At 44.8% G+C, this 142,121-nt stretch overlaps 3 protein-coding genes across 3 annotated transcripts; 2 read left to right on the forward strand and 1 right to left on the reverse strand.

Annotated features, from left to right (window-relative positions):
• Window positions 1-32,660: 32,660 nt before the first annotated feature.
• Window positions 32,661-39,584, reverse strand: LOC133131205 (zinc-binding protein A33-like). Its single transcript, XM_061246446.1, has 6 exons — window positions 39,171-39,584; window positions 35,107-35,202; window positions 34,727-34,957; window positions 34,518-34,540; window positions 34,284-34,432; window positions 32,661-33,892 (listed from the first exon to the last, which is right to left on the reverse strand). Exons 1-6 carry the CDS (start codon window positions 39,576-39,578, stop codon window positions 33,336-33,338), a joined length of 1,464 nt encoding a protein of 487 aa, XP_061102430.1. The 5' UTR covers window positions 39,579-39,584; the 3' UTR covers window positions 32,661-33,335.
• Window positions 39,585-60,638: 21,054 nt separating this feature from the next.
• Window positions 60,639-93,045, forward strand: mmp2 (matrix metallopeptidase 2). The gene is made up of 13 exons (XM_061245187.1): window positions 60,639-60,935; window positions 65,733-65,959; window positions 71,601-71,749; window positions 72,825-72,953; window positions 73,364-73,537; window positions 78,383-78,556; window positions 81,749-81,922; window positions 82,408-82,563; window positions 83,255-83,381; window positions 87,168-87,304; window positions 88,483-88,642; window positions 90,133-90,242; window positions 92,230-93,045. Exons 1-13 carry the CDS (start codon window positions 60,789-60,791, stop codon window positions 92,331-92,333), a joined length of 1,968 nt encoding a protein of 655 aa, XP_061101171.1. The 5' UTR covers window positions 60,639-60,788; the 3' UTR covers window positions 92,334-93,045.
• A 1,138-nt stretch (window positions 93,046-94,183) lies between these two features.
• On the forward strand, window positions 94,184-111,795 carry lpcat2 (lysophosphatidylcholine acyltransferase 2). The gene is made up of 14 exons (XM_061246623.1): window positions 94,184-94,469; window positions 94,861-95,003; window positions 95,877-96,094; window positions 97,380-97,492; window positions 100,121-100,181; window positions 102,918-102,976; window positions 103,293-103,327; window positions 105,435-105,489; window positions 105,733-105,815; window positions 107,348-107,473; window positions 107,976-108,129; window positions 108,330-108,428; window positions 109,134-109,275; window positions 109,967-111,795. The coding sequence occupies exons 1-14, from the start codon at window positions 94,314-94,316 to the stop codon at window positions 110,128-110,130; spliced, it is 1,608 nt and encodes a 535-aa protein (XP_061102607.1). The 5' UTR covers window positions 94,184-94,313; the 3' UTR covers window positions 110,131-111,795.
• The last annotated feature ends 30,326 nt before the right edge of the window (window positions 111,796-142,121 follow it).

Consider the following 142,121-nt stretch of genomic DNA (forward strand, 5'->3'; position numbering starts at 1 on the left):
CAGAACAACAGGCTCTTTAAAAATCTCACAACATATAGAGCAACACAGATCGTCCTCAGGAAACAAAGCTTTAGTCTCCATGTTACAGTCTCTCAGTCTCTCGGTCTGATACTTTCGCTTTCACATTTGCTGAACCTTTACAGAACACATCCTGTCTTCAAAACATCCACTTAAGAACAGGAACCAGCCTGCTGATCAGGCTTGTAGTTCTCCTTCACTTTGCTTGTTAAATGATAAATACAATTGACAAAAATCTGTTTTAATCACTAAGAAGAGGTGGAGATTTCCCATGATTTTTCACAAGTATCAATGCAACAATTAATTAATAAAAAACCATCAGATATAGCTAGCGCTCACCAATGAGGCAGTTTAGTTCAGTGAGTGCCTTATGTATTTATTTTTATTTGCATTCCGAATTTGCAGGCTCCAGCCTGTCTTTCTCACCGCAAAAGCATTGCGGGACCTGACATACAAAACTCATCTCTCATGCAAATAACATAATTGGATCTGTAGGGGTCCTCGCAAGGGCTCCAAAATATGTAGGGGTCCTCGCACAGGGCTCCAAATTATGTAGGGTCCTCGCACGGGCCGCCAAATAACGTAGGGATTTTACTCTCTACGAAACCGGAGCCCCAGTTAATGTTATTTAGCAGTATAACTGCAAAAAAGTAATCAGTCTCATAAAATTACTGTTATCAGAAATATCCAACCACAAATTTAGTATTTCAATTAATAATTAAAATAACCAATATTAATGATTGAACACACCGATAACCTGAAGGTTGGAAGTTCTTTGAAAGATTGCTTTAACTCGGCTCTCATGTCTTTGTGATTCCAAAACGGACACCTGGGTTTAATAAAATATATTTATTAAACAACGTACAAACACAGAACAGATAAACTAACGGGAATTAGTAGGGGAAGTTATGGTGTGTGTGTGCGTGTGTGTGGGCGCGAGCAAGCGCGCGTGTCGCTTGAACAAAGGAAAGGTAAAAGTGGGAGTAGCTAGCTTGGGTAAGCTAGAGTTCTGGGTGTGGTGTAAAACTCCACAGCTAACCCAATGACGGAATTTAGCGGGGGCCGAAGGGGGTTTTGCGTGCCTGTCCTTCTGGCGTTGCTGGGAGAACATTAGTTGGGTTAATTATTATCCTCCGTACAAGAACAGAGCACAATTATGTTTAAGAATATACTGGGTCCGTTGCCATGGGTCGGATATGGATTGACCTGCCCCATATCCTGCTTATAGCTGGCCAGAAACGGATCAGTACAATTCTTAATATTCTCCGTTCTCAAACGGGGCCGTATTGTACGCTTAGTGGTTACTATAGTTTTACTTGTTTATCTGACTCCATTTAAAATATAATTTAGAAATTTGGGTTTGCAGCTTACGCAGACCTCGGGAGTGATTACATTCAACTTGTACCTGCGCCACCATTACTCAATAGATGCTCCCGGGCAGTGCTTGAAGTGGGCCGGTACCCCCCGGTACGCAGTACCGGAAGTTCTACATTTTACTCTGCGGAGTACCGGCACACTCACACTGTGCTCTGATCACTGATCTGAATCCTCGTTGCTTCAAACGGGAACCGGCAAGGGTTTGCTGATACCGGCCGATACACTTTCCAACACGTGAATAAGGAGTACTGGCACTTATTTTTTTCCACTTCAAGCACTGCTCCCGGGATTAGCATTACTGCTGAAATCTCAGTTCGGTGGAGAACTCAGAGGCTGCGGGTCCAGTCAACACAATACATGCAAACCTGCCATGATAGTTGCGAGCCCAGGTTGGCGTAGCATTAACTGGGCTCCTTAGAGCTAATTTGGCAGGAACCAGCGCCGTAACGCCCAAGGGTTCCCTTCGCACCAAATCACAAGAGCCGTGCGTCACCCGACCCTTTAAGGGACAGAAATTGCTGGCCGCACAGCTTAGAACTACCACAGGTGTACCGCCCCGCCGATCGGTCGGTCTTCGGCCACCATTTCCCCCTGAGTATTCAGTTGTAACTTAGGCTGAAAAGGTACAAGATGAATTAGAGTCATGGAGATCACGCAAGTTCCAAACAAAATAGTTTATTCGCAGACAGGTAGGTTATTAGCTTTAGAATATCACAATGAAGTATAAAATACACAAATTAAGAATAGAGATAGAGTAAATAATCATACCTAGCCTGCTTGGACTACACACAAACACAGAGTATAGAATATGCCGTGTGGAAGTCGAATACGATCTTCCGCTGCTACACATACATACATACGTACATACATACATACATACATAAGACATGTTGTGTGGAAGTCGAATACGATCTTCCTGATACTTACATACACGTACAATATGCTGTGTGGGAAGTCGAATACGATCTTCCCAGATTGGTCTGTCTCCCTTGCTTTTATGCCAAATCATACGTTTGAAACCAGGCGGCAGTGCCATAAATCAACCTGGAGGGGTGGTCAAATCTGGAATTTAGACCCCCACCGTTGGGGGTTGTTGAGTAGGGAAAATGAGATGATTACCAGGAGAGGACGTGTAGGTTTTCCCTTGGGATACTGAAACTATAGTTTATTAAATTCCATTTGGTATGAAATGTATCTCATCCGATTCCTTGATTTTATCAGATCACATCCATACCAAACAGATTACCCTTATGTTTCATTATGTTGCAGTTATCATGAAACTTCCCTCCTGATTATCCATTTTACATGCAATTCCTGTTATCATTACATAAGACTTAATGCAATAATACAAGGATCACATGGGCAATGTTTTCAAGGTGTTACCGGGTCTATTTACTATCTTAATAGCAGTTTTGAATATTTAATCCAAGAGAGCAGTCACCGGTGTAATGACAGCAGTGCCCAAATGAGGGCACTGTGGCATTGTCTGGAGTCTTCCCCCTTGGAAGTGACCAGGTATGGGGTCACAGGGAGGTCACCAATGTTCGGGAGGATTCTTTTCCCATGACCCAACTGGCCTTGGACCACTCATACATCTTAACTCCCCAACAGGTAGTCTAAACAACATTGAAACCCCAGCTCTTAGGCCCCTTACAAATGGCAGCCCTTCCTGACCTTAACCACTAGGCTACAGGCCGCCTCATCCTATCTATGAATGCTGTAGTTGGGAGTTTTCTTGATAACTGCATTATGATGTAAATATGTCTTTGTGCCTCTCATGGTAATATACCTTTTGGATAAACCTGATTTGGGTGAATGAAAGGAAAGGAGACATCCCAGACTGTTTGGTTTCTTCTCCTTATCTCCGAAATCCAGGCCTTAGTTCTTGACCCTAAAAGTGAGTCACCCATCTATAATTTACAGCCAGGCCCACCAGGCAGGGGGCTAAAACACATGGCTTCTACAGAGACAGCTTTTGCCCAGTTTCCCCTCGGCTCCTGAATGGTTATGCTCTCAAAGGTAGACTGTTACAAAAACTAGACCATTACACCAGTCACACTGAACCACTGAATCAGAATAACATCAAACATCACTATATTCTGACCTGGGATTATCATGAAACATCTTTATACCATCTCCAATATTCCTGTTCTGGAATGTGAGAAAAGGGGGCCCCCAGGGCCCAAGAAGGCGCCTCTAAGAATCCTTTTCTAGCTCTCCCCCACAGGCATGTGTGCCAATGGTGGGGGCTAATAATGTATGCTCCAGGAGGGGGAAGTCAGCAAGCTGACCAGCGCATGAGACCAAATGTTACTTATGACTGGCTTACAGTGGTAATGAGTTAGAGTAAGCTGTGAGAAGGGACTACTCACGTAGTTTTACTCTATATATGCGCAAAAGACAGCGAATCAATTCACGTACATATATATGTAGCCAACCAAACACATTACAATGGTAGGATGGTAAATATTGAAACACAGATTCACAAAAACAGTTAGACTAAACTAAACACTGGCTATGCCTGAGTGTTTGTTGTCTTACTGAGTCCATACGCATTGCTGGATCCAAAAGACGTTCTGCGGCGATGGTAATGTGAATGTACTGGAGAGGTGCGCAGGCTGGGGCGTCTTAGCTGCGCGTTGTCCTCTGGTCCACTCGGTTGCTGGAAGGATGTTCGCTTCAGTTGTTCTTTGGTGAGCTTTGCAGGGGTAAACTGATGTAGCGTTCCGCGTACACCAGTTTCCACTCGCTATAGGCCACAAAGTTACCGCGAGGTAACTGGGTGTGTCCGTAGGCCTGGTAGTGCGCTGTGCAGCATTCAGCCTTTGTCCGAGTCTCGGAGCAGATGAGCTGAAGCGAATGGCCAAAAAGGGTGCGTCGAAGAGAAGAAGCAGAAGAGACAGAAGAGAGATCCCAAAACGTGTCTTGCTCTTATACGGGACCGTTTATTGCTCCTGCCATTACGGGATTGGCTGAACCAAGTTAGACGTCATTCGTGGTGGACGTCGCAGAATTTTCCTGTGGGAATGTGGAAGTTGTAGTCCCTACACATCATCACATATATTTTTATTTTAATAGGGACGAGTGAGGACCAAGTTGGAGCCACATACAGAGGAGGAGAGGGGGAGAGGAGGGGAGGAGCGGAGGAGGAAAGGAGAGGGGGAGAGGAGGGGAAGAGAGGAGGTGAGGAGAGGGGAAGAGGAGGAGAGGAGAGGGGGAGAGGAGGGGAGGAGAGGAGACAAGGAGAGGAGAGAAGGAGAGGAGGGGAGGAGAGGAGGAGGGGGAGGAGGAGAGGAGAGGGGGAGAGGAGGGGAGGAGAGGAGAGAAGGAGGGGTGGGGAAGAGAGAGGAGGGGAGAGGAGAGGAGAGGGGGAGAGGAGAGGAGAGGGGGAGAGGAGGAGAGGAGAGGAGGAGGATAGAGGAGAGCAGGAGAGGAGAGAAGGAGGAGAGGGGAGAGAAAGGGAGGGGATAGGAGGGGAGAGGAGAGGAGGAGAGGAGAGGGGGAGAGGAGGAGAGGAGAGGAGGAAAGGAGAGGTGGGGAGGAGAGAGGAGGGGAGAGGAGAGGAGGAGAGGAGAGGGGGAGAGGAGGAAAGGAGAGGAGGAGGATAGAGGAGAGCAGGAGAGGAGAGAAGGAGGAGAGGGGAGAGGAAGGGAGGGGAGAGGAGAGGATGAGAGGGCAGGAGAAGGGGAGAGGAGGAGAGATGAGGGGAGGGGGAGAGGAGGGGAGGGGAGAGGAGAGGAGGAGAGGAGGAGAGAGGAGGGGAAGGGGAGAGGAGGAGAGGGGAGAGGAGAGGAGGAGAGGAGAGGAAGAGAGGTAAGGAGAGGAGGAGAGGAGGAGGGGAGAGGAGGAGAAGAGGAGAGGGGGCGAGAGGGGAGGAGAGAGGAGAGGAGGAGAAGAGGAGAGGGGGAGAGAGGAGAGGAGGAGGGGAGAGAGAGGGGAGTTGTTATTTGAATAACTGAGCCCACACAGCCTTTCATCCCTATGCAGACACAAGGTTATCACCCAGGAAACATATTTCCCCAAGCACCAGTTAAACAAGTGAGACCAGCACTGATATTCAATTTACCCAGTCAACCTGAACCTATAAATATTGCAGCCAGATCCACAGATTCCACTGCCCAATCCAATCCAATCCCATTCCAGCAGTTTGAGAGCGTAAGAGCTGGTTGGGTGGAGTTCTGTATTCTAAGAGGATTGTTATGTGTCTGCCATTTAAATTTTTCACCCACTGGATGGGTAGGTTTAATAATCAGGCTTGAGGCCTAGAGGAGCTCTGAAATTCAGGAGCGGTCATCTTGGCATTCATGAAAATCATTGTATTTGGTTTAATAATGAATTGAGGAAGGTAAGTACATAAAGTATGTATAGCCATACAGTATAACACATGATATGAATTATCTGGGTCAGCACAAACACATACAGTATAACACACATAGGAATGATCAGGGGCAGCACAAACACATACAGTATAACACACATAGGAATGATCAGGGGCAGCACAAACACATACAGCATAACACACGATAGGAATGATCAGGGGCAGCACAAACACATACAGTATAACACACGATAGGAATGATCAGGGGCAGCACAAACACATACAGTATAACACACATAGGAATGATCAGGGGCAGCACAAACACATACAGTATAACACACATAGGAATGATCAGGGGCAGCACAAACACATACAGTATAACACACGATAGGAATGATCAGGGGCAGCACAAACACATACAGTATAACACACGATAGGAATGATCAGGGGCAGCACAAACACATACAGTACAACACACATAGGAATGATCAGGGGCAGCACAAACACATACAGTATAACACACGATAGGAATGATCAGGGGCAGCACAAACACATACAGTATAACACACGATAGGAATGATCAGGGACAGCACAAACACATACAGTATAACACACATAGGAATGATTAGGGGCAGCACAAACACATACAGTATAACACACAATAGGAATGATCAGGGTCAGCACAAACACATACAGTATAACACACATAGGAATGATCAGGGGCAGCACAAACACATACAGTATAACACACATAGGAATGATCAGGGGCAGCACAAACACATAGAGAATGGGCAGTAATAGGTGGCCATATAGCAATATGAGATAATATTCACATTTATTGTCTTTACAAGTTAAATACAACACAGGCACTTCCATTTCCTATGTGTTTATTAACTGCTGCAAGAATTACAGTTTTTTACAATCGTTTTCACTTTTGTCTCAATACCATGTCCACTTTTTCAAAACGCTTAACACATTCACCATATCATTAAACTATGTGAACTAAACTGTCGATATTTTTGCATTGCTTTCATACTAAAGGCATTCAATCACCACTTCTTCCAAAATTCATGAATACCTCTCTCAGTCAGTGTTCACTACCAGCAAATGTTTGTACAAATACAACAAATTTTGCAGACATTTAGATACTCTGTTCAAAACAGTTAACTTTCAGTTCAAAACCCAATACAATTATGATCATTGTGGAAGGAAATATGCTGCATTTTGGCAGAAAAATGAAACCATATTCTTGAAATACGTAAGACAGATCATTCTGATTTGAGCAGAAAGTTTATTCAGTTTATTCTTTTTTTTTGTTTGCAGCCTTGTTACCATCTATACAAAAGTGATCATACTTGCATTGAAATGTGCATGTACATAGGGTAAATATAGATGTAGTTGTCACTGAAGAGATTTTTCCACTATTACTGCTGTATATGTACTGTTGAAACACCTGGCTGTCATTTCAGTGAACAACCTACCACATATACAAAAGTGGCCACCTTTGGATTGGCATTTGCATTCTTTAGCCTTGGTGGGGAAAATGGATGCAGCCAGAGGTAGAGGAAGAAGACATCGTGGAAGAGCAAGAACAGTTGTGTCTGATGAAATCAGAGCCACAGTCATTGATCATGTGGTAAATCATGGTCTGTCCCTGAGGGAATTAGGTTGAGGGTTCAACCAAACTTGCCTAGATCCACAGTCGCTTCAATAGTGAGGATTTTCAGGCAAACCAACAGGTACTATACAGTATTTACAGCATTCTGACTGAAGGAGTTCAATTGATGTGTATATTACAGCAGTACTGTGATTTGAGAAGTCTCCAGAAAAAGCAGATGTATCAGTGCACATTTGTCTTTGACTCACTACAGGACCCAGCGGTTACTTCACACAGTCACACAGGGGAAGGGGAAGAATGTTTACACCTCAACAGGAGGACGCAATAGTTGGGATGGTCAATGTCAACAACAGCATCAGGCTAAGAGAAATACGCAACAACATAATCGCAGACAAGAACATATTTCCAAACATTGACAGTGTAAGCACTACAACCATTTCAAGATCAGGATGAAACAGTTGTACACTGTCCCCTTTGACAGGAACTCCGAGGGTGTCAAGGAACTCAGGTACCAATATGAAGTTCATGAAGGTATATGTGAAGGTTTAGGACCACCACCCACATGAACAGATGTCACTTCTAGATGCAATGGCTGGTGGGTGTATGGACATAACAGTGGAACACATCCAAGGCTGGATAAGGCACGCAAAAAGATGTTTTCTTCGGTGTATAGCAAGAGATAACATTCGGAGTGATGTTGATGAAAATCTATAGCCAAATGCAGAGGACAGGATGGATGGGCCAGGCCAACAGTAGACTTCTGATACTGATAGGCAGACAATATATGTGCGAATTACTGTATATAGTGGAAATATTGCTATTTCGTATGTATTTGTTATTGATTGTAATGTATTTTGAGTAATTGATTGTGTAGGGGTCCTCGCACGGGACTCCAAATTATGTAGGGTCCTTGCACGGGCCGCCAAATAACGCAGGGATTTTACTCTCTACGAAACCGGGGCGCCAGTTAAACGTTGTGTTGCAGTATAACTGCGAAAAGTAATCAGTCTCATAAAATTACTGTTATCAGAAATATCCAACCACAAATATAGTATTTCAATTAATTAAAATAACCAATATTAATGATTGAACATACCGATAACCTGAAGGTTGGAAGTTCTTCGAAAGACTGCTTTAACTCGGCTCTCATGTCTATGCGATTCCAAAACGGACACCGGGGTTTAATAAAATATATTTATTAAACAAACATACAAACACATAACAGATAAACTAACGGGAAGTTAGTAAGGAAATTTAGTTTGGTATGTGTGTGTGCGTGTGTGTGGCGCGCGCAAGCGCGCGTGTCGCTAGAGTTCTGGGTGTGGTAATGAGTTAGAGTTAGCTGTGAGAAGGGACTACTTGCGTAGTTTTACTCTATATATGCGCAAAAGACGGCGAATCAATTCACGTACATATATATGTAGCTAACCAAACACATTACAATGGTTGGATGGTAAATATTGAAACACAGATTCACAAAAACAGTTAAGACTAAACTAAACACTGGCTATGCCTGAATGTTTGTTTTCTTACTGAGTCCATACGCATTGCTGGATCCAAAAGACATGCTGTCCTTGTAGAAGCGGCGATGGTGCTGTGAATGGTGTCCGGGAGAGATGCGCAGGCTGGGGTGTTCCCGTCTTAGCAGCGCGTTGTCGTCTGATCCGCTGGTCCTTTTCCAGGTGTAAAAGTTCGTTGCTGTTTCGTTGTTGGGCTTTATTGGGGTAAACTGATGTAGCGTTCCGCGTACAACAATTTCCACTCACTATAGGCCACGTAGTTACCGCGAGGTAACTGGGTGTGTCCGTAGGCCTGGTAGTGCGCTGTGCAGCATTCAGCCTCTGTCCGAGTCTCGGAGCAGATGAGCTGAAGCGACTGGCCAAAAAGGGTGCGTCGAAGAGAACAAGCAGAAGAACAGAAGAAGCAGAAGAGCCAGAAGAGAGATCCCAAGAATGTGTCTTGCTCTTATACGGGACCGTTTATTGCTCCCGCCATTACGGGATTGGCTGAACCAAGTTAGACGTCATTCGTGGTGGACGTCGCAGAATTCTCCTGTGGGAATGTGGAAGTTGTAGTCCCTACATCCCCCCTGTGGTCTCAGGATGCGGCTGAAGCCAGTGTTCCTCGAGAGCACAAAAGTCAGTTCACAGTCCACAGGTCAAGTACATTGGGTCGGTAACACAGTTCACAATTGACTGACAAACATCCAGGCATTTATCAACAATTAACTAAACTGGTCTAAAACACATGATACAAACAATGTGAAACACTAAGGTCGAACAGTGAATACATTGTCACAAAACATGAGAAACCTTGGTGAAAGGGTTAGTCGTTTTGTTAGTTCAGGTGTTTTGTTAGTTATTGGATGGTGTCCAGAAGGTGGAGCACCAACAGGAATGACCCAGCCATGAAAATGTTCAGATGATGTAGGGGTCTAGGATGGAGAGGCTGTAGCCTTTTTGGAAGTCTTGTTCAGACTGACCAATTGTTCTAGTCCCTACAGTCAGGTTGCTGACGAGGGTTGTCATCTGAAATATGTGGGGGCATTTTCAAATTAGGGCAGCTTTCTGTATCCAAGCTTAACCTTATGGCTGTGTCATCAGGAAGGAAATGGAGAGGTGGTCTCATTTCTAAATGATGTGGTAAGCTCACAAGTGGTCTTGTCTTGCTTGGGGAAGAGGTGGAGTGAGGCACACTGGGGTGTGGCAATATACTTGTAAAGATTACACTGTAGTTTCTACATGCAATACTTTACGATGGTTCAGTAGGTGTAGAAAGAAGCAATGAACGTTTACGAGTTATAACAGGTGTCGGATTTAACTCTACAGTACCTACTTACGATCTGCGTTTGCTGCTGCTACATGCAAATCTAAGTGGCTGCTATAAACTACCAGTTTATTTTGCCACCCCCCTTTGGTAGGAAAGGTGTGCAAAAGAAAGTGGTCAAAGCTTCAGCTGGGAGTCTGCCTGTGAAGAGACCACGGCTATAGATCAGTCTTATTCAACGTCTTTTGATGGAGGTTGAACAAGACCAGATAGCTCTTTGGAGTGGTTACTCAAGGCATACACACTACTGAGCAAAGGTTAGAGGCTTTAGTTGTCCTCAGAGGAACTGAAGAAGCTCTCTTCAGACAAGGTATCTTCCCTATCAGAGTCATGCTGGTGACTCTGAGGCTTGGGCCTACCGGGTCGGTCTTCTCTCCAATTCCGGCTGGAATCAGAGTGTGAGAAGCGACCATGGTGGCTCTTAACCGGGAACTTACTCACATGCCGTTGTTTTGAGCCATTAGATTTTAATGGGGCAACTTGGGAAGTGCCGGCAGGCTTGGTTGGAACAACGTGCTTAGCTGTTTCCAATACCTCGTTCCTGGGCACAATCCTTAAAGTGTCCCAGACCATTTGGGCTTCATTTCTTAATTCAAGGGCTGAGTGTTGGCCCCTTGAAAACAGTGAAACATGAGTTCGGACACAGGGGTGCAGGTTGTGCACAAAAAGGGATTTGAAGGCTTGATCTTCATCTAAGCCTGGTCCGTTTCTGTCCTGGAAAAAAGCATGTTTAAGACGTTGGTAAAAGTCTTTTGGTCGTTCTGTACGGCTATGTTTAACCTCCACAGATTTGATCATGGCTGTGGCCTGATCAAACCGTGGCAGGTACTCAGCTACCAACGCTTCACAAACCTTGGGATAGCTGGAACGAACCTGTGGTGGAAGTTGTTCCATAAATGTATGGATCTCTCTGGTAGAGGTTTTCCATACAAGTCGTACCTTTTCTCGATCGGTTGCCCTGGGCAGATCCGAGAGACAGTAGTCAACTTCTCTCAAGTAACTCTGAATGTTAAATTCAGAGTCCTTGGGGTCAAATGTGTGGACATACTTCGCCATGGCCTCTAGCTCCTCAAAGCGAAGACCATGTGAAGTTGCACTAGTCTGCCTGTTTGGAGAAGGAGAGCCTGAAATCACATTTGAATGTGAATGCGTTTCATGCGGAGCTCGACGTCCTCGGTTTGGTTTAGGGGGCGGAGCTACAAAACAGTCATTCTCACAATGGTTGGCAGAAGATGAATTGTCACTGTCAGTGTACTGTACAGAGCTGTCACCTATCCTCTCAGTTATAAAGGGAAAGCTAGCGGGATTAGCGTTGCTTTTTGTGTGCCCAATTAATAACGTTAGATCTCCTCTACCGTGTCCACGGGAGGGTTCCCTGACCTCCTCATGAGAGGGGTGGGCATGGAAGGTGCAGTCCTGTACTTGCCTGACTGTTTCTCCCTTGCGGAGATGGACCACCGTTGGGATGGAGTCCCCCCTTTCCCTCTCCAGGGAAGAGGTGGGCAAACCATTGCATGGGTGGTCAACAGCACTGCAATCTGAGGAGACTGACGAGTGTCCATCAGAGCAAGTTGTGGAACCGGGATCTGACAAACCCGAATCAATTTGTGACCCCCCTTCCCCTGCCTTGTGGTGTAAGGAGGAAGCAGGAGAAGCTGGAGTTGGGCAAGCCTGAGAAAGCAGGCTTACAGAAGAGAGTGGATGCAGTAGCTTGTGGCATCTACTCTTCAACTGAAATAATTCCTCTCTGTAGGAACAAAGATCTGATTCGGCTGAATGCAGATCACGCAAGTATTGTACTGCTTTCTTGCCAACAGTTTGAAGCTCAAGTAAAACACTGGTGTGTTGTCCTCTGAGGTATGCCATCTCTGAGTCTAAGTTTTTGTTGCTCTGAAGAGCAAGACTAATCTGTCTGGCAAAATTCAAGACCAGACAACTTAGAATTGGGTCTTTTGAATGGTTGGGGGAGTGACCTTTCTCGTTGATTAATGAGAACATTTCTTTCCTACAATCAGTGAGGTTCATCTGATTCAGGAAAGCTATGTAGCCAGGTGCTAAACCTTGGGCTAAAAAGGAAAGGTACTCATCAATAGATATGGGTTCCATATCTCAAGCCAAATAAAGCTAAAAGCTAAAATCAGTAACTTAAGAGGGTACTCTTGAAGTTAACAATTTGACAAGGGCCTTGAGCTCCTAACAGTTGGCAATGAATTGTTTCCCAATATCACAATCCAACATACAAGTTGTGATGAAGGATAAAGAATTTAAAACGCTCTTTGAATATTCTCTATAACTATAGTACAAGGTAGCTATAGCATCACACAGGGACTCGAGTTGCACTAGCGGTACTGCAATGCAACAACAGCAAAATGAACAAACATATGGCGGATATTCAGACCGTAAAATAGGAACTGTGATGCTGATCACATTAATCCTAAATACCAGAATGTGATTGGTTGAAATTACAATTAAATTTGGATTTAAATGTAAAATTCAATTAATTATTAAAATTACTTTGACCAAGTAATTATAATTAATAATACAGTGCGGCTAATAATACTATTATTGATAATACGTATTATACCGGAAGGTAAATGCCAATCAACAAACTACCGTGTAAGATTACGAATGTAATGCCACAATGTTACACGAGGGGGCAGTATATTGAGAAAGCGGCTCATGCAGGCTTTCAAAAATGGTACAAGGGTGACATCTAGCGGTATTTTCAAAAGATTGCACTGGTGGCAATTTAGCTGAGAAAGAATGCCGAGAATTCGTTCTGGAGGCACGTGACATGAGCCAAAGCTCGTCTTTCTCACGCAGAGCTCCAAATTAGGATGGGGAATTCGTTATGAAGTCACAAGACATGAAATTTGAGCCAAAGCTAGTCTTCCTCACACGGGGCGCCAAAATATGTAGGGGTCCTCGCACGGGACTCCAAATTATGTAGGGTCCTTGCACGGGCCGCCAAATAACGCAGGGATTTTACTCTCTACGAAACCGGGGCGCCAGTTAAACGTTGTGTTGCAGTATAACTGCGAAAAGTAATCAGTCTCATAAAATTACTGTTATCAGAAATATCCAACCACAAATATAGTATTTCAATTAATTAAAATAACCAATATTAATGATTGAACATACCGATAACCTGAAGGTTGGAAGTTCTTCGAAAGACTGCTTTAACTCGGCTCTCATGTCTATGCGATTCCAAAACGGACACCGGGGTTTAATAAAATATATTTATTAAACAAACATACAAACACATAACAGATAAACTAACGGGAAGTTAGTAAGGAAATTTAGTTTGGTATGTGTGTGTGCGTGTGTGTGGCGCGCGCAAGCGCGCGTGTCGCTAGAGTTCTGGGTGTGGTAATGAGTTAGAGTTAGCTGTGAGAAGGGACTACTTGCGTAGTTTTACTCTATATATGCGCAAAAGACGGCGAATCAATTCACGTACATATATATGTAGCTAACCAAACACATTACAATGGTTGGATGGTAAATATTGAAACACAGATTCACAAAAACAGTTAAGACTAAACTAAACACTGGCTATGCCTGAATGTTTGTTTTCTTACTGAGTCCATACGCATTGCTGGATCCAAAAGACATGCTGTCCTTGTAGAAGCGGCGATGGTGCTGTGAATGGTGTCCGGGAGAGATGCGCAGGCTGGGGTGTTCCCGTCTTAGCAGCGCGTTGTCGTCTGATCCGCTGGTCCTTTTCCAGGTGTAAAAGTTCGTTGCTGTTTCGTTGTTGGGCTTTATTGGGGTAAACTGATGTAGCGTTCCGCGTACAACAATTTCCACTCACTATAGGCCACGTAGTTACCGCGAGGTAACTGGGTGTGTCCGTAGGCCTGGTAGTGCGCTGTGCAGCATTCAGCCTCTGTCCGAGTCTCGGAGCAGATGAGCTGAAGCGACTGGCCAAAAAGGGTGCGTCGAAGAGAACAAGCAGAAGAACAGAAGAAGCAGAAGAGCCAGAAGAGAGATCCCAAGAATGTGTCTTGCTCTTATACGGGACCGTTTATTGCTCCCGCCATTACGGGATTGGCTGAACCAAGTTAGACGTCATTCGTGGTGGACGTCGCAGAATTCTCCTGTGGGAATGTGGAAGTTGTAGTCCCTACAATTGTATTGTATTTTGAGTAATTGATTCTATTGTATTTTTCTTTTCTGAATTACAGTATATTGCACAGTGAGAACAAACGTCAAAATACTGTAAACCCTCTGAAGAATACTGTTGCTTTTGTGATTTGTTTCTTTATCATATATTGTTTTACATTACACAGTAAAAGTTGTTATTCTGGGTTTCCAATATAGTAAAACATTCATTCATTTACAGTTTACTGTAAATTTCCCACACTCAGTCATGACATCTATTATGAGAGGCAAACCAACAGATCAAAAGTTTCTTTAGCTGCTTGGCTTGAAATATTTGTGGAGGAAAGGGAAACACATAATATATGTATTTTGCAATGCTCCAAGTTGTTTGTGTTTTGCAGTTCATTGAACATTGAGTGACAAAGTAGTCTTATGGGAGAAAGCATATGCTATAGTTATGGCAGCATGAGTCACTTTTGCGTGAAATATTACAGTTTTTTACAATCGTTTTCACACTTGTCTCAATACCATGTCTACTTTTTCAAAACTCTTCACACAGTGTGCTTTTGAAACACACACCTGAGCACATCAGTTAACCTTTGGTGCAAAAGGCACTTCAACCACCAAAACACTTAATATTTCACCCAAAAGTGACTCTTGCTGCCATAACTATATCGCATGCTTTCTCCCATTAGACTACTTTGTCACTCAATGTACAATGAACTACAAAACACAAACAACTTTGAGCATTGCTAAATACATATATATTATGTGTTTCCCTTTCCTCTATTTTTGCATCCACAAATATTTCAAGCCAAGTAGCTAAAGAAACTTTTGATCTGTTGGTTTGCCTCTCACAATAGATGTCATGACTAAGTGTGGTAAATTTACAGTAAACTGTAAATGAATGAATGTTTTACTATATTGGAATCCCAGAATCCCACATTTTTACTATGTAACATAAAAGAATATATGATAAAGAAACAAATCACAAAAGCAACAGTATTCTTCAAAGGGTTTACAGTATTTTGACATTTGTTCTCAGAGTGCAATATACTGTAATTCAGAAAAGAAAAATACAATACAATCAATTACTCAAAGTACATTACAATCAATAACAAATACATACCAAAAAGCAATATTTTCACTATATACAGTAATTTGCACATATATTGTCTGCCTATCAGTATCAGAAGTCTACTGTTGGCCTGGCCCATCCATCCTGTCCTCTGCATTTGGCTATAGATTTTCATCAACATCACTCCAAATGTTATCTCTTGCTATACACCGAGGAAAACATCTCTTTGCGTGCCTTTTCCAGCCCTGAATGTGTTCCACTGTTATGTCCATACACCCAGCAGCCATTGCATCTAGAAGTGACATCTGTTCATGTGGGTGGTGGTCCTAAACCTTCACATATACCTTTATAAACTTCATATTGGTACCTGAGTTCCTTGACACCCTCAGAGTTCCTGTCAAAGGGGACAGTGTACAACTGTTTCATCCTGATCTGATGTTTCTGTAGCACTCTTGAAATGGTTGTAGTGCTTACACTGTCAATGTTTGGAAATATGTTGTTGTCTGCGATTATGTTGTTGCGTATTTCTCTTAGCCTGATGCTGTTGTTGACATTGACCATCCCAACTATTGCGTCCTCCTGTTGAGGTGTAAACATTCTTCCCCTTCCCCTGTGTGACTGTGTGAAGTAACCGCTGGGTCCTGTAGTGAGTCAAAGACAAATGTGCACTGATACATCTGCTTTTTCTGGAGACTTCTCAAATCACAGTACTGCTGTAATATACACATCAATTGAACTCCTTCAGTCAGAATGCTGTAAATACTGTATAGTACCTGTTGGTTTGCCTGAAAATCCTCACTATTGAAGCGACTGTGGATCTAGGCAAGTTTGGTTGAACCCTCAACCTGATTCCCTCAGGGACAGACCATGATTTACCACATGATCAATGACTGTGGCTCTGATTTCACCAGACACAACTGTTCTTGCTCTTCCACGATGTCTTCTTCCTCTACCTCTGGCTGCATCCATTTTCCCCACTAAGGCTAAAGAATGCAAATGCCAATCCAAAGGTGGCCCCTTTTGTATATGTGGTAACGGGGCACAAACAACAAACACCTGGGTAGGTTGTTCACTGAAATGACAGCCAGGTGTTTCAACAGTACATATACAGCAGTAATAGTGGAAAAATCTCTTCAGTGACAACTACATCTATATTTACCCTATGTACATGCACATTTCAATGCAAGTATGATCACTTTTGTATAGATGGTAACAAGGCTGCAAACAAAAAAATGAATAAACTGAATAAACTTTCTGCTCAAATCAGAATGATCTGTCTTACGTATTTCAAGCATATAGTTTCATTTTTCTGCCAAAATGCAGCATATTTCCTTCCACAATGATCAGAATTGTATTGGGTTTTGAACTGAAAGTTAACTGTTTTGAATAGAGTATCTAAATGTCTGCAAAATTTGCTGTATTTGTACAAACATTTGCTGGTAGTGAACACTGACTGAGAGAGGTATTCATGAATTTTGGAAGAAGTGGTGATTGAATGCCTTTAGTATGAAAGCAATGCAAAAATATCCACAGTTTAGTTCACATAGTCTATTGATATGGTGAATGTGTTAAGTGTTTTGAAAAAGTGGACATGGTATTGAGACAAGAGTGAAAACGATTGTAAAAAACTGTAAGTGTTTTGGTGGTTGAAGTGCATTTTGCACCAAAGGTTAACTGATGTGCTCAAGTGCGTGTTTCAAAAGCACACTGTGTGAAGAATTTTGAAAAAGTGGACATGGTATTGAGACAAGTGTGAAAACGATTGTAAAAAACTGTAATAATGAATGTATTCTGTGAAAATCATCAATGACAAAGTGCACTGCTATTCTTCAAAGGCGCAAGACTGGCCCATGAAATGTTTCCCTACATTGCCATCTGCACTGTTTTTGGTCAATCAACTTCACAAATACATCTGAAGTTTTGTGACGAGTTTTTGTGCGACAATGTTTTGCGATGAGTGAATGAATAAAACACCCTTACTGTTTTCAGTAGCTGGGAAGTATCGACAGGTGTTTGTCACATCACTGATCAACATGACAGAGGTTTCGATATTGTCTCGATATTGTCAGTGCCGGTTCTGTATTCATGGTATGAATGGGTATGAATGCCTTGGCGGTTGATCCGATTTGTTTTGTGTTTGAATGGAGACCCCAGTGGGCCCCCTCAGCACCCGCCAGCCCTCAGACAGATATGCGAGTGTGTGTGTTTATGTGCGTGTGTGAGTGTGTGAGTGTGTGTGTGAGTGAGTGTTTGAGTGTGTGTGTGTGAGTGTGTGCGAGTGTGTGAGTGTGTGTGTCTGTGTGTCTGTGTGTGTGAGTGTGTGTGTGTGTGTGTGTGTGAGTGTGTGTGTGTGCGAGTGTATGACTGTGTGTGTGTGCGTGTGTGTGTGAGTGTGTGTGAGTGTGTGTCTGTGTGTGTCTGTGTGAGTGTGTGAGTGTGTGTGTGCGAGTGTGTGAGTGTGTTTGTGTGTGTGTGTCTGTGTCTGTGCGAGTGTGAGTGTGTGTGAGTGTGTGTGTGTGTGTGTGTGTGAGTGTGAGTGTGAGTGAGTGTGTGAGTGTGTGTGTGTGTGTGTGAGTGTGTGTGTGTGTGAGTGTGTGAGTGTGTGTGTGTGCGAGTGTGTGAGTGTGAGTGTGTGTGTGTGTGTCTGTGTCTGTGTGAGTGTGTGAGTGTGAGTGTGTGTGTGAGTGTGTGTGAGTCCGTCTTTGGGAATCAACACAGTCCTTATGTGACCTGGCAAAACACCACTCGATTACGCCACCTTGGGAATTACGCCCAAGGAAATAGTTTAAGAATCGAGGATTGGTGATCAATCCCCACATAGGTATGTTCAACTGAATGAACAAGCAGAGTAAAAACAGAGTTTATTTGTTAGAATCATAAAAACACAATTGAAAAACCCACAGGATCCCCAAACTTATAAAATTAGCTGGTAGGTCTTCCCCGCTGCTAGGGGGCGCTACTGCGTGCGGGTAAGGGTCCGTGGAGGGTGGAGGACTTACCGGAAGTGGAACCGAAAGGTCACTCACTCGTGAAGGTGCCAGCAGTCATACACACACACGCACTGTAAATCGGTGAGATACGGACACGGTGAATCAAATATTCTACTTCTACAAACCCACACTATAACCTGCAGTGAAAAGAACGGAACAACTTCCAACGGCGCCGTAGCGACCTCCACACCAAACCAGATCCCAAACCACGCACTGCAACGTAGACAGCAAGCCACCCGAAAGCCCCAACTCGATCGACAGTTGGTTTGTCATTAATATATCAGGTTGAGGAGGTGCGGAGAGCCAGGTGCGACTAAGGGGGTGACCCCTTGTAAGCGGACCCACAAACGAGCCCGCCACTAAGACCCCGGGGGGGGTAGAGGAGACAGCACTGTACACGGAGACAACTCCGCACAAATAAAAGGAAGAGCCCCAAATAACGGCTCAGAAAATAAAACTACCCTCCAAAACCAGGGCGAAAATCACAAACAAAAAATGAGTGCGTAAAGGCTAGCACTACTGCCCCGGACCGGGGAAAACCCAAAATAAAAGTACAACCCAGTATAAAAGACTGGGCTAACGAAAATAAAGACTCAGGAGTCGCAGCTCCGAAAAAACACACAAACCAAAATACAAAATACCGGGGACAACGTCCCTCACCCACGGACTCACACGAGCCGAAAACAAAACGAAACAAAGAACAAAAGAACCTACAGGAAGGCGGCTGCAGTGTACACACACTAACGCGCAGACCCCTTCCTTACCTTTTCTGAACACAGAACCAGCACAATACCTGACTCGAATGCTGAGTCTTACCATGTGCTAATACCGGCTAGGTGGCAGAGCGAACAGTGACACCGAAGCCCCGACCGATGGTCAAAGAGGGCTTTAAATACCTTCTGGAGGTAGCCACCCCATTGGCACTAATGAGCACCAGGTGAAAATAATAAACCCCTGGTGGCCACAGCCGGTGCTACCTCCCAACCCTGACAGGACCCCCCTTCTAAGGAGCGGCCCCAGACGATCCTTCAGCCCCCTACCTGCGGAATTCGCGGATGAGCTCTCGGTCCAAAATGTCCCTAGAGGGGACCCAAGAGCGCTCCTCGGGGCCATAGCCCTCCCAGTCGACGAGGTACTGCTTACCCCTGCCCATGCGGCGCTCAGCCAGGATGCGGCGCACCGTATAGGCCGGGCCCCCATCAATGAGCCATGGAGGTGGAGGAGGAGCCTCCGCCGGGGCCAGCACACTTGTCAGCACCGGTTTAAGGCGGGAGACATGGAAGGTGGGGTGAATTCTCATTGACCGGGGCAGTTGGAGGCGCACCGTCACCGGATTGATTTTTTTTATAATTCTGAAAGGGCCCACGTAGCGAGGAGCAAGCTTACGGGACTTGACCCGCAATGGCAGATCCCGAGTGGACAGCCACACTCTCTGCCCTACCCTGTAGGAGGGGGCTGACCGTACTTTATTCCAGGTGACCCGGCACCGCCGAACAAAAGCCTCTGCGGAGGGCACCTCAACCCCCCTCTCCAGTTCCGGGAACAGTGGCGGAGCGTAACCAAATTGAGCCTCAAAGGGCGAGAGCCCTGTGGAGGCGTTGCGCAGAGTGTTGTGCGCGTACTCTGCCCACATGAGTTTGCGACTCCATGAATTGGGGTTAGCAGCGGCTAGACACCGGAGTGTGTTCTCCAGCGTCTGGTTTGTGCGTTCCGTCTGCCCATTGGTCTCTGGGTGAAAGCCCGATGAGAGACTCACAGAGGCCCCTAACAGAGAGCAGAACGCACGCCAGAAACGAGACGCGAACTGGGGTCCGCGGTCAGACACCACGTCCTGAGGCAGACCATGTAATCTAAAAACGTGGTCGACCACCAACCGTGCGGTTTCCGCTGCCGACGGTAATTTTGGTAGCGCCACGAAATGAGCCGCCTTGGAAAACCGATCGACCACCACCAAAATAACCGTGTTGCTTTCAGATGACGGCAACCCCGTAATAAAATCTAGGGCCACGTGGCTCCAAGGACGCCTCGGGATGGGTAATGGCCGTAATAGCCCTGAGGGAGGCTGGTGCGAGCCCTTGCTGCGGGCACAGACCGAACAGGCGGCCACAAACTCCCGAACGTCTTTTTCCATCCCGGGCCACCAGAACCGCCTGGACAAAAAATCCCTGGTGCGGTGAACCCCGGGATGTCCTGCCAGCTGTGAGGCATGTCCCCACTGCAGCACCTGGGACCGGACCCCAGCGGGCACGAAGAGGCAATGAGGCGGACCCCCTCCTGGATCCGGCTCTAGGCGCAACGCCCTTCGTACTGCCGACTCAACCTTCCAGATCACTGGCGCCACTATCTGATCTCTAGGGAGAATGGGTTGAGGAGTGTGCTCCCTGTCGGTATTATCAAACACCCGGGAGAGGGCGTCGGGTTTCGTGTTTTTTGACCCTGGACGGTATGTCAGAATAAACGAAAAACGCACAAAAAACAGCGCCCAGCGGGCCTGACGCGAGTTGCGTGTCTTGGCAGTTTTTATGTATTCGAGATTTTTGTGGTCCGTCCACACCGTGAACGGATGCTCCGCCCCCTCCAGCCAGTGGCGCCACTCTTCCAGGGCTAGTTTGACCGCCAGAAGTTCCCTATCCCCCACGTCGTAATTTCTCTCGGCCTGGGACAGCGACCGAGAGAAAAACGCACAGGGATGCACTTTTTGGTCTAGAGGAGACCGTTGTGATAGAATGGCGCCCACCCCCAGCTCGGAGGCATCGACCTCCACAATAAATGGAAGCGAAGGGTTTGGAGTTATTAGGATAGGTTCGGTACAGAATCTTCTTTTTAACTCCACAAACGCCGCCTCCGCACGGGGAGTCCACACAAAGCGCGCCGGAGCAGTCTTCCTGGTAAGCGCAGTGATGGGTGCAACCACCGTGCTAAAATTTCTAATAAAACGGCGATAGAAATTGGCAAACCCTAAGAATCTCTGCACCTGCTTGATAGATTCAGGAGTAGGCCAATTCCTAACAGCCGCTACTTTCGCTGGGTCCATTTCGGTTTTTCCCGCCGACACAATAAACCCAAGAAACAAAACGGTGTTAGCGTGAAAAACGCATTTATCCGCCTTGACAAACAGGCGAGCTTCTAAAAGGCGTGTCAGAACCAGAGTCACGTGCTGAATGTGTTCAGCGATATTGTTGGAGAAAATTAAAATATCATCCAGATAGACAAACACAAATTTCTCCAGCATCTCCCTGAGCACATCATTAACCAGCGCCTGAAATACTGCAGGGGCGTTGGTGAGGCCAAACGGCATGACCAGGTATTCATAATGACCGGTGTGCGTGTTAAAAGCCGTTTTCCATTCGTCGCCCTCGCGTATGCGTACAAGATTGTACGCATTACGGAGGTCGAGCTTGGAAAAAACGGACGCCGACTGCAGACGCTCGAACGCTGAGTTCATCAGCGGCAGGGGGTACCTATTTTTGATGGTTATAGCATTTAACCCCCTATAATCAATGCAGGGTCTTAGACCCCCGTCTTTCTTTTTTACAAAAAAGAATCCTGCCCCCGCCGGTGATGTAGACGGTCTAATGAACCCGTTCGCCAATGCGTCGCGAATATATTCCTTCATAGACTCGCTCTCAGGCACCGACAATGAATAAAGCGCACCTCTGGGCGGGATTGTACTAGGGAATAGTTCAATAGCACAGTCATATGACCGGTGCGGAGGTAACGTAGTGGCCCGTTGTTTGCTAAATACCTCCGCTACCTTGCTATATTCCCTGGGCACATTAGGTGGGAGTGGAAACGCAATCGCCCCTATCATCCGGCCCTCCTCCCCACTGTCAGAAGCCCGAAAAAGACTCTCGGAGTCCCAGTCAGTGACGTCACTGCCCTCCCCCTCGTCAACGGGGGGATTCCAATCGCAGGCTGAATCCCATTCCAGACTCTCCACCTGCTCCTCCGTGTCCGGAGTCCTAATCTGAGGGCTGGGGAACCGCCTAGCCTCCTCTTCGTCCAACTCTGACTCTATGTCAATCTCTATGGGAGGAGCCGCGGGAGTGTGTGTCTGATCGGAGTGGTTAGTGCAGTGCGGACCCCACCGGGACACCGGATTGCTCCGGTCTCCCCAGTTTATTTGGGGTTGGTGTTTAGTTAACCACACATGACCCAATACAATCGGGTAAGCCGGGGATTCCACCAAAAAGAAATAAATACGCTCCCGGTGCCCCAGAAACGGGATCCGCATTACCACCCGCTCAGTCATCTGACGTACAACCCCCGACCCCAACGGGCGACCGTCAAGCGCTGTGATGGATTGGGGCTGTGGTAAGGGTTGGACCCGCAGTTTCTGGTGTTTAGCCCACTGACGGTCAATAAAGTTGTCAACCGCCCCGGAATCAATAAAGGCGTCTGCCCTAACCACACCCCCCTTCCACGTCAGTTCGACGGGGAGAAATGTGCGAAAACTGGTACCTCTAACCAGTCCCACTAGTGACTTTCGCTCCACTAGTGGGACTGCTCTTTTTGCCTTCAGGTCGGGGCAGTTCCTAATCTGATGCCCAGACCGTCTGCACAAGAAACACGGCCCCTCTCTCCAGGGACGCCTCTTAGGGCGCGCCAGGGTAGCACTGTCCCGCTGCATCGGCTCCTCCCCTGTGTGTGTACCTCGTCTCCCCTCGGTACTGACAACCCTGCCTGGGGGAGGCGAAATCGGCCCGTTTGACCCGCCCCTTCTGCCCGCTCTCTCCCTCTCCCGTTCCCGAACCCGGTTATCTATACGGATCGCTGCAGAAATCAGCGACCCTAAACTACCCGGTGGTTCCATGGTAGCCAGAGCGTCCCTGACAGGGTCTGATAAGGCGCTCGAGAACAGGGTCATGAGCGGATCGTCCGCCCACCCAGTCTCCCCTGCCAGAGCCTGAAACTCTACCGAAAACTCTGCAATACTCTGGGTACCCTGTTTTATCCAGGTTAACCGAGACGCCGCCTCTTTGCCGGTGACATCGTGGTCGAACACTCGTGCCATCTCTTGCATGAGGAGCTGAGAATTATTCATGAGGGGAGCCTGTCCCCGGATCAGCGGATCCGCCCAGGTCAGAGCCGTCCCGGCCAACAGGGATAAAATAAAAGCAACCCGAGAATCCTCAGTAGAGAAACGTGAGGGTTGGGACTTAAAAAAAATTATACACTGGGAGAGGAACCCCCTACATTTCCCCGCCTCTCCACCATACCGTAAAGGAAGCTGTAGCTTGGGCTCCCTGACCATAGGTGGAATGGGTTGGTAAGTGTGAGAGACTGGTTGGGGAGGATTGGACGGTTGAGGGGTATCAGGGGCTGGTGCTTGTGCCTGGGATGAACGGAACTCGCTCGCTAATTGACGGAAGGTTTCGGCGAGTCCTAATAGCACATCCTGCTGCTGACCTAACCTGGCCAATATTTCATCCTGGCGTTGAAACACCATAGTCTGCTGTTCGGCAGTAGCAGTTTGTTGCACACGCAACACCTGTAACCCCTGTTCCTGCCTAATCAGAGCAGCCTGCTGCGCGGCTACAACCGCCTCCAGCGGAGAATGCCCCGCCTCAATCACCGCACTAGTCGCTGGTCTCTCCATGATGGCTTCGGTGTTCTATCAGGTTGAGGAGGTGCGGAGAGCCAGGTGCGACTAAGGGGGTGACCCCTTGTAAGCGGACCCACAAACGAGCCCGCCACTAAGACCCCGGGGGGGGTAGAGGAGACAGCACTGTACACGGAGACAACTCCGCACAAATAAAAGGAAGAGCCCCAAATAACGGCTCAGAAAATAAAACTACCCTCCAAAACCAGGGCGAAAATCACAAACAAAAAATGAGTGCGTAAAGGCTAGCACTACTGCCCCGGACCGGGGAAAACCCAAAATAAAAGTACAACCCAGTATAAAAGACTGGGCTAACGAAAATAAAGACTCAGGAGTCGCAGCTCCGAAAAAACACACAAACCAAAATACAAAATACCGGGGACAACGTCCCTCACCCACGGACTCACACGAGCCGAAAACAAAACGAAACAAAGAACAAAAGAACCTACAGGAAGGCAGCTGCAGTGTACACACACTAACGCGCAGACCCCTTCCTTACCTTTTCTGAACACAGAACCAGCACAATACCTGACTCGAATGCTGAGTCTTACCATGTGCTAATACCGGCTAGGTGGCAGAGCGAACAGTGACACCGAAGCCCCGACCGATGGTCAAAGAGGGCTTTAAATACCTTCTGGAGGTAGCCACCCCATTGGCACTAATGAGCACCAGGTGAAAATAATAAACCCCTGGTGGCCACAGCCGGTGCTACCTCCCAACCCTGACATAATAAGGATATATTAAAAATACAAATAAATACAGAGCCCCAGGGAAAGGTGGGTACAACACAGTTAAAAACACCAATGCTCCACGTAGCCAGTTACCGGTGTATTAATACAACTGTCGTCCCACTATCCACGTTCCTTAGCTCTTTAATGGGCCTACGCGATAAACGCGAATTATTAATGTCGGCAAAACAGCAGCTAGCAATATTCTCAATTGGCTATGTGCGTGCAGAGCCTCAAGCTTCACCACCTTGTCTATGGCCACCTTGAAGCCAGACAGGAACCTGCACACAAGCAAGGAAGAACAAGAACCCCAACAGGTGAGGCATTTCCTTGGTTTAGATGGATGGGAACTCAAGGTTACGTGTACCAACCCATATTCCACAAATTATAGATTTAGAAATTCTTAGCAAATGGCATGGTGGCTACACTGTCATATTCCCTTTTAAATGGCAGAATTCTTTGCTGTGAATGGAATCTGAGAGGAGAGGACAGAGGAGAGGCACATATAATCAGCTCTGTGTTCACAACACATTCCCAACTCAAAGACAAGCCCATCTCCACGGATCCTCCTGGGTTCGCTGGGACGCTCCCAGACAGCACGTTGTGAGGAGAGAAAGTTGCGATAGGTCCTGATTTTGATGGACACCAGCAGCCTGTAGCCTCATCATAGGCGGTGATACTAAGGTACAGGCCTGGGACCTGGAAGGTTGGTGGTTCAAGCCCCGGTGAAACCCCGCTAAGATCCGCACAGCTGTTGGGCCCTTGAGCAATGCCACATTGCTCCATGGGGGATTGCCCTCACACTTAGTCTTATCTACTTTGGATAAAAGTGTCAGCTGATAACAAATTAAATAGTATGTCCCCTCCCCCTCCCCTCCACCCTTCAAAGCAGTTCCATGACACTCACTCACAGGAAAAACAGTTTTTAGTGAAGCCTTCACCTACTTCTCTGTCGCCCTCTGCAGGAAGAAGCTTTTTTTCTTCCTTTTCCTTCAATCACTTTTTCTTTTCTTTTTTCTTCCTCTTCTGCCTTTTGCCCTCTGAAATGTGAAACCCGGGCATCAACCATGCAGGCGGTTAACGGCACAAACAGCCCGTAAATCTTTCAGGACCGCGTCAATAAGGGGAGCAGGGCAGTTCCTGTCCTACAGCTGGTCGAGTCGTGCGGGGAGACTCTTGTGGGCCTGCCAGGACCGGCGCTGTGATCTCTGCGTGTGAAACAGAGAGCTTCAGGCCTGGAACTGGCAACACACCCATCTGAGGAGGCCGGCTGGATCCCTGACGCAGGAGCAACCTGAAATATTCATGGGGCAGGACAGGAACAGCCTTGACGCCACGCGCTCCTCCTTCAGGAGTAGACCTACGAGGACTGGAAAAGGCAGTCTACGTACTCTACGTACTGCCACACCACGTAATGGGTGTCACCAAAAAACCCCACAAAGTTCTGCTTTGATGCTCTGTTCAGCAGTGACACGTTTGTCATCATCTCGGAAACTCGGTCCACTCCGCAGGGTCCCGAGATTCTGACAAGGGAATGATAATATTTATTGCTGACCAACAGCACTTTTCCTACCATGAACACACCGTTATTTCCCCGAGGTAAACACACTGCATTTCCAACTAGCTGTGTGATGTGCATGGATGTGTCTGTCGAGAACCACCAGTCATTTTGCTAAAAAATGTCCTCTCTGAACACACACCTCTCGCCTCTTAAGTGAATGGGCTACAGCAGGACCAATAAGTCTAACATGTGTCATGTTTCATGTTTGTCATGTCATGTTTTATGTTTAGTTATTGTCTTGGTTATGTTATTGTCATGTCACGTATTATGTTAGTCTAGTATCACCACGTTTTTAGGTTTCATGTCATGTTATGTTTCATGTTTAGTTATTGTTACGATTTAATTGTTAGTCTTGCAATGTCATGTTATATAGTTTATTGTCATTGTTTTGCAAACTTGTTATGTCACAATTTATGTTCCATGTTGCACTGTTCATTGATTTAGCATACACTTTTTTGTGTCTTTCTGCAAACCTTGCATTCCTGCTTTCTCTCTCTCCCTTTCTGTCACTCACACCCTAATTGTTTCAATTTCCCTTGTCTATTTATTCAATCTACTAATGCTAGATCAGGATTGGGTAATACTAACATACTAATCATGTGTTCATGTTACCTTACGTTTCTTGTGCATGTCATTTACTAATTTACTAATGCTAGGGCAGGATAGGTTTATTACTAACGATTACTTACCTCGTTAACTTGTCAATCCTCCACACCTGATTTTCATTCTCTTGCTGCTCTCAAACTAATTGTCTACACCTGTCTACACCTGCATATAAGCTCAGTTTCATGTCATGTCTGTGTGAAATTGTTTGCCTCCTGTTTGTGAGTGCAGTCTCTTGAGCAGGTCTACCAAGCCAGTGTCTACCTGTTATGAGCCAAGTCTGTTTTTGACCATTGTTTATTGATTTCTGTTTTGTTGACCATCGCCTGCCTCTACCATGACTTTGCCTGCTGTTTTTGTGCTTTTGCCCTGCAGAGCAGACTTCGGTCTTGACTCTTGCACCGTCATTGACCTTGAGCCTGCCTACCGTCCGCCTGTGCTTCTGCCCCGCTGACAGCTTTCCTGGCTACCGGACTTCCCGCATGGTGTACCCACTACGAGACTGCCTTCTGCCTCGGTATGGCGCTTTGGTTTTCTGGCTGGATAATTACATGTATGAACATTGCTTGTGTTTTGACTACGCTCTCTGGATTTCCCCGAATAAAGCCCTGACGGGACTTTACTACACTACTGTTTCTGAGTCGTGCATTTTGGGTCCAAACCCCCCACGCACCCGTCTCAATCTGAGTCTAATAAATACCTAATAGTGCTCACTGAGTGTACGTAACGTCCCTTATTCTCCCATTTCATTGTGTCCCCTTGTGCTATCCATACCCCACACAAGCACTGTGGCTTCCTCTGATGCACACCCAGGCTGCACGGTGCAATGACTACTCCAAACGACCTCTGTTTAATGCGGTAATTACCGGAACGGAAGCATGGCAGCTGTGGTGGTGGTTCTGGAAGCATGGCGGCTGTGTTGGTGGTTCTGGAAGCATAGCGGCTGTGTTTGTGGTTCTGGAAGCATGGCAGCTGTGTTGGTGGTTCTGGAAGCATAACGGCTGTGTTGGTGGTTCTGGAAGCATGGTGGCTGTGTTGGTGGTTCTGGAAGCATGGCGGCTGTGTTGGTGGTTTTGGAAGCATGGCAGCTGTGTTGGTGGTTCTGGAAGCATAACGGCTGTGTTGGTGGTTCTGGAAGCATAACGGCTGTGTTGGTGGTTCTGGAAGCATGGCGGCTGTGTTGGTGGTTCTGGAAGCATGGCGGCTGTGTTGGTGGTTCTGGAAGCATGGCGGCTGTGTTGGCGGTTCTGGAAGCATGGCGGCTGTGTTGGCGGTTCTGGAAGCATGGCGGCTGTGGTGGCGGTTCTGGAAGCATGGCGGCTGTGTTGGCGGTTCCTGAGACTGTTTCTCTTCTCGAGGCAGATCAGCCACCCCTCCTCCCTCCACAAAAAGAAATGGCGGTAACAGCCGCTGCCACACACACGACTGCCTGCCTGCTGTCCAGTCTTCCGTAACACACCCCATTCTCCACCTTGCGATTTCTGGAACGTTCAGTACATCACTGTGGACCATTAGGAGTTAAGGATCCACAGACAACCTGCCCATTTCTGTATCTGATATTATGAAGTCAAATGGATATGAGGTGTAAGCAGTGTCTGCTGAACCTTTCTTTGGAGTATAAGCTATATCTTTATGTCCATGTAGGTCAAAATTAAAGGCAAATGCCAATGTTCAAGTTCAAGCTAAGTCTGAAATTGGAATGTGGGGCATGTTTTCATGTAGTTTGTGTTGATGCACATAACAAAGCTTTTGGCAATGACTTCTACCGCAATTGAGAATGCACTCCATCCGTTTCCATGCTCAAGGTTGCCAATTCAGTTGCGGGATGCCAAGACAAATCCTACATTTTACTGAAGAATGTCAAACTTTTGGCTACCATTCAGCTTGAGAGCGCCAGAAAACATTAAGGAGATAACATGTGTCAAGGGAACCTTATAAGTGCCTCTGTGACAATTGTAAGTTCCTTCAAGAATCTCCTGTCATGGGTGGTCTGTTCAGAAGAAGGCGATGGCAGCCTGAAATTACTGAGATTACTAACGACTATTTTCAATGCAAAACAAACTCCAGGTAATATTTGTCATGAAATAAATGTCAGGAACCAAGGACATCAGGCTTCGTAGCGATGGAGGCTGAAGTGGACATAGAGGGAAAGTGAGCGGAGGAGAAAGATATGAATGGCACCACAGAGGAAAGGCAGGGTTTTCATTTTGGTTCCTTGCCCTCAAAATACCATGCCATGAGCCAAGGGCACTCTGACGTGAGACAGGGGTCTTCTCCAAGATGAATGAATGTGCAGTAACAGGAGCAGGAGTGTGGCGGAGAGCGTGTTTGGGCAGGAGTGTGGAGGAGAGCGTGTTTGGGCAGGAGTGTGGAGGGGAGCGTGTTTGGGCAGGAGTGTGGAGGAGACCGTGTTTGGGCAGGAGTGTGGAGGACAGCGTGTTTGGGCAGGAGTGTGGAGGAGAGCGTGTTTGGGCAGGAGTGTGGAGGAGAGCGTGTTTGGGCAGGCGTGTGGAGGAGATCGTCTTTGGGCAGGAGTGTGGAGGAGAGTGTGTTTGGGCAGGAGTGTGGAGGAGAGTGTGTTTGGGCAGGAGTGTGGAGGAGAGCGTGTTTGGGCAGGAGTGTGGAGGAGACCGTGTTTGGGCAGGAGTGTGGAGGAGAGTGTGTTTGGGCAGGAGTGTGGAGGAGAGCGTGTTTCGGCAGGAGTGTGGGGGAGACCGTGTTTAGGGGGGCAGGGGTCTCGTTGGTCGCCTCAGGACAGATGTCGTCACAGGGCTCAGAGTCTGCTCTGCCGTGTTTTTTAATTCAGCTTTTAAGCTTTAAGCTCCTTTTCTGAGGTGACAGGCGAGCTCTGTGAGCCAAAGGATGTGAGGCAATAGACTTGACTTTATTCCAGCTGCTGCTCAGGTTGCATTCCGCAAAGTCAGGTGCAAAATGTAATGCATCAAATCTAAGTAAATCTATTTTCCTGCATCTATGAAATTATGAAATACATATGAGTGGAACTAGGCGGCACGGATGGTGCAGTGGGTAGCACTGCCACCTCACAGCAAGGAGGTCCTGGGATCGAATCCCGGTCGGCCAGGGCCTCTCTGTGTGGAGTTTGCATGTTCTCCCCGTTTTTCTTCAGGTACTCCGGTTTCCTCCCACAGTCCAAAGACATGCAGGTTAGGCTGATTGGAGAGTCTAAATTGCCCGTGGGTATGAGTGTGTGAGTGAATGGTGTGTGTGCCCTGCGATGGACTGGCGACTTGTCCAGGGTGTATTCCTGCCTTTCGCCCAATGTATGCTGGGATAGACTCCAGCCCCCCTGCGACCCTGCTTAGAATAAGCAGAGATAATGGATGGATGGATGGATGGATGGATGGATGGATATGAGCAGAACTGGGCATAGCACTCTAAATCCCATATTCATGAAGCACTTGGTTGGAGTGCTGGCATATGTTCCGGTTAGGATTCCAGCTCCAGATAAAGAAGGGTATCCTGATCATTCGGTATGCAGCGCTCCTCGTCTTAGAGAAGTGTGGCTTGCTACTTCTCCTTCAGAAGCCACTTTGATGAGTTCACCGTGGAGGACATTTCACCCCTCCTTTACAAACAGATGAACACCAGAATTTATTAAAATAGGGACGATTGAGGACCAAGTTGGAGCCACATACAGGGGAGGAGAGGAGAGGGGGAGAGGAGAGAGGAGAGGAGAGGAGGGGAGAGGAGAGGAGGAGAGGGAAGGAGAGGAGGGGGAGGAGGGAAGGAGAGGAGGGGGAGGAGGGAAGGAGAGGAGGGGGAGGAGGGGAGGAGAGGAGAGAGGAGGAGAGAGGAGGGGAGAGAAGGAGAGGAGAGGGGAGGGGAGAGGAGGGGAGAGGAGAGGAGGAGAGAGAAGAGGAGAGGGAAGGAGAGGAGGGGGAGGAGAGGAGAGAGGAGAGAGGAGGGGAGAGGAGGAGAGAGGAGGGGAGAGAAGGAGAGGGGGGAGGAGGGGAGAGGAAAGGAGAGGAGGAGAGAGAAGAGGAGAGGGGAGGAGAGGAGGGGGAGGAGAGGGGAGGAGAGGAGGGGGAGGAGAGGGGAGGAGAGGAGGGGGAGGAGAGGGGAGGGGAGGAGAGGAGGGGAGGAGAGGGGGAGGAGAGGAGAGGAGGGGAGAGAAGGAGAGGAGAGGAGAGGAGGAGGAGAGGAAAGGAGAGGAGAAGAGGAGAGCAGGAGTGGAGAGGCAGGGAGGTGAGAGGAGGAGAGGAGGGGAGAGGAAAGGAGAGGAGAGGAGGAGGGGAGAGGAGGAGAGAGGAGGGCAGGAGAGCAGAGGAGAGGACGGGAGGGGAGGGGGGAGGAGGGTGAAGTTTATGGTTGTCTGTCATTATTCTGTCTGTGCCGTGTTATAGCAGGTGATGGATGTAGCCCTGGGACTGTGGGATGTGACCCTGGGACTTGAGGCTGTGAATAAAGGTATTGTTATTATAAAGTTATTTTATTCCCCAGCAGTAGACTTTAAAATGGGGGGAGGAAAAAGGCGTCTAACTTTTCCACCAGCGGGGGGCATGGAACAGCGCTTCTGCTGTTTAGCACATTGCCCAGCAGGTGGGACTGATACAGATCCAGACAGAGGAACCCATTTCAGCACATCGCTGTCTCAGCATTAGTGCACACACCAGCAGTGAAACAGCACGTCAACTGGCAATAAAAGAAGTGGACTGAAACTTCCATACTCTGCATTGTGTTGTCTTCTATGATTAGTGTCAAACAACATTTATTCTCATGCCTGGATGGGAAACTATTCAGAGTGCAACATTACTGATCCCACCACGTAGGACAAAGTGAGTTCTGCAACAAAAAAAGGAACAATTTGTTTATTTACCAATTAGGTTTTCCTAGTTGAATGACGCAAAATTAAATCTTATCTCTCACGTGACTGCTTCTCTCTCTGCCAAACTGCTTCAAAGAGACAGAGAGCTCTTATCATTGATCGGTTTTACTGCAGTGACAGACTCCAAAGGTCCCTTGTGAAGATCACTGACAGTATGCACTCAGCTCCCAATCTTACAGCACACCAAAGGCAAATCTGATCTGCGCTCAAACGGTTGTTGATTTAAACCACCAAGCTCAGTGGCCAATGACCTGGACTTGGAGGAAGACATCAAGGCCAAGCGACCAATCAGGAATCAGAGGAACCCTGGGCGGCCAGCACACTTCTGAAATTGCCCAGTTGCATAGAAGTCCCTTTACTGACTTGTACAACATAGATTGTCTCACCACAGCCTTTTAGCAACTATGTGCTTGAAATATGAACCCTTAATTGTTCAAAGTATTTTTGTTGTTGTTTTTTGGGGGGTTTTTTTGCCTCGTGACTAATGGTGTGTTCGAAATTCTTCACAGAGGCCTTTCCGTAAATAAATACCGCTAATAATAGAGCTCTCTCTGACTTTACACAGACAGACACAGCCATGGAGGGTGGCTTGCTACTTCTCCTTCAGAAGCCACTTTGATGAGCAAGTTCACCATGGAGAACATTTCACCACTCATTTACAGACAGATGAACACCAGAATTTTGTCCAAGGGGATTATTATTTGCTATTCCCATTGGACTTCATCAGGAAACAATGGGCCTTATGAGTGTGCCACACTGGATTAAACAAACGCTACTTCAGAAAACTGTCCAAAATGAACAAGTAAACATGATGAATCCTGACCTGTTCTTAAATGATCATGTGTGCATGAGAATTGTGAATTAGCATAATTGACACCAAAAATTATTTTATGAGAGGTACTGTAGGTGGGTTAGGTTTTATGGGAGGTATTGAAATAATTTTATTATTCATTTATTTTTTGTACTGACAGGGTGAATTTATTCTTCACTGCATCTGCAAAGTACAATGTGAAAAGAGCCCAGGAGCCTGATGGAGTCACACTAACGAGAGCTCACCATGCTCACAATTAAAGTTGAACACGCTCTCATGAATACAGCTCAACAAGAATGACATCGATCAGGTATGAAAGCATTCGATTTACCCACAAGAGTGCATCTGTATATAAACACGATATGAAATAAAGCTGTCAAATAATTTATATGATAACAAACCCAAAAGACACTGCCTGCATGTGCATTATCAAAAATGCATTTACAGCTCATTAACTCAACAAAATAATTACTGATGAAAAGAACAATCAATTACAATTAGTAAAAGGATTTTGTCAATAGTAAGTGTAATATAATGTGGTCCTTTGTAAAGGAGCATTTGCAGTTCCAAAAGCAATTTATATTAACAAGACCTAATAGTCTCCTTTATAGCATAAACCACACCAGGTAAAAGCAAATGACCCCTGTATACCAGTCTGCTCCCTGACAGACACACCCCTTTGTCATTTTGAAAACACCCCCTTTGTGCCACCTTGTACCTTTTTCAGACACTGAGAGCGTATCCCCGCCCGATCAGTTCACATGTCCAGCAAGTCTACCACAGTTCAAATCAACAGTCATGCTGAGGCTGATCAGAAACATGCTACAAGCATTTTTAATTACATTTTTAAACACACCTTCACTGGGATGACGTCACTGTTACAGAGACTTTCACTGGGCAGATCTGCAGGGGTCCATCGTTCTTACCACCATCTCTCAAACCAGGAGAGAAGTATGGGAACACCCTCTCAGTAAATGTGTGTTTAAAAGTGTAAATGAGTGACATGTCACTGGAGTTGAAGAAGGACACCTCCCCCCCGTCATAGTCCAGCTGCACCCTGATGCTCTGGGGTTTCCTCTCCAGTGTGAGGTCAGCCACTCCTGCTGCTCTGTACTCATCACCATTCTTCAGCATTATGACCCAGTATCCTCTCCCTGGGCTGCATGTTATACTTCCCTTCCTGTTGATGGACTCTTTCACCACTCCTACATCCCACTCACGTTTATTCCCAACCTTCACCTCCCAGCTGTGTTTCCCTGAGGTGAACCCCTCAGATCCCAGCACAGACACACAGCTGTTAAACCTCTCTGGGTTGTCAGGACATTTCTGCGCTGTACCTGTGTGTCTCACAGTGGTCAGATCATCAGAGAGAGAGAGTTTGTGATGTGCAGTGTTGGGGTCCAGCATCACAGGAGCTGAAGAGAGAAATTTAAACAGCGGGAAGAAGAGTTACATTTTACAGACTGTATTTAGATTAGGTCACGTACACAGGAAATATGATATACTAGTCATATTATATATGCTGTGCATAATATACTGCAGTTATTGTGATTGATAATTTAAACATAAAACATATTTGCATTAGGAAAATGAGAAACTCATAGAAAACTTGATGCATACAATGACACAGCTAATAAAACATATTATTAATGAGGTTTTAAATTGTGTGTTAATCCTGTGTCTGCGTGTGTTCTGATATTAAACTGAGAGCAGTGCAGCCCTCAGGATCTTCTTGATCTTGGAGGAAACTGAGAATGGATGACTCTGTGCTGAATATCTTCAGCACCATTGATGTGTCCAAAAAACCTGATTTCAGCATCTGGCCCAGATACTCTCTGTACTGCACCATCCCCAGCATCTTCTCCCAGACTCTGAACGTCAGGTTGCCCAGGTGTTTGGCCACGTCTACCAGCGGCCCTGAGAGCAGCTCTGGGTCCTGCAGTGTGCACTGGGCTCTGTAACAACAGGCAGGAGTCAGTCAGCATCGGGAACTGAAGAGACTTAAACACACAAGATGAAATGAGTTGAGAGTCCACATACCTTTCCTTGATGTTCTTGTAGCTCTGAAAAACACATACCAGCATAATTATATGTGTATAAATGTATTTAGTCAAGTAATTTATGAAAAAGAATAAGTGAGAAAAAACCAGAGCCATGTTAATGAAAGTGATGCAGATGATAACAGTACACATGACGTTACTTTACTGAGGTTAATCGGTATAATCTCGGTCAGTAAATGAAGCTCCTACCTTTAAAAAGGAGGTGTCTTCGGTCTCCATGCCCGTCTCTATAGCTGTGATTTTGTCTGTAAGGGTGGAGATGTCTCCAGTGATGTGTTCTAGCTTGTCCTCCATTATCTGACTCTTCTGCTCCTCTTCCTCCTTCAGTGCAGCTAGTCTGGCCTCCTCTTCCTCACGCAGGAACTGGTGGAGCTTCTCAAACTCTGCCTTTATCTGCCTCTCTGTGTGCTGGGCTTGACTCTGCGATTCAAACACCATTATAACCCGAATAGTGTAGCTATGCTTTATTATGTATGGCAGTTGGTGTGTTTGTTATCACACACAACATTAATCAAAAATACAGTTTTTTTTTCATACAGCTAAAAATCATTTGGAAATGCTTTACGTACCCTGATGTGCTCTGCTGTCTTCTTACATCCTTGTTCAACCTCTGTAAACTTCTTCAGTTTTTCTTTAATAAGACTGAGTGCAGGCTTGAGTTCCATCTGGAGTGACATGAACCAGTTATCACTTATTATCACAAATGGCACAGTATTACCCTGCTACAATACAAGTGAAGGTCACTGTAACTTTTATAGGGCATCATAACATTATATGTTGCATTTTCCGTACAAATAATCCAGTCGAATATTTCAGCATAAAAGGATTACTAAACCACAACATAATCTACAGCCGACTGTAAGGAATGTTGAAGCATTCATAGAATTGGTTTGACTTGTTGCTACAGTTTCCTTGTATGTACACTCTCAGAACAGATCTATTAAATACAACACATTTTTTTACACCTTCATGTCTAGTTCACCTTGAGCAACTCCAGAAAAGAACAGAGTCCCCTCCGAGGAATCGCCACCTTAACGTGGTGGAGGGGTTTGTGTGTCCCGGTGATCCTGGGAGCTAGGTTGTCGGGGGCACTGTTAGCCCCCAGTAGGGTCTCCCAAGGCAAATTGGTCCCGGGGGAGGGGCCGGACTAAGAGCGATTCAAAGACTCCCATGACACGGCCACACAAAGACCCAGTTACCTCGCCCGGAAAAGGGAAACCGGGGCCCCCTGCTGGAGCCAGACCCGGGAGGGGAGCTCGTCGGCGAGCGTCTGGTGGCCGGGCCTTATCCCATGGGGCCCGGCCGGGCACAGCCCGAACTGGTCACGTGGGGTCGCCGCCCTGTGGGCTCACCACCTGCAGGGGTCGGCATCGGAGTCGGGTGCTTTGCCCAACGGGCAGTAGGCAAAGGCGGGGATCTGGGCGTGCTGATCCTCGGCGTTGCAGACTGGTTCTGGGGACGTGGAACGTCACCTCTCTGGTGGGGAAGGAACCTGAGCTAGTGCGGGAGGCGGAGCGGTACCAACTAGATATAGTTGGGCTCACCTCCACGCACAGTACTGGTTCCGGAACCAAACTCCTGGAGAGGGGCTGGACTCTGTTCTTTCTCAAGGTGAGAGGCGCCGGGCGGGTGTGGGGATACTCACAAGCCACCGGCTGAGCGCCACTGTGTTGGAGTTCCACCCGGGGAACGAGAGGGTCGCTTCTCTGCGACTACGTGTCGCTGGGGGGAAGGCTCTGACTGTCATTTGTGCGTATGCACCAAATGGCAGTTCAGAGTATCCGGCCTTCTTGGAGTCACTGGGTGGCATCCTGGAAAGGGTGCCACCCGGAGACTCCATAGTTCTGCTGGGCGACTTCAACGCTCACGTGGGCAATGACGGAGAAACCTGGAGGGGGGTGATTGGGAGGAACGGCCTGCCTGATCTGAACCCAAGCGGTGTTTTGTTATTGGACTTCTGTGCTGGCCATGGATTGTCGATAACAAACACCATGTTCGAGCATAGGGTAGCTCATAAGTGTACTTGGTACCAGAGCACCTTAGGCCAAAGATCGATGATCGACTTTGTGGTCGTATCATCAGACCTGCGGCCGTATGTCTTGGACACTCGGGTGAAGAGAGGAGCAGAGCTGTCAACTGATCACCACCTGGTGGTGAGTTGGATCAAGTGGCCGGGGAGGCTGCCTGACAGACCCGGTAAACCCAAACGTGTAGTGAGGGTGAACTGGGAACGTCTGGCGGAGGCCCCTGTTCGCGAGGTCTTCAACTCCCACCTCCGGAAGAACTTCTCACGCATCCCGGGGGAAGCTGGGGACATGGAGTCCGAGTGGGCCATGTTCAAAGCCTCCATTGCAGAGGCGGCAAGCAGGAGCTGTGGTCAGAAGGTCATCGGTGCCTGTCGGGGCGGCAACCCAAGAACCCGCTGGTGGACACCAGCGGTGAGGGAGGCCGTCAAGCTGAAGAAGGAGGCCTTTCGGGCTTGGCTGGCCCGGGGGTCCCCTGAAGCAGCAGACAGGTACCGGGTGGCCAGAAGGGCTGCAGCTTCGGCAGTCACTGAAGCAAAAACCCGGGTATGGGAGGAGTTCGGGGAGGCTATGGAGAAGGACTTTCGGTTGGCCTCGAGGAAGTTCTGGCAAACCATCCGACGACTCAGAAAGGGAAAGCAGGGCTTGTCTCAGGCTGTTTTCAGCAGGGGAGGAGAACTGCTGACCCGGACTGGGGATATTGTCGGACGGTGGAAAGAGCACTTCGAGGAGCTCCTGAACCCGAACAACACGTCCTCTGTGGAAGAGGCAGAGCCTGAAGACTCGGGGGAATCTGCACCTATATCCCTGGCGGAAGTTGCTGAGGTAGTCAAAAAGCTCCTCAGTGGCAAGTCGCCGGGTGTAGATGAGATTCGCCCTGAGATGCTGAAGGCTCTGGACATTGTTGGGCTGTCTTGGCTGACACGCCTCTTCAGTGTCGCGTGGAGATCGGGGACAGTACCTGTAGAGTGGCAGACCGGGGTGGTGGTCCCCATTTTCAAGAAGGGGGATCGGAGGGTGTGCTCCAATTACCGGGGTATCACACTCCTCAGCCTCCCTGGGAAAGCTTACTCTAGGGTACTGGAAAGGAGGCTCCGACCGACGGTCGAACCTCGGATTCAGGAGGAGCAATGTGGCTTCCGTCCTGGCCGTGGAACAGTGGACCAGCTCTTTACCTTGGCAGGGTTGCTGGCGGGGTCATGGGAGTTTGCCCATCCAGTCCACATGTGCTTCGTGGACTTGGAGAAGGCTTTCGACCGTGTCCCCCGGGGAACCCTGTGGGGTGTACTGCGGGAGTATGGGGTACCGGGGCCGTTGTTACGAGCCATCCGGTCCCTGTATAACCAAAGTGAGAGCTGTGTCCGCATTCTCGGCACAAAGTCAAGCACGTTTCCGGTGGGTGTTGGACTCCGCCAAGGTTGCCCCTTGTCACCGGTCCTGTTTGTGGTATTCATGGACAGGATCTCAAGGCGCAGCCGAGGTCAGGAGAGTGTCCGGTTTGGTGACCTCAGAATCGCATCTCTGCTTTTTGCGGATGATGTGGTTCTGCTGGCTTCATCGGACCGTGACCTTCAGCACGCACTGGAGCGGTTTGCAGCCGAGTGTGAAGCGGCCGGGATGAGAGTCAGCACCTCCAAGTCCGAGGCCATGGTTCTCTGCCGGAAAACGGTGGATTGCTCCCTCCGGGTTGGGAACGAGTCTTTGCCCCAAGTGAAGGAGTTCAAGTATCTCGGGGTCTTGTTCACGAGTGAGGGTAGAAGGGAGCGTGAGATCGACAGGCGGATCGGTGCAGCGTCAGCAGTAATGCGGGCGTTGCACCGGACCGTTGTGGTGAAGAAGGAGCTGAGCCGGAAGGCGAAGCTCTCGATTTACTGGTCGATCTACGTCCCAACCCTCACCTATGGTCACGAGCTTTGGGTAGTGACCGAAAGAACGAGATCGCGTATACAAGCGGCCGAAATGAGCTTCCTCCGTAGGGTGGCCGGGCTCAGCCTTAGAGATAGGGTGAGGAGCTCGGACATCCGGAGGGAGCTCGGAGTAGAGCCGCTGCTCCTTCGCGTCGAAAGGAGCCAATTGAGGTGGTTCGGGCATCTGATCAGGATGCCTCCCGGGCGCCTCCCTTTGGAGGTTTTCCGGGCTCGTCCAACTGGGCGGAGACCCCGAGGGAGACCCAGAGCCCGCTGGAGAGATTATATATCTCTCCTGGCCAGGGAACGCCTCGGGATCCCCCAGGAGGAGCTAGAATGCGTTGCTGGGGAGAGGGACGCCTGGAATACCCGGCTTTGCCTACTGCCCCCGCGACCCGACTCCGGATAAGCGGGTGACGATGGATGGATGGATGGATGTCTAGTTCAGGACAACACATCTAGTGTTACTTGTGTTACTCTGCATTAAAAAGTCTCCCTTAACTCATACATAGATTATACACCAATGAGCCACAACATTAAAACCACCTGCCTCAACCAGTTTATTTCATGATTAAAAATGTGTACAAACACTTACTACTTAATTATATGGTATGAATATTTTTACCTGTCTGTCAGAACTGAATGTTTTACACAGAGGTTTTAGTCATATTTGAATTGAAATGTTGTCATTTAAAACAATACCTTCAGCTCCAGAGTGGCCTCTTCCACTGGACAGACCGGGTGGTTTCTGTGTTTTTTTGAAGTCTGACAGACGAGACAGAGAGGCTCTTTGTCATGTTCACAGAATAAAAGAAGTTTCTCTCCATGAAGAGTACAGCGAGCGTCAGTCTTGTCTGTAGTTTCTCTCTCAGTCTTCTGCTTTAAGAAAGACTCCACAATGTTTTTTAAGGCCAGGTTTGCAGGTGGTTTATGCATAGAGGCCTTTCTCCTGCAGAGGGGACACTCTCGAGAGCTCTTCTGTTCCCAGCACTGCTCCAGACACGCTCCACAGAAGCTGTGGCTGCATTTCAGGACAACAGGATCTTTAAAAATCTCACAACATATAGAGCAACACAGATCGTCCTCAGGAAACAAAGCTTTAGCCTCCATGTTACAGTCTCTCGGTCTGATAATTTCACTTTCACTTTTGCTGAACCTTGGGGCGACATGGCTCAGGCAGTAAGAGCAGTCGTCTGGCAATCGGAGGATTGCCGGTTCGATCCCCCACCTGGGCTATGTCGAAGTGTCCCTGAGCAAGACACCTAACCCCAAAATGCTCCTGACGAGCTGGTTGGGGCCTTGCATGGCAGCCAATCGCCGTTGGTGTGTGAGTGTGTGTATGAATGGGTGAATGGAGAAGCATCGATTGTACAGCGCTTTGGATAAAGGCGCTATATAAATGCCTGCCATTTACCATTTTGGATAGAACACACCTTGTCCTCAAAACATCTGCTTAAAAACAGGAACCAGCCTGCTGATCAGGCTTGTAGTTCTCCTTCACTTCACTTGTTAAATGAGAACATGCAGCTCCTTCACTTCACTTGTTAAATGATGAATACAATTGACAAAAATCTGTTGTAATCACTACGATTTCCCATGATTTTTCACGAGTATAAATGCAACAATTAATTAATAAAAAACCATCAGATATAGCTATAGCTCACCAATAAGGCAGTTTAGTTTAGTATGTGCCTTATGTATTTATTTTTATTTGCATTCTGAATTTGCAGGCTCCAGCCTATCTTTCTCACCGAAATAGCATTGTGGGACCTGACACACAAAACTCATCTCTCATGCAAATAACATAATTGCATCATCAGATATTTTTTATTAAAATAGGGACGATTGAGGACCAAGTTGGAGCCATATACAGGGGAGGAGAGGAGAGGAGAGGAGAGGGGGAGAGGAGAGGAGAGGAGGAGAGGAGAGGGTGAGAGGAGGAGAGGAAGAGAGGAGGGGAGAGGAGGAGAGAAGGGGAGAGGAGAGGAGGAGAGAGGGGAGAAGATGAGAGGAGAGAGGGGAGAGGAGGAGAGAGGGGAGAGGAGGAGAGGAGAGGGGGAGAGAGGGTAGTTATAATTTGAATAACTGAGCCCACACAGCCTTTCATCCCTATGCAGACACAAGAGGTTATCACCCAGGAAACATATTTCCCCAAGCACCAGTTAAACAAGTGAGACCAGCGTTGATATTCAATTTACCCAGTCAACCTGAACCTATAAATATTGCAGCCAGATCCACAGATTCCACTCCCCAATCCAATCCCATTCCAGCAGTTTGAGAGTGTAAGAGCTGGTTGGGTGGAGTTCTGTATACTAAGAGGATTGTTATGTGTCTGCCATTTAAATTTTTCACCCACTGGATGGGTAGGTTTAATAATCAGGCTTGAGACCTAGAGGAGCTCTAAAATTCAGGAGCGGTCATCTGGCAGTCGGAGGGTTGCCGGTTTGATCCCTAGCCCCGAGCGTGCTGAAGTGACAGGGGTGACACCCAGGAGCCTTCATCAATCACAAATTGTAAAGTATTTGAATCCAAAACGATTACATATTTCAGTGAGGTTTGATCGATAATACACCAAAGCATTACCCAGCAAAACGGGAGACGATGGACTAAGTTAACATCTTTACTATTGCCCCTCCCTCTGCATGCTCACATCTTGTGAGAATGGAGCCAAGCCATTTCCGCCAGCAGGCTTTAAAATGCACAACCTGATCTGTGATGACTGTCTTTGTAAACGTAACGGACGGCGATGCTGAGTCTGTGCTTTTTTTATATGAGAGGTGCATGCACAGTCCCTGTTATTGAGAGGACAACTGAACACAAAAGACTCAAATAGTAAATATGGTAATATGGTTTGTTTTGTTTTTAAACCTTTCTTATTCCTGAACCACAAGTGTGTTATTTCAAGGCAGGTCAGCTGAGTCACCAGGGGATGACTAATTGAGTAAATTACAAACTAGTCACAATCACAAAAAGGATGCTTGCCGTCAGATTCTGTGGACTCAACCGTGGTTTCCCTTTATAAAAGTCTATTTTTATTTCTGTAGGGGGGTGCTTGCGTTACCCTAAATACTCGTATTGATGGATTTGCTGGTTTATATGTCGTGGTGGAGAACAGACTCAACTATGCATGGCCTGGGGCACACCACACACCTGTAGTCATCAATGTTATAATACACTTACAGCTATAACGTGTCCGGAAATGTCTATGACAGCATTGTTATGCTTTAATAAAGTGCATTCATGAAAATCATTGTATTTGGTTTAATAATGAATTGAGCAAGGTGTGTACATAAAGTATGTATAGCCATACAGTATAACACATAGGAATGATCAGGGTCAGCACAAACACATACAGTATAACACACATAGGAATGATCAGGGACAGTACAAACACATACAGTATAACACACCATATGAATGATCAGGGACAGCACAAACACATACAGTTTTAAAGAAGAGATAATGCCAAAAGCTAAAAAAAACAGGAAATTCACAGAAGCACCGAGAACATTATCCTGACCTATGCACCGTCAAGGCTTCCAACACGCAATACCTGCTATGGGTACTGAAACTATGGTGGTCTAGTTCAAACAACATGTACCACTGGGCAGGCTGCTGAGGATTCAATCACATATTCTCTTTGAATCAACAACCAAATAGATTATTGTCAGAGGAACGCAGGAGTCGATTAATTTATAGAAATCAATTACGTAAGTATTTTGTAGCTATATGTACTTAAATTTGTTACTTTAGTATTTTAATTAATAATGAGAATAATCAATATCAATGATTAAACATACTGATACATATTTGGGGTTGAGCTAGCAAAGGATGTAGGATGAGGTAGGTGTGTGTGTGCGTGTGTGTGTGTGCGTGTGTGCACGTGCACGGAAGCACACGTGTCCCGTGAGCAAAGGAAAGGTAAACGTAGCTAGCTTGGGTAGCTAGCTAGAGTTCTGGATGGGAGTGTTAGAATATTATTTCTCCTGAATATCCTTTCCATTGAGTTGAACAGGAAAATTTGTCAAGAGAAAAATTCTTGCAGAATATCTACTGCAGAGCTGGCAGCAGCGTGATGGATGAGGCTCATTTTATACCTTGATACAGACTGAAAAATCATGACTGGTCTATAACCGCAAGTCTACATATATGTCAAACAAATGCTCATTGTTAGACTGACATGTTGCCATGTGAATGTGTAACATTCTTAACAGAATATTGTGCCATAATTGAATCCTGCATTGATTTCAAGTATGGCAGAGGAATGGCATTGTGAAGAAAGTACAGAGCCTCACAGGTAAAGCTCTTCTATGGCTCAGCTACCTGTTATACACCAGCTAAACCTGCAATTTGCCTGGTCTCTCACCTTAACGCGGCAGAGCACTGGCGTAGACATCAGATTTGAAAGTCATATGGCTGGAGATTTTCGAAAGGCCCACAATCTGCCCTGAGACTCTTCCCTCCGTTTCTCAGTGTTGCTCCTTAAAAGGTCCAAGTTTATTTTGACAGGGATTTGCAGGGTGAATGAAAATCTACCAGCCATAATAGACCCTAGAGTCAGAATCCTTGCCTCCCTGCTATTCCCCTCCACGATACCATGAAAAAACAACAGCGATTCAATAACACCTTGGAGAGACAGGATTACCTGAGAAGACGTCAGCGTTGTGTGAAATCTCAAGTGCCCATCTCCAGCAAGGCTAAAGACAGTTCTCAAAAGATGTATCAAACCTCACCTTTGAAGCAACGGCAGACAATTAACCCCTCGAGTCCAAAATGATGGATTGCCAGGGCTGTGACACTTTTGGCAGTGGGGGAGGGGGAGGGGTGTTTGTTTTGTATGTTTGTTTGTTTTTCAGGATGGACTACTTTAATGAAGCGAAGCAGTGTGTATGTGTCGAGAACCTATTTCTGTCAGTCTGAGAATAAAGTGGGGTAAACCTCTTGAGAAAGTGTGCATTCCGCTGGAGGAGATGTTCGCTCTCTCTCTCTCATTTGTTCCTTGCTTCACTTCTGAAGAATGCGCTAACAATGCAGGGGGAACAGAGAAGCAGGAATTTTAATTACACCAGGCGCGGAGCAAAACAATGATGGGGTTTATCCAAATTTTCCCAGTGTGTTTGTGTGTCACTTCCTTGTTTTGCATAAAAATAATTAGGCGAGAGAAAGCCGGTACTGAGGCCTGTGAACAAGCCGGGTCGTCCCAGGATTGATGTCGGTAATAAAGCGTGGCACGTTCATGGACATTAGCAGTCACTGAACACGCCGTACGGAAATCCTGTAGACCAGGAGTGTCAAACTCCAGTCTATGAGGGCCGCAGTGTCTGCTGGTTTTTGGCGTGTTTCTGCACGAGAGATACCTCCCCCATTGGTCCACACACCTTGTTCTCAAGGCCTTAATTGGCTGCTTATTGAAAGGAAACCACAATCACCAGCAGACACTGTGGCCCTCCAGGGCTGGAGTTTGACACCCCTGCTGTAGACACTGAGGGGGGAAGATGATTAACACTTACTAGTACTTACAATCAGAGCGCAGTCTTGGCTGCAGGGTAGGATGGAGGTGGCTCAGTCCCTTCACAGTGCCACACAAACAGGGAAAGGCTTCCTTCGCAGTGGAGGCCCCATGTTTTTTTGGCGGGGCGTCTCCCTTGGCGGGGTGTTGCCCGTGCGATCGGTGGCACTGTGCTCTGTCGTCTACTGGAAGTGAGCCGCCAATCCAGGCCCTGCTGGAGTCACAGTTCAACTTTTGCTGAAAAACCAACAATCTACTTCACATACAATTTATCATGCCTTTAATCTGAGCAGGACGCAGCGGAGATCTTTTGGAGATATTGTTTCATGGGGGGCCTTTCAGCATGACAGCCTTTCCATGAGATCAATCATGTTTCATTAATTCAGCTCGATTGAAGCCTCATTTCAGGCCTCAAGGAGCTTAAGACTTATGAGAAATTAATGGCATAACAGATGTCTTCACAATTTGGCTCCTTTGGATAAAAAACAAAGATGATTCCGAAAAAACTTCAATATGTTAAAACACGGACAGTGGAAGGTCTATACTCCTGGGCAAAATGTTACTAGTTTTAATCATTTATGCCCGCAGGACGAGAAGAAATTCAAGTGTAAAAGTGAGATATTCAACACTGTTATGTTGTTACGATCGGAGGTTCTTTCATGTTAATAAGCCGGGGCGTTGGATATGTAAGCGGAGTGTAGAAAGTGTAGAAAGTGGAGATGAATCTGAGATAATCGGTGAGAGAGAGGAGGTACAGGTAGTGGAGGGTGGGAGGAGGGGGTGTATGCAGGAAGCTTTATTTATAATCATTTATCAGTCTTTTTAACTCCCCCCCCCCCCCCCCTCCCAAAGGAAAACAAGACGTGTCTATACTTCAACACTGGAAAAGGCTCAGGGACCTCTGGTTTGCACTGAATGGCCTCAGGCCAGACGCTCTCCTCTCTCTGTGAGACGAGTGAGGAGCTGTAAGCAGCACATTATTTCAAAATGCAATTCCATTATTTTGGCAGCCGTGCAACGAGCCGGCTTACAAGATGAATTTGAACGCATGCATGCGCAGGGCTTGGTCTCCCTGTCACAGCTTTTCAAAGCAGGAAACACTCTCTGAATTAAAAAAAATGATCTTTTAGCTTGTCTTTTAATCCACTGGGCTAAAGGGAGCTGAGAAGCGACATATACCTATTTTCTTCCGTTATTTTCTCATTTGAAGCTTCATGCAGGGAGCTCTGTGAGTGTGTTGACACAGATTACTCTTGCCAATATTGTAACTGGCATGGCATGGCAAATTCCACCTCACCAGGGGTGGATTATTTCAAGCACTGCATTGCCTGACAGCTGTGGAAAGCAGAAGGAAGTCTCATCTTAAGATGCAGAATTTGCTTTACAGTCCTGTCAGCATCCATCTTACTGCAAAGCGTGGGAATGGCTGTTCAGGGATAATTGTTTCTTTGGATAATAACATTTGCTTTCAAGTGCTGATATTTTTTAATACTGGTTGCAGCAAAATAAATATCAGGTAACAGGTATGCCCAAACCCAGATAACAATCTTTGGCACAGAATTTCGACAATGTCATGTCTGTTAGGCAAACCTGAAATTTTTACAAACATTAAACATGGTGTAGATATCACAATTACCTACAGTACGTACCAGAGTTACAGTTCAATATTTAATCTAATGAATATCTGTTATCACATATTACAAGCATTTTATTTTCTATCCATTGTAACAGAGTGGTGCAGCTGATCAGCCACGTCAGCTGGATGTGGCAAAGAAAGAAACTAGAAAAAATGAAAGAATGAAAGAATTCAGTAGAGTGCAGATCTCTGCCAAGGCATGTCTCCTCTCACATGAATGGGTACAACTAATGTCTTGGCAATCCATACCAATTTGTTTAGATGTGTTTGGCCGGATGGTGGCGCTAGAGGAAAGGTAAGGGGGATACCAAATGTAATGGTTTCTTACTCTTGGGAAGTTGAATGAGCACAACAAATTTCACGGCAATCGTGCCATTACTTTCCAAGATATGTCAATCACAAATTTAAAGTTTGGCCTGATGGTGGCAAGGGGTCAAGGGGTCACTAAAATCGATGGGTTTCTTCCTCTTGGGATTTCATCTCAATATGGTAGATTCACGGACCGACAAACTGATGGACAGACATTTTTACCTGGCAGAGGTTAGAATGTAAAAACAATAGCTAAATGTACAAAAGCTTGATGCAAGTTTAAATACTTTTGGTGTTATAAGGCCAATGGGCTCGGCGGTCACTTTGCAGGTGTCACTTGGTTAGTTAATTTTACTGTTCCGTGTATCAAAATACGATTCATTTGATTTCTCATACTAAACCAGGCAGTTCACTGTTAGTTCTTGTGGGGGTTCCGCAGTCTGAGAGTTTTGAGAAACCAATACAGACATCGTGGCCATGGTCACGAAGAGCTTTTTATTTGTATTTGCACACTGCCCTCAGCACTTTGACAACTGATATCCACAAAAGGGAACGTTTTATAAGCGACATGGAGGGTGCGGTGGGGGGGCCACTGGCAATGTGCTCATTTACTGATAAACGTATCTGCATGGTCACGCTAGGACTCGGAACGGCACTGTCCTCTCGGGTCCTCTTCACACTTGTTCCTGTGTTTGATCTGCACTTCGTTGTAGGTCGCTCTGGATAAGAGCATTGGCTAACTGCCTGTAATGTAATGTAATGTCATGTAAATGGGGGGGGGGGGGTAGGTCTGCCTGAGGACAGCCCTCGCGGTAAGGGAGCATGGGGTAAGGGAGGGAGCACGGGGGGAAGGGAGGGGCTCGGACGGGAGAGTGATCCATGGCGATTGGAGCTGAACTCTTGGCTGCCTGCCAGCACTAACTGTACTTATTACACTCATCCTGCGAAGAGAGCATCCATCTCCCACTCCCCTCTGACACACCATCCATTGCCACATTCATTCATCATTTCCACAATCGCCAAAATGAATAGAAACTTTTGGCCGTGATGGATGGCACCTCTAATCAAGACCATAGAAAAGATCCATGCTCGAGTCCAGACGCCTTTTTCTTTCTTGCATTTTTTTCTTTTTTTTTGTTCTAATAAGAAGGTCTGCTCTTGTTAAGCTCCTTGAGTGATATTCTTTGCCGCCATCATCTGCTTCCTGTAGGTCATTCACGGGTCGAGAGGGGAAAACAATACCCTGTTTTTTTCAGACAGGATGCTTTTTCTTCTTGTTTGTTTGTTTGCCGTGTCTAAAACAAAGACTGCATGGTGTTGAGAATATTATCTAAAGGAAATCCCCTCAGAGTAGCTATTCAAAGGCATGCAAATGACATCGCCATGCGAGTAAAGAGAAAACAGCGGGTTGTGTTCATTTTCAAAACGCTTAATTACTACATTTCCAAAATAATTTTCCTGTTTTCACTGGTACAATACATACAAAGGAAAAACAGAGAAGGGTGTCACAGCCTGGTGAAAGTAACTGGGCTTACTTCAGTAAGGTTTGAGGCACTCTCACTGAGGAAGGAATGAAGTTAAAACACCTTAATTGACCTGGTATATCCTATATATTAAGGATTAAAGGTACAATAGGTAAGATTTTTGTGTTAAAACATTGTTACAAGACCATTGTAAATACCTTCCTATAATTGAAAAAGGCTCACTGACATGTTGACTCACCCTCTGCCTGTGTTTACAGTCCTTAAATTCAGGTTTCAAAATATACAATGGATGGCCCGAACACTTCGTACCAAAACATTGTATAACTGTATAATGCTATACAAATCAAGCTCATTGGTTGAAGATCAGTTCTAATTGCCACAGCCAATGGCATTTCAACGTCAGCGCGTTTACAGAGAAGGGGAAGGGATAAACAGTGTTGTGCTTTGAAAGTGTTTGTTGCTTGTTGCAATTCCTCTCTTGACCTTTAGAAGTCCAAAATTACCTACATTTCAAATAATTTTCGAGTGTCATACAGGCTGCAAGGGAGGCTGGGCATTACCTTTTCCCTTCATTGGAGCTTGTTGTTTGTGACTTGGCCAGACACAACACAAACGCTGCCCACAGCACGTCCTCAAATGCTCACTGGCTACGTTGTCTCTGACGCGCACGTCAACCCGGCTGAAGTTAGAGGCGAGCAGGCCGCTCTGGGGGAACAGGGGCTGACACCTGACGGCCAGTGGGATGTACTGCACAGGTGTAGACAGGTAGACCTCCTTCTCCAGGGGCAGTATCTGATAATTCATTACTGGCTTTACTCTTGTCACATGAAACAATGAAGAGACTACTCTATTGATGACTTAACAGGAATGTATACGGGCAGAAAGGGTTTAATTTACTGGCTCTGTTTTCATGTTTGAGGTGACAGCAATGATGGATGGACACTACGCTCTGCATTTATCTTGAAAATTGGGTCATTATACCCTCAATAAAAGGATGGTGGTCTGCATTTATACTGATAGCAACTTTGACAAAAAAAACAGGAGCTTCATTTACATATGTCCCCATGCAAGTCAAATTTAACAGGGAAAACCAGGCGAGAACAGTGAAATCACATAGGTATTCTGTCGCACATAGCCAGTTTTGTTAAGCAGGTTGTCCCACTGAAGGTCATGACTAGGTAATGTGTCTTCAACAGGGATATGAGCAGGGCCAGAGCAAACAGCTCCCCCTATGGATGGGAGGTCTATCAACATGTGCCCTGCAAATCCACTGGGATTAAATTTGGATCATTAAACTATAAATGTTATATAATATATAACAGAAAATATGCAGAAAGCAGCTGAACAGAATTTTTTTTTAATTTTGTGTTTTATTCTGAGCACATGAAATATACTGAAATCAAGATGCAAGCAGTACAGAAATATGGGATATTCTGTTTTGCTCACTGGACATTTGAAGTTGCAAACAAATTACCAGTGTCTCTGAAAATTAGGAACACAGGACTTAAAGCCGCTTTAGCCAATCAGGAATGCAGTTACTTAAAACCACTTTAGCCAATCAGGAACGCAGTTACTTAAAACCGCTTTAGCCAATCAGGGACGCAGTGACTTAAAACCGCTTTAGCAAATCTGGCTAAAGAGCTTGACATGACACTCCCCCCCCCCCTTATCTCTATGCTCAGAAATATCACACATCCAAGGCTTTTCCCGTGTTTGTTGTTTATGAAAAACAGAGACGGGGTGTTGTGTGTGCACACGCTTCTTATAGCAGTGATATCACCTTGCGTCAGACTGATCTCAGCGTTGGAGAGATCCAGCTCACAGCCAATCCCGTGTAGTACATCTAATTCCCAGAGGAACATGCAAGGAGAAGGGGCCTCATCTCGGGAGTAGAAAGGAACTGAAAAGCACATTAATATCATAAACATTAATATTTCCCTGGCGACATCTGTATGCTCAGAGGATTACTGGGCTCCCGGGTGATTACTGACAGCAAAGAGGGGTTGCAAGTCCAAAAAAAAAATACATAAACAAGAAAAGGTTCCATCATCCCCTGTATCAGGAAACGCAAGCGTCCTCAGCACACAAACAGTACCATACAATCCCCCTGTTTTCCCCACACCACATCATAAATAACACAAGGACAAGGCAGGCATCATTCCACCATGGGCTTTATACAGCCAGGCACTCAAATATCCCACCTTAGAGGGTGCAAGTCCCAGCAGGGGGGAGGACGACATGCGACACAAAAAAACATTTTAAGCGTATTCCTCGCCTGAAGGCTTTGTGTCAAATATATTACAACAATCCAGCAGCTTCTTCAGCACGGCCGCACTCACGGGAGAGGCACGGGGAGAGGCACGGGAGAGGCACTCACGGGAGAGGCACGGGAGAGGCACTCACGGGAGAGGCACGGGGAGAGGCACGGGGAGAGGCACGGTGAGAGGCACGGGAAGAGGCACTCACGGGGAGAGGCACGGGGAGAGGCACTCACGGGAGAGGCACTCACGGGAGAGGCACGGTGAGAGGCACGGGAAGAGGCACTCACGGGAGAGGCACTCACGGGGAGAGGCACAGGGAGAGGCACTCACGGGAGAGGCACGGTGCCGCGTCTTCTCACGTCAAAGTGCAAGCTCTGTCTGCCTCTGTGGGCGACAGAGGGGGTCCCCGCCTTTTAAGGGGCTCCAGAAGAAATGACAAAATGGCAGACGCAATCCTCCGAAGGGCCGCTCCCGACCTCTGTCCGCTCCCGAGGTGTGACCTCTCCTGTCTGTCCGTAGTCCCACTTTGGGCACAGGGCTGCTGGGTTCTGGCTGTCGGCCAGCTTTCCATGAGCAGACACCCGCGAGCACAAGAAACACAGAAAGACACAGAAAGACACAGGAACATACAGGAAACACACAAAGCCATTTCCCACAGTTGCCTTACGATGGAAACGCACAAAACCATACGATATGAGTGTTGAAAGCTTCGTACAGCCAAAATACCAATGTGTTTGTTTGGGTACACCTCCTCACTGGCAGTAAATGGAAAGAGCACAAAGTTTCCCAATTTCAAATATTGTCTGTGACCTGTTCTTGTTTTACACCCTCAGTTACTTAACGCTGTTTTAGTTTTTGTATCCGCTCATGTTGGCTGTTGTATTGTTGTGTTCTATGGTCGTGTCTTGTTGCTGTTTTTATATTCTGCTTCATACTGCTTTGGCCCTGTCTTGGCTAGGTCTCACTTGTAAAAGAGGTTTTAATCTCATTGTGACTTCCAAGTTTAATAATTAATAGAAAATATTCTCTGCATAAAATACTTCATCAGCTGCTCAAGCAGTCTCCGGCTCTGCTGCGAGTTTGGGGAATGTTACGGAGAGGCTGTCGTTGTCTCTGTGCCCCGACCCTCCTGGTGACTGCACTTTACAAACCACTCTTTGTGATTAGAAGGGTTTCGTGCAGGTTAAAGGGCAAAAAGATCTGGTGGGTATTGTGCTTTAAGACGATGAGAGCTGGTTTAAAGAAATTATTTTAAATGCTTCAACCACAAATTACACATTCTCTGTAAATTAAACATTCATATTCATCAGTATTTCATATTATTTTGGATTGGTGTGAGTGTGTGGGTGCATGTGTACCAGCATTTGGCAGAAGCTCCAGAGCAATGTACAGTTGATTAGACTAAGCAATCCTCCCCTGGAACACTGCAAGGTTGAGGGCCTTGCTCAAGGGCCTAACGGCTGTGTGGATCTTATTGTGGCGACACCGGGGATCGAACCACTGACCTTACGGGTCCCAGTCATGTACCTTAACCACTACGCTACAGGCCGCCCCAGGTAGATGTAATAAAGTAAAAATGTTCCTAATAAAGTGCTCGGTATTACCGAAGTCAAGCCTGGCATTATTGCTTGGTGGGGAAATCAATGTCCCTCATACATCACAGAGATATAAATAAATGATCCACAGGATTATATCTTGATATGAACTTTTATTTACACACACAGAAAACACCTGCCACTCATGGGATTAATCTTACTAGGATTTAATATTCAACGATGGTTAGACAGGAACATTTTGAAAAATATTAAATATGAATATATTCGTCTCATGTAATATAAAACATGATTCATTGACTGGTGTGATTATAGCTTGATGTGTTACTGTACTTAGGAATGAGACAAAGTTAATTTCTTAGGAGGGCAAATGTGGCTGGAATATCTGAATAATAATTCTTCTGGGAAGCACATAAATTAAACGCAAGCCTTCTATTCCGTTCGCATATTAACGGTGGCGGATTGTCGTACTGCTGGTCCATGCGCTGTCACTTCCTGTGCGCTGGGTGCAATGGGCTCCATGCTGTCACTTCCTGTGCGCTGGGTACAATGGGCTCAGTGAACCGCGTGCGCTGGGTACAATGGGCTCAGTGAACCGCGTGCGCTGGGTACAATGGGCTCAGTGAACCGCGTGCGCTGGGTACAATGGGCTCAGTGAACCGCGTGCGCTGGGTACAATGGGCTCAGTGAACCGCGTGCGCTGGGTATAATGGGCTCAGTGAACTGCGTACGCTGGGTATAATGGGCTCAGTGAACCGCGTGCGCTGGGTATAATGGGCTCAGTGAACCGCGTGCGCTGGGTACAGTGGGCTCAGTGAACCGCGTGCGCTGGGTATAAGGGGGTCAGTGAACTGCGTACGCTGGGTATAATGGGCTCAGTGAACCGCGTGCGCTGGGTATAATGGGCTCAGTGAACCGCCTGATTTAAATACATCATGTGCTTGTTGCTCCCTCCCCCTGCAAGAACACCAGCAAAAAAAAAATCCCAGCAAAATATGCTTTGCAGTCCGCCTGTGGTTGCCACTTCCCATATTGTTTTCATTACAACCCTACAAAATGGCTGCCAATCCGGAAATACCTCCCGTTCTTAAACCTGGCTTAGTGTTACCTGAAAAGCGAGAGACAGATGTGAGTTATTTATAGTGGCAATTCCTCTGTCCTGGGGGGCTTTCCGACCTCCCGCTTCCTGACCCAGGCCCTTTTCAATAGCTTGAGAAAGCGTTTGAAGAAAAGGCTTAGCGTACGCTTAGGAGGCCTGAGGCCGGCAGGGGCCCCTGCGCTTAGGAGGCCCGGGGCCAATGGGGCCAGGATACCGGAGACAACAATAGATTAACTCTTCTTTGGAAGCACCCATTCGAGTTTCTATGAAAGGTACATAACATATTTTGTTTAAATGACTGGGCCATCTTGGGGATTAAACATTATTTTCCCAAGGAATCTGTTTTAATAAGGTGACTGAGGGGATTTGTTTGAACTACCTTGGACGTGATGAAATTTGAGTTAGGAAACACACATTGAGCCCAGCTTGCCGTTGATGTGACACGTGTGAAATGAAATGAAATGAGTGAGTGTGCTTAACTGAGTGCATCACAGTATCCCTGAACGCTCAGCACCCTGCCTCTGAAAAACGGCACATTCCTCTTTCAGCTGAAGCAGGACGAGCCTTTGTTCCAGGCTGAATGAGTGAGTGTCTGAGGCATCGGAGAAGCAGCCATTTCCAGGCTTTTGGGGCGCCTCTTCAGGTCCTTTAGCGCTCCAGATCGCAGCTCACTGTGGCGGGAATTTTCAGCCTATCTTCAAATGACAGAAACTTGCACCTCCCTCCAACTATGACCGACATAACAAATACGTATACTTATATCGCAAATAAACACGGATAACCAGATTAAATCTAATCTGATTGCATTATTGTGTCAAATGTATTGTAATATACTTTCACATGAAATAAAATAAATGAAAGGCCCCACTATGCTGTGCAGTATACTATATCCATCTCTTCTCCAATGATTACTTGCACACTTGTGGAGAGACGACTCCAGCCTACACGCGGCCTCCTCCGTGAGTAGCAGGACATGGTGCAAGACCAGCTTACGAAACTAATGTCGCCAATCAGTCATCACCCAGCTGGCAGACCGGGGCGCAGGAGGCCGGAGGGACACAGTACGTTCACGTCAGGACGGGTGGCCATCCCGACCATCGAGCACCAGGTTCTGTCAGTGCTCCAGCTTAATGTAGAGGGCCTCACCACCACCAAACTGGAAGTCACTCACCACCTCGCCGACTCCCACAAAGTAGCAGCCTTCCTCCTTCAGGAGACACACTGTGACAGTGATAACATCCTCAAACTGCCCGGATTCCAACTTGCTGGGTCCATCCACAGCAAACAGCATGGACTTGCAACCTTTGTCAGGAATGACCTTAGCTGGACAGCCACTGGCCAATCTCCAATAGGCTCGAGCATCGAGTGGCTGTCTACTAAAGTGCAGGACACATCGGTTGTCAATGTTTACAAGCCCCTACCAACAACGCTGACCATGGCATCACTCCCGCTGGCACCTGCACCCACCATCTACGCAGGGGACTTCAACTGCCAACACACAGATTGGGGTTACAGCCATACAACACCAAACGGAGAGGCATTAAGCCAATGGGCCTCCAGCGCCAATGCGTTGCTGCTGTTTGACCCAAAAGACCCCCAAGCTTCTTTTCCGCACGTTGGAATATCCACACCAACCCGGACCTGGCCTTCGCTGTGTGTCACACGGCCCAAAAGCCGGTGAGACGAGTTCTGGAAAGGTTCCCCTGCTCACACCATCGACCGTCCATCATAAAAGTTCCGTCTCTGGTGCAGCCAGTAGCAGGGAAAGCCGTCAGGAGATGGAACTTTCGAAAGGCAAACTGGCAGTCATTCACTGAGGAGACAGAAAGAAAATCAGTCTGCCTCCCAGACCTAGATACTGCCGATGTGGACACCGGGTACGCAGCCTACTGCAAAGTACTCCTTGGGGCAGCAAGGAAAACCATTCCCCGAGGCTATAACGCAAACTACATCCCGGGCTGGGATGAAGAGTGCAGCTGCCTCCTGCATGTCCACCAGCAGGCGAGCTCCAGGGAAGATGAGTCTGCAACGGCACTCCTTGTGGAGTCAATTGACTTCACCCATTCTAGTCACAAGGTGTGGCGGACAATCAACCAGCTGACAGGCAGAACAACATCGGCCCCCAAAGTGCCCAGTAACAGCAAATGCCATCGCGTCCCAGCTCCTTAAGAACGGCTGCTTCCCGGGTGCAGATAAAAACTTTGCCCGCACAACATCACACAAGGTATCCTCCTTGTGTAGGGCAACCAGTGTGGATGCTAACCTGTCACGAGACTTCACAACAGCTGAGCTCCAGGCGGCCACAAGCAAACTCAAAGAAGGGAAGGCACCAGGCCATGATTACATCCACCCTGAGTTTGTGACCCACCAGGTCCAAGCTCCTGAAGATCTGGCGCCGTGCTGCTGTCATAGCCCTTCCAAAGCCAAACAAACCTGCTGAAGACCCTAAGTCCTACAGACCCATCTCACTGCTCTGCGTCCCATTCAAGATCTTGGAGAGGATGATCCATAGCCGCATCGAGCCAGTAGTGGACCCACAACTCCCACGGGAACAGGCCTCAATATCACTCCAGATATTGAGGACAGCTTCCAGCAAAAAGAGAAGGCTGGAGTAGTGTTGCTGGATCTCACAGCTGCCTATGACACCGTCTGGCACCGTGGACTCCACCTAAAGCTACTAAAGACCATCCCCGATCGGCATATGGTGAAGTTCATCATGGAGATGCTGACGAACCGCAGCTTCACCTACAAGACCAGTGATGGACAATGCAGCAGGCTCAGGAGACTGAGGAATGGCGTTCCGCAGGGGTCTGTCCTCGCACCGATGTTGTTCAACATATACATCTACAATCCACCGGAGACATCCCGGAAATATGGCCACGCTGATGACCTGGCCATTATGATGCGACGACCAACATGGGAGGCGATGGCAGACGGCCTAAACCAGGACATGGGGATCCTGGCAGCCTACCTGCGCAAATGGCGCCTACAGCTTAGCATTGGCAAGACAGTGTCAGCAGCTTACCATCTCAACAACAGCGAAGGAAAAAGGGAACTGGATGTATTCGTCGACAACAAGCGCCTGGAGTTCCAGCAAGCCCCTTGGTACCTTGGTGTACGTCTGGATAGGACACTCTCCTTCAAACAACACCTTGAAGAAGTGACGGCCAAAGTGTCATCAAGGGTCTCACTAATCCAACGTCTCGCACCCCAGCTTGGCGGATGCACTAGCTGGGGTGCATCCGCCAAGGTGCTTCGAATCTCCACGCAAGCTAAGCCCACCCGCGTGTTCCACCTGCTAGTACTAGCGGGAATTGCCCCGGCCAGCCTCCGACGAGAGGCTGCTACCCTCGCCCTAGCAAGGAAAGCCCAGCGACATAACTAGCATATCCTGCACAACACCACAACAGTGCTGCCTCTAAATAGACTCAAGTCCCGCCATTCGTACAACAAGGCACAAGAGCTGCTCAGGTCCATCCCTGAGGACCTGTCTACAGGCATGGCTGGCGGCAGCCTGGAAGCAGGAGTGGGTCGGGCCACACGCATCCACTGTCACATCCAGGACCCGGGAGGCGGCATTAAAGGAGAGGAACTGCCACGCCGGCAATCGACCCTGCTGAACCGCCTGTGAACTGGGGTCGGCTGCTTCAAAACATCTATGAGGAAGTGGGGCCTGGCTGACGGAACAGCATGTGAGTGTGGGGAGCCGGAGCAGACCGCTGACCACATAGTCACTGGTGGACTGGGTATTGTGATAAGATTATTTCAGTATACGTATGTAGGCTACGAAATCTGCTAATCTACAAATCCCACAAAATTACAATAAACTTATTCAAAGACAGCAGATCATTGACAGCAACCTTTGGCACCAACAGTAGATTATCTAACATTTTCCAATAACTTAATCAGTCTAAATGTTTTGTATTTCAATATACAAAAATCAAATACACTCACCGAGCACTTTATTAGGAACATTTTTACTTTATTACACCTACTTATTCATGTGATTATCTGATCAGCAAATTGTGTGGCAGCAGCGCAATGCATACAATCATGTAGATACGGGTCTGGAGCTTCAGTTATTGTTCACATTAACCATCAGAATGGAGAAAAAATTTGATCTAAGTGACTTTGAGCATGGTTATGATTGTTGGTGGCAGACAGGGTGGTTTGAGTATAGAGTCTAGAGTTTGCAAAGAATGGTGCAAAAAAACAAACAAAAAAATCCAGTGAGCAGCAGTTCTGCAGACAGAAATGCCTTGTTAATGAGAGGCGTCAGTGGAGAAGGGCCAGACTGGTCAAAGCTGACAGGAAGGTGACAGTAACGCAAATAACCACACATTACAACTGTGGGATGCAGACCAGCATATCTGAACACACAACACATCATAATTCTAAGTGGATAGGCTACAGTAGTAGACTGTAAGTATAATAAATATAATAAATACCTAATAAAGTGCTTGGTGAGTCTTTATAAAAATGAAAGAATAGCTCAATATAAATGCAATAGGCATACGCGTAATTTGCTTAAAAAACGCAAATATTAAAATGAGAGAATGTGTAAACATGGAACTTGAAAGTCAACACACCAATGTAGATTGACGCCATTAGCTTCAAGTAGCAGTTACAGTATAAATCCATTCGATTTCCGCGACTTCCGATACAAAACATTTAGACTCTTTGTTGTACGTCGCTCTGGATAAGAGCGTCTGCCAAATGCCATTAATGTAATGTAATAATGACCCGGGCACGTTTCCGATCAGTGCATCGAACTCCTCCGAAGATCTCCGCTTTCGCCTGGCTGCGATTCTGCTCAGTATCAGGGAAGCTGTCTGAACACGTTTGTAGAGAAGGAGAACTAATTCAACACGTCGGTCATTTACGCATCTGCAGTTCTGCAATGCTGCCACCGAGTGGCGCACCCGGTCCCGCAGTGGTGCACACATCATTTGCATGCCGTACTCGTCAAGAGTATTTCTTTTCATTGCCGCAGAGGCTTTCGCCTGATTACAATAAACATGGCCAGCCAACACTGGCGATTGCTTTAAATGTGTTTATTTTTTTATTTTTTTTAACAGCTGTTGACCACAATTGAGAGGGGGAAGACGGCCACTGGAGACATATGTGTATTCATGCAAAATAATGAAACTTATTTCACCAGTGTTTACAAGCGCTGTTACAAGAAAAGCGAAAACAGCAACATCAACCAACAACAACATAATAATAATAATGATGAAGATGATGATGATGATGATGATAATGATCATGATGATGATGCTAATAATAATAATAATAATAATAATAATAATAATAATAATCACCAACAGCAACAGGGATCATCATAAAAAAAAAAAATTTTAATCGTAAAACATCACTTAAAATGTTGGCATCTGAAGGATAATTTCTCTTGCTGTTTCAGCATTCATTTTTCATGAAGCCAAGTTAAAATACAATACGTACATTGTACATTGTGCAGGGTGCCGGGTAGTAAGAAAGAACTTAACAAAATGTACTTCTTTCAGCCAAGACTTCATTTGTTAAAAACGGCTTGGTGACTTGGGTAACCCATCATTCTGTTAAAAATATATATTGTCAAGAGGCACAATATATTTATGCCTGTTTCTAGAAAAATCGGAATCCATACGCACATAGACATTTACGTAGCAGAGTCAACTTTACACATTACCACATTTGTATTCCGACTGAGTGTGGATGAGAGATTGTTGTGTTTCGTTGCTGGAAATTAAATAAAGCTGTTCTACAAACTGACAAGGCCAGGATATTTTGAGCAAATTGCATTTATTCTGAAGTAACAGCTTGCAAGAGATGCACTGCATAGTAAATCACCATATATACAAACAGGCTATACTGATGAAATTACATGAAAAGTTGTCAACGACATTCAATTATTTCAATGACATGAGATATCGCAAAATTCATTTTGAAGCTAATTGTCTGTGAGATCCTTCTACTACTTTCCCTGGTTAGTTTTAGTCTGCATTCATACAGTAAGATATGTTGTGTTTAGATTATGGCCTGAAAGAGAGGACCGGGGTAACTCCAAGAATGTTGATGTCCTTGGACATCAAAGCCACACCATGACCTAATCTGGGCCTGGAATCTATGGGCCGGACATAGTTTGTCACAGAAGAAACACCAGAGCCAGGCCAGAGCCCTGCCAGAATTTCCTTTTCACACTTTAAGTTTGAATGCAATCTGTAATGTTAAATTGAAATCATTCACTGAACGCCTACATACAGTAGATAATGATGGTTGAAACTGGACAGTTGGAATCTACACTTTAGAAGCCATTCCAGATTCAAGCGGAAACCAACAAGTTTGTTTTATTATATGGAATATGTAGATTGTGACTGCCCCCCAGTTCTAGAGTTCGCGCATCTCTTGTATGTAGAGTACAAGGTCTAAAGTGGGTGCAGATTGAAAGGATATATATATCTATATATATATATATATATATATATATGAGTACATATAGTAGTTGGGGGTTATCACCAGCAATAGACGTTGTAAATAATGAATGAACACAGACTGAAAATGGAGAAGATCTACAAGCAACAATGATCACCTACAAGCAAAATTCTAAAAAGCGCAATCTTTTATGGCACCACTAGATGGCAAAATTTCTAGAATTTGCATCGCTCAAAGTACAATCGACAATGCCCTGAAGAAGTATTTTTCCCCTTTCTGATTTTCTCAATGTTTTCATATTTTCACATTGAATTATATAGAAAATAAATGTTTGTTTCTTCTTTTGTTTGTTTGATACACAAGGTGCAGTAATCAATCATGTAATCTAGAGTACTCTTCTGCCGGGAATTTACTGCCCCTTAGTCAAATCAGCCCAATTAAAGGGATAGTCAGAGTCACAGCCAAGCTTGATTACGGCCCATCCTGCCCGATATAAATCTCACTTATTTTGAGGCTGACCATCAGAGTGAAGATGGTCATTATGCTTGGACCAAAGAAATTCCTAAAGAAATCCAGAGAAAAGTTGTTGATATCTATCAGTCTTGAAAGGGTTACAGGCTCTGGGGACCTACTGAACTACATTAAGAGACATAATCTTCAAATGGAGAACGTTTGGAACCGTAACGAATCTTCCCGGGAGCAACCGGCCTGCCGAAATCTCTCAAAGGGCGCAGCGTAAAATCATCCAGGAAGTCACAAAGAATCCTTGAACAAGATGCACAGAACTGCGGACTTCTCTCGCCTTAGCTACCGTAAGTATTCGTAACTTCACAATAGTAATGAAACACAATAGTGGTGCAACCAAGTATTCTGTACACGCAGGAGCAACAGCGTTGGATAACTGTTCATTAAATAAATGTAATTCAATAGTGTATTATTTGTTCACTAAGATTCCCTTTCTCTTATATGAGATTTTGGTTGATAACTTGAATACATTCAGCGTCAAAATCAAAAAAAGAACTAAAATGAAAAAAAATTGGACGAAGACTTTTTGACAGCACTATGCCCAGCGAGTAAAAGCTGGAATTCAACCGTCTACGGGGGTGGAAATCTAGGTCGAGAGACATTTTGACATAAACAAAATAGGTTAACCCCAATATAGCTCAGGTTCTACACGGCCGAGCTACGTCCGAGTTGGCGAGAATGTATGTGGGTATGTGTGAGAGTGAACACTGGGTATGTGTGAGAATGGGCACTGGGTATTTGTGATCCAAAAGGCATACTTTCATTGTATTTCCAGAAGATTACCACAAGATGGAGACAGATCACGCTTTTATTTTATCTTCATCCCAGTATGGCACGTCTTAGCTAATTGATTTCCATTACAAATGGTTGGTTTTCTTTACATCTTTGTGTAGTTCTAGTTGCAACTGCCAGGTGTTTGCTCATTTGCCATTTTGTACGCTGCACATACTAATTAAGTCATTTCTAATGTTAGATAATACAGCATATGTACTCTTGCTTCTCCTGTAATTCATGAGAGCATAGGCCAGCAGTAGGCTAAGCACGGCCTAAGAGTGACACTTGGAAACTAGAAACGCTTGTATTTAAAATTAATTCTGAGGCATATCAGTCAATGAAAGCTGTTGGCACTGTAACCGTACTTCCATTTAATCAAAACGAGTATTCATTCAGATTGCCTAAAGCTAGTAACTGTAATTAAACGCTACTACAGCCAGTTGATCGTATTTTAAAGTCATCTAAAGGCAGCTGAAAGGATACACTGGCGGGGCGCGCACGTTCATTTGCGCGTCAGTGGAAGCTGCTTCTCCAATTTCATTCCCCCCAAGTTGTCCAGAATCTGGAGACTGCGCAGTCTGGGCACACTTTCAGTGAGCAGTATCAAAAAACTGCAAGAGCAAGCAAATCTTAGACTATCGCAGAAAAGGAGGATGTGCACATAGGAAGACATAACTGCAATTGCTGCCGAAAGCGCACAAAACCAGCCACCTTGCCATCTGCTTCGACATCTGAAGAAAAATGACGAGCGACACTTTCTTCGCGCATAGACACCTTCTAAAAGTGTTTTTAGTGCAGTTCGTTGGTTTTCAGCTAACGCTAGCGGCGCCATCTCCAATAATAAAGTTTCCTGGGGATACTACCCCAAAAACGGAAGAAGTCGCGGTGGTAAGTTTCGCCACTCCAAAACAGGTCACTGTTCTTTAATGACTTTTGAAGAATTTATCTTAGAGGGTGTATTGTGTATGTAGTGTATTAAATTGGGAAGCCTTTGTTTTAAAAGTTCATACAGTGTTGGATTTGTCGGTTTTGGAAAATTGTTCTGTTTTGATCGTAGCTATATCGCCTGCTTAATGTTTCCTATAAACGGCACAACGTATAGTTTCACACAAAGAAAAATGCATGCGAAACGAAAATAATTGAGCGAGACATTGGTGACTCAAAACATAGAGTCGCGCACGCACGCACGCACGCACACAGACAGGCACGCGCGCACACAGACACACACACACACACGGCGTTACATTCCATTAATTTAGCAAGTGCTTATCCAAAACATCCAAAGTGTGCAATACAGAAGATAACTGCTAATAATAGATATTAGGCTAATGTACAGGATGACATAAACAATGACAATTAACTCTGAGCTCACTTAAAAAGGTTAAGGCTATTCGGTAGACAAATGCTCTAAGCAAACCACCAAACAAAAATGCATTATGCAAACCCTGGGTTTTATCTTCCTGTAAATTAACACAAAGGGCACACTTTTGAGGCTCTTACTTTATTGCGCTGTGTGCTAAAACAGGCAGTGTGGCAAAAACGTGGCATGGAATAAGGGCTACGCATATGGAAAATGGAATGGAGTCTCATACAGCAGACTCAGGGCGTTCCATTTCATTTTCCATGCCACACTGCCTGTTTTAGCGCGCAGCGCACTGAAGAGCCTTAAAATTGCATCAATTATGACTAATCTGAATGACATTGTGTGGAGCAATCCCTGCCTTGGTACACAACATAATACCAATATGTACAGGCTTGTTTCAATCTGAGAAGAAGAATAACATTAAGTGACTGAATAAGTAACACATGCATCAGAGCTGGTGAGAATATGATTCTGGACAAAGCAAGAATGTGTATTATGATCATGATGCACCTGAGATCTATTACAATAAATAATGCTACAATGAATATGTAACATTTTAAAGAGCTTTTGGAAACTATATGAATTAATTATTGTCTTGAGTACTTGCATCAATCAACTTGTCACACAAAATGTCTAAATACTATAAGAATTATGTACCAGCACCTACAGAGTGGGTAGAATATTATTATGTAAATACACATTCTTTCAAACCATCTGTTACAACATTACATTAGCTAACTAACTACATAAGTTAGAGATTTGGCTATGTAGATTTAGCTGATAATACACAAGGGGGCCATGTTATATTAAAGAAATGCAACATTAAAGTAATTTATGTTTTGTTGAGACTAACATGCGTTAGCTAGCTAACATTAGCTAACATCAGCTAGCTAACTAGTTATTTAATGATGACATTTAAATGATATTTCAACCATAACATTACCATTTAATGTATTCAATATTTCAACCTGTCACACTGACAAGAGAAAAATGAAGTTTAGAGGCTTACAAACTGCACCATGAAGACTGCAAGCTTGTAAGCTGTTCTTTTTTGGCGCACATTTGGCAAGTCGCAAACAGAAAAGAGGATGTCTTCATGAAAACAGACTGACGGATTCGACGGCCAATAACGTGAGAATCAGATTGGTGCTTCTGACAGATGCGCTTTTGATGAACAGTTGGAAGTCAGCAAAACGGGAAAGACGGTGTCTTGGTAAAAACGGTATCTTGGTTAAAGCAGACTATGTGCTGGGTAGCACTGGGGTGGCCCATCAGATTTCAGGGGTGGCACCGGCATATTGATGCTATTAGCTGTATTGAATAACAATGCAACCTGAACAGATTTCCCTGTTTCAGCTGTGAGTTGTACCGATCAGAGCTGCCTTGGAAGGCCTTTCTGGGAAAAGGTCTTGTGGACGGATGAGACTGAGGTTCACTTGTATCAGAGTTGGCATGTAAAGCATGTGCTGGCTGACTTGCCTTCATTGACAATTTAACTGCTTATAGCAGCAGCAGAATTCATTCTGGAGCATGCTGAAGCATCATATCTGATCAGTTTCACCCAAATGCTTCCAAACTCATTCATGGGCCTTCATCCCACAGCAAGACAATGATTCCAAACAAACACCAGTGCTCTTGTCCTTCAAAATTATGTTCCAAACAGTTTACTTAGGTAAGCCTATTGTTTGGCCTTTGTCTCTGACTGTTCTTTTCTTATTTCTCAGCCTCTTAATTGCTTCTGTAATGTTCATTGGAAACTCTGGGATCATGTCACGTGTACAAGCAAAATTCTATTTACGGGCCATGGCAGCCATCTTGTGGTGGTGCCACTTGCAGAAGAACTGAACTGAATGGGCTTAAATGGAACCATGTTACCATGTTTCCTTTCCGGTTATATTACAGTTCGATGACATTTACAGTGCTATGAAAAAGTTTTTTGCCCCCTTCCTGATTTGCTCTTTTATGACACACTGAAAGGTATAGGATCTTTAGAAAAAAAAAGTTATGTTATACAAAGGGAACCCGAGTAAGCACAAATTAATTGATTTTTTTTTTCATTTAACACCCCAGCCATCCCTGTGATAAAATAAATGTACCCCCATAACTTTAGCTGGAACAATTGCAACCAAACCCTTCCTATAATTTGATATCTTGCTGAAATGTCTCCACTCGTACAAACATATTTGTTCTTAAATCGCTTAAATCTCTTGAAACAAGTAATTTAAGAGAACTTCCATTTGCCAATTTTATCTTCATTAGAATTCCTTCTTTGGTGGGAACTCATTTCCGAGTGGTTCTGACCTGTCCAACGAGTCGTGTGAACAAGAGCCCTGCAGCTCGTCTAGCAAACAGAACTCGGATCAAACTTCCAAACTAGACGTTGCAGATTAATCCAACATGGCACACGTGATCCCTTCTTTCAAAAAAAGAATGTCCTGACTTGAACCCAATAGAGATGTTGTGGCAGAGCCTGAAACAGGCAGTTTCATGCTTGAAAATCTACCGATTTCTCTGAATTAACTGCATTAAATCTGTTCTGCAAAAAAGAATGGGTTAAAATTCCTCCAGAGCGACGTGAAAGATTGATATCGAATTATCGGAAGCATTTGGTTGCCACTATTGCTGCTTAAGGTGGTGCAACCAGTTATTAACCCTGTCTTTGCCCCCTTGAGTCGCTGACGTCTCATCTGATTGTTGCGTTCATATTCATATCATACAAAGAATTGTGATGTCATAAAACTGCAAAACGGCGATGGCAGATTATTATAAAGACTGCTCACGAGAATAGCAGTTTAGACGCTTATCAGCGCCAGGCCACGGTCATGGTTTACAGCACTGACATCACTACATACTCAGACAATAAAAGGCATATACTAACTATCCTGGATACCATTTCTCTATGTCAAAAATCATTCCAATATAAGAACAAAAATATCCAATTCAGAAGTTGCATGAATGAACACATTGGGTTTTTTTCTTAGCTCATCTACTATATCAAATATTTCCACTTTCGTATAAATATAAGTTCGTTTTGCAAATTATTTGAAACAGACATATGGAACCAAATTTTCCAGCTCGTTATGAAGTTATCATTGTTTTCTAACATTACAGTTTATTTCATAATCTGTTCAGATCTGTTTAGAGAAAACTATATTATTACCAGGACTATACGTAAGTGAAGGCCGCCTTGAACTACCTGTTGTTGTTGCATAAATGCATTGCTAGGTCTTTTCAGTACCAAACTAATGTAAAACATGGTAAGCTTCTTGTACAGGGTTTCCTACCCTTTCCATCAAGGTGTAATGTGTCATATTCAGGTGACGCGCAGATTAGGAATATCACTACATTCACATGAATGCAGAATTAATATACAGACATGCATAATTACAAGATTTAGACTTGCTGTAAGGACTAACGGGCTCTGTTTAATCTCATTTTGAAATAAAGTTCCATTTTAAATGTGATGTAGGTTGGTTAGAAAGCATTAGGATGAGTAATCCTTTTTGGGCATGCTTTATAAAAACATACCCTCTTATTTGTGTATAAAATACATGTGAAGGTAATTTTGTATCTTAAAATATGTTTTCATTGAAGCTTTTCTGATCATTCATGTCCCTGGACAAAAAATATGCCGATTTGGAGAGATTTGGGGACACTTGAGGACATCTGGGCGCAGTTTTGGGAAAGCTCATATGGAATTTGAATGCCTGTTGATATCTTTACCATATTCTGTACAAAAGTTGACATCAAGTTTGTGCACAAATATGAGATAGTCAGATATTCAATTGTTAAACTATAAAAACACAAGACGTTTTGTCATTTTTGTCATTTCCATTTGAGTATCTTATGCTCTGAATTAACATGAATATGTTCTGTTTAAAACTTTTGTATGGTACAAGCCTCTTCTTTGATTTAAGTCCTGAACCATGTGTGTGCAGTAAATAGATTTTGAAATATTGATACTTTTATAAGAGTACAAAATAGGTGGAAGGGAATAGCCTTTCGGCTATAAATTAAATAAACAAAGTAGCGATACAAAAAAAGTGTGCTGTGTGTTTACTCAGGTTCCCTTTGTCTAATAACACATTTTGCCTAAAGATCTGAACCCATGTGACACGTGCACTAATAGAGGAAATCAGAAAGGTGGCCCATACTTTTTCACGGCACTGTATATACAATATACTGTAGATAACTTTACACGTATATAACTGTAACCTTTCTGCGCTTCTGGTCTGCCATATTTATTACTGGGTACGGACTATTTAAACCACTCCTGACCTTTTGTCCACGGCTCTCTAATGTCTGCCTGTCTCTCTTCAAAGCGTTACCTGAACAAGTTCTACGGATGCCCAAATGACCGATGCAACCTCATGGTGCTTAAAGACACGCTGAAGAAGATGCAGAAGTTTTTTTCGCTTCCTGAGACCGGGGAGATCGATCAGGAAACGTTGGAGATCATGAAGAAACCTCGTTGTGGTGTACCGGATGTGGCCAACTACAATTTTTTCCCCAGGAAACCCAAGTGGGGGAAGGATGGAATCACATACAGGTACGGAACAGCCCTGTCTCTTTCTGTTGTCTGGAGATGAACCTACAGCCAGACCAAATATGCTTTTTTTGGTTTCCGGCTGGCGGCACGGATGGTGCAGTGGGTAGCACTGCCGCCTCACAGCAAGGAGGTCCTGGGTTCGAATCCCCGTCGGCCGGGGCCTCTCTGTGTGGAGTTTGCATGTTCTCCCCGTGTCTGCGTGGGTTTCCTCTGGGTACTCCGGTTTCCTCCCACAGTCCAAAGACATGCAGGTTAGGCCGATTGGAGAGTCTAAATTGCCCGTAGGCATGAATGTGTGAGTGAATGGTGCGTGTGCCCTGCGATGGACTGGCGACCTGTCCAGGGTGTATTCCTGCCTTTCGCCCAATGTATGCTGGGATAGGCTCCAGCCCCCCTGCGACCCTGATCAGGATAAGCAGGTTCAGATAATGGATGGATGGATGGTTTCCGGCTGCATGGAGGTTAACATACAGGTAGACGCAACATTCAGCCTGTTGTGTCCCTGTGTTGGAGATGAAACACAGGTAGATATAACATTGGCTTTGTGCTGTATTGAATGTACAGGGAGGCAGCCAGGATATGTTTTTACTTTTATATACACTTGTTGTATAGAAATCTTTGTACATTCCCTGACATGCCAAAGGTTAACTGTATCATGAAGTGCAAATCTGCTTGGAAATGGTGACCTGCTTTGCTGTCACTGGGCACTATGCAGGCATGAAAAGTGTTGAAGTGAAAATTGCAGGCTGACTGAAAAAGAGGTGGACACAGAAAGAGAGGCGTCTCTCTGAGTACCTGCCATGATTGTTGGGAGAGATAAAATGGCCTTTGGCACAAATACAAGTACAACCTTTTTGCATCTTTCTGCTTAGCAAAAGGGCGGCACGGATGGTGCAGTGGGTAGCACTGCCGCCTCACAGCAAGGAGATCCTGGGTTTGAATCCCGGTCGGCCGGGGTCTCTCTGTGCGGAGTTTGCATGTTCTCCCCGTGTTCGCGTGGGTTACCTCCCACAGTCCAACGACATGCAGGTTAGGCTGATTGGAGAGTCTAAATTGCCCATAGGTATGAGTGTGTGAGTGAATGGTGTGTGTGCCCTGCGATGAACTGGTGACCTGTCCAGGGTGTATTCCTGCCTTTCGCCCAATGTATGCTGGGATAGGCTCCAGCCCCCCTGCGACCCTGTTCAGGATAAGGTCATACTTGAAGCAATATTTAAGGTCGTACTTGAAGCAATATTTATTTAGCATTGCAATTGTTATGCACTTACCACATTCCTTTATCCAGGGTCGTTTTATCAGTGGAAGGGCCTGAGATTGCACTTAAGTAAAGCAAAGTCGTGTCTACCATAGTCAGATTTTGTAGTCAGATTTTGAAAAGTAGTCAGATTTTGAAAAGTAGTCAGATTTTGAGTAGTCAGATTTTGAGTAGTCAGATTTTGAAAAGGAATTAATAAAGTGAATGAACTAATTGCTTTGTGCACTCTGCATCACAGTGTAAGACACATTGCTTGCTTGCTGCAATAATTGTGGTTGGTTGAGCAGGTGCTCCTTTTTTGGAATGCTTTTTCAAGATTTTCAAAGTGTTCTAGAACTCCATTGCCTTCAGTTACCAGAAGTAAATATTGTGAATATAGTACTACATTCCTCTACAAAAGTATTGGATCAGCAAGATCATTTCGTTTGTTTTTGCTGTACACTGAAGACAATTGAGCTTGAGGTCAAAAGATATTCATGAACCCCGAGTCTAAGATACCTTGGAGAGCTATTGAAGCTATGGTGAAGCCGCATAGACTACAAGATTTGCTATTTACTGGGCTTGGCAGAGCAAACCAGAATTTAAGGCTGGGTTGCATAATTACACACTCCCTGAATATCTGGAAACAAGCAGAGAAATGCGTGAATACCCAATCTCTCTCCTGCGCACAGACACCCCTCTGGCATAATTCTAACCTCCTGACAGGGGGCAAGCCGTTCCAGAATCCATTATGGTCCTCACATGGCATAAACACATTTGGTGATCTATTTCATGATAGTAGCCAGTTATGTTCATTCCAAAATCTTCAAATCGCGTTTCATCTACCTGCCTCATCCTATTTTGTTTTTCTTCAGTTACGTTCTGCGCTCAAAGCATATGGTGTACCGTGGGACAGCCCACCAAGAGAACATCCAATGTTGCAATGGGTTAAGCCTTCTGACAATTTAAGAGGCAGTCTCTTCCATTTACAATGCCTTGGTACATAAATCTGCTTCATGTTTATACATAGAGAAATTATGGGACAGGGAACTGTCCGCATTCAATCAAGATCTAGGCTATATCTGGCTTAATCTCAAAGCTCCAAAAATTTAACTGGCAAGTGTTTCTTGTTGCTCAGATGTGTTAGTTTGATTGGTTAAACAATAAATAGTTCTGAATGTCTACTCTTGGTTTTAGCCTTGGGCTTTGTCTGTGCATTTGTGTTACAAAAGATAAAGCAACATGAAGACCAGAAAGAAAAGCAATTAATTATTAAGAGGGGAATTGCACAAGCATCATGGATAGCTTGTATTTGGAATGTCCTGAAAAAGAGAGAAACCGCTGGTGTATTGAGCAATAGACATCAAACAGGTCGACCCAAGGAAAACAGCAGCAGTTCACGACAGAAACATTGTGTGAACCCCCAAAACATCAGTCAGTGACTTCACTAAAAATCTCCACAGGGCAGGGGTGAAGGTGTCTCAATCAACTGTTCGAATAAGACTTAGAGAGAAGCAAAATAGAGGCTATACCACTAGATGCGAACCATTCATCAGTAGTAAGAATGTGAGATTACAATTTGCAAAGAAGTACAGGGATGAGCCACAGTAGTTCTGGAACAAAGTTTTATGGACCGATGAGACCAAGACTAACCTCTGCCAAAGTGATGGAAAGACCAGAGGGGAAAGAAGGAATCTGCTCATTATCCAAAACATACGAGCTCATCTGCAAAGCACGATGGAGGAAGTAAATGGCTTGGGCTTGCATGGCTGCTTCTGGAGTTGGCTCACTAATCTTCATTGATGATGTAACTCATGATGGTAACCGCAGGATGAATTCAGAGGTCTATAAGAACGTCTATTATGGAGAAATGTGTCCAAACTAATTGGGAGGTACTTCATAATGTAGCAAGACAATAACCCAAAACACACTCCCAACACAACAAACTTCATTATGGAGAAAAAGTGGGAAGGTTTTAGACTGACCAAGTCAATCACCAGGCCTTTACTCAATTGATAATGCATTTCACCTCCTGAAGAGGAAATTGAAGGGAAAAACCCCTTGAAACAAACAACAACTGAAAGAAGCTGCATTAAAAGCCTGGAAAAGCTTCACAAAAGAAGAATACAACAGTTTCATTATGTCAGTGGGTCACAGGATTGATGCAGTCATTGCACGCAGAGGATATGCTACTAAATATTTGGTGTTATTTACTTTCATTTACTTAAATACTCTCTGTTACAATAATTTTGCTCATGTAAACATCGGGTGGTCTGATACCAAAGGTGCTATGTTCTAAGTAGTTTATCATATCTAGGTGTAAATAGCAGGAAATAAAAGCTGAAATTCATCTTTTTATCTCAGCCCCAAATGTATTCAGCATGTTGCAAAAACAAAGGAATCGGTTCCAATCATTTTGGAGGGGACTGTACGTTGGCAGAATGCTCCGTTTATATCATTCTAATCACATTCATACATTATACATTAAAGGCCAGTTTATAGTCCAGTGGTCACAATACATTTTGTCTCGTATCAATTGTGATTCATTGATATCAACGCTGTGGTGCTGCACACTGTTTAATTACCAGTGAAGCAAGTGGGCTTTTACTGCTGGGAAGTCTTCACTTCCTGGTTTGTGGGACGGGGCTGGCATGTATCCACGCCGTAGTGTTCGTGTAAAGTAGAGATGAGGCTTGGCCTATAAGAGTTGTCCTATGTTGGTTTCATACACCTACAGTAAGTGTCTGGATGTCGGTATTATGCTTTGTTTAACCCTCTAAAGAGGTTAGGGTCTGTGGGACCCGTTTTCAATGTTTACTAAAATATAAATGATACAACAAATATTTTTTTCAACCTTTGACTCATAACCCTTGGCTCATTTTCTGTGAAGAACATGTAAATGAACTAATTTTCATTGAGTACACACTGTGCACCCCCCTACACATTTACAGTACATACAGGCTATTTGGGTCCACTGGACCCAAAGGTTATAAATATGAGGTTTATATGTTTTATAAGTATAAGGTTTGCTGTGCACCTTTACCTGGTCTTCCTCCAATCTTGGACTATTGTGTGTGTGTGTGTCTGTGTGCATGCATGCTTGCCTGCGTGCGTGTGTACTTTCTCCTTTATTTTATTCGATTTAGATTTAGATCCACACTGTCAGACTGTGCCCCTTGTGTGGTGTGTAGATATTGTGTTCAATCAGGGCCGTTTGAGTAATGACTGGGTCTCTGAACTAAAGTCCAGTGAAAGGGCCCTCCAGTTTTGTATGGCTGGACTGCATTTGCCCCCTCCTTGTGGCTGGGCCCCAGAAAGCTTTGCTGTTTTCCGCCTTATTGTGGGCCTGTGTTCATTGTTAAATTTGTGTTCTGTATCCTAATTTCAATTTTATTTCAATCAATAAACACCAATATTGAAGACAGCCTTCTCCCCTTTATATTTGTTGAAGAAAAACACGATTTATTCCTCCCGTTTTGATTATTATTGATTTGTTCACATTTCATCACAAAAAACGAATACTAATGAATGTGATTTAGCAGGGGTAAATGGCACATATTAACCATATATGCTATATGTTATGGCCTATATTGCTTGTAATTAAGATAAGGTCAACATCTGTGAAGTATTTTTACATAAATTGTTATGACTGTATTGTTTTAAGACCCCAATAATGGTATGGGTCCACCAGACCCGCGAAAAGGTCCTGAGTAACAGAAATATGTCCGCCGCACAAGGGTTAATTTTAATGAATAAGGGTACAGTTCTTTAACTGAATTTAGTTCATTTATACAAATACTGTTTATGTTATTGTGTATGTTAGGTACTTGGTTGTCCTCTTCAGGAAGTGGTGATTAAGAGACCTTGCTGTAGTCCATAGTTGATTTAGAGGCAGTCTGTCTTCAGCTGTAGCTGAGTGAGCAACAATGTTGTGTTTACCTCTAGTTTATTTAATCAAATAACGAAGAGGCCCATGGCTGGTCATTAGTAAGACGGATTGAACGTTTTTCATTTTCTCAGAATTGTTTTCACAATTTTTGTCATGCTCCCCATATAGTATATCCTAATTTTATTAAATCATTGTGATTTACTCACTATCCTTAGGGACAGAAATAAAATATGTTCCTTTTTCACCGATTTTTCTTGTCCTGTGCTTTTCACCTGCCTGCCTTACCTTGACTGTGAGACAGAGTATCAGTAAACACGCATTCCACACTGACTGCTCCCTGTAGCAGCAGGTTCTTTGCTTGGCTATGTCATTAGACGATAATATGACCAGCATTCAGGAGAATGATTGAAAAGTGTCAGGACAAAGCAGGAGCAGCAGTCAGTGTGGACTGACAGGCGCTCTGTAAGGTTTTGCTCCAGCCCTTTTCACACAGCCTCTGTTTTAAATCCCCTTGCCAGGATTCTCGGGTACACTCCAGATCTGGACGAGGAAACCGTGGACGACGCCTTTTTCCGGGCTTTCAAAGTGTGGAGCGACGTCACCCCTCTCAAGTTCACCCGCATAATGGACGGAGAAGCTGACATCATGATCAACTTTGGTCGCAACGGTATGCTCTAGGGCGACCTGTAGCGTAGTGGCTAAGGTACATCACTGGGACCCGCAGTTAGTCTAATCAACTGTAAGTCACTTTGGATTAAAGCATCAGCCAAATGAAATGAAATGTAATTTAATGTCTCGTCCCTCACCTGTCCCCAGAAAGAGCCCGACACTCGTTCAGCTGGGCCGTAGCACTCGTATTCAAGCACAGATCCAGAGTCTCAGGACTGCCTCTGCTCGATGGTTCCTAATCCAGTTTGGCTGAGGCTGACAGTCAGAAATGACAGTTAGAAATGACAATTAGAAATGATGTCGGTCTGGTTACCGTAAGGCCAGGAGACGCTAAACCGAGCGTCGGTCAGGGATAGCCCAGAATTACACGCACGCGTGGCGGGTTATTCCACGTCTCATACTGGCAAAGCTGTGATTAAGATGTCATTCGTTTGCAGAATGATGTGGATTGCGGTCTGTGCAGACAAGCTCTTGCACCACTTAAGGTCAGCTGTCAGACAGCTAGCATTAATGTGGGAACTGTCTGACTGTCTGCTTGCTTGCCTCACCTTGGGGATCCCACTTTTAGCCAAGTTCATTTTAGCCAGCAGAGATTGACATAGAAATGCAAGACAAACAGCGTGGTTTCAATTACTGTTTATCCTTTGCCTTAACTTATACGTTTTCCTTAGACAGTTTAATCTAATTTTGTACTTGTACTGAATTTGCAAGAATGTAATTATGAAAATAACCAATACACATAGAAATGTGTGATTCAGAGTTAAGGACAAAGCGGTCGACTGAATCCTGTTCAAACATGTGCAAACTGCTGCATATAAACAAAAGCTCATCTGTGAGTCCTGTGTTGATGAAAACACACGTCACATTTATGCTCCACATTCTGCCTCACGCCGCCGAACATCCGATCAGCTCCCTGTGCTTGTCGCGGTGGCCATTGGTTGAATCACTTGGAACACCCGCTCTGTGTGCCTCTCACTGCACTGCTTCACGGTCTGCTTCACGGTCTGCTTCATGACCGTGAGGCTGGTGGACAATGGTGGCTGTGTTGCGGACGCTGGTGTTTTTACCCGCAGAGCATGGTGACGGCTACCCCTTCGATGGGAAAGACGGTCTTCTGGCCCACGCTTTTGCCCCTGGCCCAGGCATCGGGGGGGACTCCCACTTCGACGATGATGAGCAGTGGTCTCTTGGCGAAGGACAAGGTAAAGAGAGCGGCCATCGAGTAGGCCATTAATATCCATGTTGTGCCCGTTATGGTGTATTCATCCTCAACATTACGTTAAAGATCAATGAGCTGAATTATTTACTCGACTAGCGTATTTGAAACACAGGTTGTCTTGATAGCTGAAGGACAGTAGACTGTTCTGAATTCACTGGATATTGTTTTAGGAGACATATGTGTTTATAACAGTCTACTGGTCAAGGATATGAAGTTTACAGTCATTCGCTGTCGCAATTTGGCTGTGGTAATCTGAAACCACCAATTTGAAAAAGAGTGTTCCCGTCTTTTCATTGTTGATGCATACCGTATAATGAATCCTCAAGCAGTCAGACTGGGCGTTCTGAAGTTAAAGTGGCCACGCTGAGTAATCTTTCTCTCTCTCCCCCCCAGTGGTCAAGGTTAAGTTCGGGAATGCAGAGGGGGAGTTTTGTAAGTTTCCTTTCCTCTTCTTGGACAAGGAGTACAACAGCTGCACCTCCCAGGGTCGCGAGGATGGCTTCCTGTGGTGCTCCACCACCTACAACTTTGACGAAGATGGAAAGTACGGCTTCTGCCCGCATGAATGTGAGTGGATACTCCCCCAGATGTGGCTGTATGCCACCGAGATTGTTTGTATTGTATCATCTATAAATGTTTTCTCAGGGAAGGGTTTTGAATATTGCCCCTTTTATGTGGTCAAAGATTTACAAAGGCAAGCAGTTTTCAAAACAAATACAGTTTGCGAGTCTATTTTGGCGATTGTGGAACTTGCCAAGCTTAGATTAAAAAATAAACTCTTGCTTTGAGAGTGGGTGACTAAAGATCACATTGCTTTGAAACCTGGTTTGTACCTCTCACGTATATTGAGAATATCAGCTTCAGCTCCAAGGACCTCCTGACTGTGCAGAGTGGAGTGGAGTCACACTGAAGGCCTCAGGCTGTCACAGCATTCAATTTTTATTGGCATTTGGCAGACGCTCTTATCCAGAGCAACATACAGTTACAGATTAGACTAAGCACCACTCCCCTGGAGCAATGCAGGGTTAAGGGCTCAAGGGACCAATGGCTGTGCGGGTTCTATTGTAGGCTACACTGGGATTCGAACCACAGACCTTGTGTGTCCCAGTCATGCACCTTAACCACTACGCTACAGGCCGCCCTCAGAGCTGTGACTGTGCTGTCAGAGCAGAGACTGTGTCTCGGGCTGTCAGAGCAGAACAGGGGTGCGAGAATATCAGGGAGCCTGGCTGTGCGCTGTGAAGTCCAATAATCAGGGAGCACGACCGGGGCTGCCACGATGTGGGAATTTCACTCACGTACCTCAGATTTTGACAGGATGAATGTCAAAGGTGTATGGAGGTACAGTTTAAAAGTGCAGAAATTTGCGAGTAATAGAAGAATATTTTGAATTAGACAGCATACGGCAGACCTGGATCAATGCATCATCTAAGATATTGTTGGAGACGCTAGTGCAGATCCCTGAATATCCTTTCGATATTTTACTAACCAAATTATATAATTATATTAACCATTCAAAATAATAAGGTGGCATGGATGGTGCAGCGGGTAGCACTGCTGCCTCACAGCAAGGAGGTCCTGGGTTTGAATCCCCGTCGGCCGAGGCCTCTCTGTGCGGAGTTTGCATGTTCTCCCCGTGTTTGCGTGGGTTTCCTCCGGGTACTCCAGTTTCCTCCCACAGTCCAAAGACATGCAGGTCAGGCTGATTGGAGAGTCTAAATTGCCTGTAGGTGTGAGTGAATGGTGTATGTGCCCTGCGATGGACTGGCGGCCTGTCCAGGGTGTGTTCCTGCCCTTTGCCCAATGTATGCTGGGATAGGCTCCAGCTGCCCTGCGACCCTGTTCAGGATAAGCAGGTTAGGATAATTAATTCATTAATTAATTAACCATTTTAGGCAACATAAATTTGTCATACAAACTTTTGTCAGTGTCACTCAGTTGTTATTTGACAGTGTTCCACAAGGGAGGCTAAATACTCACATAAGCTGTTAAGTGTCCTCAATCAGTTTGACAATGCTATAAAAGATTATCATGTATATGATTCAATGTAATGATCGCCAGACCATAGATTACTTACAGTTTACTTGGATGCAATAAAAAGTCACTCTATAAAGTGTAACTTGAAATATTTACTGGCAAATCACTTTGTGTTTATCTAGCTAAGAAACATTGTTCTTTTCTCTCGTAGTCATCAAAGGAATATATTTGTTTTCAAGTTGGGAAGTAAAAAGATAGAAGTGTTTTCATTCTTTTTTTGAACACATCTTAAGGCCAGAAGGCTACAGTTTGTTCCAGAAAAAAGGAAAACTAATTATCTTTGGCTTACATCAAATCTGTCATCTCAAAATTTGGTTACAAGAGAAAGAGAGCATGGTTGTTTGTGGTAAACAAGCAGTCTTTGTAGTGTTCCATTAGCATGCTGTCCCTTTTGAAATGTGTCTCGCAGAAACCTATCTGTAATGTGACAGAGATCATATTGTTGATTAGATCCTCTGTAGAAAGAAAATATTGTTTGGAAAGAACACAAAATAACTACTGCCAAAAATACAGAGACGCAAACATTCACAAATGAGGACAACAAACTTCGGTGCTGAAGTCACACATGCAGTAGAGTGACACTACATGAAGCTATTTTAATGGGACATTGGGCCACATGAAAGCATTTTCTTTCAATTGAATGATATTGAAAAGATTCAATGAAACTTTTGAAAATGTACCTTATCTAATTTACAATTTTCACTTAAGCACAGCTTTTCCTTTTTTTTTTTAAAGCCTTTCGTGCACAGTTTTACATTAGCCTGTGTATGTTTCTTTAGTCCTCCTAATGCACCATATTAGTCTGTAGTACTATAGCCAGAACGTGGCTTGGGAGTATTATGTGAATTCCACAGAAAGTTATTAAATGTAATTTATGACTCTTATTAACATTTGTAACCTCTACAGTAATTTAATTAAATGTTTTGAAATGTATTGAGAAAAAAATGCTAAACCTAATGTCTTCTATTGCCTGTTTATTTGGTGCTGGACTTGTATTGAAAGTGTTGGGTCTGTGTTGGGAGTTGTATTGAAAGTGTTGGGTGTGTGTTGGGTGTTGTATTGAAAGTGGTGTGTGTGTGTTGGGAGTTGTATTGAAAGTGTTGGGTGTGTGTTGGGAGTTGTATTGAAAGTGTTGGGTGTGTGTTGGGAGTTGTATTGAAAGTGTTGGGTGTGTGTTGGGAGTTGTGTTGAAAGTGTTGGGTGTGTGTTGGGAGTTGTATTGAAAGTGTTGTGTGTGTGATGGGAGTTGTATTTAAAGTGTTGGGAGTTGTATTGAAAGTGTTGGGTGTGTGTTGGGAGTTGTACTGAAAGTGTTGGGTGTGTGTTGGGAGTTGTATTGAAAGTGTTGGGGGGGTGTGGGGAGTTGTATTCAAAGTGTTGGGTGTGTGTTGGGAGTTGTACTGAAAGTGTTGGGTGTGTGTTGGGAGTTGCACTGAAAGTGTTGTGTGTGTGTTGGGAGTTGTATTGAAAGTGTTGGGTGCGTGTTGGGAGTTGTATTGAAAGTGTTGGATGTGTGTTGGGAGTTGTGTTGAAAGTGTTGGGAGTTGTGTTGAAAGTGGTGGGTGTGTGTGGGGAGTTGTACTGAAAGTGTTGGATGTGTGTGGGGAGTTGTATTGAAAGTGTTGGGTGTGTGTTGGGAGTTGTATTGAAAGTGTTGGGTGTGTGTTGGGAGTTGTATTGAAAGTGTTGGGTGTGTGTTGGGAGTTGTATTGAAAGTGTTGGGTGTGTGTGGGGGGTTGTACTGAAAGTGTTGGGTGTGTGTTGGGAGTTGTATTGAAAGTGTTGGGAGTTGTGTTGAAAGTGGTGGGTGTGTGTTGGGGGTTGTATTGAAAGTGGTGTGTGTGTGTGTTGGGAGTTGTATTGTAAGTGTTGGGTGTGTGTTGGGAGTTGTATTGAAAGTGTTGGGTGTGTGTTGGGAGTTGTATTGAAAGTGTTGGGTGTGTGTTGGGAGTTGTATTGAAAGTGTTGGGTGTGTGTGGGGAGTTGTATTGAAAGTGTTGCGTGTGTGTTGGGAGTTGTACTGAAAGTGTTGGGTGTGTGTTGGGAGTTGTACTGAAAGTGTTGTGTGTGTGTGTGTGTGTTGGGAGTTGTATTGAAAGTGTTGGGTGTGTGTTGGGAGTTGTATTGAAAGTGTTGGGTGTGTGTTGGGAGTTGTGTTGAAAGTGTTGGGTGTGTGTTGGGAGTTGTATTGAAAGTGTTGGGTGTGTGATGGGAGTTGTATTTAAAGTGTTGGGAGTTGTATTGAAAGTGTTGGGTGTGTGTTGGGAGTTGTACTGAAAGTGTTGGGTGTGTGTTGGGAGTTGTATTGAAAGTGTTGGGGGGGTGTGGGGACTTGTATTGAAAGTGTTGGGTGTGTGTTGGGAGTTGTACTGAAAGTGTTGGGTGTGTGTTGGGAGTTGCACTGAAAGTGTTGTGTGTGTGTTGGGAGTTGTATTGAAAGTGTTGGGTGCGTGTTGGGAGTTGTATTGAAAGTGTTGGGTGTGTGTTGGGAGTTGTATTGAAAGTGTTGGGAGTTGTGTTGAAAGTGGTGGGTGTGTGTGGGGAGTTGTACTGAAAGTGTTGGATGTGTGTGGGGAGTTGTATTGAAAGTGTTGGGTGTGTGTTGGGAGTTGTATTGAAAGTGTTGGGTGTGTGTTGGGAGTTGTATTGAAAGTGTTGGGTGTGTGTTGGGAGTTGTATTGAAAGTGTTGGGTGTGTGTGGGGGGTTGTACTGAAAGTGTTGGATATGTGTGGGGAGTTGTATTGAAAGTATTGGGTGTGTGTTGGGAGTTGTATTGAAGGTGTTGGGTGTGTGTTGGTAGTTGTATTGAAAGTGTTGGGAGTGTGTTGGGAGTTGTACTGAAAGTGTTGGGTGTGTGTTGGGAGGTGTATTGAAAGTGTTGGGAGTTGTACTGAAAGTGTTGGGTGTGTGTTGGGAGTTGTATTGAAAGTGTTGGGAGTTGTGTTGAAAGTGTTGGGTGTGTGTGGGGAGTTGTACTGAAAGTGTTGGGTGTGTGTTGGGAGTTGTATTGAAAGTGTTGGGTGTGTGTTGGGAGTTGTATTGAAAGTGTTGGGTGTGTGTTGGGAGTTGTATTGAAAGTGTTGGGTGTGTGTGGGGGGTTGTACTGAAAGTGTTGGGTGTGTGTGGGGAGTTGTATTGAAAGTATTGGGTGTGTGTTGGGAGTTGTATTGAAAGTGTTGGGTGTGTGTTGGGAGTTGTACTGAAAGTGTTGGGTGTGTGTTTGGAGTTGTATTGAAAGTGTTGGGAGTTGTACTGAAAGTGTTGGGTGTGTGTTGGGAGTTGTACTGAAAGTGTTGGGTGTGTGTTGGGAGTTATACTGAAAGTGTTGGGTATGTGTTAGGAGTTGTATTGAAAGTGTTGGGTGTGTGTTGCAGTGCTGTTCACCATTGCCGGAAATGCCGACGGGGCCGCCTGCAAGTTCCCCTTCACCTTCCTGGGTGACAAGTACGACTCCTGCACCACGGCAGGCCGGGACGACGGGTACCGCTGGTGTGCCACGACCGAAGACTACGACCGCGACAAGAGCTTCGGATTCTGTCCCGAAACCGGTGGGTCTGCGTTCTGCCACCCCGTCCCTCCCAGGCTCTCCTGTTCAGGCCCGATCCAGCTTTCAGCAATAGCATACAGCTGCCTAATATCTCCTCTTTTTACTCCAGCGCACTGGTTTTATTGACTAAATGAATAATGGATAAAGTGTAGACTGACCCCTTTAATTTGAAGGTGTGTACATCCATATCCGGTGATCCATGTAGGAATTACATCCCTATTTATATGTAGAGCCCCCATTTTAGGGGACCAAAAGTAATTGGACAGTTGGCTTCTCAGCTGTTTCTGATTAGTCAGATGTCTTCAATCACTTCCTTGCAGGTATCAGAAATCTTTCAGCATGTAGTCTTGACTTGAGGCATTTGTCTGCCTTTGTTATTGGTGTTATTGGACCAGAGTTCTGTCAATGACAGTCACGGAAGCCATTATGAGGCTGTGAAATAAGAAATAAAACAGTCAGACGTAGGTCAAACAATCGGCTTACCTAAATGCCCTGTATGTATTCTCCATGTTGTCTATTCTCCCACTGTCTGTTTCAGTGTATGCCCTATGACTTGGGGATTTGGCTGGTTGATTTGGTTGGTTTGCATAAGATAAGCCTTAGCAACAAGGGCCAAATTAAAAATTAAAAAAAGCTTAATTGAAGCAAGTGTCAAACTTTAAAGCAATTGACACATCTGCAGTCTTCCAGCATATCGCACAGTGAATCTGCGTTGTGTGCACACTGAGAGGCAGGCCGACAGCGGAGTCCGTGCCACGGCCCCTGTGGTTGACTGGGTTATTTTCCACTGCTTTACGGCCGGGCTGGGCTCGGGTTCACGGGAGTGCGGGGGGGGGGGCGTCATCTGTTTCGAATCGGCAGGGAGTGCCCGCGCGCGGAGTGCAGATTAGCGCGCTCTGAATGTGGCTCATTGCGATGCGAGGCTGCTCTCCCCCTTCGGGCTGGAAACCAGACCGCGCCACACAAAGACTTTATGTGCTGCAGGAAGCCGTCCCTCCCCTTTGAAAACGCTGTTCTGTTTCGCCGTGCTCGCACAGACTGCTAGCTTTTTTCGTGTTTAATTTGAGTGCCACCTATCAGCAAAGTATGTTGTGTTTTTATAGTATTTTTGTTAGAAGGAAAAGTAGGAATTCTGTTAAAAACCACTGTCAACCACTTTTGTGCAGGTATAAGTACAATTGTTGGCCGTTCCTTTGAGATGTTAACCTGGCTTCAGTCAGAAATTGTCCTTAACTTAACTCAAGAAATGAACACTGAGCACTGTTAATGCAGCTTGGCAAGTTTGTTTGTTCTTTCCTGTGTGCATCACAGCTCAGCAAAATTTCTTGACTCAATTCATAGCCCCCTCACCTACCTCAAGCCATTCCGCGCTCGCTCAGACACTCCCCAGGTCGAGCTACTCCCAAATATTTCTCTGTCGCTTTTGTGGGTTCGCTGGAAGTCTCCTGACCTCCCTGTCTGCTGTCTTGGCAGATATGCGCGCCACATGGCTGTGATGCGGTTTCTCAGCTCAGACCGTTTTCCTGTTGTTGAAGCTCTCCTCCCAGCTGGGCTGCGGAGGTGCCCATGGTGCTCAAAGCGCGCTGAAGCAAAAACAATAAAGATGCACACACGCACATTCATAAACACACACACACACACACATGCACACACACGCACATACTCACACACACTCAGATGCACACACACTAGCACACACACTCATAAACACACACACACACACTCATAAACTCACACACACACGCACACACACTCATAAACGCACACACGCACACACACTCATAAACGCACACACACACACACTCATAAACACACACACACACACACACTCATAAACGCACACACAAACTAGCACACACACTCATAAACACACACACACACACTCATAAACGCACACACACGCACACACACACTCATAAACACACACACACACACACTCATAAACGCACACACAAACTAGCACACACACTCATAAACACACACACACACACTCATAAACGCACACACACGCACACACACTCGTAAACGCACACACACACACACACACATACTCATAAACGCACACACACACACACTCATAAACACACACACACACTCTCTGAATAACAGCTGAAGTATGCTGTCTGAAAGCCGCAGAGGCAGGACTCTGACCTCCCCAGTCCGGGGCCCAGCTGTTGCAGTTCCGCCTGCCTGATGTCGCTTTGCTGGAAGTCTTTGCCCTGAGTCACTGCACTGAGGTGGAGCTCCCTTCTCTGCACTGACAACGAAGGCTAGAAGCAGCAAAGAAAGTAACAAACAAAATGGTGCTATGCACTTCATTTATCTAAAACAATAATCTAATAAAATAAGTAGCTAATTTGCTTGTTGCTACCGATAACAAATTGGTATCGTTTCATAACTAGCTATGTATTCTTCGCTCGGATAATAAGCAATATTATACAGAGCTTCACTGATCGCTTGTCTGGAGTGCAATTTGGGCAGCTGCACATTCCTTTTATCTCTTTCGCTGAACCTTTATTTGTCTCAAACCTTTATTTGTCTTATTTGTCTGTAACTTAGACTTGCATTGTTTGTGGTAGACTATCATATCTTAGTTATATAGCCAGCCAAATAAGTTGCTTGCTTATAATATAGTTGGTTACCTGAGGTGAAAACCTCAAAAAGAGAAAAAAATATAAATAAATAGGGTTTTTCTACTACACACATGCACACTAAAGTCAACATTTCATGAAGTGACCCAAATATTTTCTCACTAAAACGCAACGAAAAGACGGCAGGCTCTGTCGCGTTTGTCACTGTCAGCTTTCCAGAGCACTGTGTAATAGTGCTTCATATTACGCATTATATGCATAGACTGTGGGAAGGATAAAGTGGTTTGAATTTGTTTGTTGCTGTAATTCCTCTCTTGGCCGTTAGGAGTCCAAAATTACCTAGTTTTTAGGTGGATGGGCTACAGCAGTAGAAATCTAAAATAAGTCTAATAAATACCTAATAAAGTGCTCACTGAGCGTAGTTCATCTCAGCACTTGAGCAATTGGCATGGACTGGCCTCTCATTCGTAGTAACGGCCGCCCTGTCGAATCACTCATGCTTATTTCAGCCCTGGCTGAAGCGCAGCGGAGGGATGAGTGTAATGTGAAAAACGTCTCATTGTTTTTCTCTGTGTTCGTGGTTCTCGGGTCACCCCGCGCAGCTCTGTCGACGGTCGGCGGGAACTCGGAGTCAGCGCCCTGCGTGTTCCCCTTCACCTTCCTGGGCAACAGCTACGATGGCTGCACATCCTCCGGGCGCAGCGATGGGAAGATGTGGTGTGCCACCACGAAAAACTACGACGATGACCGCAAGTGGGGTTTCTGTCCTGACCAAGGTAGAGACACACACACACACCCAACATCAACATTCAGATTATGTGTACTAAACAAAACTAAGGTATTATGAACATACTGTGTACGTATACAAGTATGTCATATCTGGTGCCAACTCAAGTTTGTTTTTTCATCTTTCTCCAAGTTCAGCCCCTTTTTCTACCTTAATCTAGGACTTTTGAATTTGTTTTTGTCTCTGTGCTGTAGTTCCTGAAGTTGTAGATGTCTCAGTATGGTAGTTACAGACTTGGCCTGTCTACCTCGCGTCCTGGACTTGTGTCCATGGCTTCACAACTGACCACATCTGAATTGTATCTAATCCAACCTGTTCTGCTGTTTGTTCCACAACCTGGATATGTAACTTTTTTGTCGGTGGCTTTGAATAAAAGTGTCTGCGAAAGAAAGTGTAAAATGTAAATCTCCACAGTGTGCCAGGTCTCGTAGCCTTCCGTGTAACGTGTGTGTGTGTGTGTGTGTGTGACTCCAGGCTACAGTCTGTTCCTGGTGGCCGCCCATGAGTTTGGCCACGCCCTGGGCCTGGAGCACTCACAGGACCCCGGGGCTCTGATGGCGCCTATCTACACCTTCACCAAGCACTTCCGTCTGTCCGACGACGACGTCAGGGGCATCCAGGACCTCTACGGTAGGCCCCCCAGCCTCACGCTCACTCTCTCAAAACCATACACACCCTGTCACTGTTTACAGTAGCTCAAGTGCAAAAGGGATGTTCAGTATTGATTGCAGAGATTAATTTAGATTTTGACTGATTTTAATATGCTGATGAAATTACGAGCGGCCTGTAGCGTAGTGGTTAAGGTACATGACTGGGGACCCACAAGGTCGGTGTAGCCACAATGAGATCCGCACAGCCGTTGGGCCCTTCAGCAAGGCCCTTAACCCTGCATTGCTCCAGGGAAGGATTGTCTCCTGCTTAGTCTAATCAACTGTACATTGCTCTGGATAAGAGCCAAACTGAGAGCCATCTGCCAAATGCCATCAATGTAATGTAATGTAATGTAAAATTAGTATGAACTATGTAATATTCCCTTTTAGATGTAAATGCTGTGTTATTCTTCACGTGAGGCTGTTTGTTGAGCTACTTTGGCTCCTTTGTTTACAAGCTGTGCTGGTCTTTAATGTGCTTGTGAAAGCACGGCGCATGCTGAGGTTTCATCCTTCCTGCTTCTGGGATGTGCCCCGGATCTCTTCTTCGTTGGTGTCTCCCACTGTTTAAAAAAAAAAAAGTTAATTATGATCACACCTCTTCTTTTATCTGTCAGATAAAACATTTATTAAGTAAGTAAAAGGCTGAAATCCCTCTTTCTCTCGGGCAGGGGTCCCTACGGATAAGCCGCTCCCCCCGACTCAGGGTCCCGTGACGCCCATTGACCTGTGCAGCAAGGACATCGTGTTTGATGCCGTCGCTCAGATCCGGGGAGAGACGTTCTTCTTCACGGACAGGTGAGATCAATTCTAATGTTTCCCTTCCATTTCCTGCGGTGCGAGTGGAAGGCTGTTGGCTGTGTGGAGATAGGGGTGTTTTTCGGAGCGGAAAGAATGACTCATAAGAACAGTGTGTCTCTGTGTTTATGATGGGAAACTCTGTGAATATCCCGCACAGCTGAATGTTACTTTCTGATTTGTCAGTGGTCTCAATGTCTGTGTGAAATCATAGGCCTGCCCTGCTGACATAAAAACAGCTCAAGCTAGGTTTTGAACTAGTAACTGGTTGACCAGCTAACAGCTCAGACAAGCTACCAGCACTAGCTGGTTGACCAGCACATACCCAGCTAGACCAACTTCATGACCAGCTTCGCCATGCTGGTTGACCAGCTCATTCACAGCAAGACCAGCTATTGACAATCATTTTGACAATCATATTTCATCGAATTGAACTCAATTTCTGAAATCACAAGAAAAATAAACAGCATGACAGACTGACTGAGTACTTTTTTTAAGTCAGGGAAAGTTAATAAAAACACTGTCTGTTTAAAAACAATAGTCTGCGAATTGTGTGTTTGAGATTTCTTAACCAGATGTCTTTCGACATAAGCAGTGGTCTGTCTTTACTTGTTTTAAAGCCTGTGTTCTGTTCTCTCTCTGTTTTGTTCCCTATTTTTAATTCCATTGCTTGCCACACCCTTAAGGAGGGCACCTTGTAACGATTATTAAGAAACTAGCAGCCATTTTGGGTTTAAGCCCATACTAATGAGCATTAGCCAAAATGACTGTTGCTTTCAGTATTTCCCTTCACAGTTTCCAGATGGCCTCCGTTTCTTTGCAGGGATGAATACACCGAGTTCTGCCAGTAAACGTCTAGAGTCTAGAGAGTAAAATGAAAGAGAATTCTTTAATATTCACTGAATCCACACAGAAAATTGGCATTAACATTTCAGTCACTGCTTTGTTTGGCTTGCCTATTTCCCATGGTATGTATGTGTCTGTGTGTGTGTCTGTGTGAGTATGTGTATTCCACAATGTTGCTGGATACATTTAGACGTGTCCAATGCCACAGCTGAAATGAATCTAGAAGCTGTGTTTGGAAAGCCCAAAGCGCAGCCACACCCATAAACACACATACTTGTGGACACCCAAACAGACACTGAAAACATGGCGTCGCATTCGGCTTATCAGGGAATAGTATTCACATGAAACATAAATTGTGCAATGGCAAGAGTTATATTCATTTTAATGATATAATGCCACATATAATGCCAAACATTGCATTCTTATAATGTAACCCTTGTCAGTCTCCCTTTCACTTGGAGTGCTACTTTTGCTTCCTCCCGATTTGTCCCAAATTTACACCTTGAAGCAGAGTACCCCCAAAAAAAAAAAAAACTTGAAATGTTTCTAAATCTAAATCTTTTTTGAAATTGTATTTTCGGCCTTTACCTTACTTGTGCCACTGCCCTCTCAATGTCAGCGGCCGCCATTACGGCTCGACATCCAGAGCAAACAGCAACTGCCATTACGGCTCGACATCCAGAGCAAACAGCAGGCGGAGCTGAGAGATCAAAGGACAGTGCGGACACGGCTGGAGGCCCACAGCGCAGCCCATAAATGCCACTTGTGAAAACAAAACGTGTTTTCTTTCCGGGTTACGTGAATGAAGTCGACTGTATTTTTCGGTCCGGAGTTACTCACTGGGGCGAAACTCTTGCCACCTGACGGCAGGAAATGAGAGCTTTTTTGGATTTCGAGAGTTTGTTTGTGAGCTGTGCCGTGTCCTTAACTTCGGGTTGTGAATCTTAAGTGTTCTATTTTATTCAGTCTACAATATTTCAAATAATTGTTATGTTTACCAACCCCATGATTCAAAAAATGTATTGCACACCTTAATTCATTACTTTGTGCATCTGAGTTGTTATATTGCCTGCCCCATCTTGTACTCCCAACTTGTCAGTGCAGTAGGTCTATAGTATGAGCGCTGGCAAGGTGAGAATACAAGATGGGGTAGGCGGTTAATAGGTGGATTGAAAATCAATTTAATTTTCCTTTATCTGTATGCCACTATCTGGGAAAGCATTACCTTACGTAAATTAATTTGATATGTAATGATAGAATAACACACTTCTGCACTAAGTCTGTTATTCAGATATTTTCTTACAGACAGCAAATGACCCCATCAATTGTATAAATCAATTGTATAAAGTCCAACAGATGTTTTCAGTGCCAGGCCCCAGATCAGAGTGACGGATGTGAGGGAAAGGTCAGAGGTCAGAGCGACGGATGTGAGGGAAAGGTCAGAGGTCAGATTGACGGATTGGAGGGAAAGGTCAGAGGTCAGGGTGATGGATGTGAGAGAAAGGTCAGAGGTCAGGGTGACGGATGTGAGGGAAAGGTCAGAGGTCAGGGTGACAGATTTGAGGGAAAAGGTCAGAGGTCAGGGTGACGGATGTGAGGGAAAGGTCAGAGGTCAGGGTGACGGATGTGAGGGAAAGGTCAGAGGTCAGGCTGACAGATGTGAGGGAAAGGTCAGAGGTCAGGGTGACGGATGTGAGGGAAAGGTCAGAGGTCAGGGTGACGGATGTGAGGGAGAGGTCAGAGTGACGGATGTGAGGGAGAGGTCAGAGGTCAGAGTGACGGATGTGAGGGAGAGGTCAGATTGACGGATGTAAGGGAAAGGTCAGAGGTCAGGGTAACAGATGTGAGGGAAAGGTCAGAGATCAGGGTGACGGATGTGAGGGAGAGGTCAGAGGTCAGGCTGACGGATGTGAGGGAAAGGTCAGATGTCAGGGTGACGGATGTGAGGGAGAGGTCAGAGGTCAGGGAGATGGATGTGAGGGAAAGGTCAGAGGTCAGGGTGACGGATGTGAGGGAGAGGTCAGAGATCAGGGTGACAGATGTGAGGGAGTTGTGAATCAAGGCCAGCCCTACCGCAAGCCACACCTGGGTCAGATACATCATTGTTTTTGGATTCAAATACTTTTCTGCCCTTTACTGAGCTTGCCTGGTGTATTGGAACCTATGAAATCCTCTCAAAAATGGCAAACCCTGCCTTCTGGTCCTCTTGGTTGGCTCGATTGCACCAGGCAAGATCAATCGAGCGCAGAGAAGTACTTGAAAAGCATTTGACCCAGGTCTGGCATCAGGATAATAATAATATTAATCATCATCTGCCATAATGCGTCTTATCTCAAACTATCCCCAGTATAATAACAGAACATATCAAATGACATGCCCTAGTACAATATGAAATCTCTTGCAGGGTTTTTGGAAAATGGAGAGGCACTTAACTGCCTGGTTCCTGTTATCTATTTGCCTCATTCACTGCCCTAAGGTGCAGGTTTATTTTCAGCTGTATGGGTCCATTCTAGTTTTAGCCCTAAAGATTTACTGGTGAAGTCTGCCATTGCTGGCTAGGAGTCACGTTTTTCTATTTTAGACTTTTTAAATAAAAAAATAAAAACCTGCGGCCTTAACGAGAACCAGATGTTGTTACCGTGGCACCAGGCCCATCATGACTTCCATTTCGCTCTCCCCCTCTCCCCTCTCTCTCTCTCTCCCTCTCCCCCCCTCTCCCCCTCTCTCTCTCTCCCTCCCTCTCCCCCCCTCTCTCTCTCTCCCTCTCCCCCCCTCTCTCTCTCTCTCTCTCTCTCTCCCTCTCCCCCCTCCCCCCTCTCTCTCTCTCTCCCTCTCCCCCTCTCTCTCTCTCTCCCTCTCCCCCCTCTCTCTCTCTCTCTCTCCCCTCTCCCTCTCTCCCTCTCCCTCTCCCTCTCCCTCTCCCCTCTCTCTCTCATGCAGATTCATCTTCAGGACCGCCAACTTCAGGCAGAAGCCCAGCGGACCGATGCTGTTGGCCACCTTCTGGAGTGACGTGCCAGAGAAGATCGACGCCGTCTACGAAAACCCACTGGAGGAGAAGACCGTGTTCTTCTCAGGTACCCACGAGGGGTCAGCCTAGAACACTCCCGCCTCCACAGGCCCGCACACACACACACACACACACACATACCCCCACTCACACACACACACACACACACACACACACACACACACACTCACACAGACACACACACAGACACTCACACAGACACACACACACACAGACACACACACACACACATACTCACACACACTCTCACATGCTCACATACACACACTCACACAGACACACACACACACTCACACTCTCACACACACAGACACACACAGACATACTCACACACACACAGAAACATACACACACTCACACACACACACACACTCACACTCTCACACACACACAGGCCCCTCTCCAGACCACAAAGCAAACAGGATAAAGAACCCAGAAGTGGTTCACCATATACTTTTATTTATCTTGTGATAAGTCTGTAGACTAAATTCTGGTTCTGATGTGGTTTTTTCAGATAGTTTTTTAGGTGGCTTATATATTTTTTTAATGCATTTTTAAAAATATTTTTAGCATTATTGGAAAATGTAGGTTTGGAAAAAAAAATCTTGTTGGAGACAAACCGGTGCCATTGACAAAAAATATAGTTGAGAAGTCTAACAACAGTTGTATAACTTTAATACTGTATATGCATTCAGTGAGCACTTAATTAGGTATTTATTAGACTTATTTTTTATACATCTACCGTTGTAGTCTATCCACTTAGAGTTATGATGCGTTGTGTGTTCAGAGATGTTCTTCTGCATACCACAGTTGTAATGTGTGGTTATTTGTGTTACTGTCACCTTCCTGTCAGCTTTGATCAGTCTGGCCCTTCTCCTCTGAGCTTAATAAGCCTGCCAGCAGAACTGCTGCTCATTGGATGTTTTTTTGTTTTGTTGCACCATTCTTTGCAAACTCTAGAGACTAGTGTGCATGAAAAACCCAGGAGATCAGCAGCTTCTGAGATACTCAAACCACCCTTTCTGCCACCAACAATCATTCCATGGTCACATTGTTTTCCCCATTCTGATGGTTGATGTGAACATTACCGAATACATTTACAAACACGAAAGTATCCTCAGAGCATTTGTCCCGCTCTCGGTAAGGTACGGCGTGAGATTTTCAGGGGGGTGGGTCGTACGCTGCGAAGCTAACCTCCCTGGTGGCCTCTTGTGTCTCCCCCAGGGAATGAAATGTGGATTTATTCAGCTAGCACTCTGGAGAAGGGCTATCCCAAGCGGCTGTCGTCCATCGGCCTGCCCGCAGACCTCCAGCGGGTTGATGCTGCTTTCTCCTTCACCAAGAGCAAGAAAACCTACATATTTGCCGGAGACAAATTCTGGAGGTAAACTGCTCTCAGTATTAAGAGAGTGTATCGGGGCGACATTGGCTCAGGAGGTAAGAGCAGACGTGTAGGAGTTGGAAGGTCGCCGGTTTGATCCCGCCCTGGGTGTGTTGAAGTGGCCCTGAGCAAGGGACTCGACTAAGACACCTAACCCCAAAATGCTCCCGACGAGCTGGTCGGTGCCTTGCATGGCAGCCAATTGCCGTTGGCGTGTGAGTGTATGTGTGAATGAGAAGCATCAATTGTACAGCACTTTGGATTAAGGCGCTATATAAATTCCGACCATTTACCATTTACATAAGCCTGCGATTTCTTGCTAGCTTTACCAGGACAGTCCTGAACATCAGGATGGAACATTCTAGAGCACCATTTACCGTTTATCCTAATAACACAGTCCGATTACCGATATTTGACGCCATTGGCTAGAATTATTTCCAGCGTGTTTTCTGCCTCTTTTACTGTAGTCATTATTGTGTTACATTTCAAGGGTCCTAGCTATGAGAACAATGTGCCACTTGCAGGACTAGCCTTGTTTCTGCCTAGCAGCAGATGGGGCGTCAGCCGGCCATAAATAGAGATAGCGTATGCACAGAATGTGAGCAATCGGTTTCACCGACTCAGTCAGCACCTGGCACACGTTTCTGATTACTTACGGGACAAGCGTGTTGCGAAGGAAGGTCCTTCCTGCGTTCCACGCGTTCAGTGCAGCTCCCACAGTTGTCATCAGATGTGCACAGGGAAAGTCTGAAACAAGGCCTGAGAAACCAGCTGTTCAAACAGAGCAGCTGGTCAAACAGAGCAGCTGGTCAAACAGTAATTCCAGTACAGTACTTTTGGATTCTTTTGGAATGTGTAGATACCAGACCTGGGCCAAATACATAATTGTTTTGGATTCAAATACTTTTCTATGCTTTAATGCCCTTCTATCATACCCAAAATAAATGGTTACTATTCTTGAACCCTTTTGACTACAGCCATAATCCTGGTCTCTTCTGAAAGGTAACCCTTTGGGGTTTGTTTTTCAAGTGTCAGAATGACGTATTATATGTTACTAAAACAAAGTTGCAGAAGCTGAAACACAGAGGAAATCAAATCTTTTTTTCTCATTCAGAAATATTTTCTGTTCTTGAGTGGATTGTGGCTGCGCCTGGTGTGCTTAGAAACACAATGAAGCCACACCCACAACACTGGACCCTTTCGAATTCCATGACCATATCACCAAAAATGAGCATTCTGCACTGTTCCCAAAATGTTTTTTTGCGGCAGGTGCAGACTTTTTTATTTATTTATTGACTTCTAACTAATCTGATAAATAAGGGAAATCTGTTTCAGCAGATCCCCAGGTCAGGGCAGTTGTTGGGGCCTTGCACAAGGATTGGACCAGGGTCCCTGCCTAGCTTAATCAACTGTTAAGTCGCTTTGGATTAAAAGCATCAGATAAGTAACTGTAATGTAATGTAATGAATGACACGACCTCTCACCATCCCCAGGTACAACGAGGGCAAGAAGAAGATGGATCCCGGCTTCCCCAAGCTCATTGCTGACGCCTGGAGTGACGTCCCCGACAACCTGAACGCCGCCTTCAACCTGAATGGCAACGGTGAGCGGAGACACCCCAGCAAACCGTATCGCACCAAACCTGCCTGTGTCCCACCAAACCTGCCCGTGTCCCACCAAACCTGCCCGTGTCCCACCAAACCTGCCTGTATCTCACCAAACCTGCCCGTGTCCCACCAAACCTGCCCATGTCCCACCAAACCTGCCTGTATCCCACCAAACCTGCCTGTGTCCCACCAAATCTGCCTGTATCTCACCAAACCTGCCCATGTCCCACCAAACCTGCCCGTGTCCCACCAAACCTGCCCGTGTCCCACCAAACCTGCCTGTGTCCCACCAAACCTGCCCGTGTCCCACCAAACCTGCCCGTGTCCCACCAAACCTGCCTGTATCCCACCAAACCTGCCCGTGTCCCACCAAACCTGCCCGTGTCGCACCAAACCTGCCTGTATCCCACCAAACCTGCCCGTGTCCCACCAAACCTGCCCATATCCCACCAAACCTGCCTGTATCTCACCAAACCTGCCCGTATCTCACCAAACCTGCCCTTTTCTCATCCTTTCCTTCTCCCTGCTTACATGTGCACACATAATCTGCACTTCATAACCACTGAGAAAACAGCAGGTAATGGATCGTTTCTGTGCTTATTTACACTGTATTATTACTCTCTATTATGACTTATATTTCAATGGATCGTTCACTTCTCTCGAATAAATGTGAAATAGAAACAGTCTGAGGTGGTTGCTACACATCCCCCATGTCGGTGGTCGAAAATAGGCGCTCAACGAGTTGATAAGCTTCACGTCTGCTTTGTAGCTGGATATAGCTTGCAGGCTGACGTTACTCATTGCTAAACAGCAAAATAGTAAACAGAGAGGAGGAGAGAGGAGTTCACTCACGGTCTTCCCTCAGCGTGGGGCCGCTGAGAAAACAGCGTCTGATAGAGCGCGTCTGTGCTGCTTCACAAAGACGCCTCTGTCCGTCCGCCGATTAAGCAGCCAGCGCGGTGTGGGGCTGCCGCAGCGGCATAGCGCGATGGCGTCTCGTTCGGGAAAACGAAAGGCCCTGCATTCTCACTCACGTCACTGACCCTGACGCTGCTGTGTCACTGAGAAATCACGCCAAAGACCCGGACAGAAGCGTGGGTAAAACTAACCGTCACAGTGGGGCAGCAGAGCTGGCCTGAGACTGCTTCTCCTGGCTTGCGCAAAACGCTATTGCAACACAATATTGAATAACAAGTTTGTTTGACTGTTTTACTTTTTACCCCCTTATTACCACCACTTTCCAGTGACAACATGAATATAGTTGGACTACACTTGCTTTCGCTACCTTCCTATACCTTAAAAACATTTTCTGAATGCATTTATTATTATTTTTTGCTAGCTGGAATCTGAAACCCTTTACTTTTTAATGCATTCATTGACAGTTCTCATCCGGCTCCAGGTACTACACTGTATATATCACATGACTCAATAACTAATAAAGTTCATTCAAAATCACATGGCTAAACCATAATGTGTGAATTTCACAATAAACTTTTTACTGTTCATGAGGATATTTTATGGCCATATCTGAGGCCTGTTCCACAAAGCAGGATTACTGTTACCTGGATAACTGCACAAAGCAGGATTACTGAGTTAGCTGGATATCTGCACAAAGCAGGATTACTGAGTTAGCTGGATAACTGCACAAAGCAGGATTACTGAGTTAGCTGGATAACTACACAAAGCAGGATTACTGAGTTAGCTGGATAACTGCACAAAGCAGGGTTACTGAGTTTCCAGGATAACTGCACAAAGCAAGGTTACTGAGTTAGCTGGATTTAGCTCAAAGTAAAACCCAGAACAGCTCTTCCCACCTCAGTCCATGTTCCAGGTTTGGGTGCAATGTGGTTATCTGGCATCCTGAATAATCCTGCCTTGTGAAACAGGCCCCTGGAGGAGGACATTGTGTAAACACTGATATGACTTTAGCGCCGGGGACCGTGTTTTACGACAGTCAACAATCCTTTGACTTTCTGTTTGCAGGGCACAGCTACTTCTTCAAGGAAGGCTACTATCTGGAACTGGACAACGAAAGCCTGAAGGTCGTCAAAGTGGGAGATGTGAAGACCGACTGGCTGGGCTGCTGAACCAGGCCCTCCCCAGTGACACGCCCATCGTCACGACAACTGACCTGGGCCTGCTGTCAATCAAACCCCCCTATACCTGCTGAATCTCTCTAACAAAGGCAGGCCTGCTTAAAGGTTTACCCCTAGCCCCATTTTCAATCTGAAGACTGGACGCTCAATTTAAATATATATTTCACTTGCCTGTGTGGCAAAAGTGATTAAAAAAAAATCTTTGGACGATAAAAATGAGAATCTCAACACTGTCGTCCCCCCCCCCCCTTCCACACACACACACACACACACACAAGCGTACACACATTTAATGGCATCAGGAATGCCCATGCTACAATCCAGACACTACCATTATGAAATATGATTCATAAGGACAGTTTATTAGCACTTTGTGTTTTGTTTATAACTGTGTTCAATAAAAGCTGCGGGAGCAAATAACTGTCATATCAGCTCCGTTGGGTGTCGCTGGTGCTCTTGTTTTCGCCAACAGAAGGATTCACGGCACAGGCTGCCTGAAAGTTGTATGTACAGTAGCACGTTAACGTGAAGGACCAACAACATGAACGTATCGCAAAAGTATTGTTTAATAATCGTTTGTATTACCGTGTTTTTGTTTGATACTTTTTTGTATATGATCATAAGTAGGTTTGATATTTGCTTTGTGCACTTTGTCATTATACTTTTCTTTTCTTTTTTTAAATAAAATGAGTCTTTGTTTTAACTTGAGACGCTTTCCAATTTCTGACCAGTGTCTGCGGTTCCATCAGTTGAATTTCCAACATTTTTCTCAAATTTGTCATTTTAATGGATACATTTTGTTTCTATATCCCAAGCATGCTTTGAGTTCAGAACTATATGGACTTCAAATGTTGAAAGCTTTCCTTACAAAATTTCACCCTGCATAATTATACTGTATGGTTGGACCCCTAGCACATATGTGAGCTGGATTTCAGTAATTGACTCACTTTAATAACTCAACATAGTGAATTGAGTATTACATAAATTACATTAAGTAAACACAGGGATATGTTCATTTTAAGTTGGCTACAGAATCCCGTGGTTTGAGTAACGGTATTTAGAATGCCTCTATGAAGACATTTCTTTAAGTAATTTTGAGTTATTGCTGACATCTAGAGGCGTACACTCATCATTGCAATTATATTCAAATTACTATATTAAATTACTCGTACAATGAGTGCACACAGTGACCTACTATACTGGTCTTGTCCTCTTGTACATTTGCAGAGACAACTTTATGCACAGGGATCCTCAGTTGGACCTGTCAAGGAGAATGTGAGAGATTGTTTTGTAGACGAGATAACTAGATAAATTAATTTTTCTCGTTTTTAAAACAATACACTTCAGCGAAGTACACGTCCAGTTAGTTGCTCAATGATCTTAATTCCAACTCCTCACTGCTGTTATCCACTGTGGCATACACATTCACTTTATTAGGAACACCTGAACACCTACTTAGTCATGCCATTATCTAATCAGCTAATCACGTGGCAGCAACTAAATTCAGACGTAGTCAAGAGGTTCCAGGCGTCAATAACCACTTAATAACCAACAGTCGTATGCGGAAGAGCATCTCTCAATACACAGTGGATAGGCTACAGCGGCAAAAGACTAAATAAATCTACAAAATAAGTAATAAATACCGAATAAAGTGCCCACTAAGTGTATATTGAATAATAATACAATAAACCCAGCCTACTTTATTAAATCTACTTCGCCCCTTAAAAAATTGATTTTTCTGAACACTTGCCTTTACACATTTTTCAAGGATCCGCAGTGGCGTATAGCTAGCAGTGTTGCTCTAGCCTTATTGCCCAAAAGAAGATTAACTGGATTACGCTTTGTGGGTGGGGTCTGAAACTGACAGGAACGCTTTGTCGCGCTGTTGTGCTGGTGTGAAAAACTGTGCGCGGCGGATGTGTTGTCGGGGAAGTCGGGCGTTTGCAAAAGTTTCGTTTGAGAAATAAAGTAATGGTTACAGAAGCTCATGTGTCAGACTGTCAGAGGCAAGCCGCGAGAATGCCGGAAAGAGCGTTCGTTTTGCCGAGGCAACAGTCTCTGCTTCTCCCCGCGGTGCTTAATCCGTTTGTGCATAATGCAAAATTGACAAAGACTGAAAAAATCAAAGTAAGTGATGATTTATGTGTGTTTTGTTTGATTTTTGTACGTGTTATTGTTGGATTATTAGAAAGCGCAATGAGCATAGCCTACTGTAGTTTGCTGACGTCCGGACAAACATGTATAGATATATTGGTTCATAATTTAATCTCTGCCAGCCCATTCCAGCCAAATCTTGCATTTACACTCGCTAGAGTAAGGATTGTTCAGCAACTACATAATCTCATTCAAATTTGACTTCAGTTTAATATGCTCGTTAATTGTCTTTAGTGCCGTTGCTCTGGGAAGAAAGTGTACACATCTAATGCAGTGCAGCTAATACGCAAAATGCACAGCGGCTGATTTGCGACATGCCACCGTCTGCATCTTGCTTAAGAGAAGTGTACTTATGTCTCCAAAGTGTGCTCTCCTGGGAGTTTTCCTAGTCCCTGTCCGCACCATCGGTCTGCTGATCGTCGTCATGGTGACGTGGCCCGTAGCTGTCATCGCGACGTTCATGCACCCCGTCAAAGGGGCCATGAAACCCCTGACTGGGTGGAGAAGGTAAACACGACTTACCTGAGCTGTTTACTTTATCTGAACTTGTGATATTAATGTTAGAAGATGACCATCTCATGCGGTCATTTCAACGGATTGCTTACGGCTAGTTTGAAGTATGAACTCATACCCAACCCTGGTGCAGAGCACCTAACTTGAAAGTGCAAATGTATTGTCATTTGATCTCATTTTGAAAACAGTACTGACGGGATGGCGTATAGCGTAGTGATGATCATCACCATTTCACTGATGAGGCAAAAAGCGTGCATCAATTGGCCTAGTTTTGATGAAAAATAATGAGTCTGGAACATTTCAGTATAAATTATTAATTTCTACTTAATTATCTTGACCTGTGCAACCCTGTTTTAACCTAAAGGGCTGCGATATTAGTGCAGAAAACATCGCAGTCGTGCGTGAAGCAGTCACCGTGTATTTCCCTGCTGTTGAGACAGCCCTGATGTAAACCAGGCCCGTCCAGTAATCTCAGGTGGCTCGCCTCATGGCCTCTACAGAAACCGCTTCCAGTTAAAGTGTAATCCTGCTTGAGATAAGGCTCTGGCATGCCCGATAATAACACCCTCTGCTTCAGACCTGGGTCAAACAACTAGTTGTTTTGGATTCAAATACTTTTCCACACTTAACTGAGCTTGTCTGACTTTCCTCGCAACAAGCGCAAACCCTGCCTTCTGGTCCTCTCGGCTCCAGGCCAGATCAATTGAGCGCAGGAAAGTGTTTGAATCCAAAACGATCACGTATTTGACCCTGGTCTGAAGCAGAGGGTTTTTTTTCTTGGTTATCGGACATACCCTGGTGAAGAGGCACTTTGCCGGTTTGTGGTTTGCTGTTGGTCACTGAAATCCTGGCGCGTTTTCGGCGCAGGTTCCTGTGCCAAAAAGTGCTGGCCCGTCTGGGTCGCCTGTTCTTCTACTGTATGGGCTTCCGGGTCACTGTGAAGGGTCAAAGGGCGAGCAGCGAGGACGCCCCGATTTTGGCGGTGGCGCCCCACTCGGGCTTCTTCGACGCCATCGTGTGCCTCGTGGCGGAGCTCCCCTCCACCGTGTCCCGATTGGAAAACCTGGCCATGCCTGTGTTCGGACGTGAGTTTTTAAACCTCTTCTCCTCACACAGTCTGTGTGCTGAAGGGTGTTAGCCTCACACCAATACGCTGTGATGCATTGCATTTAATGTGCGGTGGCAGCCTCCGTCTCATAATCTCAAAAACATTTACGCTGTGTCCGCAAAGACCTGCATTTTAATTACATTTCATGAAGACGTTCCTTCTCAAACGTCTGTAAAAGTCAACTACACCAACATTATATACTGAAAAACAGCAGCCATTTACACTCACCGAGCACTTCATTAGGAACATTTTTACTTTATTACACCTACTTATTCATGCGATTATCTGCAATTATTATAATCAGCCAATTTTGTGGCAGCAGTGCAATGCATACAATCATGTAGATACGGATCTGGAGCTTCAGTTAATGCTCACATCAATGACGAGAATGTGGAAAAAATGTGATCTAAGTGACTTTAACTGTGGAATGATTGTTGGTGGCAGACAGGGTGGTTTGAGTATCTAAGAAACTGCTGATCTCCTGGGATTTTCACACACACTAGTCTCTAAAGTTTGCAAAGTATGGTGCAAAAAACTAAAAAACAATCCTGTGAGCAGCAGTTCTGCAGGCAGAAACGACTTGTTAACGTCAGAGGAGAATGGCCAGACTGATCAAAGCTGACAGGAAGGTGACAGTAACACCAATAACCACACATTACAACATCGGTGTGCAAAAGAGCATCTCTGAACACACAACGCATCACCACTCTTAAGTGGATAGGCTTAAGTCTAATAAATACGAAATAAAGTGCTCACTGAGTATATTTGTCACATTATCACAGGTTCCAGTCAAGTATAAACCTTTGGTCAGACACTTCTAGCACTTGAGACTGTACTTCCCTCCCAGGCTTTTTAAGCGCACTTGTCCCTGGTTCTGATTTGCGCTTTTGTTGTACGTCGCTCTGGATAAGAGCGTCTGCCAAATGCCTGTAATGAAGTGTAGCAATGTAGATATCTATGAACATGTACACATTTTGCCGGTCTGCATTCCCTGTGATGTCACAGGTCCAAGAGGGCGGTTAGTAATGTGGGTGGAGAAAACCGTGCAGGTGGGATGCCACCAGCTGTGGGCCAAATGTTAAACCCCCGCATGCCACAACTCGGTGAAGCCCCGCATTGTCTTTGGATAAACAGCGAGCACAGTTTATAACCTCGGCAGAATGCGGAAGGCTGGAATGCTGGTGTGGTTTGTTGGGCCGGTGGTGAAGACGGGTTTATTGTAAGGTTCGCTTGTTTGCGCCTTCCTCCCCTTTCTCCCGCAGGGTTCCTGCGCTGTCTGCAGCCTGTTCTGGTCTCGCGGGTGGACCCAAACTCCCGCAAAAACACCATACTGGAGATCGAGAGGCGGGCCACCTCCGGGGGACTCTGGCCTCAGGTCGGGCCACAACTCCACTAATCTGTCCAGCCTTTGACCTTTCACCTTTCACCTTTAACGTTACATTATTCAAGTGCGCAGGCCCAGTCTGACTAAGTTTTTAATGCTGGAATTGTATTTGTTGGAATGCCTTTTCAGAGCAACACTGTCCATAAATGCCAGAGGGTGTAGACATTCATACATGCTACCGTTATTGGCACTACAGTCCGGCTGTACAGCCGTACCGCAACCCTATGGTCAGTTATATGCAGTCCTGGAAGGGCTGCTGGCCTCAGCTGGCCCTAACACGATCAGGGCTTGGGTCCAGACCCTAACACAGAAAGCTACATTTTGATTCCAGACAACATCAAATGATGTTCCTTTCATCATATCTCACCTTGGTATAATTCCTCACACGCTATTTGGCTATTTCTGTCTAGCCTTGGCAGAAATCAACAATTATCATAGCATGGGAAAGCCACAGCTCCTGATGATACATTAAAAATTAAACTGTGGTTTTCTTTTCCTGTCGATTATTTATAAACACATGACTCATTAGGGTGTTACAGATTTAAGATAAGCAGCAAAACGGAAATTACAGCGGCTGAAGCAAGCAAAAAGAGCAGTATTTACTCAGCGACCACCTCATTAGGCTTATATCTTAGACTTTTTTTGTCTTCTGCTGTTGTAGCCCATATATTTCAAGGTCTAATGTGTTGTGTGCTCAAAGATGCTGTTCTGCGTGTGTCGTGTGCTTATTTTAGTTGCTGAGTTTCTGTTACATTACCTAATATTATCTTGTAATTGACTTACAGTTGATTAGACTAAGCAGGAGACGATCTCCAATGTGGCGCTAAGGGCCTTGTTTTTAAAACCTTGAGGGTCCCAGTCATGTACCTTAACCACTCGGCTACAGGCCGGCCCTACCTCACTCATTGACAAGGGTTTCGCCCTGAGACCTGCCGCTCACCAGACGTTATTTGGTTTAGGGACTGCTGTATGTGAAAATCCCAGGAGACCAGCAGTTTCTGACATACTCAAATCACCCTGTCTGGCAGCTGAACCTCTTGACCAATATCTGCATGCTTTGTTGCATTGTGTTGCTGCCACATAATCAACTGATTAGATATTTGCATGTTAACAAGCTGGTGTACAGGTCTGGTCACTGAGTGTATGTGGTTTATTTCTTCAGTTGCTAGCATAAATGAAATAGACGCAGATCTGGGAAAGTCCCTGAAAGAGCCATGTGGGAAAATGACATTTCGGAGAGCTGTGACATTCATAGCTCAAAACAACTTCTGTGGAGCCCTTTAAACTTGAAACTTGCTAGATAAACTCGCTAGCTAAACCTGCCGCAATGAGAGAAGCGGATAGACCGAAACATCACTTTTCATTTTTTACCCTACTGATAACTTCCGGAGTATCGCCCGGGAGACCTTCTGTCGCCCGTCTCTATCCTCTAAAGCCACTTGAGTTTCCTCTGTTCTGTCGCTTCCTCCTTTCAGGCAGTGACTCACCCCGCGGAGGCTGCCTGCTTCTGCAGCCGGCCTCAGAGGTCGAGGGTTTCAGTGCGGGGTTGAGTCAGGGGTAGAGTCGAGGTTTCAGTCGAGGTTTCAGTCGGGGGTAGAGTCGATGGTAGAGTGGAGGTTTCAGTCGGGGGTAGAGTCGATGGTAGAGTGGAGGTTTCAGTCGGGGGTTTCAGTCGAGGTTTCAGTCGGGGGTTTCAGTCGAGGTTTCAGTCGGGGGTTTCGGTCGAGGTTTCAGTCCCATCATTGACTTTCAATATCCCTCCGCTTTCGTCGTCGTTCATTTCTGGCCCCAATTAAGAGATCGTTCCTGCGTTTACATTGAATAGATTTGTTTCTGCGTCCCATGCATCATGTACTTCTGCTCTTAATTATTTAAATGGCCATATCATTTACATGATCTGTCATTTATAGCCACATTCTGTCATAAACAGCGGCTGATGCGTGTTCTTGTCTTGTCGCTTTTTATTGTCGTCTAATTTACAAGTGAATCGGTCACGCTACATATGGCTAATTACTGTAGCTAATTGAGCCAGGGTAACTGGTGGCAGCAAAATCCTGCACACACACTGGCCCTCCAGGGCTGGAGTTAATCCTGCATACACAGCGCCCCCTCCAGGGCTGGAGTTAAACCTGCATACACAGCGCCCCCTCCAGGACTGGAGTTAATCCTGCACACACACTGGCCCTCCAGGACTGGAGTTAATCCTGCATACACACTGGCCCTCCAGGGCTGGAGTTGCTCATCCCGGATTTAAACCGCCACCCAGATCTGGGTCAAATATGTAATTGTTTTGGATTTTAATACTTTTCTACGCTTGTCTGGTTGGAACTTATTAAATACTGTCATGAACTGTTAACCCAGCCTTCTGGTCATTGGTTAGCTCAATTGCACCACGCAAGATCAAGATTGATCACAGAAAAGTGCTTGAATCCAAAACAATTACGTGTTTGACCCAGGTCTGGTGTCAACGCAGAGACTAAAACACATATGAGCCATTAAACAGAGGAGAGAGTAGCTTCCCCATCTGTACACAAACCACCTGCAAAACAAGATCATTTCACTCCAGTCACCAAGTTGTCTATACTATTATAGCATTTTTTTTTCTATTTTCTTTCATAGGTTCTCATTTTCCCGGAGGGAACCTGCACTAATCGTTCTTGTCTGATTACTTTCAAACAAGGTAGGAAGCCATTTCCCATTTCATTTTATTTACAACTAATATAGGGGAAGACAAAACAGCGAAACAGCAAAGCCAACAAAAAAAAAAAACCTCAGTCTGGCCCATTGGATGACTCCATGTGGCTGGCCAGTAGAGGCAGGTCATTATTACATTTTGCATTATGCAAAAGTAGAGAGGAAGAATGAACTGTGTATAGACATAACTGCTGTTTGAGCATTTAAAAATAGGCTAAGAGAGTACCACAGTTCTCTTGAAACAAGACCCCTCAAACTTCCTGGAACAGCTTCCCCTTTTGGCATCCGGCTTCCATGAAAAGCACTGATCTCTATCACGTAGTTGATGATACATAAGAGCACTGAAAACATTGCTCAATTGCTTGAAAATTTACACATCTATTTGGTCACATGCAAGTCATATCTGTTCACAGAAGGAATTAGGAATACCCACTCACCAGAAAATGCTCCCTTATGGTTTATTCTGGATGCAGCATTTCGGGTGTTCAGGTATTCTTTGTTTCATCATTCTTCTGCTCTGCGCCTGGGTGAGCCATGTGGATCTGTGTATCCCTGTGGAAAAAAACAGCTCAGTGTTGCCAGTTCCCAGCTCAAGCTATGTTTTGAAACAGCTGGTAGCTGCCAGCTCAGACAAGCTAGCAGCACTAGCTGGCTGCCCAGCTCATACCCAGCTAGACCAGCTTTATGACCAGCTCATACCCAGCTACACCAGCTTTATGACCAGCTCATACCCAGCTAGACCAGCTTTATGACCAGCTCATACCCAGCTAGACCAGCTTTATGACCAGCTCATACCCAGCTAGACCAGCTTTATGACCAGTTTTGCCAAGCTGGTTGACCAGTTCATATCCAGCTAGACCAGCTTATGGCCAGCTTGACCAGCTCAATTTAAACTTGCATAGCTGGATTCTACTGCAGGGATACCATGTTCTTCTCATGTCTGTTCAGAGGACCATTAACACAGGCATGACTTTCTTCCATTGTCCCTTTCAAACAATATGGTATTATACTCCATGTCCCACGTGTCTATGCACTGAAATTGTAGACACCAATATGCTACCGAAACTGGTAAATCTATTTTGTTTGAAAATAAAGTTTTGGTTCTGGTTCTGGTTCCATAGTTGCTCTACATCAAGAGCATTACCGCCTTAACTACTACTTAGCCAGTCACATATCTGGTGTAGTTAAAAGGCCATAAATTCATCTTATTCCTTTTTTAAGGAAGCATGATCTTATTGTAATGGTTCTACTGGAAATTGGTTGGACAAATTGTTACCAGATGTGGTCTGACTGCACTTGACACCAGTGATCTGAGGTTTCTAGGGCAGGACTGACAAAATGGCTCATGTTTAAAGGTACAATAGGTAATTTCGGATTTCTAATGGTCAAGAGAGGAATAGCAGCAACTAACACCTTCAAACCACAACGCTCTTTATCCCTCCCCTTTCTCTGTAAACGCACTGATGTTGAAATGCCATTGGCTGAGGCAATTAGAGCCAATTTTCAACTGTAAGGACCCCCCCAAATACACCAAAAAGCGGAAGTATTTGAGAGGCAAAGGACACACATGTAGTCTGACCAGGTTCTACTGGAACAGGGTTAATTTAATTTTGTTCTTGTTTATCTGACTCGAAAGATACGTTTCACTGCTCCTCTGTTCTAACAGTTCAACAAAAGGAACTGCAAATGTCCGCCAATAGTGTGGCTCTATAGGATCGCTATCTATGCTATGTAGACGCGGACGTGCCTGTGGCCTGTATAGCCTACAATTATACACTTATGTATCTTGTTACGGCATTGGTGTATAGGCGAGTGACTACGGGGTGCCGGTATCCTAGGTTGTCTATGTCTGTTAGGACTCTAAACTGTGTGCAGTGGGGTGATGAAGAGGATACCAGTTCAAATTAATATAATTTATTCAACAATGCAGTGCAGAAATATAATTACAATTTGGAAAGGTGCAATATAAATGGCTGTACGCGAATGGTGCAGGTCGTATTTGCGAGTCTCCTTGAACCATTCCACATTTCCCTCTATAACCCAGGGTTTACAGGAAAACAACAAATCATCAAATAAGGAGTCACAAGATGGCAGTGACTACCAATGGTCCTGCTGATGTTATCTCTGTCTAACAAACCTGGTTTACATTTGTAGCACAGCTGGATGCTGACTCGCAGGTAACTTGCATTACCTGTGGTTTATTTCTAAATGCTGTTTCAAGATCTTTATTCAGCAACCAGTGTACTACATCACTAATGACACCAAACTATTTCCCACAACATTAGCGATCTAAAGATACCAAACACTGTATTTGGAAAACCACTGAGGTGGCAGAATTGCACACAGGCAGTGCAATGATGGGAGCAATAGTCCTATATTGACGAGCACTGTCTTGCTGTGTCAAGACAAACCCTGTGTCAACATGGTAAACACAGTCTGTTTCTTTTTGGAGGTCTGCAGAGAGGCACACTTATGTAAAATGCCCTACGCAACCAATGAGCTTGAATTATTGTACAGTTATACAATGTTTTGGTACAGAGTGTCGGGCCGTCAATTATATCTTATATTTTGAAACCCGAATTTAAGGACTGTAAACACAGGCAGAGGGTGAGTCAACATGTCAGTGAAGGGATTTACAATGGTCTTGAAAGAATGTTTTAACACAAAAATCTGTTGTCCCTTTAACTGAGAGGTAAGATAGAAACCGATCTTTTCCCTGAAGGTGCCTTCATTCCCGGCGTCCCAGTGCAACCTGTTCTCCTGCGTTATCCCAACAAGCTGGTCTGTATCACTCCACTGAAATTACTACACAAATAAAAAAACAATATTGCAATTGTACGGCATTATCATGCCAGTCATTCATTAAAATTCAGTAGCCTTCTAGTATGCACTGGAGATCTAAACCACAAGTGTTTTGCAATCGACCCAGAGGGTTTAGTAATAATAATAATAATAATAATAATAATAATAATAATAATAAACTTTATTTATAAAGCACTTTTCATGCAATGGAAGCAGCTCAGAGTGCTTTGACAATAAGAATATAAAAATAAAAAATAGAAAATAACCTGCTTCTGTGTAATTGTGTTTACTTTAGGACACAGTGACTTGGACATGGCAGGGACCAAAATCGTAAGTTTCTTCCCCTGACCACCGCTGGCTTCCTGGTCTGTACACATAAGTCTCTTCCCCTGACCACCGCTGGCTTCCTGGTCTGTACACATAAGTCTCTTCCCCTGACCACCGCTGGCTTCCTGGTCTGTACACATAAGTCTCTTCCCCTGACCACCGCTGGCTTCCTGGTCTGTACACATAAGTCTCTTCCCCTGACCACCGCTGGCTTCCTGGTCTGTACACATAAGTCTCTTCCCCTGACCACCGCTGGCTTCCTGGTCTGTACACATAAGTCTCTTCCCCTGACCACCACTGGCTTCCTGGTCTGTACACATAAGTCTCTTCCCCTGACCACCGCTGGCTTCCTGGTCTGTACACATAAGTCTCTTCCCCTGACCACCGCTGGCCTCCTGGTCTGTACACATAAGTCTCTTCCCCTGACCACCGCTGGCTTCCTGGTCTGTACACATTCAACGTAACCATTTCATATACACTCAGTGACCACTTTATTAGGTACATCAGATCGCTCGTTAAAGCAGATATCTAATTAGCCAATGATGTGGCAGCAACTCAATGCATCAGAGCATACAGGTGTAGTCAAAAGGTTCAGTTGTTGTTCTGACCAACCATCAGAAAGGGGTAGAAATGTGATTTAAGTGACTTTGACCATGGAATGATTGTTAATGAGAGAGGTCAGAGGAGAATGGCACAACTGGCTAGAACTGACAGGAAGGCGAAAGTTACTCAAATAACCACACATTACACTAGTCTATAAGTCTAAAATAAATTTAAAAGTTTCATAAATGTGCAATAAAGTAGTCACTGAGTGTATTTGGCATGTGTACATGTATGTGTGTGTTTGTGTGTGTGAAATGCTGATTTGAAAAATAAATTGTTGATAAGTTTATCTAAAATAAAACCAAAAAGGAATTGCTGATGCGTTAATTTTAGCTGATACATCAGTCACATCTCAGTTTACTCTGATTTCCTGTTTGTGGGTGCCAAACCCCAGAATTCTACTTCTTCACATGCTTTTGTGCTTACTTGCTAACTCCTTTAAGAACCGTGACAGAATGTTTTGCGGTGAGTAGAAAGCAGTTGGCCTGGGTGACTGCAGACGGTTTTGACATGCATATGCACTTGCACAATTGCCACGGAGACGTTTTCCTCTCTTCCTGTGGTCCGCTCTTGCACTGGTGGGGAAATACAGGATGATTGACATGTCGTTTTTTTCTCTGGGGCACGTTCGTTTTCTGGCTCCCGTTAGCTCTCATTCGGAGCGATCGGAGCACTGCCTTTCGGAAGTTTGGACCGCGTGCCCTCGGTGTGCTCGGAAAACACGCTCCGGATACTCCGGTTGAATAGACGGTTTATCCCCAGCGTTCCAGTCTAAAAAGAAAATGGCCAAAGAGGTTCTTTTCATCTGTAAATGAATGGATTTCTGAGCGCTCTGTGACGTTTGAATCGCAGAGTGCTGAAAACAGCAGATTCAGAGCGCATATACCAATGCACTGCTGATTCAGTGAGAGAGAGAGAGAGAGAGAGAGAGAGAGCCAACACACCCCTGATACAGAGAGAGAGACCGCCAACGCAGCCCTGATACATAGGGAGAGAGAGAGAGAGAGAGAAAGAGAGAGAGAGAGAGAGAGAGCGCCAACCCACCCCTGATACAGAGAGAGAGAAAGAGAGAGAGGTGGGGGGGGTAATTCTCCTCTATTGCCAGCTAGAGAGAACTATAAGGATAACAGCACATTCCAAGGTTTAGAATTAGGACTACTTCATCTGCAGGACACTGAAAAAAAATCCTTTCCAGCACATAAAGGGGGCTTCCGGGGGCGGCCACCCAACTCTTCCTGGACTGCTTTCTGCAGAGTTTCACATTCCTTTCCCAATGGCCGCAGGGCTCCCTGTCAAAATGGCCAAATGTTGGCTGATAGATCTACAAAATCCAATTATGTATCCTTTTAAGTGGGGCTTGCTTTCGGGGAGTATTTTAAGACATCCTTAACATCAGGTGCTAGACTAAATGGCATATTCTTAAGCACTGTTGCCTTCCCACCCGCCGTGCCATATGTTATGTTCATGGTTCATCGTTGGTGAGCCCCTCTCACTGTCTTTCCTGCAGGAAGACGCTGCTGCTGCAGACCCTGTGTCAACCCTACACCGATGTAGAAGTGGAGGTAAGAGGTCACCATGAGGCTGGACACACAAGCAATTGTGTGATTTCATTCTTTAAATTCCACTGGTGCTTATCCCTCTTCATCCGTAATCCGATGAGCTGCTAGTTGAGGGAAATGTGGTTGGTTTGGGTTTTAATTTGTTTTAATGAATTGTTTGACACCGCTAAGCAAGGAACCATGTTTCAAGCATGGAGCACTGCTGAGGCTGAAATATGAGCCAAAATGGCTGTTCTCTCCCTTCAGTTTCTCCCACCCTACATTCCCAGTGAGAATGAGAAGGCCACCCCAGCCGTGTTTGGACATGCAGTGCGTGATGTGATGGCAAAGTAAGAATAGCACCCATGCACAGCTTTTCTGTGTTGAATATCTCTGATCAACTCTGCTTAAATGAAGCTCCTAAAAGGTTCAACTGATTCTTTTTTTTTTGCAAGGCATGAAACCATTCTTTTGAGAGAACAATTTCCTAAGTTTAGACAGGGATTCATAAATCATTTACAACCATACAGTGCCCTCTAAAATTTCTCATACCCTTGATAAAGATGAACAAAGAGAACAGCATACAATTAGTAATACAGATACTGATATGTATTTTCATTCTGAACCGTGAACATTTTGGAAATGCTTCAAGGGAATTGTTGGGTTGAAGAGAAAAATATATGCTTGTCTTGTTATAGAAAGGCAATCCAGTCAAATAGTGCTCAGTAAACCAGGAGGTTTTTGCCTCTACTACATGACCAGGCAAGCTTGACTACTCTCTGAGTGAAAAAATACTTTGTAATGTGTAATTAACGTGTTTTCCCCCTCCTTCTACTCACAGAACTCAACCTGAAGGTGCTCTTGCTCTAGTTCACTGTGTTAATCCCTTTTATGAACGCTTCAAAAGCCCCAAACCCAGAAGTCTTGAAGAGAATGGCCAATGTTGAATAGAGCAGAATAGAACATTGATATACAGTAGAACCACTAAATAAAGTCTCATGATATGGATAAAAGCACGTTAACCATTCAGAATCAACCAAAATAGCACTTTTTTTCATTTATGTCAACGTTTATTTTCAGGTGCCACCCTCCCTGCACAATGATAACTCTGCTGAACCATCTTCTGTATTGTTTTGTGAGATGAACATATTGGGGGATCTTAGACCATTCCTGCGTAGAGAATTTTATACACTCAGTGAGCACTTTATTAGGTATTTATTAGATTTATTAGATTCTTTAGACTTCTACTCCTACAGGGGTGGCCTGTAGCGTAGTGGCTAAGGTACATGACTGGGACACACAAGGTCGTTGGTTCGATCCCCAATGTAGCCACAATAAGATCCAAAATTGTCTCCTGTTCAGTCTAATCCACTGTACGTTGCTCTGGATAAGAGCGTCTGCCAAAGGCCATTAATGTAGTGGTCAAAGCTGACAGGAAGATGACAGTAAAGCAAATAACCACACATTAAAACAGTGGTGTGCAGAAGAGCATCTCTGAGCACACATGTGGCACCTTGAAGCGGATAGGCTAAGGTGGCGAAAAATCAGTCTAAATATTAAGTCTAACAAATACCTAATGAGGTGGTCACTGAGTGTACATTGCGTTCTGAGTGAGTATGCCTTTTGTAAACTGCCAAAGCCCTCTCTTAGACATTTTGCCATGCCAATGCATGGTGACTATGCAGTTCGGCTGGCCGATGGCAGAGTGAAAATAGCATGTGGAACACAATTATCTATTTACTTTTACGCCAACATTTCGCTGATGTTTCCTTTCTGTGCTTGTATGTCCTTCTTCGTGCTTTGCCTTTGCTTGTGCGTTGGTATTGGCGTGGTATTGGCGTGCCCCTGCGTGTGTTTGCACGTGGTGGCCTGGCCTCCCCAGGGCCCTGGGCGTGCCCGTGACGGACCACACGTACGAGGACTGCCGTCTGATGATCTCGGCTGGCGAGCTCACCCTCCCCATGGAGGCCGGGCTGGTGGAGTTCACCAAGATCAGCAGGAAGCTGAAGTAAGCCTGCCCACACGCACACTTTTGTGCACCATCCCCGGAGATCAGCAGTTTCTGAGATACTCAAACCACTCTGCCACCAACAATCATTCCACGATCAAAGTCACTTAGACCACATTATTTCCCCATTCTGATGGTTGATGTGAACATTAACTGAAGCTCCTGACCCGTATCTACGTGATTGTATGCATTGCACTGCTGCCACGGAATTGGCTGATTAGATAAGCACATGAATAATTAGATAAAGTAATAAAGTAAAAATGTTCCTAATAAAATGCTCGGTGAGTGTATGTTAATTGTGTCCTCTGATGACTACTGACCAGCTCCTGAATGGTTGATTAATTTGTTTAATAGAGTATAAATGACACGATGCTGAAAAGGAGATGTCCTATATTTGATAACTGTGTGAGTGGATATACCTGTTCACCTGTGTATAATTACCCCTATGACACATTCATGTTGCGTTGTTTCTGTGTGTCTTTCTGCTGGGTTTTTGTTGTAGTCTGAAATGGGACAATATCCAAAAGGTGCTGGAGTCCTTCGCCGCCATCGCCCGTTCTGGTAAAGGCGGGCGGATTGGGATTGAGGAGTTTTCCAGTTTCCTGAAAATTCCCGTCAGTCCGCCCCTGCGGGAGCTGTTTTCCCTGTTCGACCGGGTGAGTGAGTGGGTCGGAATTCTCCTTAATCCTTAAATACTTCCTGTCTGATCGCAGTCTCCTATATGGCTTCATCAGTTAATTCCAAAAGAAATGTTCTGTTACTACCTTTGTGAATAAATTAAGTGGTCTATCACCTTTGGCAGAAGTTATTTCCTGTTTTCTGTCTGTTTATACTTCGGTCTCTCTGCCTGTTTCAGGACAATGATGGCACCATTGATTTCAGAGAATACGTGATTGGCGTCACTGTTCTGTGCAAACCTGCAAACACGGAGGAGACCATTCAGATGGCGTTTCAGGTGCAGAATTCTGGGATGTGCCAAGAGCTGTCTCTGTAGCTTGTGATTGGGTGGTGGTAGGTCCAGGTTTCCAGTCGGGCATGCAGCAAATGTAAATATAATAGTCGATAAACAAAGGATTGCAATACAACGGCAACAAACTTCTGAGGTATAGGTCGACGGGTCAACTGAACCCAACCGTGACATACAAGATGATGCCTTCTCAAGCTGCTTATTATACAATACATAACAGTCTGTGTTATTACTGATGCAGAAAAGAGCAGCACACAGGAATGAGTCACATTTTCCATTGATATAAAAACCGGAAATATAAAAACTAGTGAATTATGCCAGTTATATGCAGTATAATAACACATGTATTTTATATTTTATGTTTTTTGTATGCTTTTTACACTTTTACCTTTTTATTTTACATTTTATACTTTTATACTTTTACATTTTACACATGGTATATAATAAATGGGCCATAATCATGCAAAAATAAACACATGTATGTTTAATTTAGAAGAAAATACTAATCAAAATATGATTTTTACTAAATCAATGAGCTGCAAAAGCATTTCAGAGGGAGTATGGCGGCAGTGAGCTGGATGGAACGTTTCGGTTTAAAAACAAAATGGACGTACAGTAACGTAAGATCTGTGACTCGGTGTGCGTAGGGAATTATCCCAAGCAACTCTGTGTGCGCTCACGGTCTTTCCTCAGCTGTTTGACATGGACGACGACCAGCGAATCACTCAGGAGGAGTTCTCCTCCGTCCTACGCTCGTCCCTGGGTGTGGCCGACCTGGACGTCTCTAAACTCTTCAGCGAGATCGACGTGGATAAGTCTGGTTTCATCAACTACGGTGAGTCCAGCCGCCCGCCAATCGCAGCGGAGACCCCCAACCACCTTCCGGCGTTTCGCTGAGATACAGTTGGGCTGTTGAAAGACTCAGGGTTGTACACGCAGTTAGAGAGGTTCTCCCTGTCTTATATAATGTAAACCAGTTCTGCTGAGAAGTTCCTCCTTTCCTCTTTCCCACGTATTGTAGTGTTGCTTCATGGGTAACACTTTGCTTGAACTCCTTGCCATAAGAGTGATGTAACACTGTTATACACACGACATAACAGCTGTCACAAGATGGCATAACAAATTGTGTCAGTTGATGTACTTTTATCAAAAAAGGTTTTATTTTTGTCATTGGACAGAACCTGACATTGTCTGTTCTGCCATCTTGTGACAGCTGTTATGTCATGTGTACGACAGTGTTACGTCAGCCTTATGGCGGGAGGTTCAAGGAAAAATGTTAACGCTTCATGTAGAGATTTTGCCTCAATACCTACTGGACATTTTGGGAATGATCTGTCAGGCTCAGGTTATTTGGTTGTGTACTGTAGAGTACTTTTAGAATAGTTTCAGTATCATTAATCATAAAAAGCCAAAAACGGGGAAATTCATATCACATGCAGAACGCCGTTGCTTATTTTCCTCGATGGTACTGGGAAAGCCTAAAATGGCGTTTTAAAGAGCTGTTGTCTCCCTGTTCGGCTCAACAGAGGAGTTCAAGGCCTATGCCGACGCCCACCCGGAGTATGGCAAGCTGTTCACCACCTATCTGGAGCTGCAGCGCTACCAGGCTCTACAAGAGGCAGAGCTCACTCTCACCTCCTCCAGCAACCACCCCCACCATGACTCCACCTCTGACAAGAAGGAAGACTGAGTCCGTGGCTCCCAAAGACTGAAGGGGAGACCTGCCGTTGATCAGACGGCAGCCATTTTAAAGTGACTAGTCTGACTGTAAATGTGCTAGTCTTCCAAGTTTTACTTGACTGCCTTCTGTCTTCTTTAAGTGTCCACTTGTAGAATTGGGTGATTTAAAACTTAAAACTCACCGGAGAGAGTTTATGAAAGGGGAGATACTCCACAGAGGATAAATATTTGTGTGATGTTTTTCGATGAATGTTCTCCCCCAAACCGCTTGTATTTATACACCACACCACACCACACCAACACATCATACCACCACAACACATCACAACACACCAAACAACACAACACACCACAACACACCAAACAACACACCGCATCACAACACATCACAACACACCAAACAACACAACACACCACATCACAACACATCACAACACACAACACAACACAACACATCAAACAAGACACCAAACAACACAACACACCAGACCACGACACACGAAACAACACACCACATCACAGCACATCACAACACACCAAACAACACAACACACCAAACAACACACCACATCACAGCACAACACAACACACCGTACCACACCACACCATATCACACCATACCACTCCACACCACACCACACCACACTACACCCACATCACACCACACCACACTGTATCACACCACACCCACATCACACCACACTGTATCACACCACACCATATCACACCACACCCACATCACACCACACCACACCACACCGTATCACACCACACCCACACCATACTACACCACACCACACCATATCACACCACACCCACATCACACCACACCACACCATATCACACCACAGCATACCACACCATATCACACCACACCCACATCACACCACACCACACCGTATCACACCACACCCACATCACACCACACCATATCACACCACACCACACCGTATCACACCACACCCACACCATACTACACCACACCACACCACATCACACCACACTGTATCACACCACACCCACATCACACCACACCATATCACACCATACCCACATCACACCACACCACACCGTATCACACCACACCCACACCATACTACACCACACCATATCACACCACACCATACCACACCACACCACACCATACTACACCACACCACACCATATCACACCATAACACAACACAACACATGCACTTATGATGTTTTATCATTAGTGCTCATTTCATATTTGCCTGGACTGTTTCATTTATGCTTTTGTTTGTTTGTTTTTGTTTTTACTCAACAGGATACTCTACAGGGTCTGAGTTCTTATCTTTGTCTGGCCTGTAGTTTTACACCACTGTATGTCACTCTGGATTAATGTCATGCTTAATTCATATATTTATGAACTATTAATTAATGTTAGGAACTACATTATTACCAATTCCAGTTCATGTTACCTTATTGTAAGTGTGACGCTGGGTGCTTTCATGGCTGACATCAGGATTAACGGTCTGGGTTTAGGCCTATGCACAGAACAATCCCAGCTGTGTCATTAGTCCTCAATGACATTCTGTGCTCCCTGGACAAAAAGCAACACTGTGCTCTTTAATTTACAGATCTGTCCAACGCTTTTGAAACAGTGTACCACGACCTTCTAATAAGTAAGCTAATAAATATAGGTTTGGGTCAAAGTGCAGTCAACTGGTTCCGTAATCTTAAGGACAGAACTCACCAGTGTGGGTGGGTCGATAATGTCAAGTCTTTATTCCTTATTTCCTGAATTCTTCAATTCCCTTGTGGTGCCTGCATTCCTAACCCCCTGAAATAGCCAAATACTGCTTGCTAGGACTAGCCTGACAGATGTTATTAAGCAGCCCAAATCTTTCCGATTTGTTTGTTTCATCACAGGTGATGACAGGGCATTTATTTAAACCTGGCTTAGCATTTCAGCTTTTAAAGAAATGAATCGATTATCGGTTCGCACTTTTTGCTAAACGGGTACAACTCGGTTTAAACGTGTAATCGTTCGCACCCCAAAACCTGGCCATTTGAGGTTTGCTAGGGATTTGCTTCTTGTGAAGGTGGACTGGCGACCTGTCCAGGGTGTATTCCTGCCTTTCACCCAATGTATGCTGGAATAGGCTCCAGCCCCCCTGTTCAGGATAAGCGGGTTAAGATAATAGATGGATGGATGGAGGTTTGCCAGGGGTTTGCTTCTCGTGAAGAGCCCTTTGAGGTTATGCTGGCGTAGTCTTCTCTTGATGTTCGCCTTTGACACATCTACGCCTACATCCTGGAGAGCGTTCTTCAGCTGTTGGTTGCCAATGGTTTCTTCTGTCATCCATTACAGAGGTCTTCCTTGGTCTACCAGGTCACCATTGCTGAGCTCACCAGTGCATTCTTGCGTCTTAACAATGTACCAAACAGTAGATTTTAGCAATAGTAATGTTTGGCTCTGTCTCTGGTTGATTTTTCAGCCAAATGATGGCCTGCTTTACTGGCATTGACACTCCTTTGGTCCTCATGTTCAGGGACTGAGACGGGTGCGTGGGGGTTGGACCCAAAATGCACGACTCAGAAACAATAGTTATATAAAGACGAATCCCAGGAGCGTAGTCAAAACAAGCAAAGTCCATACACGTAGATCCAGCCAAACAAATAGTAAACAAATAAAAAGCACGGTGCCGAGGGAAGAGGTAAACTCGTAGTCGGTAGACGTGCAGGGAGGTCCGGTAGCAGGAGAGCTGTCAGCGGGGCAGATGAACAGGCGGACGGCAGGCAGAGGCGTAGTCGTGGGCGAAGCGGGAGTCGAAACCATGAAACAATCAGCGAAGCAAAAGTACAAAACGGTAGGCGAGGACGTGGTCAAAAACAAACAGTGGTCAACAAAACAGAAATCAATAAACAATGGTCGGTAACAGGCTTGGATCGTAACGTGTAATCAAACAGAAAATAATGCTCAAGAGTTGCGTAGTAGAACTAGAGGCAGACAATTTTGCAGTGAACAGTAGCGCGACGGATATAAATGCAGATGTAGACAGGTGTAGACAGTTAGTTAGAGCATAGCAAGGAAATGGAAAACAGGTGCGATGGATGACAAGTTTAACAAGGTGATTAGTAATTGTTAGTAATAAACCTATCCTGCCCTAGCATTAGTAAATTAGTAAATGACATGCACGAGAAACGTAAGGTAACATGAACACATGATTCGTTTGTTAGTTTCTACCCAATCCTGATCTAGCGTTAGTAGTTTTAGTAAATAGACAAATGGAAACAATTAGGGAGTGAATGACAGAAAGAGAGAGAGAGAAAAGACGGAACGCAAGGTTTGCGGAAAAACATGTAAAAGTGTATGCATAAACAACGACCAGTTAACGTAACAATAAACATAAATCAAAACATAACACAAAGCGAAACTAAGACGATAACCACTCAACATAACAAGGTAATATAATCATACGAAACATAACTAGACATGACAAGAAAATAAATTGTGACGAAACATAACTAAACAACATGACGAACCTAGACTAACATAATACATGATAAGACACTACGTGACTAAGACAACATGAATAAACATAAAACATGGCAAGACAGACCTGAAACGTGACGGGACCCCCCCCTTAACGACCGACTCCTGGCGGTCCTTGGAATTTATCAGGGTGGTCACGATGGAAGTCTCTGATGAGCGATTTGTCCAGAATGAGACTGGGAGCGACCCAGGAACGCTTCTCAGGGCCATAGCCCTCCCAGTCAACCAAGTATTGAACCCCACGGCCCCTCTTACGAATGTTCAAGAGTTTCTTAACAGTGAATGCAGGGTGGTTGTCAATAATGCGGGGGGGAGGTGGTGGGGGATCCGGGGGACATATGGGGTGAGAGGATTACATTACATTACATTACATTATTGGCATTTGGCAGACGCTCTTATCCAGAGCGACATACAACAAAGTGCATACCCATAACCAGGGATAAGTTCGCTGAAAGACCCTAGAGGGAAGTACAATTTCAACTGCTACCTGTACAACAAAGATAAGGACAAGGGCCATTTTTTTTTTTTTTTTTTTTTTTTGAACAAACAAACAGAGCAAAAGTGACCAAAGTTAACTATCCAAACACTGCTTACCTAGCCAACTAAAAATACCGATACACAAAGCAAGTCACAGAGATAACAATTAAGGTTCACAGGGAGGTAGGGAGGGATGGGGAGAGGTGCTGCTTGAAGAGGTGTGTCTTCAGCTTGCGCTTGAAGGTGGGGAGAGATTCTATAGTTCTGACCTCAACGGGGAGTTCGTTCCACCACCGTGGAGCCAGAACAGACAGTAGGTGTGAGCGTGAGGTGGAGGTTCTGAGAGGGGGAGGTGCCAAGCGGCCTGTGGAGGCTGAACGAAGAGGTCTGGCAGGGGTGTAGGGTCTGATGATTTTTTGCAGATAAGCTGGGGAAGACCCTTTAACTGCTTGGCAGGCTAGCACCAATGTTTTGAATTTGATGCGAGCCATGACAGGCAGCCAGTGGAGGGAAGTAAGCAGGGGGGTGACGTGTGAGTATTTGGGAAGGTTGAAGACCAGACGAGCTGCTGCATTCTGGATGAGTTGGAGGGGTCTGATGGCGGACGCTGGGAGGCCAGCCAAGAGGGAATTGCAGTAGTCCAGGCGGGACAGAACCATCGCTTGGACTAGGAGCTGGGTCGAGTAGGGGGTGAGAAAGGGGCGGATTCTCCGTATGTTGTATAGGAAGAACCTGCAAGACCGGGTCACCGCCACAATGTTCTCGGAAAGGGACAGTCTGCTGTCCATCACCACGCCAAGGTTCCTTGCACTGGGTGACGGTGTGAGTGTGGTATCCCCGAGGGAAATGGAGAGATCCAGATGGGGAGAGGTATTAGCAGGGATGAATATCATTTCAGTTTTACCTGGGTTGAGCTTTAGATGGTGGTTGTCCATCCAGCTCTGGATGTCCCTCAGGCAAGCAGAGATACGGGCTGAAACCTGCGTATCAGACGGCGGGAACGAGACGGAGAGTTGGGTATCGTCCGCGTAGCAGTGGTAGGATAGCCCATGTGCAGTGATCACAGGGCCAAGGGAGCGAGTGTAAAGAGAAAAAAGAAGTGGGCCAAGGACTGAGCCCTGGGGAACTCCTGTGGCGAGGGGCCGAGGTGTCGATACCGAACCAGCCCAGGCAACCTGGAAGGAGCGACCAGAGAGGTACGACTCAATCCAGTCCAGGGCTGTGCCACAGATGCCCGTTACTGACAGGGCAGACAGGAGGATGGAGTGATCCACAGTGTCGAAGGCAGCAGAGAGATCTAGAAGAATGAGGACAGAGGAGAGGGAGGCTGCTCGTGCGGCATCGAGTGACTCACTGACGGAGAGGAGCGCAGTCTCTGTCGAGTGGCCCGATCTGAAGCCAGACTGATGGGGGTCTAGCAGGTTGTTGTTAGAAAAGAAGGAAGAAAGTTGAGTAGAAGCGGCTCGTTCTATAGTTTTAGAAAGGAAAGGAAGAAGAGATACCGGGGGGGAGAACCGGGGATACAGGCTTAATACAAGAGACATGGAATGTGGGGTGAATCTTAAGGGAAGCAGGGAGTGACAATTTTACAGAGGAAGGATTGATGATTCTGTGGATTTTAAAAGGACCAATAAAGTGGGCTTGCAGTTTGTGGGAAGTGGCTTGGAGGGGAATGTCCTTAGTGGACAGCCAGATGGAGTCACCTGGTTTGTAGGCCGGAGCTGGAGTGCGGTGGCGATCAGCAAAACGCCGATTACGGTCTGCCGTGCTTAGCAGCGCGGCCTTGGCATCCCTCCAAACCTTGGCGCACCGTTTCATGTGGATGGCGAGGGAGGGAACAGCGATCTCGGCTTCTTGGTCAGGGAACAGTGGAGGTTGGTAGCCCAGGGAGACCTCAAATGGAGATTTCCCGGTGGCGGCGCAGGGTAAGGTGTTGTGTGTGTATTCCACCCAGGTAAGCATCTTGCTCCAGCCGGCTGGATTCTTGGCCGATACGCAGCGTAGAGCGGCCCCCAGGTCCTGATTGGCCCTCTCAGTTTGGCCATTGGACTGAGGGTGGTAGCCCGAAGAGAGGCTAGCTGTGGCCCCGAGGGCCACGCAGAACGCCTTCCAGACTTGAGAGATGAATTGAGGGCCGCGGTCTGAAACAATGTCCAAGGGAAGTCCGTGGATGCGGAAAACCTCCCTCACCAGAACATCCGCGGTCTCTTGGGCGGTGGGCAATCCAGCCAGGGGGATGAAGTGTGCCACTTTGCTGAATCGGTCCACCACCGTCAGGATGGTGGTGTTACCCTCGGAAAGGGGAAGTCCGGTCACGAAGTCCACTCCGATGTGGCTCCAGGGTCGGCTGGGCACCGGCAATGGTTGAAGCAGTCCAGCAGGGGCCTGGTGAGATGCCTTGCTTCTGCCGCATGTGGTGCAAGCCTTGATGAATCGTCTGGTGTCGGGGATCATGGCACTCCACCAGAATCTCCGCTTCAGCACCGCCAAGGTGCGGGTAAAGCCGGGATGGCAGGAAAGGAGGGATGAATGGGCCCATTGCAGCACCTGTGTCTGAGCGGCTGAGGGGACGTATAGGCGTAATCCGGGGTTGGACCTGGGATCGGGATCCTCCCGTAGAGCCCTCTGGATCACCGCCTCGATCTTCCACGTGACAGATCCGATAGTGCAGGAGGCAGGAAGGATGTTCTCGGGAACCTCACGCTCAGAACAGGTGTTGAATTGACGGGACAGGGCGTCGGGCTTAACGTTCTTCGAACCCGGGCGGTAGGTCAGAGAAAAGTTGAACCTCCCGAAGAACAGCGCCCATCTAGCCTGTCGAGAGTTCAGCCTCTTGGCTGTCTGGAGGTATGCCAGGTTCTTGTGGTCGGTCCAAACGATGAACGGCTTCTCGGCCCCCTCCAGCCAATGTCTCCACTCCTCCAGCGCCAGTTTGACTGCCAGCAGCTCCAACGTCATAGTTCCTCTCTGCAGGGGACAGCTTCTTGGAGAAGAAGGCGCAGGGGTGTAGTCGGTTGTCAGCGGCCGCCACCTGAGAGAGCACTGCTCCCACCCCTGTGTCGGAAGCATCCGTCTCGACCACAAACTGGCGGGTAGGGTCAGGGTGAACCAGGATGGGAGCGGAAGAGAACAGTCTCTTGACCTTGGTGAAGGCCGTCTCAGCTTCGGGGCTCCACCGGAATGGCACCGCAGGGGACGTGAGCTTGGTTAGGGGGGAGACCACTTGACTATAGGATCTGATGAACCTTCGGTAGAAGTTGGCGAATCCCAAGAAGTGTTGGAGCTGCTTACGTGAAGTGGGTGTGGGCCAGTCGGTAACTGCTAGAATCTTCTTGGGATCCGCTCTGATCCGTCCCCTCTCAAGGATAAACCCCAGGAACTCAACTGTGTCGGAGTGGAAGACGCACTTCTCCGCCTTGAGGAATAATCTGTTCTCAAGGAGTCTCTGTAGAACTTGCCTGACGTGGTACTCATGATCCTTGGCATTGGTGGAGTAGATCAAGATGTCATCCAGGTAGACGAACACATGGCGACCCAACAAGTCCCGAAGAACATCATTCACCAGGGCCTGGAACACAGCAGGAGCATTGGTGAGGCCGAATGGCATGACCAGGTATTCGAAGTGTCCGAGAGAGGTGTTGAAGGCGGTCTTCCATTCATCGCCCTCACTCATACGGACCAGGTGGTAAGCGTTGCGGAGATCCAACTTGGTGAAGATGGTGGCCTCGTGAAGTGGGTGGAACGCGGAGTCCATCAGGGGCAGAGGATACTTGTTCCTCACCGTGATGTTGTTCAGCTCCCTGTAGTCGATGCACGGGCGTAGGGAGCCATCTTTCTTCTGAACGAAGAAGAATCCCGCACCGACGGGAGAGGAAGAAGGGCGAATTAGTCCGTTAGCCAGGCAGTCACGGATATATTTATCCATTGCCTCCCTCTCTGGTCTGGAGACGTTGTATAGGCAACTTGAGGGAAGTGATGAACCAGGAAGGAGCTCGATGGCGCAGTCGTAGGGTCGATGAGGCAGCAAAGACTGAGCTTGTGTCTTGGAGAACACTGTGCCCAGGTCATGGTAAGGAGAGGGGACCCTCTCCAGGGAGGGTTTGGGAGTCTGTGGTAGAGCTGGCACTCCCTCTGCTGGTTCTGGGGCGGAACGCAAGCAGGACAGATGGCACTTAGGATCCCATGCTTGCACTTGGTTAGAACTCCAGTTGATCGTGGGGTTGTGTTTCTGGAGCCAGGGTAATCCCAAAATGAGTCGGTCATTAGGGGACTGGATGACGCGGAACTGGATCATCTCCCGATGGTTCCCAGAAATGATCAGTTGTAAGGGAATAGTGATGTGCGTCATGCGGCAGAAAGTCCTTCCATCCAGCGACCGCGTGTTCTCAGGGTGGGGTAGAGGGAGGGTGGGGATGTTCAGTTCAGACACCAACACTTCGTCGATGAGATTGGCGTCCACTCCAGAATCCACCAATGCGTTAATCCGGGTTGTTCTGTCGGGAAGAATTAACAGCGTGGTGAGCATGGGACGATGGTTGTCTTTGTCAGAACCCTCATGCCTGTCGACTTCTCTCACCTCTACTGGTCGCCTGGTCCTGAAGGGGCACCGAGCCTGGGTGTGACCCGGCCTCCCACAGTAGAAGCACGAGCCGGTGGTTCTGCGGCGTGCTCGTTCCTCGGTAGAGATCCTGGTACCGGCCCGGGACAGGTCCATGGGTTCAGGTCCCTCCGACTGCTGCTCCTTTAGTCGAGGACTTGGCCCCTGCCTGGGGTACGGGTTGCCGGGAAGGATCGGTCTCTCCGGCCGGCGTTGTCTGGCACGGTTGTCCAGGCGGATCGTGGTGCGCACGAGTTGGTCGAGCTGGGTGATGGGGTCCAGTCGCGCCAACTCGTCCTGAAGCGTCTTGCTCAGGCTGGCCAGGAAGAGATTCGCCAATGCTGCATCGTTCCAACTAGTAGCCGCCGCGAGGGTGCGGAAGTCGATGGAGTGGTCTGCCGCGGTCTTCCATCCCTGGCGCAGAGCAATCAGTCTCTGGGATGGCTCCTCGTCGCTGGATGCGTGTTGGAACACTTTCCGAATCTCGTCGGCGAAGGCTGGGTAACGAGGAGGGAAAGAATCCCCGGACCACACCGCCGTAGCCCAATCCAACGCCCTCCCCTTGAGCAGTCCCATCACATAGCCTATCCGACGGTCGTCGCTGTTGTAGGTCTGGGGCTGTTGCTTGAATACAAACTCGCATTGGAGTAGGAACGCCTTGCACCTCTCAGGTTCTCCACCGAACCTCTCCGGAGGGGGTTGTTGGGGCTCCCGGAATTGCCAGGCTCCCGAGGGGTTGACCGCCGGGGAAGTGGGTGGGTGGGTGGGTTCCTCCCGTGGTTGTGGCAGGACCGCAAGGTGAAGCTCGGAGATTCCTTGTGAATGCTGCCGGACGATGGCTCCTTGTTCCTGGAGGGAGTGGAACATGGCAGTAGAGTCAGCAGGGTCCATAGTGGCGAAATTGTTCTGAGACGGGTGCGTGGGGGTTGGACCCAAAATGCACGACTCAGAAACAATAGTTATATAAAGACCCCTCAGGGCTTTATTCGGGACGAATCCCAGGAGCGTAGTCAAAACAAGCAAAGTCCATACACGTAGATCCAGCCAAACAAATAGTAAACAAACAAAAAGCACGGTGCCGAGGGAAGAGGCAAACTCGTAGTTGATAGACGTGCAGGGAGGTCCGGTAGCAGGAGAGCTGTCAGTGGGGCAGATGAACAGGCGGACGGCAGGCAGAGGCGTAGTCGTGGGCGAAGCGGGAGTCGAAACCATGAAACAATCAGCGAAGCAAAAGTACAAAACGGTAGGCGAGGACGTGGTCAAAAACAAACAGTGGTCAACAAAACAGAAATCAATAAACAATGGTCAGTAACAGGCTTGGATCGTAACGTGTAATCAAACAGAAAATAATGCTCAAGAGTTGCGTAGTAGAACTAGAGGCAGACAATTTTGCAGTGAACAGTAGCGCGACTGGGATATAAATGCAGATGTAGACAGGTGTAGACAATTAGTTAGAGCGTAGCAAGGAAATGGAAAACAGGTGCGATGGATGACAAGTTTAACAAGGTGATTAGTAATCGTTAGTAATAAACCTATCCTGCCCTAGCATTAGTAAATTAGTAAATGACATGCACGAGAAACGTAAGGTAACATGAACACATGATTCGTTTGTTAGTTTCTACCCAATCCTGATCTAGCGTTAGTAGTTTTAGTAAATAGACAAATGGAAACAATTAGGGAGTGAATGACAGAAAGAGAGAGAGAGAAAAGGCGGAACGCAAGGTTTGCGGAAAAACATGTAAAAGTGTATGCATAAACAACGACCAGTTAACGTAACAATAAACATAAATCAAAACATAACACAAAGCGAAACTAAGACGATAACCACTCAACATAACAAGGTAATATAATCGTACGAAACATAACTAGACATGACAAGAAAATAAATCGTAACGAAACATAACTAAACAACATGACGAACCTAGACTAACATAATACATGATAAGACACTACGTAAATAAGACAACATGAATAAACATAAAACATGGCAAGACAGACCTGAAACGTGACAGGGACAACCGCAACAGACTCCAAATGCATATGGCAAGAATCAACTCTAGACCTTTTGCTAGCTCTTTTATGCATGAACTAAGGATGATTAACAAATCTGTCCAAGAAACATTTGAGCAGCCAGTCCAATTACAGTGTTCACCCAATATGGATGTAAAAACCCACAAATTAAAGAAAATACAGAGCCACAACAAATACTTATGGGCTGCATGGGGCCTGCAGTTTTTATATCAATGGAAAGTGTGGCTCATTCCAATTTACTGATTTTTCTGCATCAGCGACAACAAAAAGATTATTATGTATTGTATTGAAAAGGCATCATTTTGTATGCCACTGTATGGTCGGGTTTGGTTGACCCATCAACCCATAACTGAGAAACAACATTGCTGTTCTATTTTGACCATTTTTCTAATTTCCCGATTTAAAATAAAAAGCAGATTGTTTTGTGCAGCCTCTTTTTACTCTATGCTTCCATTTCATATTCTACCAAATGTCACGCACCATATATAATACCATATATATAATACCATATGTATAATACCATATATAATACCATATATATAATACCATATGTATAATGCCAGAAAATTGGACCTGCCACTGCCCATACCGAGAACAAGCCGTTCATCCCAGCAATGCTCGCCTTTTCCTACCCCTAAGTGTACCTACCGCCTAGTTTGCCTAAAAGCAAAATAGTATCTAGCACTGTATCAAGACTGGTCTTGAAAACACGAATGTTTCTGCCTCTGCTACATGTCCTGGCAAGCTATTCCACACTGTGCCTAATCACTGTGTGAAAAAATACTTCCTAATATCTAAGCAGAATTTCTCCTTTGCCAATTTCCTCGTTCTGCTAACCGAACTCACCCCGAAGAATCGCCTGGAGTTCACTTTGTTAATCCCTTTAATTACTTTAAAAGCCTTCATTAAAGTCTCCTTTTACTCCCTTTCTCTTGGCACTGCCAGGAATGATGTTCCTGAAACACCATCTGAATGGTTTCTTCCATGTTATACTGGGCGTTCATTTTTGTGAAGTTGGCACTCAATTCTCTGTACAATCAGCAGAGGGCAGTAGTGTTCCACATGTCAACTCTTTGACCGGCCACAACGCTGGTCCACTTAGCATGTCCAGTTGTTTAACTCAGGCACTGTTAGCAAGAACAGGCTGCACTTTCGTTCTCTCCAGCTCTCCAGCGTTATCTGGGAACCTAACCTCTGAAAACACATGGTAAAGTAAGTCATTTACAGTGCTGTTATACTGTGGCATTAGTGAGCAGTGATAGGAACAGGCTGCTATTAAAACTGGGCAATTTGTTCTGATCGTGTGCAGTTTCGGATAATTAAAGACAGACACTCACTGAGCACTTTATTGGGTAGATCTGTACATCAGCTTGTTAATGCAGATATTTCATCAGCTAATCATCTGGCAGCAACTAAATGCATAAAAGCATGCAGACATGGTCAAGAGGTTCAGCTTTTTCTCTGACCAAATGTCAGAATGGGGAAGAAATGCAATCTAAGTGACTTTGACCGTGGATTGATTGTTGGTGCCAGACAGGGTGGTTTGAGTATCTCAGAATCTGCTGATCTCCTGGGATTTTCACGCACAACAGTCTCTAGAGTTTACTCTAGAATGGTGCGAAAAAGAAAAAACATCCAGTGACCAGGAGTTCTGCGGGCAAAAACATGTGGTTAATGAGAACGTTCAGAGAACGGCCAGACAGGTCAAAGCTGACAGGAAGGTGTCAGTAAAGCAAATAACCACACATTACAACAGTGGTATGTGGAAGAACACACAGATAGGCTACAGCAGCAGAACACCAACAAATATCTAAAGTGCTCACTGAGTGTACATACTATTATGTATTATAATACATATACACTTACATTTAAAAAACAAAAAGTTCAAAGTGTTAATCATTCCCCACAATTAATCAAAATTGCAACTGAACTGAAAGCTATCATACGGAGTCCTTAATCATCAGCTGTATGGCAAGTAATCTCCGAGAGATGTCGATAGATGTGAATGAAAATAGAAGTACCTGAAATTAATCATTACTATTATCATTGCAATACAAAGTATTACAAACCTAGGAGTCCCATTTGGCGTATATGTGTGTCACACTGAATATTGACCTCCTCAGCTGTACTACGTCACGTAATGACAGATGGGGGTACGGGGGAAACTGTATGGTGCCTCTCGGAGGAAATATGCATGGCTTCCTACTAGCCATGGAGACTAAAGAAAAGAAAATCAATCAGCAGGGGCCATCTTTCAGTGAAGACATTAAACCAGAGACATTGGTCACCCTGGCCATTACAAAAGTGTGAGACCCATATATCAGAGATATTAATCCCAATTTTTTGGCCAAAACCAAACATTGTGCTCTTAGTCTAGTTAACTGAACAGACCTTCAACTGATAAACTTCACATTACTCCATACTTCCTTAGTAAGTAAATGAATAAGAAGTTTTTCCAACTGAGCATCATATATAAAACTTACAACCCATCATTTTCTTTCAAAGAAAGATAAGGAATTGACCCCTACATGGGCATTCCATGGAAGTAAACAACCTAACAAGCTAAATGTTGACCCCTTAACCTGAATGTTTAATATCTATAAAGGTCTGTGTGGCTATAGCTCCAAGTCTTTGTATTGTCATGACTGTGTACTGTCACTTTTCTCTAATGAGGTAGATGGGAACATGTCTATAATTGCACTGTGACAGTCCGTGCTCCCCTGTCCGAGCGTTTTCTGTTTCCTGCCTTGTGCTTCCTGTCTCTTTGTCCTTGTTCTCTTTCCGTAGTCCTTTACTCACCTGTGTCTCGTTGCCTGTTTTCCCTTCACTCTCACCTGTCCATCATTTTGGTCAATTGATGAATCAGTGTATTTATACCCGCCTGTTTGGCTTACTTCTTTGCCAGATTGTTATGTGTCGATACCATACTTTCCAGCGGTTTTCTGCCTGTCTGTTCTCTGAATCGGCTCCCTTTGTGTTGCCCCGGACTTCTGTTTTCTGATAACCTGTTATCAAACTTTGCCCTGTGACTCCGACTACAACTTGATTATCTCTATTGCACCTGTTGGCCAGCATTCAACCCCTGCCTGCCTGATCTGCTCGCTCTCTAATAATGACATCTATTCTGCCTATTTCTGCGTTGTGATTGGTTCATCGGTCCCGGCACCTGACATGCACAGAATGTAGAATAATGGCACATTGTGAAACATTTTGGTTTTGAATCCTGATATCTATATCTATTTTGTCTATGAAGTAATCTCTAGCTGATGGAAGATTTGGTTAATTGACTATCTGCAGTTTATTAAATGTTCCTTGTCATCACTGGTGCTTGCCTCATTGCTTTTAATTTGTCTTTTGACTGTCTTTTGAATCTCCCAGCCAGATGATTTCTCTCCCTTTCACCACACTTTCTTCTTCATTTGGCTTCAAACTGAGTGCATCAGTATCAACAGCGTAAGTATCTTTTGGCACAATGAACAGTTGCAGAGCCAAGAGGATATGTAGTCCTGGGACAATTAATTTCCTTTGTTTATATTTCCAGTGGGTTGTCCTCCAGAGTAACTGTCACGTCTAGCCTGTATGTTCGTGGCGTACATAATATATAAAATATTTATCAGGCCAGACACAGATCAATAACATAGGTCATGAGCAGCCAGAGTAACAGTTATGTTATATAATAGTAGTTTGGAGCAAGTATCCTTAAGTGCGGCACTACTACATTATATTAAAGTGAATGGAAGGCTTAGTAATGATACACATACTGTATGCAACTTAATTTATAGTATTTCTGTATTCCATGATATCATATGTATATTGGCCAGAATACGGGACTGGATTGGCTAGATTGTCAGAGGATTTTCGATGTGACTGATCAGATTTTGATGTTACTTCTTGAAAAAGTCAGAGTTCTATAAACCAGGAAAAAGTCTGAGCAGTTGTCTTAAGTCAGTATAAGCTTTCAGAAACTGCATGATCTCCAAATAATGTGTCCGAATATTTGTTTCCTATGAAGTAAACGCATACTGGCTCTCTCCGTTCGGTTTTTCTGAACTTAAAGGAATCAGAGCATTTCTATTGCCAAATCAGTTTCTCCTTCGAGTTCAATTTCTTGTTGATTTATCTAACTGAATTGCATTGTCCTTCAAATTGAATTACAGGGACAGAATGATAACCCAGAATCAAATTAATGTCTTCTTTATTTTAGCTGGCAGCAATATTTTAAGCATCTGCACAATATCTCATTGATATACTGTTTTTATGATCAGTTTATATTACCTCACACGTTGACGATAAACAAATGATGAACTTGAAAGCAGTCTTAAAAATGCTGTGATTATCAAATGTGATTTACACCTTCAGTTGTTTTTAACCTTTCCAAATGAGAGGGGGCCCGTTTCATTTTCATCAGAATTGATAAGGTTAAAGGAAATCAATGAAGTCTGAGAGCTGTGTGTTTTCCCCGTTGGAAGAAGAAGTCTCTCTGTTGCTGTGTCCATTTCAGAACAGCCTGGGGAAAATGTGTCTACTCAAATTGAAGACTATCAGTGCAGCTAATCTGGTTTTGTTTCACACCGCTAAGCAATCAGAAGCCAATGGCCTTCTCTTTTAAAAAATAAATAAATAAGAGATACAAATTGTCATTGGCCGTTTGCAGCGAAAGGTCAACCGTGGCAGACAAAATGGCTAATTAATGTGCCACAGTGTGAGCACCATCACTTCCACTCTGTGTTGCATCTTCTTGTTTTTGGTCATGGAAATTACTATATGCACAACCTTTTTTTTTTTGGCAGATTCAGCGTATATGAAAGGCTGGAATTGTTCTCGTTAGAATAAGAAACAGGGTTTCTATCTATTTCTATACAGGACCTGCGGTGCATTTCCAAAAGCGGAGGCGTCCATTTTGTATCTCACACTCCAAGGGCTTGTCATCACAGTGTCACTAAAATGTTACAAACCACATCCTGTTTCATCCATGTCCAATGGTGTTGTACCTGTGATGCTCTTTCAGCCTAAGTACTGAAACACAAAATCTTTGTGGGGGGGAAGGGCAGCCTGTGCCAGTTTTGCAGCCCCGCATCTTCCAACTGCATAGAAAGAAGAACTTTGTAAGATCACAGAGCACCCTACTCACCAATGGCATTGATTTCTGAACTTTAGGCAACATCTAGTATTACATAAAGGGGAAATGAGTAAACACAAAACACATTTTTGTAATTGCATTTCATTTAATTCATGAAAAATGTTATTGAACACCCATGTGAAAAAGTCATTGTCCCCTTAGTTACTCAATCTACAAATTAACATAATTTAATTGATAGTTAGATTCAACTGATTGAACACAGTTAGGCCTGATTGCACCCAGCCCTGTTGAAATCTCACTCATATTGAACTTTAACATTAGAGTGAGTAGTCACCACAAAGTTCTTACAAGCACACTATACCACGATCAAAGGAAATTCAAGTGAAGAGTTGAAATATCTCAGTGTGGAAAGACTCCACTGAAACACAGTGAGAGGTTTTCTCTCAAATGGAGAACACTTGGAAAAGTGATGAATGTTGTCAAGAGTCAAAATATATCCAAGGGCACAGCGACAATTCCTGGAAGTCCAAAAGGATCCCAGAAGAACATCCAAAGAACTGCAGGGCTCTGTAGCCTCAGCTAAGGTCAGTGTTCCAGAAAAGGTCCGGGCCAAACCACTGTTGGGAGGAAACCTCTGATAACCAAGAGAAAAATCAATGCTGATCTCACATTTGCAAAACAAAGAAACATGTCCAACTAATCTAACATCTCATATCTATGAAAAGTAATGTAAGTAACTTTACACACTATACAAACATTTCAACTCAGACAAAAAATCTGTATTGAAACATTGTATGGGTGTGGTCTGGACCATCTCACCACCCCAACCCCCTCCTCAAAAAATGTACCACCCATGAATAAATTGTATTAGAGAAGGAGGAAGACTGGGAGAGGTACTAGGGTGATAGAGGGATTAAGAGTTTAAAAATGAGCGAAATGCAAACTCCACAGGGTAAGGCCCTGATCTAGGAGAACGTTTCCATTATCCACTGCAACACCACATAGCCACATAGCTCATACACATCTCTCTATACAAAATCTCCATATACAAATCTGATGAAACTATGGGAGGAGATATTCAAAGAGACTAAAACATTTAACGGCCATTAGGTCAGGTCCCTCTTGACGTCATGAAGGAGCATTACTTAATAGTCTGGAAATGAATTGAACTCCACCCATTTAATCCCCACATAAGAATACATGGAAATGTTTAGACAGATATAAGTGAATATTGTGATATAAGTGAAATTATACTGTAGGAAGCGTTTGGTTGCAATTATTTCTGTTAAAGGTGGTGCAATCAGTTTTTAAGTTTAAGGGGGAAATTTATTTTTCACAGGGGTGATTTTGGTGTTTGCAAAATTTTTCCCGAAATAAATAACACTCAATTTTTTTCAAATGTGTTTTGTGTTTGCTCACGTTGCCTTTGTTTAACTCTCAATTTTTTAAAAAGATCTGAAACTATTAAGTGTGACAAATGTGCAATAATAGAGGAAATCAGGAAGGGGGCAAATACCTTTTCCCAGCACTGTATTTCCTTGCTACAGAACCGTGTTTAAAAAGAACACTCGGAAAGTTTGTCATGAAATGGCAAACAAACTCAACTGTGGATTATACTGCTTCACATTCATGGCAAATCTGACTGGCATTTTCCTTTGGCAAAACTTATGCAACTGCATATCAGCAGGCTTTCTAATTTCTTATTGTAAAATGGGCATTTTAATTTCTTACTGTAAAATGGGCATTCTCATTTCTTTCTGTAAAATGGGCATTCTCATTTCTTACTGTAAAACAGACATTATCATTTCTTACTGTAAAACAGACATTCTCATTTCTCACTGTAATAAGGACATTCTAATTTCTTACTGTAATAAGGGCATTCTCATTTCTTACTGTGAAACGGGCATTCTCTTTTCGTACTGTAAAACGGACGTTCTAATTTCTTACTGTAAAATGGGCATTCTCATTTCTTACTGTAAAACAGGAATTCTAATGTCTTACTGTAAAACAGACTCTTCACTGGCCCGTTTCCCCAACCATTACTCCGCCAATGGCCAGTGTAATATCAACCGCGACGGAGTGCATTTTACACTGACAGAAACACCAAAAGTATGATTATCTCCTGTGTTCCCATAGACTGCTGGAGCTGAATGAAACACTGAGGAGTTCACAGCATGTCCCAAAGCGGGACAAAGGTGACGGGCGAGAGGGAGGGCGCGGAGTGCGGTGAGCGGTTAGCGGTTCCTGGAGTACGCCTCCGCACGGCTGGATGGGTGCTCTGAAAGCCGGGGATGAGTTATGCTCACTGACAGCGTGTGCAGTCAGCCGTGCCACCCAGCGACCTCGCAGCCCCGCGGGGCCACCAGCGCAGACCCGCGCCGCTTTTCGCCGTTTGAAGCTGCCTGCGGCAAGCATATGTTTGCCTAGCAGTCATGTACCCGCAGTAAACAGGTCCGCCGTTCTCCCTTCCTGGCTGTCAGACGGCTCTGTGGAAACTTTCGTTTTTTTTTTTACTTCTGCTTGCCCTGTCGATGTACGCACGGTCTTTGTGAGCTGCATGTTATTTTACTAACGCAGCTTGACGCCTTCATTGGCTGGAGCAGTCTCAGCATTTAGACAGAGGTAAACGGTGTTTAATGTGCTGGAGACAGCACAATTAAAAGAATGAGACCTTTGGCCAGCGTGTCCTTTTTCTCCTCTTGCTGTGACCGACACAAGACTTTCAGAAGACACAGAGAGCCGGATGAAGGTGTAAAACTTGAGAGTTTATGCTGCGTATCTCCCTATGGGTGAAGCATCTCTGAGCACAGTCCAGCTTGCCACAAGCTCGATATTGGGCCCATAGCACAATGGAAAAAATGCGTCCACAGATTCCAGAGAAACTGCAGTCACTCGTAAGCAATAGGAGCAGCACAGAAAACAGTGGCTCCCACTTTGCTTGGCTTCAAAAACTGATAAAAAACTGTTCAACACTTTAGGTCCTGCCTTGTGAAAGGAGGTGAAGACAAATATCAGTGCTTACAAACACATTTAGTTACATGGCTTAAACTACGTCACAGAAGCGCACATCTGCAGTAGGTTGAAGGGGTTTCCTGCTCGAGAGAGATTTCCTTTCCCATTCCACTCAGAATGAATCAGAAGGATGTGTATGAATATACACTTACTGAGCTGTTTATTTGGGATTTATCAGTTAGATTTATTTATTACTTATTTTTTATTACATTTATGCTGCTGTATCCACTTAGAGTTATGATGCATTGTGTGTTCAGATATGCTCTTCTGCATACCACTGTTGTAATGTGTGGTTATTTGTGTTACTGTCACCTTCCTGTCAGCTTTGACCTGCCTGGTCATTCTCCTCAGACCTCTCATTAACAACACGTTTTTGCCTGCAGAACTGCTGCTCACTGGATATTTCTTGGTTTTCGCCAACTTTCTGACATTTGATCTGAAAAACAGCAGAATATCTTGACCACTTCTGCATGCTTTTATGCATTTAGTTGCTGCTACATGATTGACTGATTAAATATTAACAAGCTGGTGTACAGGTCTACCTAATAAAGTGCTCACTGAGTGTATGCTGAGCCTTTGTGGCATGGAGACATCAACCCCAATCCATGGACATACAGTACAATGGTTCGGTGAAGAATGAAGACCCATTTAGTTTCCTGGAGAGAGCAGGGCAGAGGCAAAAAATGAACTGCTCGCAGAACTAGTGATTCATCTTCTTTAAAGGGTCTAATTATAAATGACTGGAAAGTGTCATATTGCTCAGTGGTCTGTAGTTAACTTTCTCAGCAGGAATTCCCTGTGGATAAAAGGCTCACACTGATTTTACAGTTCTGTGGGCAATCGGGGCATAGGATGGGGGTGATAAAATAAAAGAAACTGAAGTCCAATGAAACATGGGAATACTGCAACTGCACACACACACACCCACACACAGACACACACACACACACACTCACACACACACACACACACACACTCACACACACACACACACACACACACACACACACACTCACACACACACACACAAACACACACTCACACACACTCTCACACACACTCTCACACACTCACACACACACACACACACTCACACACACACACCCTCACACACACACTCTCACACACACACTCACACACACACACACACCCTCACACACACACTCTCACACACTCTCACACACACACACGCACTCACACACACACACACACACACACACTCACTCACACATACACACCCTCACACACACACTCTCACACACACACACACACACACTCACACACACACACACACACACTCACTCACACATACACACACACACACACACTCACTCACACACACTCACACACACACACAATCACACACTCTCACACACACACACATGCACATACACACATACACACTCACTTACACACACACACACACACACACGGGAGCTATTCTGACCTATGACACCAGCAGCTCTTCATATGTGCGAGTGAAGTAGTGTTGACGTCTCATTAAACCCAGCCTCCAGGTTCACAGCCCGGCCCAGTGACACCAGGCCCCCACAGCGGGGAAGACGCCCCCCCGCAGGGCAGTGTGACCGCGCCTGGCCTGTCTCGGATGGGCACAGGAAGGTCTGTGATGGGTTTGTGATGGGTCCAAATAAAGGTGTATTTACTGAAATAGTTCACTGTGAATGCTTATGTGTACGCCTTCCCATAACAGGCTCTGAATGATGCCAAAGAACGTGTGTTTTTACAAAATTAAAACATTTTTGGTTAAGGTACGTGACCGGGACCCGTAAAGTCGGTGGTTCGATCCCCGGTGTAGCCACAATAAGATCCGCACAGCCGTTGGGCCCTTGGGCAAGGCCCTTAACCCTGCATTGCTCCAGGGGAGGATTGTCACCTGCTTACTCAACCATCCTGTACTTCCCCACCAGGGCAATAACTGGCCACAGGAAGAGACATGGCAAACACCTCTGTGGCAATTGTGCACGTTGCAAGTGCATATGCATGTCAAGACCATCTGCAGTCACCCAGGCCGACTGCTTTCTACTCACAGCAAAGCACTCTGTCACGGTTCTTAAAGGAGTTAGCAAGTAAGCACAACAGCACGTGAAGAAGTAGAATTCTGGGGTTTGGCACCCACAAACAGGAAATCCAAGTAAACTGAGATGTGACTGATGTATCAGCTAAAATTAATGCATCAGCAATTCCTTTTTGGTTTTATTTTAGAAGAATTTATCAACAATTTTTTTTTCAAATAAGCATTTTACACACACACAAACACACACATAGATGTACACATGCCAAATACACTTAGTGACTACTTTATTGCACATTTATGAAACTTTTTTTATTTATTTTAGACTTATAGACTAGTGTAATGTGTGGTTATTTGAGTAACTTTCGCCTTCCTGTCAGTTCTAGCCAGTTGTGCCATTCTCCTCTGACCTCTCGCATCAACAATCATTCCATGGTCAAAGTCACTTAAATCACATTTCTACCCCTTTCTGATGGTTGGTCAGAACAACAACCTTTTGACCACACCTGTATGCTCTGATGCATTGAGTTGCTGCCACATCATTGGCTAATTAGATATCTGCTTTAACGAGCGATCTGATGTACCTAATAAAGTGGTCACTGAGTGTATATGAAATGGATACGTTGAATGTGTACAGACCAGGAAGCCAGCGGTGGTCAGGGGAAGAGACTTATGTGTACAGACCAGGAAGCCAGCGGTGGTCAGGGGAAGAGACTTATGTGTACAGACCAGGAAGCCAGCGGTGGTCAGGGGAAGAGACTTACAATGTTGGTCCCTGCCATGTCCAAGTCACTGTGTCCTAAAGTAAACACAATTACACAGAAGCAGGTTATTTTCTATTTTTTATTTTTATATTCTTATTGTCAAAGCACTCTGAGCTGCTTCCGTTGCATGAAAAGTGCTTTATAAATAAAGTTTATTATTATTATTATTATTATTATTATTATTATTACTAAACCCTCTGGGTCGATTGCAAAACACTTGTGGTTTAGATCTCCAGTGCATACTAGAAGGCTACTGAATTTTAATGAATGACTGGCATGATAATGCCGTACAATTGCAATATTGTTTTTTTATTTGTGTAGTAATTTCAGTGGAGTGATACAGACCAGCTTGTTGGGATAACGCAGGAGAACAGGTTGCACTGGGACGCCAGGAATGAAGGCACCTTCAGGGAAAAGATTGGTTTCTATCTTACCTCTCAGTTAAAGGGACAACAGGTAAGATATATGTGTTAAAACATTATTACAAGACCACCAGTAAATCCCTTCTTATCATTGCAAAAGGCTCACTGACATGTTGGCTCACCCTCTGCCTGTGTTTTTAGTCCTTAAATTCGGTTTTCAAAATATGCAGTTGACGGCTGGAAATATTGTGTAACTGTACAATAATTCAAGCTCATTGGTAGGAAATTGCCACAGCCAATGGTGTTTCAACATCAGTACAGTTACAGAGAAGGGGGAGGGATAAACAGGATTGTAGTTTGAAGGTGTTTGTTGCTGCTATTCCTCTCTTGACTGTTACGGATGGGCACAGGAAGGAGGGGGGGGTCTGGGGGGGGGAGCTGACCATTACAGATGGGCACAGGAAGGAGGAAGGGGGGGAGCTGACTGTTACAGATGGGCACAGGAAGGAGGGGGGGGGAGCTGACTGTTACAGATGGGCACAGGAAGGAGGGGGGGGGAGCTGACCGTTACAGATGGGCACAGGAAGGAGGGGGGGGGGAGCTGACTGTTACAGATGGGCACAGGAAGGAGGGGGGGGAGCTGACTGTTACAGATGGGCACAGGAAGGAGGACGGGTCTGGGGGGGGGAGCTGGAGACCGTGCGGGGAAGCGCCCACGTCCCTGTGAGAGACTGTCCGTCTGTCCCGCTGTGCGGGAGGGTGGCTGGCGCAGTAGCCTCAGCCAAAACGATTACAGTTTTTTACAATCGTTTTCACACTTTTCTCAATACTGTGTCCACTTTTTCAAAACACTTAACACATTCACCATATCATTAGACTATGTGAACTAAACTGTGGATATTTTTGCATTGCTTCATACTAAAGGCATTCAATCACCACTTCTTCCAAAGTTCATGAATACCTCTCTCAGTCAGTGTTCACTACCAGCAAATGTTTGTACAAATACAGCAAATTTTGCAGACATTTAGATCCTCTGTTCAAAACAGTTAATTTTCAGTTCAAAACCCAATAAAATTCTGATCATTGTGGAAGGAAATATGCTGCATTTTGGCAGAAAAATGAAACTATATTTTTGAAATATGTAAGACAGATCTTTCTGATTTGAGCAGAAAGTTTATTCAGTTTATTCATTTTTTTGGTTTGCTGCCTTGTTACCATCTATGCAAAAGTGATCATACTTGCATTGAAATGTGCATGTATATAGGGTAAATATAGATGTAGTTGTCACTGAAGAGATTTTTCCGCTATTACTGCTGTATATGTACTGTTGAAACACCTGGCTGTCATTTCAGTGAACAACCTACCCAGGTGTTTGTTGTTTCTGCCCCGTTACCACATATACAAAAGGGGCCATCTTTGGATTGGCATTTGAATTCTTTAGCCTTGGTGGGGAAAATGGATGCAGCCAGAGGCAGAGGAAGAAGACGTTGCGGAAGAGCAAGAACAGTTGTGTCTGATGAAGTCAGAGCCACAGTCATTGGTAAATCATGGTCTGTCCCTGAGGGAAGCAGGTTGAGGGTTCAACCAAACTTGCCTAGATCCACAGTGGCTTCAATAGTGAGGATTTTCAGGCAAACCAACAGGTACTATACAGTATTTGCAGCATTCTGACTGAAGGAGTTCAATTGATGTGTATATTACAGCAGTAATGATTTGAGAAGTCAGAAAAAGCAGATGTATCAGTGCACATTTGTCTTTGACTCACTACAGGACCCAGCGGTTACTTCACACAGTCACACAGGGGGAAGGGGAAGAATGTTTACGCCTCAACAGGAGGATACAATAGTTGGGATGGTCATTGTCAACAACAGCATCAGGCTAAGAGAAATATGCAACAACATAATCGCAGACAACAACATATTTCCAAACACTGACAGTGTAAGCACTACAACCATTTCAAGAGTGCTACAGAAACATCAGATCAGGATGAAACAGTTGTACACTGTCCCCTTTGACAGGAACTCTGAGGGTGTCAAGGAACTCAGATACAAATATGAAGTTTATGAAGGTATATGTGAAGGTTTAGGATCACCGCCCACATGAACAGATGTCACTTCTAGATGCAATGGCTGCTGGGTGTATGGACATAACAGTGTAGCACATCCAGGGCTGATAAGGCACGCAAAGAATGCTCAGTGTATAGCAAGAGATAACATTTGGAGTGATGTTGATGAAAATCTATGGCCAAATGCAGAGTACAGGATGGATGGGCCAGGCTAACAGTAGACTTCTGATACTGACAGGCAGACAATATATGTGCGAATAACTGTATATAGTGAAAATATTGCTTTTTGGTATGTATTTGTTATTGATTTTAATGTATTTTGAGTACTTGATTGTATTGTATTTTTCTTTTCTGAATTACAGTATATTGCACTGTGAGAACAAATGTCAAAATACTGTAAACCCTCTGAAGAATACTGTTGCTTTTGTGATTTGTTTCTTTATCATATATTGTTTTACATTACACAGTAAAAATAGTTATTCTGGGTTTCCAATATAGTAAAACATTCATTCATTTACAGTTTACTGTAAATTTACCACACTCAGCCATGACATCTATTGTGAGAGGCAAACCAACAGATCAAAAGTTTCTTTAGCTGCTTGGCTTGAAATATTTGTGGATGCAAAAATAGAGGAAAGGGAAACACATAATATATGTATTTAGCAATGCTCCAAGTTGTCTGTGTTTAGTTGTTCATTGAACATTGAGTGACAAAGTAGTCTTATGGGAGAAAGCACATGCTATAGTTATGGCAGCAAGAGTCACTTTTGGGTGAAATATTACAGTCTTTTACAATCGTTTTCACACTTTTCTCAATACCATGTCCACTTTTTCGAAACACTTAACACATTCACCATATCATTAGACTATGTGAACTAAACTGTGGATATTTTTGCATTGCTTTCATACTAAAGGCATTCAATCACCACTTCTTCCAAAATTCATGAATACCTCTCTCAGTCAATGTTCACTACCAGCAAAAGTTTGTACAAATACAGCAAATTTTGCAGACATTTAGATACTCTGTTCAAAACAGTTAACTTTCTGTACAAAACCCAATAAAATTCTGATCATTGTGGAAGGAAATATGCTGCATTTTGGCAGAAAAATGAAACTATACGCTTGAAATATGTAAGACAGATCATTCTGATTTGAGCAGAAAGTTTATTCAGTTTATTCAATTTTTTTGTTTGCAGCCTTGTTACCATCTATGCAAAAGTGATCATACTTGCATTGAAATGTGCACGTATATAGGGTAAATATAGCTGTAGTTGTCACTGAAGAGATTTTTCCGCTATTACTGCTGTATATGTATTGCTGAAACACCTGGCTGTCATTTCAGTGAACAACCTGCCCAGGTGTTTGTGCCCCGTTACCACATATACAAAAGGGGCCATCTTTGGATTGGCATTTGAATTCTTTAGCCTTGGTAGGGAAAATGGATGCAGGCAGAGGCAGAGGAAGAAGACGTTGCGGAAGAGCAAGAACAGTTGTGTCTGATGAGATCAGAGCCACAGTCATTGGTAAATCATGGTCTGTCCCTGAGGGAAGCAGGTTGAGGGTTCAACCAAACTTGCCTAGATCCACAGTGGCTTCAATAGTGAGGATTTTCAGGCAACCCAACAGGTACTATATAGTATTTACAGCATTCTGACTGAAGGAGTTCAATTGGTGTGTATATTACAGCAGTACTGATTTGAGAAGTCAGAAAAAGCAGATGTATCAGAGCACATTTGTCGTTGACTCACTACAGGACCCAGCGGTTACTTCACACAGTCACACAGGGGGAAGGGGAAGAATGTTTACGCCTCAACAGGAGGATACAATAGTTGGGATGGTCATTGTCAACAACAGCATCAGGCTAAGAGAAATATGCAACAACATAATCGCAGACAACAACATATTTCCAAACACTGACAGTGTAAGCACTACAACCATTTCAAGAGTGCTACAGAAACATCAGATCAGGATGAAACAGTTGTACACTGTCCCCTTTGACAGGAACTCTGAGGGTGTCAAGGAACTCAGGTACCAATATGAAGTTTATGAAGGTATATGTGAAGGTTTAGGACCACCACCCACATGAACAGATGTCACTTCTAGATGCAATGGCTGCTGGGTGTATGGACATAACAGTGGAACACATCCAGGGCTGATAAGGCACGCAAAAATAAGTTTTCCTCGGTGTATAGCAAGAGATAACATTCGGAGTGATGTTGATGAAAATCTATGGCCAAATGCAGAGGACAGGATGGATGGGCCAGGCCAACAGTAGACTTCTGATACTGATAGGCAGACAATATATGTGCAAATTACTGTATATAGTGAAAATATTGCTATTTGGTATGTATTTGTTATTGATTGTAATGTATTTTGAGTAATTGATTATATTGTATTTTTCTTTTCTGAATTACAGTATATTGCACTGTGAGAACAAACGTCAAAATACTGTAAACCCTCTGAAGAATACATTTGTTTCTTTATCATATATTGTTTTACATTACACAGTAAAGTTTGTTATTCTGGGTTTCCAATATAGTACAGTTTTTTTTACAATCGTTTTCACACTTGTCTCAATACCATGTCCACTTTTTCAAAACTCTTCACACAGTGTGCTTTTGAAACACACACCTGAGCACATCAGTTAACCTTTGGTGCAAAAGGCACTTCAACCACCAAAACACTTAATATTTCACCCAAAAGTGACTCTTGCTGCCATAACTATAGCGCATGCTTTCTCCCATAAGACTACTTTGTCACTCAATGTACAATGAACTACAAAACACAAACAACTTGGAGCATTGCTAAATACATATATTATGTGTTTCCCTTTCCTCTATTTTTGCATCCACAAATATTTCAAGCCAAGCAGCTAAAGAAACTTTTGATCTGTTGGTTTGCCTCTCACAATAGATGTCATGGCTGAGTGTGGTAAATTTACAGTAAACTGTAAATGAATGAATGTTTTACTATATTGGAATCCCAGAATCCCACATTTTTACTATGTAACATAAAAGAATATATGATAAAGAAACAAATCACAAAAGCAACAGTATTCTTCAAAGGGTTTACAGTATTTTGACATTTGTTCTCACAGTGCAATATACTGTAATTCAGAAAAGAAAAATACAATACAATCAATTACTCAAAGTACATTACAATCAATAACAAATACATACCAAAAAGCAATATTTTCACTATATACAGTAATTTGCACATATATTGTCTGCCTATCAGTATCAGAAGTCTACTGTTGGCCTGGCCCATCCATCCTGTCCTCTGCATTTGGCTATAGATTTTCATCAACATCACGCCAAATATTATCTCTTGCTATACACCGAGGAAAACATCTATTTGCGTGCCTTTTCCAGCCCTGGATGTGTTCCACTGTTATGTCCATACACCCAGCAGCCATTGCATCTAGAAGTGACATCTGTTCATGTGGGTGGTGGTCCTAAACCTTCACATATACCTTCATAAACTTCATATTGTTCCTTGTCTCAATACCATGTCCAACCTTCACATATACCTTCATAAACTTCATATTGGTATCTGAGCTCCTTGACACCCTCAGAGTTCCTGTCAAAGGGGACAGTGTACAACTGTTTCATCCTGAATGGTTGTAGTGTCAATGTTTGGAAGTATGTTGTTGTCTGCGATTATGTTGTTGCATATTTCTCTTAGCCTGCTGCTGTTATTGACAATGACCATCCCAACTATTGTATCCTCCTGTTGAGGCGTAAACATTCTTCCCCTTCCCCCCTGTGTGACTGTGTGAGGTAACCGCTGGGTCCTGTAGTGAGTCAAAGACAAATGTGCACTGATACATCTGCTTTTTCTGGAGACTTCTGAAATCACAGTACTGCTGTAATATACACATCAATTGAACTTGGTTTGGTTGATGCTCTTCCGCGACGTCTTCTTCCTCTGCCTCTGGCTGCATCCATTTTCCCCACCAAGGCTAAAGAATGCAAATGCCAATCCAAAGGTGGCCCCTTTTGTATATGTGGTAACAGGGCACAAACAACAAACACCTTGGTAGGTTGTTCACTGAAATGACAGCCAGATGTTTCAACAGTACATATACAGCAGTAATAGTGGAAAAATCTCTTCAGTGACAACTACATCTATATTTTCCCTATATACATGCACATTTCAATGCAAGTATGATCACTTTTGTACAGATGGTAACAAGGCTGCAAACAAAAAAATTTAATAAACTGAATAAACTTTCTGCTCAAATCAGAATGATCTGTCTTATGTATTTCAAGCATATAGTTCCATTTTTCAGAATTTTTCAGAATTTTATTGGGTTTTGAACTGAAAGTTAACTGTTTTGAACAGAGTATCTAAATGTCTGCAAAATTTGCTGTATTTGTACAAACATTTGCTGGTAGTGAACACTGACTGAGAGAGGTATTCATGAATTTTGGAAGAAGTGGTGATTGAATGCCTTTAGTATGAAAGCAATGCAAAAATATCCACAGTTTAGTTCACATAGTCTAATGATATGGTGAATGTGTTAAGTGTTTTGAAAAAGTGGACATGGTATTGAGACAAGTGTGAAAACGATTGTAAAAAACTGTAAAACATTCATTCATTTACAGTTTACTGTAAATTTACCACACTCCAGTCATGACATCTATTGTGAGAGGCAAACCAACAGATCCAAAGTTTCTTTAGCTACTTGGCTTGAAATATTTGTGGATGCAAAAATAGAGGAAAGGGAAACACATTATATATGTATTTAGCAATGCTCCAAGTTGTTTGTGTTTTGTAGTTCATTGAACATTGAGTGACAAAGTAGTCTTATGGGAGAAAGCATATGCTATAGTTATGGCAGCATGAGTCACTTTTGGGTGAAATATTAAGTGTTTTGGTGGTTGAAGTGCATTTTGCACCAAAGGTTAACTGATTTGCTCAGGTGTGTGTTTCAAAAGCACACTGTGTGAAGAGTTTTGAAAAAGTGGACATGGTATTGAGACAAGTGTGAAAACGATTGTAAAAAAAACTGTAAACTATATGCTTGAAATACATAAGACAGATCATTCTGATTTGAGCAGAAAGTTTATTCAGTTTATTCATTTTTTTTGTTTGCAGCCTTGTTACCATCTATACAAAAGTGATCATACTTGCATTGAAATGTGCATGTATATAGGGTAAATATAGATGTAGTTGTCCTACCCAGGTGTTTGTTGTTTGTGCCCCGTTACCACATATACAAAAGGGGCCACCTTTGGATTGGCATTTGCATTCTTTAGTCTTGGTCGGGAAAATGGATGCAGCCAGAAGTAGAGGAAGAAGTAGTATAGTAGGCAAATCATGGTCTGTCCCTCAGGGAAGCAGGTTGAGGGTTCAACCAAACTTGCCTAGATCCACAGTGGCTTCAATAGTGAGGATTTTCGGGCAAACCAACAGGTACTATACAGTATTTACAGCATTCTGACTGAAGGTGTTCAACTGATGTGTATATTACAGCAGTACTGTGATTTGAGAAGTCTCCAGAAAAAGCAGATGTATCAGTGCACATTTGTCTTTGACTTTGACTCATGTCTTTGACTCACTACAGGACCTAGCGGTTACCTCACACAGTCACACAGAGGGAAGGGGAAGAATGTTTACGCCTCAACAGGAGGATACTGTAGTTGGGATGGTCATTGTCAACAACAGCATCAGGCTAAGAGAAATATGCAACAACATAATCGCAGACAACAACAATCGCAGTATTTCCAAACATTAACAGTGTAAGCACTACAACCATTTCAGGAGTGCTACAGAAACATCAGATCAGGATGAAACAGTTGTACACTGTCCCCTTTGACAGGAACTCTGAGGGTGTTGAGGAACTCAGGTACCAATATGAAGTTTATGAAGGTATATGTGAAGGTTTAGGACCACCACCCACATGAACAGATGTCACTTCTAGATGCAATGGCTGCTGGGTGTATGGACATAACAGTGGAACACATCCAGGGCTGAATAAGGCACGCAAAAATATGTTTTCCTCGGTGTATAGCAAGAGATAACATTCGGAGTGATGTTGATGAAAATCTATGGCCAAATGCAGAGGACAGGATGGATGGGCCAGGCCAACAGTTGATTTCCGATACTGATAGGCAGACAATATATGTGAAAATAACTGTATATAGTGAAAATATTGCTTTTTGGTATGTATTTGTTATTGATTGTAATGTATTTTGAGTAATTGATTGTATTGTATTTTTCTTTTCTGAATTACAGTGTATTGCACTGTGAGAGCAAACGTCAAAATACTGTAAACCTTCTGAAAAGTACTGTTGCTTTTGTGATTTGTTTCTTTATCATATATTGTTTTACATTACACAGTAAAAATAGTTATTCTGGGTTTCCAATATAGTAAAACATTAATTAATTTACAGTTTACTGTAAATTTACTACACTCAGTCATGACATCTATTGTGAGAGGCAAACCAACAGATCATAAGTTTCTTGAGCTGCTTGGCTTAAAATATTTGTTGATGCAAAAATAAAGGATAGGGAAACACATAATATATGTATTTAGCAATGCTCCAAGTTGTTTGTGTTTTGTTGTTCATTGAAGATTGAGTGACAAAGTAGTCTTATAGGAGAAAGCATATGCTATAGTTATGGCAGCATGAGTCACTTTTGGGTGAAATATTAAGTGTTTTGGTGGTTGAAGTGCATTTTGCACCAAAGGTTAACTGATGTGCTCAGGTGTGTGTTTCAAAAGCACACTGTGTGAAGAGTTTTGAAAAAGAGGACATGGTATTGAGACAAGTGTGAAAACGATTGTAAAAAACTGTAACAGGGCCTTAAGTGAAGAGTCTGGGACAGACTGGATATCTGCGATGCTCAACAGAGAGCTGTACGAGTACAGAAACTCACTGGCACAGGATTTATGCAGAGAGGGCACTTCATCCAGAGAGTCAACATCATGCCCCAAGTGTAGCTCCAAGGAAATGGCTGTCTTGTGGAAGACTTGTGGTGCAGTTGTGCTAGGTTGAACCAGACTGAAGGTTCTACACAGTAAAATACAGCTTGTTCATTTCAACACTAACAGAGTATGAGTCCAACAGGGACCATATGTACTCCGTTAGAGTTGAATGAACATTGGACAGTTCATGGCGTAGCCACAAGGTCAGTGTTTGTGGTAATAAGGCAACCATCATCAAGCTATATTTCCACCTGTCACAGACTCACAAGCACTAACTGAAGATGCATTAATGCAGTATTGTTTTTATAACTGTAATTATTCGTTCTGAACTTCAACAATTGTATACAATTGTTTTCATCTGACAAAAATGTTTTCACTGATGAATTAACAGTTCAGGATCAGCTGGTAACTTCCAGGTCAGAGAAATTCTATTAACTTCAGGATATTATTTTGAAAAAATCTACTGAGTGTATTCCACCAGCTTGAAAAAAGTAAGAATAAATAAATCAGTCTAAGTAGACAGATTCCCTGCTTTATCATTTCTCCTCTCATTGAATCTTCACCAGTGCATGAACAAAAAGCCAAAAACACTCCTTTTAAGGTTTTATAAGTGTAGCACTGGAAAGCTTTAAGGGGACAATCTTTGACTTTAATGGGATGATCTGACCAACCATATCTAATAGAAATGGTTGCCTATGGCTAAAGCTGGTGAATAATTCGATTAGGGAAGGAACACAATGCTTTTACCGCTTCTTAGAAAACTCTAATTCAATATATTTAGTACTAGAGAGAAGAAACAGATAAATTAAGTCAAGTAAAAATAAAATATTAAAATATTTTCAAAAAATTTCCTTTTTTGTGCGCATGTGTGTATACATCGTAGATATACTTTATATTATACACACACATACACATGCATGCATGCATACATATAACCATGGACAAAATCCACATTATTTTCAAATTTTATGATAAACTTCGAAAAAGTGCCACATTGACTAAATCAACTTGGTGTCCAAAATGTTCCATTGTCGACAGTATTCGATATTAGTGGCGTTTATGTAAGTATGTGTTCTCTTCCAAGTTTCTCACCCAAATTGAAGCGCATATTATTTCCGAAAATAAAAT

This window comes from Conger conger, chromosome 6 (genome assembly GCF_963514075.1).
Source record: "Conger conger chromosome 6, fConCon1.1, whole genome shotgun sequence".
Lineage (NCBI taxonomy): Eukaryota > Metazoa > Chordata > Actinopteri > Anguilliformes > Congridae > Conger > Conger conger.

Bases quoted from the DNA above. Each gene is read 5' to 3' on its own strand.
- LOC133131205 (XM_061246446.1), bottom strand. From the start codon at position 39,578: ATGGAGGCTAAAGCTTTGTTTCCTGAGGACGATCTGTGTTGCTCTATA. The intron at 34,958-35,106 runs GTACGTAAAGCA...TTTGAATCGCAG, and splicing joins AGACAGCAGAGCACATCAGG to AGTCAAGCCCAGCACACAGA. The intron at 33,893-34,283 runs GTTTTTTGGACA...TTCTCTCTTCAG, and splicing joins GGGCCAGATGCTGAAATCAG to CTCCTGTGATGCTGGACCCC.
- mmp2 (XM_061245187.1), top strand. From the start codon at position 60,789: ATGACGAGCGACACTTTCTTCGCGCATAGACACCTTCTAAAAGTGTTT. The intron at 72,954-73,363 runs GTAAAGAGAGCG...TCTCCCCCCCAG, and splicing joins GTCTCTTGGCGAAGGACAAG to TGGTCAAGGTTAAGTTCGGG. The intron at 87,305-88,482 runs GTACCCACGAGG...TGTCTCCCCCAG, and splicing joins GAAGACCGTGTTCTTCTCAG to GGAATGAAATGTGGATTTAT.
- lpcat2 (XM_061246623.1), top strand. From the start codon at position 94,314: ATGGTTACAGAAGCTCATGTGTCAGACTGTCAGAGGCAAGCCGCGAGA. The intron at 105,490-105,732 runs GTAAGAGGTCAC...CTCTCCCTTCAG, and splicing joins ACACCGATGTAGAAGTGGAG to TTTCTCCCACCCTACATTCC. The intron at 108,429-109,133 runs GTGCAGAATTCT...GTCTTTCCTCAG, and splicing joins CCATTCAGATGGCGTTTCAG to CTGTTTGACATGGACGACGA.